Source organism: Nyctereutes procyonoides, unplaced genomic scaffold (genome assembly GCF_905146905.1).
Source record: "Nyctereutes procyonoides isolate TBG_1078 unplaced genomic scaffold, NYPRO_anot_genome, whole genome shotgun sequence".
Taxonomy (NCBI): domain Eukaryota; kingdom Metazoa; phylum Chordata; class Mammalia; order Carnivora; family Canidae; genus Nyctereutes; species Nyctereutes procyonoides.
In genome coordinates, this window is record NW_026575046.1 from 15,878,488 (window position 1) to 16,022,666 (window position 144,179).

The following is a 144,179-nucleotide window of genomic DNA, read 5'->3' on the forward strand; positions in this document are numbered from 1 at the left end:
TCCAATTCTGAATGATAATCTTGCCAGATAGTGTCACTGGTTGTAGGTTTCTTCTTCCTTTCAGCACATAATGTATCTTACCCACTCCCCTCTGGCCTGCAAAGTTTCTGCTGAAAAGTCAGCTAATAATCTTTTGGGGGTACATAACTAGTGGTTTTTCCCTTTTTTTGAGATTCTCTTTTTATCCTTAGTTTTAGTTTTTTTTTTTTAAGATTTTATTTATTTATTCACGAGACACACACACACACAGAGAGGCAGAGACACAGGCAGAGGGAGAAGCAGGCTCCATGCAGGGAGCCTGATGTGGGACTCAATCCCAGGACTCCAGGATCACGCCCTGGGCTGAAGGCAGGTGCTAAAGCACTGAGCCACCCAGGGATCCCGAGTTTTGTTTTTTTAACGTTTTTATTATTATGTCTTGGTGTAGACCTCCTTGGGTTTCTCTTGTTTGGGGCTGTCTGTGCAGCCTGAACCTGGATGTGTTTCCTTCCGCAGGTTTGGTAAGTTTTCAGTTATTATTACTTCATATAAATTATCTGTCCCCTCTCCCTCTCTTTTCCTCTGGGAGCCCTATACCATGAATGTTAGTATACTTGATGTTGTCTAAAGGGTCCTTTAAATTATCCTTATTAAAATTTTTTTCTTTTTGTTCAGCTTGGGTGATTTCCACTACTATGTCTTCCAGATGCTGGTACTACTCTTCTGCATAATCTAATCTGCTATTGATTCCCTCTAGTGTATTTTTTGTTATTCTTCAGCTCTTTTTTGTTTTTTGTTTTGTTTTGTTTTGTTTTACATTTTCTATATATTTCTTGAAGTTTTGTGTTCATCCATTTTTCTTCCGAGTTTGGTAAATATCTTTATGACTATTACATTGAACTCTTTATCACTAGATTGCTTATCTTTTTTTCATTTAGTTCTTTTTCTGAGGTTTTGTCTTTTCTTAATTTGAAATACAGTCATCTCATTTTGCCTGTGTGTCTATTAAGTAGATCAGCTATGTCTCCTAGTCTTGAAGGAGTGGTCTTATGTAGCAGGTGTCCTGTGAGGCGCAGAAGAGCAACCCAGCAGTATCACCAGAACCAGATACTGCCGGGTTGTCACATGTGGGGTGTGTGTGCTTTCCTACTGTGACTAGGGCACAGTTGCTGTGTACATGCTCCTGGGTAAAGCAGACCTCCAGCTCAGCTGGCTGTAGCACCCAGCTGCAGTTGCTGTGGATGCACTGAGAGGCTGGGCTGCTCCCCCAGGGAAGGAGCCACTTTGGGGAGAGAAGAGCATTGGATCAGACCAAACCCACCCACTGGCATGGGAGCAGTTTTGGAGGGGCCCCTGCTAGGGCAGGCTGGTTGGATGGATCAGGTCTGCAGGAGATCACTAAAGCAGGACAAAGCAAGCAGTGCTTAGCTACATAGACCCAGAAATGGTGTCTACCACTGCTAAACCAGCTAGGTCTTTGTTAAAGATTAATTGACCGTATAATTGTGTTTATTTCTAGGTTTTCTGTTCTGTTCCATTGATCTATGTGTGTTTTTGTGCCAGTACTATATACTGTTTTGATTATTACAGCTTTGTAATGTAACTTAAAGTCTGGAATTGTGATAGCTCCAGTTTTGTTTCTCCTTTTCAAGATAGCTTTGGCTATTTCAGGTCTTTTCTGGTTCCATACAAATTTTAGGACAGTTTGTCTATTCTATGAAAAATGATGTTGGGGGATCCCTGGCCTTTGGCCGAGGGCGCAATCCTGGAGACCCGGGATCGAATCCCACGTCGGGCTCCCGGTGCATGGAGCCTGCTTCTCCCTCTGCCTATGTCTCTGCCTCTCTATCATAAATAAATAAAATTTTAAAAAAAAGAAAGAAAAATGATGCTGGTATTTTGATAGGGATTGCATTCAATCTGCAGACTGCTTTGTATAGTATAGACATTTACCAATATTTGTTCTTCCAACCCATGAGCTTGGAGAATGTCGTTTCATTTCTTTGTGTCATCTTTCTTTGATCAGTGTTTTATAGTTTTCAAAGTACAGGTCTTTTACCTACTTTGTTAAGTTTATTCCTAGGTATTTTACTATTTCTGGTGCAACTGTAAATGGAATTAATTTCTCTTTCTACACATGCAATTATTTGTGTATAGAAATGCAACAGATTCTGTACATTGATTTTATATCCTGTGACTTTACTGAATTCATTAGTTCTAGTCATTTTTTGGTGGAGTCTTTAGGGTTTTCTATATATAGTATAATGCCATCTGCAAATAGTTATACTTCTTCTGTGTCGATTTGGATGGCTTTTATTTCTTTATCTTGCCTGATGGCTGTGGCTAGGATTTCCAGTACTATGTTGAATAAAGGTGGTGAGGGTGAACATCCTCATCTTTTACTGACCTTAAGGGAAAGGTTCTCAGTTTTTCCCCACCAAGTATGATGTTTGCTGTGGGTTTTTCATATATGGACTTTATTGAGGTAGGTTTCCTCTAAACCTACTTTCTTCAGAGTTATCATGAATGGACCTTATACTTTGTCAGATGCTTTTTCTCCATCTATTAAAATGAGCATATGCTTTTTATCCTCTTATTGATATGATCTATCATGTTGATTGATTGGTGAATATTGAGCCACCCTTGGGTATAAATCCCACTTGATCATGGTGGTTTTTTTAATGTATTGTCAGTTTATTATTTTGTGGAGGACTTTTGCATCTATGTTCATCAGATATTGGCCTATAGTTCTCTGTTTTGTGCTATCTTTATCTAGTTTTGGTATTGGTGTCATAGGAAGAACTTAGAATTTTTCCTTCCTGTTTTTTGGATTGAGAAGAATTGTGGAACTCACCTCTGAAACCATCTGGCCCTGGACTTTTGTTTGTTGGGAGTTTTTGATTCCTGATTCAACTTTGTTGCTGATTATTGGTCTGTTCAAATTTTCTATTTCTTTTTGCTTCAGTTTTGGTAGGTTATATATTTCTAGAAATCTATCCATTTCTTCTAGGTTGTCCAATGTGTTGGCCTCTAATTTTTCATAATATTCTATTTCTATTGGTTTGTATTGGTTATTTCTCCTCCCTCATTTGTAATTTCTTTAGGAGTCTGCCTAGAGATTTACCAATTTTGCTGATCTTTTCAAAGAAGTAGCTCCTTGTTTCATTGATATTTATTTATTTATCTATTTATTATTTATTTTAGTTTCTATGTCATTTCTGCTGATTTTTATTATTTCCTTCCATCTGCTGGTTTTGGGTTTTTTCTTTTTCTAGATCTTTTAAGTGTAAAGTTAGGTTGTCCAAGCTTTTTCTTGCTTCTTGAAGTAGGCCTGTATTGCTATAAACTTCCCTTATACTTGCTTTTACTGCATTCCAAAGATTTCTTGGTTGACCCATTCACTGTTTAGTAGCATGTTATTTAACTCCATTTTTTTTCTTGTGGCTAATTCCTAGTTTCATAGAATTGTGGTTAGATTGGATGCATGGTATGATTTTGATCTTTTTCAATCTGTTGAGACTTGTTTTATAGCCTAATATGTGATCTATTCTGAAGAATGTTCCATGTGCACCAAGTGAATCTTTGATACAAAATTTGTGTTAACTGGTTCTAATGATTTTATACATATTTTGATATTTAAAATCGAAATGAATGGAAATTCTTTATATTTAAAGGCTAGTAAAACATTTAATATGATTTGATTTACTGGGGCTATGAATATAAATACATGTGGAGCATCAAAAATAGTAGGTCAAACCTATCTGCAGTCTGCACTTACTATATAAGCAAAGGGTAAAAGTACTTGTAAGTCCTAGTTCTAGGTGAAATATTAGCAGTAAATGAAGTCAACAGGGCACAGCATTGGAAAAGACCTAAAACATAGTATTTTGGGAAAATCTGCTTTTCCAATAATGATGCTGTTAACAGTTAAGGAAACAAATGTAATTAAAAAAAAAAGATAACACTAGTTTAATTATGTTTATTCACATACAGTTGCCATTAAAGGGTTAACTCATTCATAAACACATTTCTCCTATTGTAATATCCTTTGCTTTTTGTCTCTTCCAAATAAATCCCCACCACATAGCAGAAATATTAGAAGTTATACTGCAAATGGAGAATATTAACTATTTTTTAAACTTTTAAAATATGGCTTATGAACAATTTTACAGAGCAGGTTGCCTATTAATATATTACATATTAACAAATCTGTGGTACCATTTTGGACAATCAGATTTGCTTGATATAAAGATGGAATTGGCATTTTTGTCAAGAAGGTATTTTAAACCTCAGAGAATTTTTTATAAAGAACTGAAATTCCATACCATAGTGTTATCTTCAGTATATCAATTTAAATCAAGCCAAAAACTAGATCCAGCTCTGGGAAAACACGATTTTTTTTTTTTTTATACATCATGTAAACACTGCTCTGAGTGTCTATCACATACTCTGAAAAAAAGAAAAACAGATTCTTATTCTGGATATACATCAAAACCTAGATTACCTTTGTATAGTAACATTTATCTAAAAATTTGACAAGAACATGTTAAAATGTTGGCAAAACTAAATAGCACTCGATTTGATTATACGTCCTAGTTTTCATAGAATTTGAGCTCACTAGACTCAAGTTCTCTTAGAATAGAGTCTGTTTCCTTCATCAACGTATATCCAGCATCTGACATAGTACATGGCACAAGCTATGTGTTCAATAAATATTTCAATGTTGAATAACTTTTTAACAGCAAGTGAAAAAAGATACAACTCTGAGAGTAAATGGCATGAGAATACCAGTTGCCTCATAATGCAGCAATAGGTGCTTTCTGTAAAAATTTTAAGATTACTTATAAGTAGATCAAGAATTAGGTAATTTCCTCTCAAACTAAAAGGAACTCTCACAGTGATGGGGGCGCCATAACATTTTATCTTCCAAACTAATGTATGAAACATGGAATATGAGTGAGGTGAAAACTACCATGATATTAAAAATAAGGCAATTCCAAAATTAATGTTTTCAATATTTATTAAAGAATCCATTTTCTGACACTACTCCTAACACTAGATGAAAATATTTTTTAAAGGTTTTATCAAACTCCTAAAAGAGTATGTCTAATTGGTTCATTCTTTTAGTCTTTGATTCCATGTTAGAGTTTTAAATAGAAAAAATCTATTAAGATTCAACAGCATTCAAAACAAAACAAAACCTGTCTATGACCTAAAATAGCTATGGGATAATCCATTTGTAACAGTATCATGATTTTGTCCAGATACACGTATTTCACCTCCAGCATGGTCAAAATTAACCTGAAAGCCAATGAAAACACTGATAATTTCAAAAATGATTGTTTGAAGGTCTTAAATCAATAGAGCCATAATAGTATTGTACTCTGAAATTAGAAAATTCTAAGCACATATAAAAAACACATTTACCTACTTCAATTAGGTCAATGTCAGGATTTATCAAAATTCTCCATCAAAATTTTTAAAAATCTTGATTTTTAGGTACTATAAAAAATATACACTAATCATATGATAGTTGTTTGGTCTGACCAATTCTGTAGTTGGGAAAGGGAAGGGAAAAAAAAAAAAAAACTTGTACAGTGAAATTTCAAATCCTAAACATTTACTCCTTTATTTGAGCCTACCTCTCTAAATTTAAGAAGATATCAGTACTATTGGATACCAACTGTAAGCAATATAGAAATTTCACTGGTATCAATTCTAATCAGTTTAGTCCATCCATTTTCTAACATAGCGAGCAATCTTTTCTATCTGAATCCAAAAGAATAATACAAATCTCACTTTCTTGGTCACCTTTGAAGCCCAGGGCCAACCAGTCTCAATAATAACCAAAATATGTAGTTTCATGAGTGGTAGTCTGTTTCTGCAGTGAAAGTATTTTCCCAGTAATCAAAATTTATTTGTCATCTGAGGAAATCTTTCATTGTTCTAGAAGCACAGTTCGAAGCTCATCTTCTTTATCGATCATCATCGAAGCAATTGCTCCATCATTAAACTCAAAAGAAGTACCTCCATCCACAACCATGCAGGCATCCCAACAACGAGAACGAACACACACCCTGAGCAGAAAGAAACATCTCAATAAATATTAAAAGTTTCCTTAGATTATGGCTTCTTTAAAAACCTTAATTTTTACTGAAACTGGCAGATCATTTGGCCTTGATTTTAAAAATCAGGTTCTTCAGTTTGAGAGAGTAACATTGGGTACATTATCAAAATCTAATATTCAGGATATTTCACCAATATTTCACCATTCACTCAAACATTTATGAGAGAACAAGTTCCCCGGCTTGACAGAACTCACAAGCTTTTCATGCCAATGTTTTCATAACTCATGTTGAGTTATTACAAGTACTATTACCGAATAAGAATGTAACTATTTTCATGGATAGTTTTTACTTAAGTACAACATACAAGGAGGCACAAATTTGTAGTGTACAGCTCACTGAACACATTTGCGTAGTCATTCATCAACCAAATCAATAATCGAATGTTGCCCGGCTCCTCAGAGGCTCTATCACTGCCTTCTCCCAATCACTGTTCCTGGCCTCTCCTTCCTATACGTGCCGCTATCCTAATGCCAGTCAGCTATCGCAGTAATAGCTCTGTCTTCTTAAACTTTATATAAATGGAAGCATACCAGAGGTCTGCTTGTGTCTAGCTTTCTTTTGCTTCACAGTATGCTTGTGAAATTTATCCGTGGTTATTACAAGTAGTTAGTAGTGTGTTCATTTTCATTGCTGTATGAATATACTTCTATTGTATGAAAATACCAAAATTTATGGATCTCTTCTATTCATGGACATCTGGGTTTTTAACTACTGGAAGTAATGCTGTTACATATATTTTTGAGCATGTCTTTTGTTGCAGACATTTGTGTCTCTACGATTCTGTTGGATGATACCTAAGAGTGGAACTGCTGGGTCACCGCATGTGCTATATTCAGCTTTGGTAGGTTACTGCCAAACAACTTTTCAAACTATCCCTAACAATACTGTATGTAAGACTAGCATCTTAGCTATTCTGGTGGGTATGTGTGGTATCAGATTATGTAGTTTTAATTTGCATCTTCCACATGAATAATAAGGTCAAGGATGTTTTTCCATACAGTTAGCCATTTGGATACCCTCTTCTGTGAAATGTCTGTCCAAAACTTTGGCAATTTTTCTACTGAGTTGTCTTTTCTTACTGAGTTGTAGGAATTTTTACAATATTCTGGACATAAGTCCATTGTTGGATATAGGTGTACTGCAAATACCTCACTCTGTGGCTTGCCTTTATTTTTTTATTAATGGTGTCATGATTAACAGACGTTCTTAATTCTAATATAGTTCAATTCATCAATCTTTTGTTGATGAGTGTTTTTATGACATGTTTAAGGAATATTGTCCAACTGCCAAATTCATGAAGCTTATTTTGTTTATATGAACAAAAATTTAAATGTCTTTGTAGTCTCACCTAAACTGAGTAGATTTGTTGATTAATCAAAATTAACTCTCAGATCAGTAAAATGAGTTTGAGTGTTTTTCCTAGAAAAAAAAATCAACTGTATTTTCAAAAAAGAGAATATGTACACTGTAAAGCAGTAATTTTAAACTGTTCTTTGCCTGCCAAGAGACAATGACATTTTTCCATTAAGTTTTTTTTTGTTTGGAAAATTGGGCAACCTTTACAAAATAAATTATGTATGTTTTCTTACATCTACCCTTCAAAAGAAAATCAAATCTGATAGAATGGGGGGGAGCACTTATAGGGGAAAGGTAAAAGAAATGAGTCCTACTCTAAAAGTTTATCGCTATACAACTTAGGTTTTATATGAATGTTTATCCTGCTTTTATCCCAGAGCATATGAGGGAAAAAAAGGTGCTTTCCAGTTTCTTTTAAAGGGATAATCTGATCTTATTGTGATTTAATAGATTAAAACAACAGATCCATATCACCCAATTAAATAATTATGCCCTTTCTATTCAATTAGTTTCTCTAAAATAGTACGATATATTAGAAAGGAAATACCATTCTCACTAGGGTACAGGATGATACATTAGTTTCACGAGTTCTATACTTTAGCTACCAGATTAAATTTGAATGAGTGAATTTCATCAAACTGAATACTTTAAAACCAAGACTCCTTTTAATTACGAGAGATGAAAGTACAGTCAGCCTTTGGAAGCTTACTTTGAGGTGAAGCAACGCTGACGACTGCTGGAGAAAACTCTGTTTGCTATTGGTTCTCGAATACTGAAAAGTATTTTTGGTTCTTCTGGACTATAGAGCAGCGATTCATTATATTCATTTGTTACTATAAAGGGGAAAAAAAGTATAAGCATATTCAATGAAAGATGGTTGCTTCTGAGAAGTACAAAATGAAAAATATATGCTATCCTATCTCCAACCTAAAAGCAACTCTGTTCCAAAGGTCTGTTTGGCAGCAAGTTTCTTGGCACACACAACATATTCCATTAAAAACAAAAAACAAACAAAAACCTTATATATGAGAATTAGGTTCCAAGATTAGGCCACCAGAGCCTACATCAACCACAATCTAGCAGAAATAGACATTCTGGGGATGGGCTACAAAACTAGTAATTAAACAGAAGTAAGGAACTAGAGCTTGAGGCACTCAAAAATACAACTTGGGATGCACAAGTCCCTTGCTAAATTCCCTTCCAAAATACCATATCAAAGTATTCATAAGTTAATTGTCTTAATGTATAGTCCAGTCTTAAACAATGATAGGTGAGATGCTTTCTCTAATGAAACTGCCATTATTCAAGATATTTTTAGAAATCTTTGGGACCTGCTTCTAATAATGAAAAGCCATATGAGAGTTGTTAGACAAAGCAAGAACTGGTTAAAAACAACTGTACAAAGAAATCAGGTTTGAAAGAACATTTAGTTGAATACCACATTAAAACAAGTCATAAAACTGAGATAATCTTCAAAATCCCAGATCAGTAGAATATTCTTTCCCAATAGGACTAGTTCTCTCAAGAAAACCCTGAAGTAACTGGGCAGAAGTAGGGAGGAGAAAGTTAAAGAGAAGATATGCTTAAATATATGTAAAGGTATATCAAGAGCCTGAGTCAAAAAAGTACTGTGCTTTACTAATTAGACAAGTAAACTTCACAATAATGTCCTCAAGATTGATGTAGAACATAAATGAGACTCAGTAATTATAATTATGATCATTAGTCACTGACCTTTCTCCACCAATTCTCTGTTCAATGGAAGACTTAAATTTCCTTGTCGTTTTGCTTTTGAAAAAGGAAAGGGGGAAATATCTTGATTAAATATTTTGTCTCATATAATAGCTAATATATAATAAAATATATACATTACATAGCATATTATAATTGTAACATATAACAGCTATTTTGGTACTCACCAATATTTAAAACATCTTCCACGGCCTGAGTTGCAACCCTGTTAATATTGAATGACCTAAAAACAAACATCACATAAGTTCTTTCATTCTAAAAAACATACTAAAAGTGAAAAAGAAATGATCTATTTGATATACAAAAACCTCTCAGAATTATCAAGAAAAAAACACCAAAAGACAATAGCCACTTCACTCAGTTTTAAAAAGTGGGCAAAGTACACAGTTTACAGGCCTATATGAAAAAGTATTCAATTTTACTACTACTTAAGGAAATACAAATTAAAGACTGATAATGTATTGAAATGGACATCAGAAAAACATTCTCATACACTGATGGGATTATGGAAGTTGCCATTGGAGGGCAATTCTGTGCTATTAAAATTTAAAAGGAACAGATTCTTTAATCTACTACTTTATCCTAGGGTATACTTGCATCTATAATATACAAAGACATGTACAAGGATATTTACTGAAGCATTGTTTATAACAGCAAAATAACTCATCCATAGGAAGCAGGTTAAATATGTTACTACGTAGATATTAAAAACAATCAAACAGAACTATATGTGCTAATAGATAACTGATAAGTTAAAAAAAACCAAAGGAATTATGTAGTGTATATATTACATTCCTATTTATATATAACATATATATATATATGGGGTAGTTGTATCTGGAGATTAATACTAGAGATATGAAATAAAAGACTAGCTTTTCATTTGATAGCCTTTTAAACTATTTAACATATTTTTAATATGTAAATATTTCTTTAAATTATAAAATAGAAAAGATTAGAAAACTTTACCGCTGTGATGCCTTGCTTAACCCACTTAAGAACAAATGTTAACACAAATGTGAATCACTTTTAAAAGTAGCTCTGTCCTTGGGTCTACAAAGTTGGTTAAGGAAATGTGTTTGTTTTTTATTTCTTTCCAGTAATTGAGAAATCTGCTGCTTCGTAACTCTTCTCACACGGCCTCATCATATAACTCAGTGAACAGGTAGGTATAGCATAACAACCCACACACTCTCAATGTAATTCAGTGACTCTCAACCTTTTTGAGGAGGAGGAGCAATAGATACCTTTGCATACCCTTCTAGCCCTGTGCCTTTCACATTTTAAGAAATGTGGTATTTTAGGCATTCTCTTAGTGCAGATACACAAATTTTTATATGAAAAATAAAACTCTGGGGCCATTCACAGACCACATTACTATGCTAAAAAAAAAAAAAAACTCGAAATTTGCCACTGCCTATTCTACTTTTCAGGATTATCTACTCTCCAATTTCATACTGCAATCACACCAAGCCCATTCTTGCCTCTGTACCTTTGCTCATACTTACTAGGTGGCATGAAATGAAGCAAAATACTTTAAATATCCTGACCCATTGTTTAGTATGAGGTTCGAAGTACCTATTCTCCTTAGAATGACTGTCACACTACAAGGCAAAGCATCTGCAGCACCACCTGGCTCATGGCAAGAACTTGATACTGAATGAAAATATCAGATGAAAGAGATGTGCATGAGTTACATTCTAATTCTTTTGAATATTCACATTATTGGAAGATACTGTTTTATTTTAAATTAAAAGTCACATAAAATAAGCTATGTTTATTAGGTTCCACTGAATTAAAATATTGAAATTAAGACTTCATTTAAGAGGACAAAAGTCTCATACGTCCACAACTTGATCTAATAGTCCAAGAACTAGGACTTATTCAGGATACCACAAGACAACCCAACTAAGTCCTCAGAATTGGAGTTAAATTAAGATGAGTTTCCTATGGTTATAATCTGGATCTCAGCTAGTTCACTCTCCCTTTAGGAGTGGATTATATTCTACATCAAAGACAAACTATATGCCTAAGAAGGTATTAACTAGCACATGATGACTTTTCTTAGGTCTATCACCTTCACCATTCTAAGAGTTCCCATTTAAAATCAGACATAACCTCCACTAAAGACAATCCAATTGAAAGACAAATTGAATCTCATATCTTTTTTAGTTAGTAAAGCTTTCTCTCCTCACTTAACACTTACCCTTAATTAAGCTGGCTAAGACAGAACGTATGGAGGGGAACTGGCAACAGTCTTAAAAACCAACAAAAATATATGTGATTAGACTCTGTAGTACTTCTCTCAGTGAATGTAGCAAATCGTGTTCCACACTGGGAAGAGGACAGAGAGGACAATGAGACAATTCAGAGACAATTTGCTATCCAACATAACACCTACATCCTCTGTCCTGTAGAGGAATTTTTAGAAATGCAAAACGGGATAGCTAATCCCCAGACTCTTTGAATGTGGTGCATAATCAGGCTATCTTTTCCATCCTTCTTGCCATAAAGCCATGTGACTGAGTTCTAGCTACAGGAATCAAAGTGGATGTCATGCACAACACACCTAAGCCTGTGTCCCATATTAAGCCTCCCACGGGTGATCCTCCATGCTTTTCCTCCTTCTGTGGCTTAATGTAAATAAGTAGAGTAACTAGGAGCTATGTTTAAAAGATGGCTGAGCCACATGATAGAAGGAGCCAGGATCCCTGAGCCACCACTTGGAGACCCACCTCCCAGTGAGGACCCACTTGGACTTTATAAGAACAAAAAATAAACTTCTACTGTATTAAGGTTGGGGGTTTATTAGTTACAGTAACTTTCTTATTCAAAGCTATACATTTCCACATTTCATATTCAAAGCAAGGACTGAGAGGTCACATAGGAAAACTTTTATCTATGTATCCAGAATTAAAAGAAGATTAAAAGAAATAAAGAAATAGGCTATTCTATTCCTTTCTTTCCAGTGATTCCTGAGATCTACATTTCAGAGTTAAGTGTAGAACTTAAATCCTGTCTTCACCATTTATTAGTCACATGGCTTTGAGAGACTTTTAATACTCTATTAATGAAAATAAAATCACCTACTTCGAGTATTTTTGAAAATTTAAATAATTTATGTAGCTCAAGACAAAATGCTTAGAAATGGTAGTTTGATCAAAGATATAGAAATGTATTGCTTTCCCTCAGCCCTTCTGGTCCCCAGACTTCTCTCCTCCCATATTCTGAAGAGAAAAAGAACAAAAGATGAATGGGAAATGCAGTCACAGCAAAAGAAGGATCAAGAATGGTACAGAGTAAGGCAGAAGATGTTAGAAGCAAGCAAACTACATACGGCTGAAGACAGAGGCAGCTCAGTGACCAAGGTGACAGGGACAGAATATAGTTAGTGACAGAGTTCTAGACTACAACACTGGAGAGGACAGGAGACTTTAATAAGCAATATAAAGAAGACTGAAATTCTAATCAAAGCCATACTTCTGTCCACCATCATCACAGGACTCAGCTATAAGGTGTGTGGCAGGAGATGGCAGGACTACTTTACAAGTCTAATGGCTCTTATTCTTTATGCTCTTACTACTTAATTCTTCAACATAAGCTAGTAACACATCTTTGGACTGTATGGATTCTATAGACAGCTCCCCCTCTGCATTTAAAAGTGGGTAGTCAAAAAGGCATTGGTTTTGTAGTCAAGCTCACCTGTGGTTGAATCCAATTTCTGACACTAGTTGTGACTTCACCCTAATTATTTATCCTTGTGAAGCCTCAATTTCTATTTTATAAAACAGAAATACTACTACTTTCTTGCATGATTTCTGTAAGAATATTGTCAAGGTATTAAATAGCACCTAGCATATTATATTCAAAGTAGCAGGGGCTAAATCACTGATAGCTTATATTATAATGCATTATATAGAACTACAGAATCACAGTTCAGAAGATAAAGTAATCTTATTTTATCTGTTCCATTTCCCCTCACTTTGCAGAAAAGGAAACTTGTACAAGATCACAGAGCTAATAGGCTGGTCATTTAGCCAGGTCTCTTTAACTTCCGTGCTAGTACTCTATTCAGTTGTTTGGGGGGAACAGAATACTGGGAGAGGAAAAGGAGGATAAAGGAAACCATTTTTGATTCTCAATCTAGTTTTCAACAACATCACGGTGAGCAGAAAAGATGTTATGATAAAGCAGTTAACTATAATGTTTTCATTTTATGGGAGGGTTACAAAATAATCTTATAACATATTAGATAATTAAGTTTATTTTTCAAACAATTATTGTTAAAATCATTTTAGAAATGTAGTTCTCACTGGCCCTCAGGAAAATGAGATGTTATCCAATCTTTAAATGATACTTTCATTTTCTCCAAAGGTTCATTTATTTGACAAAAATGATGATTGTTTTTAAAAAACATGTGAAGTTACTAAAGTCACATTCATTCATTACTGAATGTAATGTCTGAATGTTAATTCAAAATAATAGGAGATAAAAGGAGACAGTACAGGAACAGAGAAAAAGATTGCGTATGTTGAGAATTACTGAAACTGGCTAATAGGTACATGGATACTGATTATGCTATTTTGCCTACATATATTTAAAATCTTTTTCACAATTGTTTAAAAAATACTGCAAAAGTATTACTATATTTTAAACTATCCAAACTTAAAATTACAATTTAATAAGTACAGTTTTCCACTGTATTTGTGAGCATGTAGTCATTTATTTAAAAAAAAATTGAATGAATATGTGTTAGGTACTGTGCTATACACACACACACACACACACACACACACACAAACCCATGAGTCACCACCCCAAATGCTTCAAGTTGCTTGAATCAGCCAGGTATCAGCTCATTAGAGAACTAATAACATGGTAAATGCTATCTATAATAGTGCTACGAAAAAAAAAATAGTGCTACGAGGCAAAAGTGTGAGGTGTGCACCAAAAGAAGGTTCATTATGCTAATGAAAAAAAACTAGATTCTAGTAAAGATTTCCTACACAGCATGACATTTGAAGACTGGATTTTTCAAGCCAGGGGATGGAAAGTGGAGAACATTTAGGCATTCAATGCAGGAAGAAGTTGCATTGAACAAAAACAAAAACCCCAGAGAGAACGTGGCTTGTGCCGAGAATTGCAAGTAGCCTGCAGTTCCTCCAGTGGGCTGGGGGTTAGGGTAGGACAGCAACAGGCCGGGCAGATTCCTCAGGACTTATTTACAGGGTCTTAAACACAGACTTAAGTAATCTGAACATAGACATAAATGAAAGTTTTACACCACAGAAAGGATCTAGCCAAATTTATCTACGCTTTGGAAATATCACTCTGTTGGCAATATGGGTGACAGCCTGAAAACTAAAGGGCGAGGCACAAAGAATACTAAGAAGATGGAGGCCTGGACCAAAGAAATAGCAGGAGAAACTGAAAAGGAGGGGCAAGGACTTGAAAGGTGGGACCGGCAGGATTCAGACACTGGTATGTGAAGAACAGGGAGACTCAAAATAAGAGCAAGGTTTTGGGAGCAAAGTTTTTCTCTAGAGCATGAACTCCGGGTAACAGTGATCCTATTAAGCACTGCAGAGATCACAGGAACAAAAACTGAAGATAATAAATTTAGTTTTGAATATGTTGAATTTGAAGGTCTATTACCACTCTCTCTAGTAGGTAGTTTAGAATAGGAGTTTGTACTCAGGAAACAAGAGAGCTGTGGATCAAAGGGGGGCGTCTGCATGTGTATAACTAAGCAGCAGCAGCAGTGATCACCCAGAGAGAGAGGTTAGAGAGTAAGCTATGGGAGCCCAGTTCTCTCCAGTTAGCACCTTTGCTGCACAAACCTCCAGGTCATCTGCTGCTGTTGTTGTACTGTTTTCATTTTTTTTACTATTAAAATATGTTTCATTAAAAAAAACATAGTCCCCTAAAACATTTATTTTCTTTTTTCCTACAAACCTACTGCAATAGGTTAAATAATGACCAAATCTACAGCTCCAATCTGTGAAGTCAAGGCAGGACTTCTGGACCCAACTGAGGAGTAGAGCAGAAAGTGAACCAACAAACATAACAACCAGGCTACCTCTCGTGTACCAGAGGCTTTAGATACACCGATGGGCAGCCTCGGGTAAATTACGTTACTTAAAATATTTCACAAAAGTCAATAAGCAACATCCCAAGTTACTCACCAGGCCTTTGATCCTGTTCCAGTACACAAATTGAGCCCTGAACTCTTCTGTTTTTCCCATGGACCATCATCAACTGAAATCTCATAGTACGAAGCCCTATGAATTGAAAATATAAAACTGGATTTGCCAAATTTATGGCTCACAGTAAATAAGACAAACATCATTTCTTCAGAACTAATGAAATCTAAGTGGGCCAGCTTGACTTAGATATACCTGACTTAGTAGGTGCGTACACCATGATGCTAATACCAATACTGATTAAATGAAAAAGTTAAAAAAAAATCTGCGTATCTCCATCCCTCTCTGATCATATATGCTCCTTTCTATCAGTATTTTAACATTTCAAACAGGGGCTGCTTGTAAATTTTTACCTACCATAGCTATTACTGTTTTTATGGAATCTAACATATACAGAGCCTTATTTCAGAATTCAAAAAGAAAATACTATTCTGAGGTGAGTTTCATTCTTGGTAGCTAGTCCTTGACAGATCCAGTCTGCATCTAACCCTTCAAGTTGCCAACAGTTTCTGCTCAATTTGTGTTTTTTAAGTTACATCCTAATGTGCCTTTTGAATTGATGGTTAGCTGAGAGAAAAAGTTCTAAAGAAAATTCTCAACCAGTACTGCATCAGTGGACAAAACTAGGAATAAAACTAGAATTATAATTTCTTTAAAGATTTCTACTTCTTAGAGTAGTTCATAAAAATGAAATCAAATGGGTTTTCTGACACCAGCAAAAATGACACTATTCTTTCTGTGAACATATAAATTTGCAATTATTCAAAAAACTTTTGAAACATGTAAAAAGCCTGTTTTGTAAAACTGTATCTTAAAATAATGGTGTCATTGATCAACACTAGGTTGTTTTTGTCCAGCAAATAAAAAAAGTTAAACTCTTAATATAGCTTTTGCAGTAGTAACAATTTATTAGACATGTTTACAAACACTGTAACACTCAATGGATAATTTATCTCTTATTTTAGCCCTTTCAGTTTCTCCTGCCAAATTCAATCTATAAAGGTTCTACATGGCATAACATTCCTTTACATGTTTTCTTTGAAGTTACCATTCTTCATAAAAGATAGCAGGCCTTGTATTCACATTTAACCTATTTCATAGCTTTGTTATGTCTTCCTAGAAAATTAGGAATTTTAGGCATATTAGGAGCCTATTGCATTCAGACAATCCAGTCAACTCTATAGGAATGGCTGCTATTATGCTAGAATCACATGGAAACAAGAGATTAGAGGTAAGTGGGGATAGAAGAGAAACAGGTGGAGAGGAAGAAAAGTATAGGCAGGTGAGAGGTGTTGAGCCCAAAATGATGAGCAAATTTAGTGTCATTCTCACATGCAGGTTTATCAAGATTAGTCAACTCAGAATTTTTGTTTCAGGGAAATTATTTTTTTAAGGCAGCAATAAAACTCACAGTCCCTTTAGAGTGGGTAAACTTCTTCTTAAATTGTCCACTGCTACAGCCCAAGAATAAGACATTCTAGGTTAGAATAGAAAAGAAAAAAAAATTGGGCTTTTAAAATGTTCTTAAATCTAAGAACATTATAAATGAGGCAGGAATAATATTGCTGCACTTCATATTTTCCAAGCAAAGCACTTAAGTTTTTCAGGGCATAGTGAAGCCTCAATATAGAAATACTGGGTATACATGACAGTTCCGATGCTAACTAATGATAGGACCATGGGCAAGTTAAGTGAACTCTCCAAATCTCAACTTTTTCACTGAAAAACACAACTACCTTTCTCACAGGGTTGCAATGAGTGTCTGATGTGGTAATATACACAAAGCCTGGCACATAGCAGGGATCCAATAAGTCTTCATTTCCTTTCTGCCTTAAGGGTCTATGTCATAGATTCTTTTAAAATAAATTCTAATACCTTCTATAGTGAAAACTTTTTCAATAGCATCGGAAGCGAACCAACTGCTGTCCTTATCTTAGTAAGGATATAAGGTGAGGCTCAAAGAACACAAAAAGCAGCAGCAGCAGACATTATTAAAGAGATAAACCAACCAAATCACTCCTGCCTCAGACAATAAAAATATTCAAGCTAAAAATCTAGTGGATTTCACCGAATTCCCAAAAATCTGTCAATCAATCCCAGTTATCCTTTCATTTTATAAGTTACCTGATTTTTAGTAAGTACAAATTATAAAACACTAGTAGGAAGCTCTTAAAAGTTACAACCTTTAAAATACACAAACCATAACATAAAGCATTAAATGGCTACTCTAAAATAAGCATAAACTCAAACATTTTTACCTTTGTCATCTATTATTTTTTTATTCAAGTATAATTAACATACAATGTTATATTAATTTCAGGTATACAATACAGTGACTCAATAATTGTACACATTTCTCAGCGCTTATCAAGATATACTCTTAATCTCCTATTTCATCCATTCCCCCCCACAAACCCCCAGTTTGTTCTCTACATTCAAGTCTGTTTTTTTGTTTCTTTTTTCTACTGGTTTCTTAAAATCGACATTTGAGTGAAATCACAAGGTAATTGTCTTTCTCTGATTTATTTCACTTAGTGTAATATCTTCTAGGTCCCTCCATGTTGTTGCAAATGGCATTTGTCATCTGTTTAAAGCAGACTTTGTCCAATTTCATTTAGTTGTTGCTCTCTGCCTATGTTTTTAGTAATCATGATTAGATTATATCACTAATTAGAATTACATCTCCTGCCTTCTGTTACAAAGTATCCATTATTTATTTCCACATTGCTTCAAACTTGATATAGAGCAAAATAAAAAAACTTATGTATAACAAAGGCTCTTATTACTATGTTAAAATAAGTATTTACACTTTATATCCTTTTTTTTTTTTTTACATTTTTTTAAGAAATTTTTATTTATTCATAAGAGACACAGAGAGAGAAGCAGACTCCTCACAGGAAGCCCAATGCAGGACTCAATCCCCAGATCATGCCCTGAGGCAAAGGCAGACGTTCAACCACTGAACCTCCCAGGCATCCCACATTTTACGTTCTTTAAAGAGTATATTTTTATTTGATTCAAAGAATTTTACTTTTAAATACTTTTAAATTATATATTTTACCATCTTCTAAAAAAATAGGATGCTACTTACCACCTTTATCTGATTTATCTTTACATCCCTAGAGACTTATGTATTACATGTACAGGTACACAATATGTTTTACTGAATAAATTTAAATTACATTAATCAAAATTATTACAGCTGAAAAACACTATTCAAAGCATTCTACTGAATCAGGCTTTGTTCTTTTCAGTACTACCTGAGTTAGTCATTGGCTAAAACATGGATATCTTCTTTAATTAAGATAAGTATTTCTTGTCATAGACTTATGAAAAGACAGGTCAACAGACAGAATTTCAGAATATATGGAACTCTCAGTAAACTAGAGAAGTCAACCACATGACCTTCAGAGTGTCACACGGTTCTGGTAGCAGCAAAGTGAGACAGAGACTCATCTGTAATTTTCCACCCCTAAATTACTTACATCTACAAAAATGAGAAGGCAAGTTCTAAATGACAACCAAGAGTTAAATTAACTCCACATTATGGCAGTCATTTTATTAGAGGTAACTAATATACACAAAGTTCTGAAAAAACATTCTGCTGACAATTTGAGCCTAAGTTCTATTCAACACCCACAAAACAGATTTCATCAGTAATAAAACAATAGTATACTTTTATACTCCTAAGGAATAGCTTTATTAACCTTAATTTTTTCTAATAATGATTACAAATCTTAAACTGTCAATACACTTGGCTTATAATGTTGCATTAGGGATACAATTACCACCAAACAGTATTCCTGCCAAACGTGTTTAGTCTGAATCTTATCATGCAGAGAAAAAAATCATACAAATCTAAAACAAGGGATATTGTGCAAACCAACTGGTTTAGACTATTCAAAAATATTAATATCAGGAATGATGAAACAACAGTGGAACTAAGGAACTATTCTTAATTCTAAAGGGCCAAAACGGCCAAATGCAATGCATAATCCTTAACTGGATGCTGGATAAAAATAAGCAAACAAATCAGCCTTAAGGGAAACTATTAAGATAATTAGGAAGTTTTAATATGAACTATCTATAAAATTTTTATAACAACTGCAAATGTATGCCTAGTATATCATTCTCTTAAACGTTTATGAAGCACCTTTATGATAGATTAAAGGCTCTGTAGTAATGGAACCTGGGTAACTTGGTTTAAAATAGAGTTTCACAAACTTTTGCTCATAGACCCTTCTTTCCTCTTAACATGTATTATAAATCCATGAGAAGGTTTTGGAATATTTCATTAAATAATTCATTTCTATCACTTATAGTGTATTAATTATTCCCAATTCTTAGGTTGTAGAAATCAAATAAATATTTTAAAAAATACTAAAACATTAAATTCCAAACTGAAGATAACAGTTTAAAAGTACCTGGATGATAGACTCTCCCCAATGAAGACTTCATTTAGTGCCCTCACTGGCAAAAGCTGGGGTCCTGAAGCCTCTGGCCCTATACGTAATAAAAAGAATAAATAAATGTTCAAGACAAAATGTTTAAATTTTAGAAATGTTAGGATTTAAATTTTATAAAATATTAAAAATATTCATACTTCCGTTTCAAAAGAATCCATAATTTAATATTAACGTAAGTTAAATCGCATAAAGTATTCATAATGAACCTCAAAATCACCTAACATATCTGTAATGAAGCATTTCTCTCTCCAAAATAAACCTTAATTATTCTTGAAACAATCTTTCAAGAATGATGACGTATTTTTATCTATCTTATAAGAATCTTGTTGTCATGCTTAATTTTTCTCTGAAAGCTTCAGAGGAAGAAATAGTCAAGTACTTCCAGAGGAGAGCCACTTTGGATTTAAGCAACAATTAAGCAATAAAAGCACTGGAAGGACACTGCCACATCACCTTTCATGACTCCTAAAAAAACATCCACCTTGTCTTTTTTACTCCATAAGTATGCACAGTTAAGGTAATCTTCTTTGATGATATTTAAACCTAATTCCATCACACAAAACCCTCCAAAGGATTCCCACTGCTTTTGGGATCAAATCTGCAATTGTCACCTTCAAATTGTTTCTTTTACTTTTATCTTTTATCCGTCTCCAACTGGAAAGGCCAAGCCCATCTTCTCAATGTCACCAATAGCAGATTCATTGCAGATCATGTGCTCAGGGGCAGGGGAGGGGGTGGATTTCATGAGCAGTCCAACGAAGAGGCCAACATAGTGAGGAACTGAATCCTCCCATTAATGGCCATGTGATGAACTGGGAAGTAATCTTCCAGTCTCAGTCAGGTCTTCAGATACTGCTGTCCTGGCTGACAGCTTGACAATCTCCTCTTGAGAGACCCTAAAACAGAACTATCAAGCTGAGCTGTTCCTGGATCCTTGATCTTCACAATCTCTGTGAAATCTAAGTATTTGTGTTTTAAGATACTAAATTTGAGGGTAATTTGTTATTTAGCAATAGATATCTAATACACATTAGACACTTACTACACTAATGAAACTTTCCACCACTGTTACCAACATGGCCACTGATCTAACATTCTCTTGACTTGCTAGCATGATTGTTAACATTCCTGTTTATATGTTTATTGGACACTAATTACATATATCTAATTTCTTTTGGATTTAACCATCTACAGGAGACCCAACTATTCTTTCAAACATAACAAGTCGTCATTATAATGCCAAAGACCATATGAAAGCTTGTTGACTAAATTGTATAATGGACTAGCATTATCAGCTCAATCTCATAGCTGTAAAAACTTGATACAAAAGGGTATATTAAAAAATCTGATGTATTTAATTAAATTTGCACTAAAGACCACAAAAGCTAACTTTTGAAACTATCTTAATTTGGTACTAGGTATATCATTCTCATACATGTCAAAAATTTTTGTTTAAATTATTTTTCTTTACATAAGGTAATTCCTAATGGAACTTGTTTTGTATCTCCCCACAGATTTCCTGCAAATGCCAAACAGTAGGTACTCACTAAATATTACTAATAAATCTGATTTCTCACCAAACTGTACCGTATCTTTTATAAGGTCTTTACTTTTTGCCTCTATTTCTAAATCTCTCTATCCTAATTTTCCTCTCCATATTGCACTTTTAAATGTGTGCTTATTGAATTTCACCTGAAACTCTTTGTCAAACAAGAGAATAAAGACTGCTTCAAATCTCATCATCTTAATTCTGCTTATATTTACTTTTCATGCTAATTGACTACCAAACATGATCTAACTAATGAAATTGTTCATTTGCAACTACTTCAATTGGACATGAAAAGGACAATTAACAATTTTCTCTCCAAAAGAATGGATTACAAAATTAATTATAGTTTGTATTTTTAAATACAGAATTGTTATACTAAGGACAGGGACCATTGCAGTATAAGAGATTACACATCTCTTACACAGCAATACTGCTAGACTATGTTTCTAGGTCTACTTGCATTGGGTACACCCCATAAGACTAGTAATGGAATATGAGGGGTACACCCCATAAGACTAGTAATGGAATATGAGGAAAATTAATGCTTCAAACATGGCTCCTAAAACCTCCCTTAAGATCCTCCATGCTGTTTTCTCTACAGAGGATCCAAACATTACTTAGAGGCCTTAGAAGATGGTGGCGGGCACTGTTTGGAAGTTCTTCAACAGTCCTCGGGCAGTGAAAGAAGCTAGAAACAAACCATTCTGTTAAGCCATTGAGATTCTAGGACTGTTTATCAAATCAATTCACTTATCCAAATTAATACAATCAACTCTTCAAATAAGAAAGTTGCTAGTTTATATGATGAAAAGATTTAAAAATAGTAGTCAATAAACCAACCCTACCTTCCTTCACCTGGAAGTATATAGGTAGTAAAAATGTATTCTTCATTAACTTGTATACAAATGCAATCCAGTAAAGGATTCTTTAAGTTGGAAAGTTTAAAAAAAAACAAAACAAAACTAGAATTTTTTTTCTCTGTAATCTTTTGTTCTAAATTAGAAAGCTAAATCAGGGATCAAACATGGTGGCATATTTATTAATCTCAAACCCATTCCTCTATTCCAAAATTCCAAATGGCAGGTTCCTGAGAAATGTTTCCTACCAATTTGATGAGAATTTAAATAGAAAAAATGAGATATACCTTGAAATCTTCCTCAACTTTTTCTCACAAAATAAAGCTATCAAAAAAAACAAAAAACACTCTCACAAAAATGCACTCTAAAATAGTGCCTAGGCAAAGTAAACACCATATAATTATTACTAACAAAATAGTTATTATAATAAGCATAGCAATTTCCAGTGTTACTATTGAGAAATCAAAAATTATTCTGATTCCAGATTGTTTATATATAAAATAATGACCACAATCCCCAACACTTCCTCTCTGGAAGCCTACAGCTTTACTTTATCCCTAGCATTCTGACATACCTTGGTGTGAAATCTTTTACCATTAGTTATGCTAAGTACTTGTGAGTCCTTTCAATTCAAAGAATGGTGTTAAAGTTTTGAGAAATTTTCTTGTATTATTTTTATTTTGAATGTTTTCCTTTTCCAGAAATACCATTAATCAGATGTGAGTGATTACTGAATGTTACTTAGTTAATAACTCTGTGATTTTGTTTCTATATACATTAACTTAGTTTGTAAAACTAAGTAAACAGCAAATCTGAGACAGGAATCTGAGCAATGAACAGCTTTCTTTTTTTTATCTACAGCTTTTTTTATTATTATTTTTAATAAATTTATTTTTTATTGGTGTTCAATTTGCCAACATACAGAATAACACCCAGTGCTCATCCCGTCAAGTGCCCCCCCCCAGTGCCTGCCACCCAGTCACCCCCACCCCCCGCCCTCCTCCCCTTCCACCACCCCTAGTTCGTTTCCCAGAGTTAGGAGTCTTCATGTTCGTAATATCAGAAAGGGAGACAGAACATATCTACAGCTTTCTTATAAAGCCACTGGTAAATTTCAGGGCCAAATCTTAAACATCTCTGGAGATTGCAATACCTTCTTCTGGTGAAGGATAAAGTAAGATTTCTAACTAAAAGTTTAAAATCTTACTGCAGTCTTTTATAAACAGTAATAGGAATCCATATGCATATGATTTGGGGAGGCGGGATGGGGAGAACGAGTATCTTTAAAACATGACATGAACACATACTGTAAGAAAAGCCTAATATATAAAGCATGAAAAAGTCTGAAAATAATGAACATAAACATCAGGTACCATGACAAGACAGACAAAGCATATATGAAAAGGTAGCTTTTCCTGGTAAGTTTAGCCAAGAAAGGAAACACAGGAGGAACAAAAAAAATAGGTATCTTTTTATATAGTCCATAGATAGTTAGTATATCTCAGGGTCTTCTTATATAATGAAAGCCACAATTACTGGAAAAAGTGGGAAAATATGGCTAAATTACAAACCACAAATTAACTGAAGACTGAAAATTCATCTTAACACTTAAAAAAAAAAAGCTGCATATCACCTTATATTAATATTCCCTTAGGAGCTTACAGAGATGTCTGAAACACAAATATTAAGGCTGGGATACAAAACTTCCCAACAAAAAAGTTTTAATCAACAACTGTAACTATGATATATATATTTAAATATGAATACAAGTGTAATTATTAGGAAATCTTCTACAGATTAGATCATTTTATTTCTACTGCTTGCTTTCTCCTTTTTGACATTTCAAAAGATTAAAGCTAAGAATCTTTCCTTAAGATTCCCTTAAGGGACACCTGGATGGCCAGCGGTTGAGGATCTGTCTGCCTCCGGCTCAAGATCATGGTCCTGGGGTTGTTCCTGCTTCTCCCTCTGCCTCTGTCTGTCTCTCTCTCTCTGTGTGTGTTTCTCATGAATAAATAAAATCTTAAAAAAAAATCTTTCCTTAAATATCAACTATTCTCTTAGACATTTTATAATCCTTTCATAATCAACAGGTTTTTAAAAACTCACCCTAGAAAAACATTTCTTCTGGAAATATGTTTTTATTTCAGTATCTAGTCATACATAATACATTTTACATCTGAAGGAGATCACTGTATTTTCTTAAGTGTGGTCAGTGGTACTAAAATGCCCAAATAAGTGAATTATAAATTATTACTTCTAGAAATTAGAAATTAAAGGAATGAAAAGCTAAATATTGCCCAAACACATCTAATTCCCATCTACCTACTTTCATCATGAACTCTTTCAATGTTGAAAGCTCTACTATGTTGATTCAAACTTAGCTGCTGTTCATGAAGGTCCACAGGAACAGGGTTTATACCAGTCCCTTCAAGGTACAGCCTGATTCGCTGCCTCCATAACCACCTTAGAAAGTGAAGGAAAATTAGGTTAAGATAAAGTAAACTTAGGATTAGGCATTATAATTTCACCAAATTAAAAAATTCATATTAAAAAACTAGTTATTCCATAAACAAATTATACCAGAAACACCTAAAACCCACAGGTTCCTCCTCAAAGAGAAATTTAGAGATTTAGTTCTCTTTTCAAATATAATAGAAATATCTTATGTATTTGTACAAAATCTCTCACATAATGAATTAAAGTCAAAATCTTTATCAAGTATCCATTAAATCTAAGATACTGAGTTAGATATAGTTGTATTTCACTCATATAAAATTGTAACATAGGCAAAAAAAAAAAAAAGGACTCTGAGATTAATATTGTGTTAGGGTGATTAGACATAACTCCCTCCCCTAGAGTTCTATAAGGATGATTTTTTTTACAGTAAAAAGAAATCAATGATAAATTTCATAGCATTTGAGATTACACCTAAAACTTAAATGACATTTTTGATAGAAGGAAAAAAATCAAGTATAATTGATTCCAAAACCAAAAACTGATGTAGCAAAAAGCCAGTGGGGCAGATTCTGCTAGATTAGTATTCAAAAATATACTCCCACTTGATAGCTAATAACTGATCATTTGTAAAGGTGCCAAACTGAAATGACTAGAAACTAGAATCATTACTAATGATTCCAGAAGTCAAGAAGATTTAATTTCACAAAAAAACAGTCAAAAAACTTTCTCAAACTATAAAAATCTAGTAGTCTAAGGAAATATAAAGTAGTCCAACTTGGCTCTCTCTAGTATAATCACAATCTCCATCTCAGCGACTCCCTCCACCCTTCTTTTCAAGACAGCCTGATCACTGAACAAATTAAGTGAAGGAAATATGAAAAAAACACTCCCCTGCTTAAGAAACACTTAATACGTAAAATAAAGATACCAGGAACCTCAGTATGGTGGAGTAAATCCAAACCCTCAGCCTTCTGGATGGAAGAAGAGGATAAAAATATAAAATGTCAAAGAATATGAACACTTATTCTTAGCCAATAGTTTTAATTATCTCTACCAAACTACTAAGAACATGTAAATAACGTTAAGAAAATAGAAACACGGCCTCTATCTCACTGATGGAGAAAACCCCTCTTCTTGCAGTTGGATTACGGGCCAAGTAGCATTTATCAGGGTTTCTCTACGCAGTTCCAGTTGGACTAGAAAAAAGGTAAGAGGTGTTTGTGACTCAGCTAATAACAGTAACCACAAAGAGTAATACATAACGATGTTAGGCCAATGACTAAGCCAAATATTATCTAATTTGTTCTGTTCAATAGCATTTCTAATGGCACATTTTAAAATATTTATAAAACAAATGTAAAAAAAAAAAAAACAAATGTAAGAAATTCCTACCTGAACTCACCACGATAGAACTTCTGTAAGGCTTCTGGGAAGGAATGTGTATATCGAACAGGAAGACATAAGTGACCCTCAGATCTTTAAGAGATTTGTAGTGATGTAAAGGGGAAAAAAAAGAAGAAGAAAAAAAAAATCAAAAACTTAATTCAAAAGGTATTACTAAACTACAAAAACTAGATATGAAATTTTGTAAATTTCTATTCTGTACTTGATTTATTTTTTGCCACAAAATTTTCTGTACTTTCAATGAGACAAAAAGATCAAATAGAAATAGTAGTTTTACATCTAGCTTCAATGCCATAATACACAATACTATTTACGTTTCCACATCACAGTGAAACTAAAAATAACAATTTGCCACTGACTGATTACCCTACAAAATTAGTTAATGGTATAGTTGTGTTTGCCTCCTACCTTTAAATTATTTAACTATAAACTTTGGGCAAGTCACTTTAGCATCAACTTTCTCATCTCGAAAAGGATGACAAAATCATGAATCTCAAAAGGTTATGCTAAGGAATCAAACTATATATGAAAGTGAACCATAAATCCCTTTTAAATATCATTTAAGATATTCCGCATCATAAAGAGAAATCACAAAGCTAATCCAATCCAATCCTTCATTTATTCAAAAAAACATAAGGATGGGGGTGTTTGGGTGCCTCAATCAGTTAGGCATCTACCTTTGGCTTAGGTCACTCATCTCAGGGTCCTGGGATTGAGCCCCACATTGGGCTCTCTGCTCAGAAGTCTAGTTCTCCCTCTACTTCTGTTCTCTCTCTCTCAATAAAATATTTATAAATAAATAAATAAATAAAAGTGAAGAGCTTGACATAAAAGACAACAAAACAAAGTGTTAAGACGGCCTATAGCTGCTATAGGAAGAGGAGAGAACGTGGCACCTAACTTGAGGAAAGGTGTCCAGAAAGTTCAATCATCATCATTTACATGATGCTTTGATCTTGAAGGAAAGGTTGAGAGGAGGCTTGGCAAAACAAACTTTTAATAACTATACATTAACTTACAGGTGTGAAGAGCAGAGAAAAAGGTTTTTACAAAGTTGTGATGGATCAATTTCTTTTTTTTTTTTTTAATTTTATTTATTTATGATAGGCACACAGTGAGAGAGAGAGAGAGAGGCAGAGACATAGGCAGAGGGAGAAGCAGGCTCCATGCACCGGGAGCCCGACGTGGGATTCGATCCCGGGTCTCCAGGATCGCGCCCTGGGCCAAAGGCAGGCGCCAAACTGCTGCGCCACCCAGGGATCCCGATGGATCAATTTCTTAATCTCAGTGCTGATCCTCTTAAAGAAACTTAGGTGCTAGTTTTTTTAATTTTTATATTCACTGCAATACTTTTACACAGTGCTAAGTATATAGAAGGTATCAGCAGTCATTTGTTGAATAATACCTGCTAGGATCAACTGCGGGTCTGAAACATCCAAGAGATAACAATTGATTATGAGGTTATAGTCAGGTATCAGCTAGGCTGTCAGCACCTGTGGCTTGACTTAGCCTGGAGATTCACTTGCAATGTGGCTCACTCATATGGCTGGCAAACTGGTCCAAGCTACCGGCAAGAGGGCTCAATTCTCCCTATGTGAGCCTCTCCACAGAGCTGCTTGAGTATCCTCACATCATGCTGACTGACTTACCCCAGAATGAGCGATCCAAGAGACTAACACAGAAGCTGTAATACCATTTATGACCTGGCCTTGGAATCTACAGACTGTCATACATTCCACTGGTCACACAGGCCAGCTCTGATTGAATACAGAAGCAGTGAGAGAACCAAATAAAGCTGTGAATGCTAGGCAGCTACCCTGGAGGCTAGTTACCACATGCCTTCTATCCTATTTTAATTAGCAAGCATTAAATGTCATAATTATTTACTGGGCTCAGTAAACTGAATGCAGAATACAGATAAGACCAAAGTTTAGATGACTCCATGTGAATGAACTATCTAAGAAGGGTATCTTCCAACCCAACTCAAGCCTTCAGGTGCCTGCAGCCCCAGCTGACATCTAACAAGAACCTCATGAGAGATCTCAAGCCAAATTACCCAGCTAAGCTCCTGAATTCCAGATTTATAGAAACCATGAGAATAGATGACTATTACTGTTTAAAGCCTCTAAGTTCCGGTCTGATCTGTTATGCAGCACTTGATAACTAATAGAAACAAGAGGAAATTTAAGTTGAACATTAACTTCTGAGTTTATTTAAGGACTGTGAGTTACCACCATGCTTAAAAAAAAAAAAAGAAGTCAGGTAACCTGAATTACCAAACAAGCTAGGAGGCTTAATACATTTCTGTCCTGGAGACAAGAAAGAAACCAAAGGAATTCTAAAGCCTGTTATTCTAGGTAGAAATTAGAGAAGCAATACTATCTGCTTATCGGTTTCAAAATTCCCATAAGCCTATGAGTATTAAGCCAGCTTTTTAAAGGAAAATATATTTCAACAAACTGTTACAATGTGACAACTAAAGTTAAGAATCTCTTAATGATATAAAAATATGCCATTAAGAAGTTCTAAAATACACAGGTGTCACACTGAAGGCAATCAAAAAATAATTACTGAACCAATGATCTCAATTACTTCTGCTCAAGAAATATTTACTCAGCTATACATTTCAAAGGTTGATTGTTTATGGACTATGTATAATACCGTAATAGTGGAGGAATTAAAATGCAATCCTATACTCAAGAAATTTATAGTCTAATGGAAAAGACAAAAACCAAACAAAAAACAATATGCTCTCTACAGGGAAATTCTAGTCAGAGTCCAGGAGAGGCACTAATATTGTTCAATCTTCAATGAACAATATACAACTATACCACTAAGTGGTACAAGGGCACTCCAGGCAAAAACAGGTATCAAGTCATGAAAAGAATATGCACCTTCTAGAGAACTTTCATTTATTCTTTCAAATCCTACTGTCTTAAGTATCAACAAATCTCCTCGCCAGAGGAAAAGCCTCCACCTAGAGTGTCAGCAGATGGTCATACCTGATAATTGCACTAAGGACAGCCAGAGTGGGTAGTGGAGGAATTGGATGAAGGCGGTGAAAGGTACACATTCCCATTTATAAGAAAATTAGTACTAGGGATGTAACATAGAACATAATGACTATAGTTAACACTGATGTATATTTGAAAGTCATTGAGAGTAGACCCTAAGAGTTCTTGTCACAAAAAAAAAGATACTTTTTTTTTTTGCATATCTATATGAGATAATGTTAACTGTGGTAATCATTTCACATTATGTCTAAGTTATTTATGCAGTACACCTTAAATTTATGTAGTCTACAAGTCAGTTATATCACAACAAAACTGGGAGGGGGAGAAATGCAATTAAAAAAAAAAAAAACAGCCTTAAGAAGAACCCTAGGCTGTTCCTAGATAGACTTAAGTAATTTTTTTTAACTGAAAGTATAATGCCTATGAGTAAATGAGGATTGATGAAGCTAAAAAAGCAAATAGGCAACAGATGGTGAAAGATCATACTATTATACTAAGAAATTTGCAATGTATTCTGAAGGTCATGGAAAAACCCTAAAAGATTTTAATTTAGGAATGAATACAATTAAATTTGTACTTCGGAAAGAACATAAAGTGTAATGGATGGGTTAGAATGAGAAAGTCTGAAAGCTATTGCAGTAATTTAAACAACAAATTATAAAGGCCTATGTTCAGTAGCAGTGAGGATGTCAAGACATGGACTCAAAGGTAAGATCCCAAGAACTTAGAACTAGGGCCATAAACCAATGTGATAAAGGGGGTGAGGGGTGGGCGGGCACAGCTTCAGCAAGGTTATGATTCTATTAAGTATGGTAGGGGAGGGGATAGGAGACAGGTTCATTTGTAGACAGGTTACTTTTTTAAGTAGGCTCCATGCCCAAGGTAGGACTTAAACTCATGACCCTGAGAATTAAGGGTCCCATGCTTGAAGACTGAGTCAGCCAGACATGTTACATTTTTAATGTTACTGGATAATAAATTCAAGTAGAAGACAGTATGGCTAGATAGCATGAAGAAAAATAACAGGAGAAATGGACACAGAACAGTCAGAGACCAGAAAATGTAGTGTCTTATATGTCACTGTTAAGGTGACCAACTGTCCCAGTTTGGCTGGGACTGACAAACTTTCCCAGGACATGGAACTATCAGTGGTAAAACTAGGAAAGTCCTTGGCAAATCATGATGAGTTGGTCATCCTAGTCACTGTAAAGAATTAGATTTCATTCTAGGTTAGATGGGAAGCCACCATAAGATTTTGAACAGAGGAGTCACATAATATTATCAAACTTTCATAAAATGATCACTCTGGTTGCAGTGAGAAGAGAATATTAATAAAGATAAGAATGGAGGCAAGATCAATGCTGGATATAAATATTTTGGAATCACCAGGATTTAAGTTCAACTACAGATACTAAACAGTTATTCTGGAAACAGTATAAAAAGTGAGAGAGAGACAGATGGCCCAGAGGATGTGAAAACACCTTTAAAGCACTGAATAAAATACAACCTCCTTCAAAAGAGAAAGTAGCAGCCATCAGGATAGGAAGAGAGGGGGGAGGGGTCCATAAATTCCAAGGAAGTACAGATGCAACACAGGATCAGTTAGCACCAAAAATCTCCCAGAAATCAAGTAAGACGAGGACTAAAATGTCCAGTAAGTTCATAACCAGGACGTCACTGGTAGGGCAAAAGGAAAATTAATGAACTGGTTGGAGGCAATACACAAAGATGGCAAAACAATAACTGAAGTAAGGAAGTAGAGATACAACCTGGGCCACACAAAGTTTTTTGAACAATTCTTAAGGTCTGGTTCTAATCTAAGTGCTAGAAATGACAAACTGGATGTAAATTTGGGCCCAAACTATACCACCAAGCTTAAGTTTCTATTTTTTTCCCCAGATGGCCCCAACTGCTGATGAAGGAATAAAGAGGATGACAGACTGATGTAGGATGGGGCAGAAAGACAGTGATACAAAATGTTTAAGAAGTTTGTTGGGAGCGGTGCCTGGGTGGCTCAGGCAGTTAAACATGGGATTCTTGATTTCAGCTATGGTCATGATCTCAAGGATGATCTCAAGGTCATGTGATCAAGCCCTGTGAGGGGCTCACACTGGGCATGGAGCCTGCTTAAGATTCTCTCTCCCTCTCTCCCACTCCTTCCCCACCCACATGCATTCTCCCCCCCCCGACCCCCCCAAAATTTATATATATATATATATATATGTGTGTGTGTGTGTATACATATATTTATGTGTGTGTGTGTGCGTGTGTGTGTGTGTGTGTGTGTATATATATATATATATATAAAGAAATTTGTCAAGAAAGTGAATGAAGTAAGGGAAAATTAAGAGAAGACAATAGAGGGGTTCAACATACTGCAAACCAAAGGGCAGATTTAACAGGATCAAGGGAATAAGACTGTTGTTAAAGGTGGGAGGCTGTGGAGTGGAATTAAGATTTGAGAAATGGGGCAATTCTAGATGATCATGAAGTCCAGGTATGGTCATGGCTGTGGGTGGCTGGTATAGAATGATGCTAAATATCAGTGAAGCTGAGGAAAGAAAAAAAGAAATGATGACAGGGTTTGGTCTCTTCATTAAGTTAATGAAGTGACCCAGAAAATCAGCAGAGGCATAACCAGAAATGTAGACAAAAGACAAAAGGAAGGGCCGAAGATGGGACATGAACTCATCCCTCTTCAGCAATACTGGGGTTACCAATACCCAGCTAGGTCAAAGGCTCAGGTCTATGCTGCCAAAGGCACTACCCCCAGACTACCTGGGAAATCCAACGTGAAGATTTGTCCATCCAGATCATAGTTTCCTACCACCAATGGTAGCCAAATGCACATATATGTCTCATGCCTGAGCTTTATATAAGAGCTAGGTCCTTGAAAACAACTATACAGAAGAAAATTCTACTAAAGGTAGAAACAAATTGTAAATGCCTGAATTTCATCTCTAAAATGTTTTTGGAACATGGCTCTAACCTTCATGATTACCAGGAGCAATAATACTTCCACTTAAACATCATGCACTAAATAATAAACCCCCTGCAACAATGGAGCACAGCAAAGGGACAACAGTAGGGAAAATAAAGAGCAACCAAAATTTAAGATTTATCAGAAACAGATACCATGCAAAGCAAAACATAACTGTGTAACACACACACATACCAAACAAAAGGAACAAGTTTTTTCTTACCGTTCTGGATCAGTGTTTACTCCAATAACTGGCTTAAGTCTATCCAAAACCTTACTTGCTGCCAGGAGCATCGTGCCATCACCTAAAGGACAGAAGACATAACCAGATTTGCTACAAAACTAGTTTTTAACATCATTTTGAACACAAGTCCTTTTAAGAATCACACTCCCACTCGATCCTGCTGACCACCACAGTCTATTCCACTTCCTTTCTAACTACTATCCCTAATCCCGGATTTCTCAACAGGGGCAAGACTGACATTTTAGGCCAGATTAATTCTCTGATGTGGGGGGCAGTCCTGTGTATTACAGGGTGATAGTTAGCAGTATCCATGGCCTCTACCTGCTACATCCTCCCAGCTGGAAACCACTACTCTAATCCTATTATTTCTATTAGCCAAATCTCTTTCCTTCCATCATAACACCAATCCAAATTCAGAAATTATTTTAAGGAGAATATACCCAACAAAGTGTCCAGCGAAGACTTTTCTTTCTAATAAATGCTATCAATTTAATTTAAGGCTTTGGCAACAGTGTCCATTTCCTTAATAATAAAGCTCAGGAAAAATAGCTGTAAGTATATTGGAGTCAGAGTGGATGGAATTTATCTAATCTCATTGAACTCTTTTCTCTTTTTTTTTTTTCATTGAACTCTTAAACAATTTCAACATTTTTTTAAGACTGGCATAACTACACCAAAATACAGTTACAATGCATCCTTTGAATAAAATTGGAGTGCACACCTTAAATATACATAGAAATAGACACAGAACCTCACAATACCATTTACTAAAAAAGTGAAATATATAGCAGATATTTTACATTTTATCCTAAAAGTCCAAAAAATGCATCTTGTGGTAGGATTCTGAAGGCTTCATTACAGCTAGACCACAGAGTATGTGGAAATGCATAGTAAAGAGCCTCTCCATATTCCAACATCTTTACCTCTGTAAAGCTATTACCTCCTGCAGCTATGACAGCGTCTGCCCATCGAACAATCTCTTCATCATATTCTCGCCTCTTTACTAGACGAACTTCAATTCCCTCATTCCTGAGATAAAAAAGTAAAGTTTATATAAAATGTCCACTAATAACATAAAGGATGTTTTGAGAGGCAGGTTATTACAATGATGGAAAATAAACCTGTTTTATAAACAAATTTATGTTTAGTTTTGCAAGGTTAACTTCATTTTCATTTAATTACAACAGCCAATTTACTATGGTCAGGAAGCATATGACTAAACTGGAAGTTAATAACTATCCGAAATCTCTATGTACTTCAAAAACATCTTGTTTTTGCCCCTGACAAATAACAATATTGGTAGATTAGAATTTTATTTCATTTTCTCTATTTCCTCTGATGCTAAAATTCATTATTACAAAAATGGCCAATAAGTTTAACATCTCAAGAGACTTTTTAACTATAAAACTAGTCATTATTTTAAATCCAACAAACATTGTCAGACACTGAAACAGTGACTAAAATACTATTTTGCATGTTTTCACACCGATTCCCTTACATACAAACGTATTCCTGACTGCATTAATTAATGAAATTCCTATAATTTTTAGACATTCAAAGAATAATTTAATGAAGAATAGTCCAGTATTCTAATAAAACATTATATATACAGGTGAAACCTAGTGCATATAGAATTATCTCTATAGAAAAGGCACCTCTCAGACCACCCAGTAACTGAAAATCTGTGGAGTTTTCAGAGTAAAATAAAAATTTCCTTAGAAATACTGTATCAACTCTATTAAAAACAGTATAATTTTTGGGAAACGATTTTATAATGGCAGTCTTTACTAAAAACCTCAGGATCCTCTGCTAGTAAAAACAAAAACTGGAAGTCCTGAATACAAAAGCCCATCCAAGATCCAATCCAATTAACTTACCGTAAACTATCTAGAATATGCTCTACATTTTTGGTGTGAATATGATGTCGTTCAAGCAGTCCACTGTAGCTAGAGCCTTTCAATGCAAGCTATATCAAGATAAAACAAATTCTGTCTCATTATAGGACATATATTACATATCATAACATAGCTCTTTAAAAAGGCCTATAAAAATATAATGGATTTAAGACACATTTTTAGGACCAGAAGTTTAAATTCAACTAGGAAGTCTGATTTCAGAAAATCATAATTTGGTTTCAATACCAAAAACAGCATTAAGTTTCCAGAATCATGTAGTTAACAGAATTTCAAAATGGTTTTTTTTTCCTTTTTTCAACTTGAGGGTTTTTTAAATGGATTTTTAACACATTAAAGACCAAAGATAAACTAATATTTTGGAAGGCAGATGACCTTTGTCCCACTTGAATTTGCAGCTCTCTTCTGTTCAGATTTATGAACTCTATTTGGAATTTACCCCACGCAATCCAAACAAAGGGCGGGTTAGCTCCCCGAAATTGGATAACTTTTAGATATGAAGACATATCCTTCAAGAATTATCTTTCCTAGTCCACTGGAGTGATATTTTTATAATGTTACCACCTTACCATTAATACTCTCCTTTTAAATTATATGTCTTCTAAATAATCCATAAAAGTAAAATGCTGAGAAAGAAGTTCAGACATATCTTCAATGCATATCCATTTAATCAACTAGGAAATTTGTCCAGTAAAGTGAATGCTAGAATTAAAAAGCATGTTATTTTCTTTCCTTCTCCAACTTCCCTTATACCCTGCCTCTTGATGACATAATATCGGTTTTTCAAGTACCTGTCCAAAACACAATCTTAAATATATTTTTAGATTATTGAATTATGAAGTAAAACCCATTTTTGATAGCATTCTTAATAATGTATTTAACTTTTAAAAAAAAATGTATAAAAAGGGCAGCCCAGGTGGCTCACTGGTTTAGTGCCACCTTCAGCCCAGCGTGTGGTCCTGGAGACCCAGGATTCATATTGGGCTTCCTGCGGGGAGCCTGCTTCTCCCTCTGCCTGTGTCTCTACTTCTCTCTCTCTCTGCATCTCTCATGAATAAATAAAATCTTTTTTAAAAATGTATAAAAATAACAAGACATGGAAGGTACATATATAAAGAAAATTTAAAATATATATAATCTTATAGTCCTAGGACAGTTTATGTTAATATTTTGGTATCTACATATCCAGTCTTTTGTTTATGATACAGGGTAAGAGTTTTAAAATAGTTTTGTCCTCACTCTATAATCTAAGGGGAAATGTATGCTCCTCAAAAGAGGAGGGGAGGAAACATTTGGCTATTTAAAAATTAATACATATACGTTAACTCAAAAATATACTAGATCTGATAATCTGTATAACACTTTTTAACACCTAGACATAAGCTTCATATTTAGATAGATCATACCAACATCAAAAATATTTTTTAAAAAGCAGTGACCAAGGTAATTAGATAATCCTTCATTTAACAACAACAAATCAACATACAACAGGTTTGAAAAACTATTTTAAGAGTAGAATTCCTGAATATGGATGAACATACTATTAATATTAAACTACTATTATGCAATTACAAATTAACTAAACTGTACTACCTCTCAGTAAATTTGGGTCATGATGCTCTCCATCTCTACTCTTTTCCCTGGACATCTCTAGCTTCAGGGCTTTCTGTAAGAGATCTGTATGCAGAGGCCTCCCAAGGGCTACCCCTCCCCTGTCTTTAGGGCTCCAAATAAATGTATCCAACAGTGCATCTGACATCTTTCTCTGGCTATCTAACAGGAATCTCAAACTAAAATACTCAGTATCAAACTCCTGACTTTTCAAACAGACTAGTTACTGTGGTGTATTTTTTTTGTTACAGTAATTACCTCTCAGCCCATTTCAAGAGTGAACACTTTACATAGTTAGAAATTGAACTCTAAAGAATTAAATTCATCTATTCAAATATTTGAGTGTCTACTACTGTATTTGTTAAACATTAGTTGAGCTCAATTAAATGTATTTAATGGGGCACTGAAAACTGCCAAGGCAATGGGAATTCAAATGTACGATAAGTCTATTAAAATATTTCATCAAATATTCTTCTAACCTGATATAAATAAAACTTAAGGTTAGCTGGTCCTCAACTCCCTGTCTAGATTTTCATTTTATGTTCTAATTTTTGGTTTGGACAATATAAAACATGTACCCAGGAATACAGGACATAAATCCTTATGTATGATAACTGTAAATTCTGGTCTGGTGGTTCAGAAGCTTTTGTACGCACTTCTGACTCTCAGCAAACTCCAGAAAATTAAGATTAACTCAGCAGCTGTTAGAAAACTTTGCTTTGAGATGGTAAACGGGATTTGAATTTGTGAAAAACTTCAAGTTTTCCATGATTTTACTAAGTTTTGGTAGCAACACTAAAATTCCTAAACTTCCATACCTAAAGTTCATTTAGCATAACATCAGAATACTTAATATTGGGGCAGAAATGTCATTTCATAAATTTTGTTCCCATTCAAATTTCTTCTTGTAACTAATTCTCTAATAATGTTTATTTGGAGAATACAAGTTACTATATTATTTTCTTCAAAGATCTAAATGGGGATCCCTGGGTGGCGCAGCGGTTTGGCGCCTGTCTTTGGCCCGGGGCGCAATCCTGGAGACCCGGGATCGAATCCCACATCGGGCTCCCGGTGCATGGAGCCTGCTTCTCCCTCTGCCTGTGTCTCTGCCTCTCTCTTTCTCTCTGTGACTATCATAAGTAAATAAAAAAAAAAAATTAAAAACAAAAAACAAAAAACAAAGATCTAAATGGTTGGTCTAATAAGCTTCGTTAACATGGACTGGCTAACCTAGGCAAACACAAGATAAGGCATTTTGTAAAATCATTTAATAAAAGCATCAATTAGAAAGTCTTAAATCACTAACTGGCTCATACAGTTTTTTAAAGTTTTCTTTTATATTCAAAGGCTGGAAAGAATTTCTAGCTATCCCTCTGAAAATAACAAGACTTCAAGTATTTAAAATCATACTTTAATCGAAAACAAAAACACAAACTCTTTATGTCTTACAGTGAAGAGGTTAGAGAAATTACTGAAATTTCGAACACATTCTCAATTCTGCAATGCTACACTGCATTAGCAACAAAGTTTTAACATTTTTACTTTTTCCAAAAAATCTTGTGTTGATGTGATTTAAAAAATATAGTTTTAAGGATTATTCCCCAGAATACTTGGAAAAACCAGTGTGAATCTAAAAGATCTACAGTCTTTCACTGCAGTGAAAGAACAAAAAAAAAAAAAAAAAAGTTTCATTCAAGCAACAAGAGCTTCTCCTACAAAATTTCCAAACGCCAGCATCACTTCTCCCCAGGTAGCTTAGAAATTAAAACACAAGAAAGCATGAAAGAAATAAAGGAGGATTCTGAACCAATAAAAGCTTGCCTACCTTAAAGTTAAATGTGATAGGCTACTTCCTAAATGATCCAACCACTTTTATTAAAGGATCATAGATATTTTTACTTGACCAAAACTGAGTTTATTACAAATACAAATTTTTAAGATTCATTTTACTAGTCAGTTGAATGTTCCTACTTTGTACTCTACATACTAATTCACATGAAGGCTCAAAAAGGGAAGGAAATAGGTCTTTTTAAATTTAACACCTAAGAAATGCACATTCTGAGGCAACAATTTGGTACATAAACTCACTAGGCATAATTTAAGCACTCTTCAAAGTACACCCACATAACTTAATGGTGCACTGAGTATTAATTCAGAACTGCCTTAAAATGATTACTAACACCTAGTCAACAGCTAGAAAGTAAATGATCCCACCTAGCATGATCCGGTCTGGTACAGTGAAGCCTGAACACCTCTTTAGTTATATCTGGCATTTATCTTGGATCATTTCCATTTCACGTATCCTTTCTCCCAGGTGCTTACCCATCATTCTCTTCTTACAACTGCATTCCTCTTTTTATTCTACTCCTTCATGTGTTGGGATTGCTCAAGGTACCACTTTCAACTTTATTTGTTCCCACTTCATTTTCCTTGAGTTACCTTTCCACACCAGAAGCTTGATCTCCAAGCACACACCAGTAACTGTGAGATACACACTGTCAGCTCTCTCCTTTCTCTTGAGCTATAGGCTCATATTTTTGAAAGCCAAGATTTATATCCCCACCCCACCCCACCCCCCACCGGTAGATCAAGTACCTCTCCCCAAAACCATCTAATTCCAATGACCTATTTCTCCTTCAAATTTGCTCTTCTCAGTGCCTTATATCAGTTAACAATACTTTTTTTTCCATTATTTTTAAATGTTTTTGAATAGTTGATATGTTACATAGTTGCAAGTGTGCAACACAGTGATTTGACAACTTAGCAATACTTATATTTGTATAATCAACAGAATAAACCCAAATGTCCTTTTTTAAAAATATTTATTTACTTGACAGAGAGAGAGAGAACAGGGAGAGCGGCAGGTAGAGGGAGAGGGAGAAGCAGGCTCTCCTCTGAGCAGAGACGGCAATACAGAACTGGATCTCAGGAACCTGAGATCATGACCTGAGCTAAAGGCATACAGATGTTTAACCAACTGAGCCACCCAGGGGACCTCCAGGTGTCCCCTTTAATTCTTCCCTCACACTCGATCTCCACAGCCAGTTGGTGGCAAAGTACGACAAATACACGTGTAAACGGTTTCCCCAATCTGTCCTTCACAGGCATGCTGCCACCACTTGACTTCGACATCAGCTCTTACGTGGTCTCGTGCCAATAGCCTGCCTCCAGAACTACTTCCTTATTTAAGTCTTTCTCATTCCACCAAACTAACCACCACCACCACCACCACAAGCCTGCTTTTATACTAGCCCCAGAATGCTAAAGTCTCAGGAAAACTGACCCTCCAGCCCACACCACAGTAGAATGTTGCATTCTACTGCTAACAAAGACTGGAAATCCTTAGGACATAAAGCCAACTCCTATTCATGACATTTAATATAACACCCAGCCTACCTGTGTAGCTTCTAGATACTTATTCTTGAGCAAGATTTCCAAACTGCCCTTAAAACGGTTGTCACATCAATTTCTTAATCACAACCAGCATTGCTATTAAGAAAAAAATAAACTACTATATGTAACTGGCTCGATTGTTTCATGTTATCTTTTATTTCAAATAGGAGTATACTTACTCAGCCATGATGTAAAATTTTTCTGTAGATTAGAGTCAAAAGCACTTAAGTTCTTCTTGCTGGCAAAAGGATTAAATTTCCCTTGTCTTGCTAGTACTATTCTCTCCTATTCACATATCAATTCTTCCTTATTCTTTAATATTTAATTAAAGTATCCTGAACTTAAGATATTTCACTCATCACAATGTCAAAAATGTAAAAGTCTACCAAGTGCCAGTGAGAACATGAGGAATCAGGGAGTTGTTCGATGCATACGGAAATAATATTTGTACTTCTAATCGCATTTTTAATAGTAGAAAAACTGGAAACAACCTAATATCCCAAACAATGTAATACTAGACGGCACTTAAAGTGAATTAACATAGATCAAATAACATAGATCAAGCCAAGAGTAAGAAAAGCAAATTTCCAAAGAACAGGCAGCACAATCTAAAGAATATATTATTGACCTAACTTTTTAAAGATGTACAAAATAGTATACTTTTTATGGACGGTCATATTAATCAATGTGTAACATGCATGAGGAAGATATATATATATATACACACACACACACACACATACATATTTAACAGCTTCAGGCCAGTGGTTACCACTAGGGACACAGGGAGGGGAAAAGGTGGAAGGATAGGGCTTTATTTTATTTTTTAAGATTTATTTATTTATTCATGAGGGACACAAAGAGAGGCAGAGACATAGGCAGAGGGACAAGCAGGGTCCTCACAGGAAGCCTAATGTGTGAATCGATTCCAGGACCCTGGGATCACAACCTGAGCAGATGGCAGACAGATGTTCAACCACTGAGCCACCCAAGTGCCCTAGGATAGGTCTTCAGTTATAAAACTTCAAAAAAAATCACAAGCAAATGTGGCAAAATATTAGCAGCTGTTAAGTCTCAGCTGGATATACAAGTATCTTTTGAAAGTTCTCTATGTGGTAAAAATATTTCACAATTGAAAATCTAAAAACGATCACTAGAAAGTCTGCTTAAAATCTGAAAAAATTCAAAAGTCTTCTTCTCTTTCATTCTTGCCCTTTCCCAAGTTATTCTCTCCATTCTCTGTATTCCTATGGACCACTTATACATTTATAACACAATTTAATATATTTTCTCCTTACATTTGGGAACCCCTTTTATTCACCTGTGGTTCCCCAGAACCTAGCAGGATGCCTAGTTAGCAAGTGCTCAATGAATGGGTTGGTGAATATTTAAAAGCGACACTTTAAAATAAAAAAATTAGGGATCCCTGGGTGGCGCAGCGGTTTGGCACCTGCCTTTGGCCCAGGGCGCGATCCTGGAGACCCGGGATCGAATCCCACATCAGGCTCCCAGTGCATGGAGCCTGCTTCTCCCTCTGCCTGTGTCTCTGCCTCTCTCTCTCTCTCTCTCTCTGTGACTATCATAAATTAAAAAAAAAAAAAAATTAAAAAAAAATTAACCAACAAACGTCATGAATGTTGGCAATAGTGATACTGTAAGCTAGTATTTTAAAGATCATGGTTTTTTTTTATTATTTTCTCCATTACAAAAATACTTCTTAGAGTAAAAAAATTCAAAACTGTCACTTCCTACAAGAGATAGGCTTAAAAAAAAAAAAACCTACATAAGCAAGAGTTAAATTCAACAAATCTTCATTTCCTTTAGTGGTCTATTTTATAAAGGAACCTACTTTAAAGTGACCAAAGCCATACCATTTTAGGTACATAATTTAACAAATAATAATTGCATTTACATAATAATTATTGTGGCTAAAAAAATTAAAATTATGCTGCTTTAAATTATGTAAATTATATATTTAATTTGATCTTCCTAAAAATTATGTAAACAAGGAAAAGCAGACATTATTATACCTATTCCACAGTCAAAGAAGCTGATAAATAGAGAGAGGTTAGGTTACTTGCTCAAGTTTATAAAGCTAATAGACTGGTGCCAGGATCAAAACTCATTCCTCCTGCTCTTAATCCAGGATTTGTCCACTACAGATTCCTAATATTCCTACGTTAGCTATATATTTCATTCCTGCTTAAGAGCTGTAAATACTCATTAAGGCACTAAGCCTCAGTTTTAATCATTAAGTTATATAGGCCAAGAACTATTCTGTTCCTATGTCCTAATTCTACCCACTTTTTTAGGAAGAAGAAAGTCAACCAGCTCTTCTCTCCTTGAATACAGATGTCTTACAGAGGTTGGTCTAATTTCCTGCACAATCCATATCATATACAATAAACTTTCCTAAAGCGTGAAATAACCAGGAAATTTGCTGATATTCTGGAATACACATTTCTGTTATATATTAACAAAGATTATAGTGAAAAATGAAGTTAACTTACACTTTACTAGCTCAGAAGGTATGTACATGTGTCAATACTCAAAACTCAATTCATGTAATTAAAAATACAGGAAAAGTGATCACAGTAAGAAATTACATTTTGACCAGTCTTATGGCTGGCCACATATATATATACATAGTTCCTAAAATTTCTCCCAGGTAATCCTAATACAGTGAAAGGTGAAAAGCAGGGCTCAAAAGCCCACTGGTTAATGATTATGTTAATGGTAGAATTTCAGCTACTCTAACATTCAACCCCTTTACATCGTTCAGAGTCTCTTATTTAACTGCAAATATTTATGGAAGGGAGAATATCGTAAGCCTCTATTTCCCAATTTGTATTCCACAAAATTTGATGTTTTTCTGCCTCCTTCCCCCTACTGCGAATCCCATAGTCAAATCAAAATCCTGTTTTGTTTAGGTTTATGTTTCTCAAACATACTTAACCAGGAAAAAACTCTTTTAGGGAACTCATGTTGGTAACTTCAACCTTAAGCTTGCAGCAGCTAACATCTTTTGGAAAAATGATAGCTGGAAATAAGGCTCTGGACTAGAAGCCTCCAGGAGAAAAACTGATTTCTAAAAAGTCAAAAATATTTTACCACCCTTTTTGGTGGGGATGGGAAGATAGAGAGGATGACGATGAATAAGATGCATTCCTTGCCCTCAAGTCTAGAGAAGAAAATAATCAGATTATACTCAAAGGTGGAAAGCTCAAATATGTTAAGTATTAGGAAGATATATTGGCAACCTTGGTGGCCAGAGAGGGGCAAGACAAAGTTACCAAAGAAGGCTCCTGTAAAAGTAATGTCTAGAGCCTTACCTCAAAGGAAGGCTAGGAATTGGCTAGAGGAAGCAGGAATATTCTAACCAAAAGAGGCTGCGGAAGTAAAGACGCTAATAGACGCAAATCAAACCATCCGAAATACCATTTTTCACCTGCCAGCTTGGTAAGACCCCCAAAATGTGATAAACTGCTTAGTGGGGGAGGGGAACACCTTTCATCCATTGCTGGTGAAGGCATACAGCCTCCAAGGGAAGCAATTTGGCAATATGGATTAAAAAATTCAAATGCACATGCCTTGACAGCAATTCTACCTTTAGGTATTTATCTTCAAAGCTGATTCACATGCAAGTAAATTAACACAAATGTTCATACAGAATGTACTTCAATAAATTAAGACATGCACCCAATAGAATACTATTCAAACTGTTTTAAAGAAAGAACAAAGTGCAGAAAACCTTAAATAGTATGTTATCTCTGTGTAAAAAGGGATGGGAGAAAGAAAAGTAATATTTCACTGTGTTGATTTGTATGTATAGATTATTTCTGGAAGAAAACACAAGAAACTGATAACACTGGCTACTTCCAGGGACAAAAACTGTGTGCCCAGGGATAAGAATAAGAGAAAGACTTTTTCATTGTACACTCTTCTGTATCTTTTACATGTTGGACCATTTTAATGCACTACTGATCCATAAATAAAATCAGGGCACCACCTAATGAAAAGAAGATCAGTTTTAAATTAATGGAAAATGAAGTCCAAGACAAAAATTGATCAGAAATGAAGCTTAAGAGGTAGACAGGAGCCAGTTCCTGAAGGGCTTTGTTTGGCATAGTAAGGATCATAAGGGTTCCCATACAACAGTGCTTCTCAAAATGTGATCTGGGAACCACTTGCAAATCTGGAGAGCTGGTTAAAAATGCAGATCCCTGGACAGACCCAGCAAACTTCCGGGTGTGGTTCAGAAAGGTAGAGTCTGGAGTCTCCATAAACTGAATCAGAATCTTGAGGTGCTAATGTTCAGGCATCCCCATTTTAGCAAATTTCCTAGGTGATATGGAGCTTTTGAGTAGTTCTAAACAGAGAAGTAAAGTGGCCAGATGTTCACTTTAGATAAACGACTTTGGTGCCTGTATCTGAAAGATTTGAAAGGAGTGAGATTCTGTTAGAAGGCCCTGGAAGTACTCCAGATCATGTTCTTTAATTTGATAAATATTCACATAGACTACACTCCTTGCACACCATGTGGCAAAAGTATCTGCCCAAGAATTATAACCTAAGCTACACTATCATTTTCATGATACCCAGTAAGGGAAACAAAATCCAAGGTGCTATATCTCCTAAATATGCTAAGAAGGTAATAACTAGGAATAATTTAATCCAGTAATAGAGGGACTGCAAAATGAAATTATTCTATCCCATTTTAAAGATAATTTTAAAAACAATAAAAATGGCAACCTTAAAAAGGGTTGTTTCTGGGGTTGGGGTGGAGGGAGAGAAGGGTGGAAACCATTCATGTCTTATTCGGTATATAACAAAATATTTTTTTTAAGATTTATTTATTCATGAGATACACAGAGAGAGGGAGAAAGAGGCAGAGACACAGGCAGAGGGAAAAGCAGGCTCCATGCAGGGAGGGAGCCTGACACGGGACTCGATCCCGGGGCCCTAGGATGATGCCCTGGGCTGAAGGCAGGCGCCAAACCGCTGAGCCACCCAGGGATCCCCTTATACTAAAATATTTTTAAATAAAACCTACTCTTTGGCCAATAAAGCATGTTTACAATGACAAAATCCTTTCCAATCAGCTTTGATTCATCTAAAGATGCAATTTGTTGAGTGTCATGGACCCTATTAATAAAAATTCCACATTTGCCAACAGCTGCATCTCTTCTGATGTAAGTAAATCACAATAATAGTTTAATTAGTCCTTGCAAGGTAGTGAGCCAGGAGAGGTACAATCCTTGACTAGAAATTCACAGGAAACATCATGTCAAGATTTAAAAATAAAGCAACACGGGGCAGCCCGGGTAGCTCAGCGGTTTAGTGCCACCTTCGGGCCCAGGGTGTGATCCTGGAGACCCGGGATTGAGTCCCACATCAGGCTCCCTGCATGGAGCCGGCTTCTCCCTCTGCCTGTGTCTCTGCCCCGCCTGCCTGCCTGCCTGCCTGCCTGCCTGCCTGCCTGCCTCTCTCTCTCTCTCCTCCCTGTGTATTCTCATTAATAAATAAAATCTTTAAAAAGAATAAATAAAGCAATGCAACCAATATGAAAGAGAACTGGAAGTCAGACTTTGACCGACTTTGAAAGACAGAAACCTACTCTGTACAAGCTTTAACAACTAAGAAGTATTTCCCCTATTGGTTTAAGTTTCCACAAAGTGAGAGACTCATGATGCTTGAGGGTGTAAAATTCCACTGACACTCCATCCTTCATCTTCTATTTAAATGTTTACAAATAAGCTAACAGATACCTATTCTGCAAGAAGACCACCACTTCCACAACAAATGAGAACACTCAAATACAAAGCTTCAGGTTACCATGACACTGTAGACACAAGAGGAATGGTGCCAGACACTAAAGTAAGCACATGGCCACTTTCTTTTATATCCAATCCACATGATTGATATAACTCAGTATCTTTTACCCCAGCAAAATAGCAAACAATATTAACCAGCTTATCAGGCCTACCACAGAATCCCATTTGAGAACAACTTTACACAGCCCGGTATTATTTGGCCTGGACTCCACCTAATGCTATTCCATTTTGAGTACTGGCTTTAATACAAATGGTAAAATAAACTCACATCAGTAAGGAGCTAAGCCAATAATATGTAAATGAAATGACAACAACTATTTCACTTGCCTTGCAATTACAAAACAATGTGTTCTATGGTACAGAAATTTTAACTCAAAAGTTTTCTTATCCCAAACAGCAATCCTAGCCAAAGACAAATATTTACCTATTAGAGATTTCTCTTTTTAGATACTCAGAGTGGGTACACTAGGTAGTTCAATTTCTAAAGACTTATTGATTTGCCTACATTTTAAAAGTTCTCATTAGTGGCAATCTAGTTCAGAGGTCCTAGAATTAATCTAATTTAGAGAACACTCATTTTCTTGAGGCCTTGAAAAGTTACCCGGAGTTTCAAAACGCTAGCACTAAAAAACGCTAGCACTAAAGATAGCCTTGGAGGCTATCTTGCCCAACCTTACTATTTAACATACCGAACTAGGCAAAAGCACTTTGAAAAACCCTGACCGTTCTACAGAAAGGCATTTATCATTGTCACACATGACCCCACAAAAGTTAAAAAGGCCCGTAGGAAGTTAACACAGAAATGGGCAGAGGACTCCAAGATCCTACACTCAGTCCTATACCCCAAACAGGCCAGAGGATACTACTTTAAACTGTTTTTGAGAGGTTTTCATAAAACTGTATAAAGAACATATTTACAACACATATATTTGACAATCTCTAAAAAGTGTATCTTGCAAAACCGGGAGTACAATCCAAGGAACACACCTCTTTCCCAACACAGAAACAATGTGCTTGCTTCTGACATTCTTATTCCCTGCCTCGCCCCCAGTTTCACTACTCCAACTTCCTACTCAAACTGATCTACTCTTTTTAAATGATGCATTTCTTTTCTATAAATTGCTACATCTTCAAACACTAAAGGAAAGGAGAAAAAAAAACAAACCGGCACCTAGCACTTCCATCTAATGAAAGCAGGGGTCCTCCTCAATTAACCCATTAAAGTATCAAGAAGTTTAATGCTGAAAATAGTCCTTAAGCAGACATGATGATTTGCAACTTCACTTTGATACCTGCATAAAACAGGAAAAATCTGAAGATTACAAACCATACCAGAAGTCTAAAAAACAGGCTGTCTACTCTGGTACAGAATTCTACAAGATTTGGTTTTAGGCATCTAATTCCAAAGCTTTATGGTGCAGAGTATCAACACTTAGAGATTTCCATATTGTTCATGGTAGCATCTTAACGCTCCTTTTCCTAAAGTTCATGCACAGGGAGCAAGGGATCAGAAGTTTCGAAGGGGGTGGGGCACCTGGGTGGTTGAGTGGCTGAGCATCTGCCTTTGGCTCCCCAGGGCCTGGGATGGAGCCCCACATCAGGCTCCCCTCCCCCTCTGCCTATGTCTCTGCCTCTCTCTCTCTCATGAATACATAAATCTTAAAAAAAAAAAAAGTTTCAGAAAGGGACAGAGAGAGGGATATTCACGTTTTTTTTTTTTTCTTGGACAGACTTACATACTTTTGCAAAGATACTAATATCTGCACTAAACACATTCTGTGGTGGAGCCTCTGCTGTGCGTGGACATGGGCTATTTACTGCATGATTCCCGAGTCTTCCTGCCCTCCCTCTCGCCCTTTCCCCGTAGGAACATATTCGAAGTCAAATTTTCTCCCTCGCTGTCGCCTGTCGCCTGAATCCAAAACACGTGTGCTTTTAAAACAAACTGCCAGAACCTTGTCTGACGACCACGTTCCATCACGGAAAAGGCTCGCCCAGGCCGGCTTTCCGGGGTATCCCAGGCCTCGCAGTCCTGCAGGGTAAAAGGGGGTGTGTCCGCGGTACCTTCGCCCTCTCCCCCACCTCCCGCCGCGGCGCCCCGGGGCCCCCCTTTCCCCGCGGAGACTTGGGGAGCTGCTGCCGGAGCGTCCAGACGTTCAGCCAGCGGCCCACCTTCCTCGGGGCTGTGGCTGCTATTCCCAAAGGGGAGAGCAGGGGGTGGGGCTGGAGACGGCTCCAATGGATGCCCAAGCCCTGCCCGCTGGGAGCTCCTGCTCCCCGCTCCCGAGCCTTCCGCCCCGACTAGGGGGTCCCCGCAGTACCGGTGACCCCCGCCCCTCGGCACACGCGCACACACGAGGCGGGAGGCGGGAGGCGGGAGGCGGGAGGCGGGAGGCGGGGGGGGGAGGGGGGTCTACGAGCCGAGCGCGGCGAGCCGGGCGTCCGGGCGTCCAGGGCGCCGGGGAGGAAGGCTGGCCCCGAGGGGTCTCGGCGCCCCGCGCAGCCGCGGCCGGGCCTGGGGGGCACGGGGGGCCGCCGGGGACCCACCAGCTGCTTCAGGTCCTCCTCCGAGAGCTCCGCGTAGCGGTACCGCTGCTGCTCGAACTCGTACCGGGTGGTTTTGGCCACCACCACCACCCGCGACGGGCGGAAGCCGCCTTCGGGGCGGCTGCCACAGCCCGCCAGCTCGCGCGGCTGCCCCGGCCCCAGCTGCCGCCGGCCGCCGCCGTCCCCGCAGAGCCGCGGCCGCGCCGTGGGGCCTCCCGCGCCCGGTCCGCTCAGCACCGCCGCCCGGCCGCCCGCCACGCGCCGACAGCTGCCCAGCAGGAAGCCTCGGTAGCAAGTCATCCTCCGCCCCGCGGGGCTGCGGGCCCGGGCTCCCGCCTCCGCCGCCCGCCACCGGCACTGCCCGCCGCCGCGCCGCCCCGGCCTCCAGCTCCGCGCCGGGCGGGGACAGGTTAAGTGCACCGCCGTGCGTGGCCCGCGCCGCCAGGGGGACGTGCCCAGACGTTGGCGGGGGCGGGGCAAGCCGGGCGACGGGGCGGCGGGAGAGCCCGAGCCCCGGGAGGGGTGGGCGGGGAAGAGCCGGAGGCCTCGGGGGGCTGGGCTTGCCGTGCTAGCGGCGCCGAGTCCATCCACGCCTGCGCAGTGGCCGCGGCGCCGCGCGGGGGGTGGGGCCCACCGCCTGCCCCACCCCTTCCCTGGGCGGCCACCAATCCCGCCCGCCCGCCCCCCGCGCTGTGAGCCAATCAGAGCCGGCCGCGGCTCGGAGCCCGAGGAGCTGCGGGGATTGGCTGCGGCCGGAGGAAGGGCTGGAATTCTAATTAGCGACTGGGCCGCCGTAGGAATCCAGCTGGAACCGGTCTGAAGCGGCGTGGGGGGGCCCCGGGGGAGGGGTTTCGAGCGCCGGGCGGGAGAGCAGGTGCCTCCGCGCACCTCCTCGCTTGGGTTTCCTGATTGCACCTGACCGGACGGTGTGAAACCAGACGCTTTCATCATCGCACACGGGACTGGATCCTTTAGTCCTTCGTTCCGCCGAGCCCAGTCGGATGGCCGATGCGACCCCCGCCGGGCTGCGGTCCAGGAGACGGAGCGAGGACCGTCCGCACCGCTTGGGCGGGCTCGTGCGGAGTGCAGATGCAGAGCTTCTGGTTCGGAAGTGACTGAGAATTGCAAGACAGAGGCAGTGAGCCGCGTGCCCGGCCCATCTAAGCAAGGCGCCTGGTGGGACGCCTGGTGGGACGCCTGGTGGGACGCCTGGTGGGACTACGCAAGTTATGCACCCAGCGGACAACCCCAAAAGTGTCAGCCCAGAGTGGGAAAGAGTTGGCCTTTGAGGAAACTAGAGGGTGATGGGTTGAGGAATCTGGCCAAGCGGAGCATTTCTAGATGGGGAGAGAAGATTGAAAGAGTAGATAGGTCAAGAGAGAAAGGTGAAGAATGTGTTAGTCTTCTGGGCTTCATTATAGGTAGGAGTCGGCGTTTGGAAGGCTTTTAACTGGAAAGAAGGGAGCCCATTAAACCGTGATGAGCAGTTTATCTGGCTTGAGCCTGTTGAGTGGAGTGGGAGGCAAGAGGAGGAAGGACACTTGGCCCTGATGGAAGAGTTACACGTGGCCCTGCGTTGACTTGGTAATAGAAGTGGAAGAAAACGCTCCCGTCGTTAAGGGTTGCATCAAATGGCAGTCTACGTCCTCCTGCTCATCCCTCCTCCTGCCCACATCCACCTGTTTGGGCGCCTTCTTTGCTTCTTTTAGTCCTAGCATCATCAGTATTACGAGCCCGTGGACTTTGGGCAGGTCACTTCATCTTGCTGGGCCTCAGCTTCCTTATCTATAAAATGAAGGTGTTTAACTAGAGTGATACCAAGGTTCAATCAAGCCCCAATTGATTCTGAATCAGGACTCTTGCTTTTCAGCTAGCCGCCGCCACCAGCATTCATTCATTCATCGGTTCACCGAATATTTATGGGGTCCCTACTGTGTGCCAGGTAGTATATTAGAATAGGAAATACAGAGTGGAGGCTGATGTCTGCTTTTAGTAGGTCTCTGATCCCTTCTGTCCAGGAGCTTTGTCTCACAGCAGGTGCTCCTAGCGACTTGCATTGAACATGGAATCATCTCTTAACTTCTATGGGGTGTGAATTACTCATCTATAACTGGAACATCCTCAAGGTCCTTCCTCTTCCCGCTATTCCAGCACCTTGTTTTAGTAAGGATTTCCACAGAGGAAACAGCGTGAACCGAAGTATGGAGCAATGAAACAGCAGTTCTGAATTGCTAGAGAATTTAGAGGAGGCAGGCCACAGTGGGAAGTGAGGCTAGGGAGGCAGATGGGGGAAAGACGTGGAAAGTGTTCTATCTATGCTTAGGAACTTGGCCTTTATCCTGCATATTCTAAGAAGCCACTAAGAGGGGAAAATGATATGCTTAGCTTTGCAAAGATTACAAACAGGAATTTCTTAGAAGAAACAAGCAGAGAATAAATGCCTGAAAGATACTCAACCTTATTAGAATTAGAAAAATGCAAATGAAGGTAATTTCACTGAGTCTTTTATATCCACTAGCTTGGCAGAAATTAAGTTTTGGCAAACTTCTAATTGTTTGGAAACTATTACATCAAATCTTTATTAGGCTACACATTTGCCAGTTATTTCAATAACTTCTCCAATGCCATGGTTTTCCAAATACTGTCTTAGAAACTTTAAATGTGTTCATGTTTCCAGTTTGTCCACTCTTAAGTCTGATGTCAAAAATCATGCAGTACTGTAGGTGTGACCTGCCTATTGCAAAACAAAGTGCTTGCATTTGTGGATTTAATATGAGTTTCAATACTCTCAAACTACTAAAATAATCAGTTATGTTACTGAGTTTCAAATTCAAACCCCATCTATGGCAGGGCTGGTGTACTTTTATAGTAGGTGAGCTTACCCAACCACCTCATAACCACATCTCAAGAAGTTTATTTGTTTTCAACATTTTATGGAGCAAATTATGTATCATTGTGATATTCACAATTTGAGGGCTTACAAAGGTTAAGATGTATCCTTCCCAATCCCTAGAGCCCCCTCCAACCCACATACATTCTGACACTATGAAAGATAAACTCCCTCCCCTTTTAAAATGACATCCACATACTCTAAGACTTGTATATTAATCCTTGGAGTCAAAGGATTCCTGGCTTTGGCAGTAATGGATGTAAAATAATATTTTAATAGAGAATGTGTTGATGGTCCATAATTAAGCTGAATAGCTTAGTAGAGTCTAAAGCCTTGTTGAAAGAGAAGAATGTTAAAAAAAAAAAAAGAATGTTAAGGTTACTTGAATATAAGAGATATATAATTGGATATATTAAATGTATATCTAGTACATTTGGGAAATATTTAAATTTTACAAAAGCAGCTTCTATCAAAATCTAAGAGTTATGCTTTGAAATTGTCTACCTAAAAACTTATGAAAATTATTTCATTGTATGATGATCTCTTCACCTTAAAGAGAGGTCAAAGTCTGTAGAAAAACCAAAAAAGAAGAAGGCTAAATGAAGATAGAGGGCAAAAAAGAAAGTATAAGATGTTCCTACTTCTATTACCCCCTCCAAAATATTACTAAATATTTGCATAATGCTCATGAGAAGGCATAATAGTGTGGACAGAAAAATATTTGGAAGTCATAAGCTAAATAAAAAGTTTCTGCTGTTGGTAATCGTGTCATAATCCAGAATTTTTCACTCTTTTTCTCTCCGCCTTCCTGATATTTTAATACTATTTTTTTATTTTTTATACTGGCATTAATGTATAGATAAGTAATTGAAGTAGTCTAATTTTTTTTGTTTGGTATATGCAGAGAAGTACAAGAAAGATCACAGAAAGAAAGAATGAATTCAAATGATATTAAAATATTTGAGGCATTGAGAAAATATTGCTTTATCTTCACCCTCAAGTCAGGGCAAGAATGAACATATCAAGAAGATAAAGAAGATCTCTGTTCTCTGCTTCACTTTAATGATTTAGTGAAATCACAATGTTCCTGTATCAGCTAAGATCCTACAGGAAAAGAGAACCAATTCTTTAATTTCTTCTCCAGATGTCTTCCTGTTTATTTTAGCTTCTAAAGAAATTTTCCACTGTGTTCTACATCAAAGGCACTTTTTTGGGGGTTAAGATACCCCAACCAACTTTAAACTTTTGTTTTCCCATTGTTTTTATTCTTCCTTTTACACTAAAGCTGTTTTTTTAAATTTTTTTCCCCTTCAACCTTTTCTCTATTCCTCTCTCACATTAACTTTTCTTTTCCATTTCCTGAATCATTGCTTAATTTAGAAGGATGCTGTGTTTCTTTTATATTCTCTAAAATGAATGGCCTAAAAGTTAATAGTTAACTTTTACTAAGTTAATACTCAGTTATGAGGAAAGAGCAAAACCCTGAATGATTTATATACTAACCAAATTACAGTCTAAAAGAGTTAATTCAACTTTCATATGCAAAACTATCAGGCATTAGCTCAGGTTTGACTGTATCCATATCTATATGTAAGAATCTATATAATTGCTTTTATTACTATAAAAGGTACTGTAACAAAATAACGTAACTTTTAAAAAATGTGTATTCACATGTATATATCCAAATGAATATTGTTCTTCAAAGTAGCATTTAGTGAAGTTATACTCGTTATTCCAAATATGTTGTCATTGTTGAAAAATTTTTCGGAAATCATTTTGGAATTGTAAATCTTATTTCCTAGTTTAAACATGGACAATGTTTATATTCTCTCCCAAATGTATACGTTGAAGCCCTAATCTCCAATGTGATTGAATTTGGAGATGGGGCTTTGGAGGTTAATTAGGGTTAGATAAATTTATGGGGGTGGGGCCCTAGTCTAATGGGATTAGCGCTCTTATGGGAAGACACACTAGAGAGCTTGCTCTCTCTCTTTGCCTGTGCTCCCACCAAGAGGTCCTGTGAGAACATGAGCCAACAACCAAGAGCACAGGCCTCAGAATGAAACCTGTGTTGTTGACCCTTTGATCATCAACTTCTTGAACTGTGAGAAATAAATTTATATTGTTGAAGCTGCACAGCGTGGTATTTTGTTAAGGCACCTGAGAAGACTAAAATGCCTCTAACAAGGGAATATTTAGAAGTCATGATTAAAAGTCATTTGAAGTCCATTTGATCAAACTGGATTGAAAAATGAAATATGGCTATAAGCACTAATTTTTATAAGTAACTTGTGAAGTATCTCTGAGACAAATCTCAAAAAGAGGAGCATCCAAACGTTGTTGTACAGTTGTTGAAATCATTATGGTCTACCACAACAAAGGCATTTAAAAAAATTAATTTGGGTATATATGAATATATATATATTTTTTAAAAAAAGGTCACTATACAGCTACAACCATTAGACTATTAATGACAATTTAATTACATAAAACAAAACAAGTTAACATATTTTACTTTCTGTATACTTACTGTTTTGTTACATAGATAATGTATTTTGCTCATCCTTTCAACAACTACTGGATGCTGAACTGGAGTCAAGCATATACAAGGTACAATGGATACAGGTCCAAGAACAATACTATCTTTAAAGGAATTCACACCATGAATATATAATAGTATTATAGTATTAGTAAATCCAAAGGTTAAATGAAAATACACATTTCCCAGAAGAGAAACATGACTTCATGAAATGTTAGCATGCAGTTACAGTGTTTTGGAAGAAATGACTGGAAATCTTGTAAAATATTTGTTTTATAACCAGACTATGTATGACTGAAAAAATATTTTAGTTAGGTATTTATCAAATCCAGCCATTTATTTTAACTATTATATCCACCAATGTGATGAATAGTCCAAATTAGTTATCAAATCCTATTCTAAATTAGCTTCTTCAAAAATGATAAATTTTGAACTTCCAAAGTCCATGTATTTCTTAAATTCCGTCATTTTCTCCACAATAATCAAAATGTAAAATCTTGCAATTATTAGACTATATAGAGAAAAATCTTAATTGCAACAAATTATATTTCATGAACTTTACTATAAAAACTTCAAGGAATGAATCGGATCTTCTTATTTAGTTAAGATGGTTTAGTATTTTCAGTAAGATGACCAATCTTTTTGTAGATGTTGTCATGTTTATAGTAGATAGCGCTCATGAACAGGCAACCGACTGTCTGTGGGTCCACCTAGAAGGATCTGTGATATAAATTTCAAATATTATAAAATGTTATATCCAGATTAGATTTAATATTGAACACAACTGAACATGAACATGCATGAATATGCTTACTGTGAGGAAATGCAATATATAGAATTTACATTTTACACGTAACGTTTGGAAATGTTGCTAATTTTAAACATGACATTTTCAGATAATTAAACCCTTAACTTGTGGGCAGCACAGTTTAAAAAGATTAGACTTTTTATTGCTTTCGTAACAGCTTAGCATTTGTATGCAACACCTCCTGTGTGAAAAGGGAAAAATGACAGAGGAAGGGTGGGTTCATACGATTGTCATTTACTTTGCATTATATTTCCATTGTTTCTCATTTTGTATGAAGATATTACTCTCCTAAAATGGAATAAAGTATAGATTTCATAAGTGTGATTTTGTTGATGAGAGAATTTTGCCATTGAATCCTTATTTCATGTTAATATTTCTAATGGATACCAATTCATTTTCTGTTAGATCCTATTTTATTGTTGGCAATATAAAATATCACTTATACATCTCACACATTTTAAAGAGTAAGAAACCATTTGTTTAGTAGCGACAAGAAAAATCATATTCACTTAGTTCTCTGGCTCACTGAGTCAAGCAGTTTATAATCCTAATCTGCACATTTTGTGCCCTCTTCTTCTTGAGTACATTTTTAGTATTGGACAAAGGAAGATCTTTCATCAAGTTTTGCACATGTACTTTGATAGATTCTTAAATTATGATTAAGTTACCTTTAAGATATAAAATGATTAAAAGTTGGAAAAAATGCTTGCTCACACACTGTCATTGTAAATATGTTACTCAGTTCTCTGTAGAGGAGAATTCAGGCCTAAATGAAACTATTACTGAAAATACTTGGCACCATTTATATAACAAAACTGGGCTTAATATTTTCTTGACAACGTTTCTCTCCAAAAATAATGATAAATTTTTGTTTTAAATCTACTCACCAGGACAAGCATTGAAGCCTAAAAATCTGCTAACTACTGGTTCCACTTTAACCTTGCTCAATTCATGAATCCTGACACAATAAAAAAAAGAATACCTTTTGCCCTAGGCAAAAAAAAGTCCTTGAGCAAATTCCAAAAAGGAGATAAACGGGAGTTTCAGCATTTCAAGCCAGATTTGTCTGGTGGGCTCCACTGTAATGTGTTTATTACCTTTATAACATATTTATGATTTTTCTATTATAGCCAATAATAGGAAAATGAGAGCAAGTGAAGAGAAATATGAATAAATGGTTAATTTCAGTGTACCAGCATACGACTTTATGGTATTTTTATTAAATTTATGTGCAAATGACATACGGGCATCACCCTGAGGATGACTTTTAGCAAAATCCTAATGAAGGCCACATATAGAAGACCGTGATTTCCAAACCCACTCCTCTGATCCAAAGAGTGAGGACTCTAATTCCCATCCACTTTAAATAGATCAGTTCCACTTTACAAAAATCTATTTCATATATTAGGATTGTGCAGAAGATTTCTTTCTTAAATCTCTAACTAAGAAAAGCTATTTACCTGATCTATTTTTAGTGACTTGGATGAAATCATCCTCATCTTCGTCACAGCTTTCGCAGTTTAGTTGTTGGAGGATTGTTTCTGACTGGCTTTCAGCTTGATTTAGATCTTTCTGTTTATCAAAACTTCGAAGTGCAACAAGCCGATGATGTATTGCTGCATACAGACATCCTGTGTCTTTGGCACTGGCCTGCATGAGGAAAATTAAGTTGTTGAGAATAAAAATAAGAGCCCCTGGGTGCCTCAGTCAGTTAAGCTGCTGACTCTTGATCTCAGCTCAGGTCATGATCTCAGGGTTGTGGGATCCAGCCTCATGCTCCCCACGCAGTGTGAGTCTACTTGAGATTCTCTCTCCCCTTCTCCCTCTGCCCCTCCCCCCTAAAAATGAATAAATAAAATCTTAAGAGTATAAATAACTTAATAGCCACATTTTAGAGATTTTTAATCTTTCACTATTAATGAGGAAGGAATTACATGGCATAAATCTAGAATCTAAATAACCCTAAAAAATAAAGAGTAAAAAGCCATTCATCTTGAACCAAATTGATTCTGAAAGTGAATAATTTTATAACAGGTCCCAATTTGTGCATTTAAACTGAGAAAGAAATTTTGTGATTTAAAATTTCTATTTGAATTTAAGACTATCCTTCCTCCACTATTTTACACTGTAGGAAATTTTAGGGTGGATGAAAAAACCCCTCCATTTCCTTTACATAACTGTGTTTAGATCTCCCCTGCAAGCTTCACAGCTCAGTGGAAAAGCAGAGTTTATTATAGCAATCTATAATATTGCACTGTAGAAGCCCAGGGTACTTTCCATTACACCACACAGTCACACTTATGATATTGTATCATCAATACATCAGAAGTCTTTGCTTTCAGTACTTTTCTATGCTGTTTTATGGATGCTGTTAATATAAAAAATGATGGTAACAATATCATTGGTATAATCATTATGGTTACTACGTTACTTTTTATTCAATCCTTACTATAAAACTATGAGTTAACTATTTATTTCATTTATATAAGCAAATGTGCACAGCACAAGTAGTCAATACATACTAATTCCCCTCATGTCTCTACAGATGAGATTAAGGCTCAGAAAGTTACAGTGACTTGCTTGGATTTACTTATCTAGTCAGCAAATTGGTTGGGCTCAAATCTCAGATCTTTGTCATCAAAGTCAGTGCTCTTTCAAGGTAACATGGCAGTAATTTACATTTTTGCATCCTTTCACAATTTCAAAGAGAATCTAGGTAAATTTTCTTTTTGCTACCCCTCCAGAAAGCTGTCTTACTTTTCAAAGTCTAGAACTGAGGGTTGAAAAAACTACATGCCAACTTTTGGGGAGAAGAGTCTTCATTTCTATTTTTTCATTTGCATGTTCTTAATTTCCCTTAATTACTGTGGAGGAAAATAACTATAAGTTAAATAAAATATTTTCGTTCCTCATATTGTGCTAAGTATTATATAGTAGATGTTTAGAAAATAGTTGTTCACTCCCAAAGGATTTAATTTTTACATTATGTGCAAAGGTGTAATTTTTCCTTAGTAAGTTAATAAATATTGAAAGGGCATTTGTAACTGAAATATAAATACTACTCTGCCACCTTGACTTTCTAACATTAAAATTTAAATATACCTTCCACCAGTCAATATATTGCCATTTGGCAAACTCATTCAGATATTTTCATTCAAGAAATTCAGAACAAGAAATTAAAAATAAAATCACAATGTCATACTTTTTTTGAATAACAAATTATCACTGCTTAAAAATATTATAATTCCCAGGAAGTACCATAAGAAAATGCTGGTGGGAATGAAAATCGATTCAGTCTTTCTGAAGAGAAACTTGTCAAGACAAGTCAAAACCTTATCTCGAGAAAATTAACGTGTATGTACACAGAGAATTCCTCATGTCTTTCTTGCAGAATTTATAATAATGAAAGACATAAATTACCTATTTAACAGAGTAGAATTAATGGAATAAATTATGGTGCATAACAGAATTCTTTTCACCCGTTAAAAGAACTTTTGAAGAATGAGCTATTTAATGCCACAAAAACACTCATTTTCATTGATAAGTGAAAAGGTTATATATGTGTACTTCATAATCAAATATTAGCTATCTAATTTATTCAACCACAAGTATATTGTTAATATCTTTATTTGGCAGAGGAGTAAAATCAAGTTAAGGAATCTAAATGACCTGTCTGAAGATCATACAGTTTGTACCGTATATACATATTTATGCACACACATATATGCTAAAATATGACAACATTAATAGTGACCATCTCTGGGAATGGAAGTTATTTGCATTTAGTTTGTTATTCTAGCAAATATCCTACAATTTATGGAGCCAGCATGGGTCAGATATTGAACAGCAGAATCCCATCTAGCTAATGGTCTCAATCTCAGTATCGGTGGCAGGCAGGCTGGCTGCTTTACTCACTCTAAGCTAGGAGATCCAGCCTGGCAGGGTATCAAATATTGTCTCCCTAACTGGTAAATAATGTTTGGGCATTATCTTACTCTAACATCTCAATACTCAACATTACTTACACCTAACAGTGCACTTACTGGTAGTTAATAAGACCTGTGGTTTTTCATCACTGGGTACTTGCCACCTTTTTTACTCATTATACGGAAGCTAATTTACTTGTATTGTTACCTCCTGCTCGAGTCATGTGAGTACTCAGTCTTCTCCAATCTTCTGGGTCTCAGCCCATGTGGGAAACCTAGCCTTTCTTCTGGTCTGATCCCTGCCAGCTCTCTCTCTTTTGTGCCTAGATCTTATATTTGAGGTCAAGCATTCCTGCTGCCAGGAACAGCTAAAGCTCTGCTCCCATCCTGTTACCTTGGAGACTGACTCATGTCCAGAATTGGAATTTGCTGTTGGACTGATTGTTTTAACTTAGTAGCCCTGTGTTTTTCCATTTCTCACTGGTTTCTTTCCAGGGATCTCAAAGCCACCTCAATTTCAGCATTCAGTGTAAGCACTGGGCTGTGTATTCCACTGGACTCCTAGGAGCCAATCTTGACAAAAGTCTCTTTGGTCACTGAGTAGAATTGTTGACATAGTTTCAGTGGTAAAGAAAAATGTGAAGGTTTGAAGCATATATACCAATACAAATGTCTTGGGACATATACCAATTGATTACTATAGATTTTGGTGTTAATCTGTAAATGTCATATAAAATTTAGGTGTTATATTAAACTGTAAACAACCAAAATGAATGGCTGATTTTTTTTCTTGGCCAGTAGTGCAGGTTACAATGAAATTAAACAAATTAGCAATTGCAGAGATCTAGAAATACAGTAAGATAATTCTCTATTACTGAAATTTGTCACTTACCTGAATTAAAAACACTTTGATGCTATAGTCTTCTAAGTCAGTCGCTGTTATTCTCAAATTTTTGTGGTTTGCTCTTTGAATCTCCATTTGAGTCCAGAGTTTGCTATTGAGAATCAGCCTCAGGCTGCCTTGATTGCGCATAACTAAAATGGGAAGATGAATATATAAGACTACAGAACAGTTGATTCTTTGACCTTCCTGGGGAATTTGCATTTTTGAAAGCAAAGTAAATCTTATAGTTGTTTTTCAGACTGAAATACAGTGAAATATCACTAGTGAAAATATTACTATTAAGTTGTAATTTGGGGCAGCCCCGGTGGCGCAGCGGTTTAGCACCGCCTGCAGCCCAGGGTGTGATCGAGTCCCACATCAGGCTCCCTGCACGGAGCCGGCTTCTCCCTCTGCCTCTCTCTCTGTGTCTCTACGAAGAAAGTCTTTTTTTAAAAGAAAAAAAAAAGTTGTAATTTGGCTTGATTATCAGTTTTCAAATAGGGCTTTATGATGTTAGAGGACTATTTTTAGCTTAAAAGCTGGAATTCTTTAGGATTAAAATTTTAGAACTTCTTTGAAGATCTAGTGATCTGAAGAATATTTATCCAAGAATTGCTTACAGTGGAGAAAACTTTGCTTTAAGGGTTCAAAAAATGGAATTTGCTACATAAATGGTGACATGGCTATTCAAGATAATATGATGAATCCATTAAGAATTCGGAAGAAAGATAATTACTGATGTGGAAAGGTGATCATGTTATACTACATAAAAGGTAAAGTCAGGTTACACAGCAATAGAAACACCATGCATCACAAATTTTGGCAGGCAGCGGGATGGGTGGCATTGAACAAGAGTAGATAACAACTAATACTTGCCTTGGGAATTCTACTTGGTTGGGTTATTTAGAAACCTGTTTGCCAGTTATAGAACTGAAGACATGGTTCCTATTCTCTTAGTCTGAATTCTATTCCTTACAGATTTCTCGAGCTTGATATCTGAAGCTCAAAAAACATCCACATACATGGATCCAACTTCTACCAGTGGTCCCTGCCACAGCTTTGACTGCCTGGTGTTGACCAGTAAGCCTACCCACCCTACCCAGATCTCTGCCTGTGCTCACTTTCAGTTTGGGCCTCTGAACGATGCCCAGTGTGTCTCTTCAGGTGCCGAAAACTTTCAGTTTGAGTGACTCTAGATTCTTACCATTGCTCTGGATGTCAGTAACCACATACAGGATTCAGTAACCACACACCTTTATATCCTTGGAAACTGACCCTTCATCTCAACCCACACACCATGTTTAGAATGCCGAGAATAAACTATAGGACGAATATTCTCTTTTAGAAAAACTATTTTTCCTTCAAAAATAATGTCATCATATTGTTTTAAATAATATGGAGATTACTACTTAGGTGTGTCCCGGGCTCTCTCATAGGTGCTTAACATGCATTAGCCCACTGAGTTCTCAGTTGGTCAATAAGTCACAGAGTACTATTATCCCCATTTTAAACTGATGTAACTAGGGCAGGGAGAGATTAAGTACCTTGTCCAAGGTCACTAGTTAGTCAATGATAGAGGAGAACCAAAACCTGTGTGGTCTGACATCAGAGCCTGCTCTAAACAGGAAGCTCCTATAGTACATTAAAAACAACATTGTTAAAACAAAAAACAAAAAACCAAGAACCATTGTTTTCAACGGTCTGATTTGTTGACTATTTTATAACACAACTCCAGAAAATGATGTGTACCTACTGGAAATTTTACTCTGAGAAAGAGTGGGTTTGCTTTACAAAATGATTCCTTACTTAGTCTTGACTGGAATGTTCCACAGTCACTGCTTGCTGTGTCATTCAGCCTCAAAGCTCCTCTGCCCCTTTCAATCCACGACTGTGTTGTTTTGTTGAATATAAAAAGCTTGCAGTTGATCTAAAGGACAATTTTTTAAAATGTCAAATATATGAAAACCTTTTAAAGTGATTTCTTTCCTATGTTGTAACACTTTTATGTCTGGTTTTACCAGAATAACATCTCTTAATGACTTGTAAACCAGCTTTAAAAATTTAACTTTTAAAACATACATTTTTTGAATAGTTCAAATATCAAAAAGCAAAAAGATGTACTAAATGAAAAGTCCTTTCCAACCCTACTTCACCATCTGTCAATTTCCACCCCTGGAACAGGTGATCACTGTTACTAATAGTTTATTAGCAACAAATGTCTTCTAGAGATATTTGTATGTATATACATGCCAACACTTATGCCCTCTATTTTTCTATAAATGGTGAATACCGTAATACTTTCTGCATCGTGCCCTTTCACTTAACAATATATTTATATGTAGCAACTTTTAAATGAAATTCCATGTTATTGGGATGCCTGAGTGGCTCAGTGGTTAAGCGTCTGCCTTCTGCTCAGGAAGTGATCCTGGGGTCCTGGGATCAAGTCCCACATTGGGCTCCCCGCGGGGAGCCTGCTTCTCCCTCTACCTGTGTCTCTGCCTCTCTCTGTGTATGTCTCTCATGAATAAATAAATAAAATCTTAAAAAAAAAGAAATTCAATGTTATTTGACCCATGAAACATGTGAAAGTAAAGGAATAGTGAAATTGTTTGTATGCCTAACCATTTTTGAAGAATACAGCATCGAACTAGGATGTGATACCACAGAGTACTGTACTATAATTTAATGCTTACTAGAATTAAATCTTATTGTGTACAAGAATCACCCAGATGACTTAATAAAAATACAGCATGTCAGAGCCTCACCCCTAGCAATTACTTCAATTAATCTCGGTTTAATCTGACCTGAGAGTTATGCCTGGAAGCACACATGCATAGTATATGTATCAGTAAATCATGGGAGAAAAGAAAAGAGATGGAGAGATTTGGGGGTAAAAGCAGATGGAGAAAGAAAAAGGAAATCTACACCTCATTGAAAAATGATTATGTCATAGCAATTAGATTTCACATGCCTAGACCGATAGGTAGGCCGCTCAACACTCAAATCCTACATATGCTACTGTATACTACAACTCTGAAAGTCTTGCTTGATATGAAACCCAAAACTTATATAAAAGAACTTTTCAAAGAAAAACAGAATTTTTTTTATTATCTAGAACTGAAATCTATTCATCTTACCATCATTTTTACAATGCCTACAGTACGTAGATCTTTCACATCATAGGATGATAGCACTGACTATAAAAGCAAGCATAAGTATAAAACATAGGTCTGAATTTGTTTTAAGACAGAGTACCTGGCTGTCTTCTTTCTAAGAAATGAACGTGAATGGTTGTTAACGCAATAACCCATTTTCCTGAAAATTACACATACTAATGTAAGTATATGACAAAATATCAGCTCAGTCATTGGAAGCCTTTCACATTTTTATTGAAGCAGCTCGGACTTCATGAAAAATATACTTCTGCCTTTATTATTTATTTATTTATTCATTTATTTATTTATAAATTTATTTTTTATTGGTGTTCAATTTGCCAACATATAGAATAACACCCAGTGCTCATCCCATCAAGTGCCCCCCTCAGTGCCCGTCACCCAGTCACCCCCACCCCCCCACCCACCTCCCCTTCCACCACCCCTAGTTCATTTCCCAGAGTTAGGAGTCTCTCATGTTCTGTCTCCCTTTATGATATATATCTGCCTTTATTTTTAAAGGTATTCCTGCTTGTAGAAACTTGACTTCATGCACATTAATGCTGCCAGAAAGAACAACATGTGATATACAGACCTTTAACACATTATGCTCTGCTTCTTCTCCTGTTACAACATCAATTTTCTCCAGCAAGCATTTTGGTGATGGCTTAGAAGAGAAAGCAGCAGCTGATTCAATTAGGGATATCCTTTTAATAGAGTGTGTGCCTAAGAAAAAATAGGGGAAAAGACACATGAAAGACCTCATTCTCTCTACTGCACAAGCTCTTTACTATCCCCTTTTACATGCCTCCTTACTTTTTTTTTTTTAAATTTATTTATTCATGAGCGACATAGAGAGAGAGGGAGGCAGAGACACAGGCAGAGGGAGAAGCAGGTTCCATGCAGGGAGCCCAACGCAGTACTTGATCCCGGGTCTCCAGGATCACACGCCGGGCCAAAGGCAGTGCTAAACCGGTGAGCCACTGGGGCTGCCCCTCCTTAGCTTTTTATAACAATGAGTGTTTCCCAAGAAGCAAAATTACTTGAGTTTAGATAAATCTCTTTGATTCCTCATATCCACAAGTAAAAAAATTTTGAAAGCTTATGTATTGCACAACCATATTTGTATGCTTTAATCTTTACCAAAAAGTTTTAAAGTGCCACATTATTGTTTTTGCATTACATAGATATTAAACAAATGACAGGGCAAAACAGGAATATGCTAATAGTTTTTTTCCTTTTTTTTTTTTTTTACAAAGGAAATAATTCTTACTTGAATTTGGAGAGGTAACGGGGAATTCTAGGGTGGATTTGAATGGTTTTTCCTCAGTGTGTGAATCATTTTCCAGTTGAGGTTGGGTGAGATTTTGAGTATCCTAGGTGAGGGAAAAAGATCTATTACTTAATCACATCCCTATATATTTGAACGGGGGTGGGGGGTGGGGGGAGAATTCTTCCTATCATCAGAGGACCTTGGTCCTGATCCTCAGGAAGTGTCATCTAGTCACTACAGCCTACTTCAGGCAGGATCTCATTCCAGGGACAATGGGAGAAGGTTTGGAGACCCAGAAGGATGGTCTAGCAGCACTGTTCGATGCCATCACCACACTAACCTGATGCCCAGCAGGAGATGCAAATATCATCTCTGTTTCAAGGTATTTCAATATTCCCAGCACTTCACTTTCTATCCAAAATAATAATAAAAGTCACCCAGAGAATACACTCACTCTCTCAGAGCTCATCTTAACTTTTCCTCTAAGACAGTGTCTGCCAAGAGTTGCTTTTAAGGTTGTGCCCCTGGTGCCCTGCCCAGGTGCTGTAATCAAGGCCTGGGAAAAAAGACCCAGTCATTACCAGGCCATTTATGATCCTGGAGAGCCCCCTGCAGAACCAGGAGAATCGGAACAGCCTTCTGTCTTTTCCTTTGTGAATTCAAAATTCTTCCACATTAGTTCATCTGGGTATTTTAAAATATTTTGGTAAAACTGGCAGAGATGGGTGTGATTATTTCCATTTTAAGGAAATAAACACGAGGGCACAGGAAGTTTAATGACTCATTCGAGCAGCACATGGTCAGCAAACAAATCAGGAGGGCGTTCTGACCCCCAAGTCACAAGGTCACAGGATTATAGGATTAACCAGAGGACAAATACAAGTGATCTCTATAGCTCCTGCTATCCTAGGACGTTATCAATTTAAAGGGACAGGAAGCTCAGTTTCCTTTAGCCAGCCAGATTTAAAGTGCCCATAGGAAATGTACACAAGGACCTCTTCAAACCAAATTTCAAATTTCAACGGTAGTTCATTTGCTCAGGTATGTCTCTGTCTCCCTTAGACGATAAGCACCTCTAGAGCACAGTGTCTCCTTTAGATTTGTGTAACCACTCACCCAGGTGTTTTTCAATCCTGGCTGTACATTCAAATCACCTGATACCTAGCCTGCCAACTGAGACTCTGATCTAATCTGTTTGGGGAGATGCCCGGGCCTAAGAAATCCTTTAGAGGCTCAGCAGATGATTGTTAATATGCAGCCAAACCTCAGACCAACGCCAGTACCCTAGGTATCATAAGGACATAAAATATGTTTGTTAAATTGAATTGAGAGTTAAGGTTGTGTCCGTGACATCTTCCGGAAGCTGTGACTAATCTAGTGCCAAAGTTAGGAATGAATGACACGGAAGAAATGTGCCTGAATGTATTGCCTGGGACTCCACTCTGGAACCTGGTTCATTCTGGTTCAGATCCAAAGATGTGGGTCACCAGCTCGAGACCTGTGGAGCTGGCCTTCATCTTGAGGGTGACAGGGTATGCCTAAGCTAAAGAGCTATGATACTACTCTTGGAGTTTGAGTTTAGCCTGAGGTGGGTGTAGCATAAAAAAAGTCTTAAAAGGGGTTGATTTGTGAAAGCCCTAAAAAATTTGGAATAAACAGGCCTCACGAGTTGGTCCTTTTGCTATTCCGAGCCTCTGTGCAGTTTTTGAAATCTGTGTAGCCTCTGGATCCTGGATGTGATTAATAGTCCTAATGCAAGCTAGCCACCTTGGCCAATCTCAGCCAAGATTCTGGTCTGGGTGAAAGCCGGAAAGGGTATGAAGATGTGAAAGACCCGAAGAAACCACAGGCACCTCTGCTACACAGCCCTCACTTTGCTGTCTACCTCCAATACAAAATAGGGGTGCTAGTAATACTCGTTAGGGGTTTGCACTTGGAAGTATATTTCCCTAGGCAAGTAAAGTACTATGATTTTCCTCTTAAAGCTTGCAGAAAAAAAAATAGTTATTATAATGTTTTTCACATAAACGCTTGACGGGGAAGGTTGTGGTTAACAAGAAAAAAATGGCAAATGATTTTATTTTAATTTATTTTAATTTTTTTTTTAAATTTATTTATGATAGTCACAGAGAGAGAGAGAGAGAGAGGCAGAGACACAGGCAGAGGGAGAGGCAGGCTCCACGCACCGGGAGCCCGACGTGGGATTCGATCCCAGGTCTCCAGGATCGCTCCCTGGGCCAAAGGCAGGCGCCAAACCGCTGCGCCACCCAGGGATCCCGGCAAATGATTTTAAATGCATCTTGTTACGAAAGATCCTATCAAAAATCTGATATTAAAATATCATTACCAGTTAAGCTCATCTATTGCAAACAATTCTGGGATTCTTTTGGGTACTTTGGGTGTAACACATATCAAAGAACTATTTAACATTTCTCATCAGTAAGAATGTTATAATTATACAATTCCCTTCCTCTGTGGATCCCTGCCTATTATTCTAAGAACTAAAACTTGCTTCCCAGGAGAATTTTTCTGGTTAAAGAAAGAAAATGTGGCTCTGAACTCAGGAGTTAAGGTATGCTCCAATTTAACACTGTTTTAATTAATTTGCCTCCAGAAACTCAAAGTGACAGTTTTCTATATAATAGAAAAAATTTCCAAATTCTTACCAAAACTCTTTCTACCATGTTTTCTCCAAACACGAAATCAGAACTGCAGCTTTTAAAAGAATACTTATCTTCATTTGGTTGACATCTAAGGAAAAGAAATAAACATTTGCTATTTGAAATATATGAATAAAGCCATGTTAGACCTTAGCACATGAAATAATCAGATGATTTAACAAATTGATATATAAAGCATAAAAACATCTGCTAACTCTTGGTCATCTGCAGTTATTGAGAAATGAAGGAAAAATGGAGATAGGTACTCCCAGGGATGATATTGGAAATATTTGACAGCTATGACAACACTAGTTGAGACCGTCCAAACACATGTCATGCCCATCACTGTTCCGGCTGTGTGATCAACCAGGGACTGCCTGGATCTTATCTTCTTTCTTTTCCAGCATAGCCTCTCCAATCTCTCATTTCTACTCTCCCCCTCCCCCAAGTGGCCAATGCTTTTAGCCACAAGAGGGCTCCAGAGCAAAAGCAACATCAATCTTTCTTACAGTTATACTTGACTGTGCTTTTGTTTAATTTGGGTTTTTTCCCCCTGGAACTTTTTTTTTTTAATGTTAAAAGTGTTTTGCATGATGAAAAATTCAAAGACATGCAGCTCTCTATCTGTAGGCTGATGTGCTCTGGGGCCCCCTTGCACCCCCGGTATGCACTGTAGGTAAATGCTATGCAACTACATGGCCCTAATCATGTGAGTCTGGTTATGTCTCTGGCTCATTTTGATCTTCCCTCAGATCAAACATGCCTTCATTGTGATGACATCAGCAAATAATAACTTTTCATTTTGCACAATTACACTGCCTTTTTTTTGTTGTCTAGCCAATGTATGTCCATAAATAATGAATAACACCAGAAACGATTTAAAATGGTGAGGAGGAATGCGAGGGGAGAGAAAGGGGAGAAAGGGGAGAAAGGGGAGGCTAATCTAGCAGCCAGATAATTAATTCCTAACTAAATAAAATTTTAGCTATACGTTTTTGAGATATTCTCACCCAAGTCAACAAAACAATAGAGATAATCCAATATTAATATGACAATCTTTAAGTATTAGAGACATTTTGAAAAGCATTTTAAACTTGTGTCCTTTATAAAATCTCAAACAGAAATCTTAGCAATTTATCTGTGCAGTATCAGAAAGCTATTTTCCATAAATGATTATAATGATAAAAGAAAACAAGAATAAAAGGGTATCCTTTCTGAGTCCCCATCATCAACTTACCCTACTGATGTAGCACCTAAACAATTCTGGTTAGTAGTCAGCTGGACTGAAATTCTGGCACTTGGTAAATTTTCACTTAGCAAACAGGAATTCCCCTCAGAAATCTGAAAGAAAAGAAATCCATCAGAGAGTTCCTTTAAATTCCCTTACTAGAGGAACATCACACAAGGAAACAATGGAGCTAAATGTATTGAAAACTTACTATGTTTAAGTACTTCCCTATGCATTTTATGTACATTATCTCATTTACTCCTCACAACATCTCTAGACAGGTTATATGTCTATTATTCACATTTTATAGTTTACAGATGACTAAATTGACCTAAAGTTAAAGAACTTGGTCAGGCTTGGGCAACCAGGAATAGGGCTGACCTTAGAGCCAGAGTCTGTCTGATATCAGGGAGTATACACTTTGCCATTATATTCAGAAATCCCACCTCCTCCTTTTGTTATTTTTACCTTTTTAGCTTACATGGAATTAATTCTCATTTCTAGCTTAGCAAATACATCCTTCAGGGCTATTTAATCCTGAAAACACCCTAAGAGCTTCACCAGCATGGCCATCAAATGTCAGAGGAAATCCCATTCATCATCTAAAAGTTTTTCACTGGTAACTTAATCAACTGGTTACTCTGTCTGATGTATATATATGTACATTACCTGACTAATGTATAAATGAAGGCATGAGAAAATTTAGAACTTGAAGGAGCCCTATAAATGATCTGATCTAGGGTCTCCAATGTTTTATGAACACCTCCTTTCCCCTAGTAGGGATTTGCAAAAATGTAAAGAATTCATATCTTTCAAGGTAGATGGGGTCTGTTTCCACTTTAATATTATACCAATCAATAAAAATAATTTTGAACATTCTTCCCTTTTTAATAGAATTTGAGACCTGAGAAATATATATAAAGAGAATATATGTTGTTGGTTAGCAACGATCAAAGTGTATGCCCATGACTCAGTCACTCGGATGATTTCTCTCTCAGCCAAAATGGTAGTTTTTACTCATATGTACTAAAGTACTTTTTATTAGGCATATATTGTTTAAATTGTACATAATAAGTGACCATTGATTATTGGCAGAATGAATAAAAATTGCTCTTATTTATATATAAGTCATTAAGGAACATGAGAATAAAAGCTCAATGAAATTCATCTAGAGGTAATTTTCACTAGATCTAGAAATTACATTATTTTGTCAGAATTCTTACATTGCATCTTATATAGCATGCCCTTAAATCTTCAAAGGTCATTATTAGAGAAAATTCAATAACAGGCATATCCAGTTAAGCTGTTCACTAATTAGGAAAAAGTGCTATTCATATGTTTAATACATTGGTTAAAGAAGAAATGCTTATAATTACCTGAATATTTCTCTTATTATCATTTAGAGAGAAAATGCAAGAAAAATATTAACAAATTTTATTTTTCAAATACATAATGCAAGATTTCAATAAGCCATCCCAAAGAAGAAATATTGGTTTACTTTTTATATCATAACATAATAAAAAATTTTTTATTTTTTTAAGATTTTATTTATTTATTCATGAGAGATACAACGAGAGAGAGGCAGAGACATAGGCAGAGGGAGAAGCAGGCTCCCTATGAGGAACCTGATGCAGGACTCGATCCCAGGGTCCCAGGATCACACCCTGAGCTGAAGGCAGATGCTCAACCGCTGAGCCACCCAGGCGTCCCCATAATAAAAATTTTAATCTATAATTTATAGTACATTCTGTTCCAAAATTATATGCAATATAGTATTTTAAAAATTAGTCGACATATCACACTTTCTCTTACATACCTTAACACAAATGAAACATGTCTCACTACTTAAATGGATAAAAGAATTTGTGTGATATGATTACGATTATTAGGTTATATTTAAATGAAAACTTTTAATAATCTACTGATTTGAAATTTAAAACATGTTTTACTTAAAAATCATACCATATGCCATGCAAAAATGATGAAATGATTTTTATAATTCACAATGGGTCGCATGAGATCAGTTCTTACAAAGGAAATTGTTTGGAATTATAAAAATGTTGCCAATGCCAAATACTGACCAAGTTCAACTCTCTCACTTCACTGATAAAAAGAGAAGATTGGGTGTTTTGTCCTAGAACATAAACATAGTTGGATAGGAGCAGAGGTTGGATTAGTATGGATCTTTTTTCATTGCATGAATGAAATGACTGGTATTTTTCATTTCCATTTGTCACTGTCTCTATTTTCAGTATGGAAAAACAAAACAGGTGACCAACCCTCAACAGTTCACCTGGAAACAAATGAAGGGTGGAATTATTCTGAAAATCTTGGGTGCCATTCCTCTCAAGTACTGCCTTTTGGAAGACACAGCAACAGAATATCCCCAAACACATATCTGTGTGGCTAGATAGGCCCACAATGAGAGATTCAGCTATCTACAACAATTGGAAGGGAGAATTCTTTGTCTTCAGAAGTTTCCCTAGCCCTCCCAAATCCCTACCCTATGCAGGTAGGTCCCTGCTCCCATTATCCACGAAGATGGGTCTAGATAGATCCCTGGTGTGACCTGAATTGGCAAAGCACACAAGGATGTTGACCAGCTGGGGATGCAGAAAACCCTTGTTCCTTTTTTGACTTCTGGCTCCTGCTCCTGGCCACCTCTCTGCTCCTCCTATTCTCTTGTGAGGTCAGTACACTGGAACAAGACCCCAGAGGTTTCCACCACAAGGGACTCCTCTTTACAGCTTAGAAGACACCACAAAACTACTTCCCAGGAACAACTCTGCAATTTGTTTAATTAAACAATTGTTTAATTAAACATTTTTAATAAGGTTACCAAGGACTGTTTGCCATCTATAGATGGGGTGTTTCTCCAGCCTGGCAGCTGCTTCAGCAACAGAACAAAAGTCAGGCAGCCCATAACAATCTACCAAATGAAAGATGGAGAATTGATATCGGTCCCACTCCAGGAGGTTTTCTTACCTTATTTTTTGTTTTTTCTATGGTCTTGCAGGCTTCCAGGGAATTGTGTCCAAATGTTTTTCTCATTTTTTCACACCTTTGAGCTTGAGGTGGCTGCAAAATAGCAGGTCTTAGAACATGTTCAGAATGTTTCACAGGACCTTAAAGGAACAGAATTAAAGGGTCAATGTCTTTAGTGAAATACTTTTTCCTCCGTGTTTTTTATAGATTATTTATTTATTTATTTATTTATTTATTTATTTATTTATTTAAGAGAGAGAGAGAGAGCACATGCCAAGGGGAGAGGCAGAGGGAGAGAGAGAAGCAGACTGCCTGCTGAGCAGGAAGCCTGACATGGGGCTCCATCCCAGGACCCTGGGATCATGACCTAAGCCAAAGGTAGATGCTTAACAGACTGAGCCAGTCAGGCACCCCATTCTTCTTCCATATTTTTGGCTAATTTAATATTTACTTTCTAAAGTCATCATTAGACGAGGGATTAATGTTAACTGCTCAATGTCAAAATAGCCAGTGAATCACTTAGTGCTTACTTCTGACCTATCTTTTACCCAATAAATATTCATTTTGGCCATGGGACTTGGCTTACCAAATATGTTTTTTCATGTTTTGTCACTTGGACCTACATACCCCAACACACACACACACAACAAAGTAAAATATAAGTGGTAAAATGTAAAATTTCAGAGGTTCTTGTAATAAACTACATACCTTGTTCTGTACTGTTCATGTCAGCATTCCTTTGCACAAGAGATGATGTCATAAAAACATTGTTTTTCTTCACTGTAAGAAAAAATATTTTAACACATTTAAATCTAAGTGTTGGTTTCTATAGGATTTGGGTTTTAAGAATCCTTGTACTAAACTCACCAGTAGATGTCGCTGTTGGCACTAATAACTGTAGGTAGTGCGCAGAGAAAGCAGGTCCGCTAAAAATGGGTGATGGCAATGAGTTTTGCCACATAGTTCTGTTTACTTTCAGAAATATAAGTGAAAATTGGTCCACTAATGGAATAGGCAGTCTCCTTTAGAATCATGAAAATGAGTACCGACTACAAAATCTGGTGGTAGTGAAGCCTCTGGGTGCATTAATACGTATTATATATATATATATATATATATATATATATATATATATATATATATATATAATGGGGCCATATATATATGGATTTGCGTATTTCATATTTATATATATAAATTGCGTATTTCACATATATATATATAAATATATATATATGGATTTGCTAATGGTTTCATAACATTTTATAAAAAATACATAAAAATATATATATATTTTTTGTCCCTCTCCTCTCTAGAGAGATGACTGTCACGCTAGGTGATTTTTCTATGAAATGTGTTGGTGGCGAAAGACTATGGTAGTGGCTGCAAGTATAGGATTACTATCCATTTCAAAGAGATTACCTACCTCTTGGTTGCAAATGGCAGAAACACCAACCTTGGAGCATTTGATTAATGGAAATGAGAAGAGAATAAAAATTGCTTCTTCCGAGTATTAAAACATTATAAATGCTGGGCATAGAATTGCTTCTCTAATTCAAAGTTCAATTAAATGGTTTATGATCTTTATGATTAAAAACCGGCAACAAATGGGGCTTATAAAATGGTGCCATTTTCTCCTTTCCAGTACCACCAACATTCTGCACAACATAAAATGGAATGGTACTTACTGATGTCAGTGTATGTCTAATTTAAAATAATAATGAATCGAAGCAGTTATTCAGATAACTTAGAGCCATCCCTTCACTTTATGCACAAATACAATAAAACAAATTCTCTAGGATTAGGACCCCTATTCCTCTTAATGTCTACAACTTGTTAGTCAGGCTTAAATGGGGCCTATTGAACTTGAAAATATTTCTTCTGTATCTGAAAAGTATACATGGTACTCAGTCATATTTGGAATTATTAATAAGAATATAAATTCATTAGTTTGAAAACCCTGTGGCTCCCGGGTAGAGAGGGATCAGTTAAAAGGAAGTGAATAGTTTTTTTTTTTTTTTTTTAATTTCTTAGTGGCAAGCTTCACATGGAAAAGGCAGCTGGTTGTTCATTAGAAACAAGAACAAAAAGAATGTAAATTTTAATTATTTAAAAAAGATTTTATTTATGTATTCATGAGAGACAGAGTGAGAGGCAGAGACACAGGCAGAGGGAGAAGCAGGTTCCCCGCGGAGAGCAGGATGGGGAACTCGATCCCAGGACCCCAGGATCACGAGCTGAGCTGAAAGCAGATGCTCAACCACTGAGCCACCTAGTCACTCTATAAATTGTAATTTTAATATAATGTTCCAACCATTTCAAATATTTTATAACGATAAAATATTTATTTAGCAAAGCACTACAAATTTCAAATAAAAAGAAGTAATGTTTTAATTAGTGAAAAGTTTAAGAGGAATCATATTCTAAAAAAATAAATAAAAATAAAAGGAATCACATTTTAAACTTTAGATACATTCACCTAAAGCATAAACTTTAGAATAAGAATTTAAAACATAGCTATATATTTTGAGTACTCTATGTATATATGTGTATATATATATATATTTAAGGATTTAAATATATATATATTTAAGGATTTAATTACTTGAGAGAGAGAGTGAGTGAGAGAAAGCATGAGCAGGGGGAGGGGCAGAGGGAGAAGCAAGCTCCCCACTGAGCAGGGAGCCCAATGCTGGCTCGATCCCAGGACCCTGGGATCATGACCTGAGCTGAAGGCAGACACTTAACTGACTGAGCCACTTGGGTACCCTTGAGTACTATATATATTATAAACTGTACAGATGAACAATAATAAGTAAAATAAAGCAAGTTATTTTATAAAGCTGCCTTATATAACATATTACTATCATAAACATGAATTCCTTAAAAACATCATCAAGTTCAAAATTTCTACCAAAAATAAACAAATACACTGCTTGGATTTGTGGAGTTGGAATTCATAAGGGATTCTTCTAATCATACTTTGCAAAGGCTTCTATTTTATTTGCCACTACAATGCCAGCATTTTATAGTAGCTGAGTAGGAAAGCTCAACATTCGTGAGAATGGATTTTGAAAAGTCAGAGTGTCAAGCTCAAAGTTCTAGAAGCTGTTTATTACCTGGCCCAGAAGGGGGGAAGGTCAGGAGGTTGGTGAAGGATGATGATCTCATTCGATTCTGGGACAAGCTTGATGCTAGAAGCAAATTGCAAACTGAAGTCAGTGAGGAAGTGGGTTTTTGTGTTTCTTTTGATTTGGACTTTTGCTGTTTCAGGAAGATTTCTGTATCACTGATTTAGAAAACGTTTTGTATTGTTATCAATAGAAATAAAATGTGCCTATGGTGGGAATTATAAATTAATTTCTATTTGATTCAATAAATATAGGAGTGATCACCATGTGTAAGACACTCTATCATGTATGAAGACGACCTCAAGGAAGTCACATGGAAGAGACAGACATACACAGAGACAGCTGTATTACAAGGCAGAAGGCAATGTGGTCATTTCTTTCTTTTCTTTTTTTTTTTAATGCGGTCATTTCTAAAAGGAATCACGGAGTACTTTGAGTGTAGGAGAGAGGCAAACTAAGTTACTGATTTACTCAGAATACAGTATGTGCTGAAGTTCCTAAAGGGTTCTTTTCAAGGCAGACATCTATTTAAGTAGATGGATACTCAGGGAGAAATGACAGTTTCCCCTAATTACAAAGCTAATACATACTTAATGCAGATACTTTGGAAGCACAACAAAATGCAGAGTGGGTGGGAAACCCCAAATCACCTGCACTCCCATTACCTAAGATAACCATTGCTGACATTATGGCTTCTGTCCTTTCAATCTTTCATCCAATGTTGATAAATTGAATTTCTATTTAGTTATTTGTATTTTTTAAGGATTTGTTATTTATTTGAGAGTGAAAGTGAGTGAGAGAGAGAGAACGAGAGAGGGAGCACATGAGCCGGGAGAGGGGCAGAAGGAGAGGGAGAAGCTGACTCCCCACTGAGCAACTGAGCAGGGAATCAGACTCAGGGACGGGGGGGGGGGGGGGGGGGGGGGGGGGGACGGGGGGGGGACGGGGGGGGCGGGGGGGGGTCATGATCTGAGCCAAAGGCAGAGGCTCAACTAACTAAGCCACCCAGGTGCCCCTGATAAATTGAATTTTTAAAGTGACTTGCTATACAATCCATTTTATAGACTGCTCTTTTCACGCAATAATTTATTATAAACGCGGGCTTAAACGTTTTCCATTTGAAAAGTCTCTCAGTGCTTTCACACTCAGAGAAAACAGAACGGTGAACAGACAACACTCAGGACTATACCTACCTCCTGGGGACTGAGGATGTGTAGTGTGCAAAGTAAAAGATGAAGACCTTACGCGCTTTCTCAGAAAACCATTGCATTCTGCAAGAAATTCAACATGATGAGTAAAACTGCTGACAATGACAAGCTATCCTCAACCAAAGGATAAACAGAATTACCTTTTGCCTGCATAGATCATCATCTGATAACTCGTTAACTCCCAAAGGCCAAGTTTAAATGCCGGGCTTAATAGCTTGGTGGCCAAAGAGCTACAGGCACACCAGCCTCATAAGAAACAATGAGAAACAAGTGACTTCAGCAAGAAACTGCATGTGAATTTTGAGATGGTAAAGAGACTGTTTGGTGGGTTGAGACACAGGGCAAGGGAGAGATGAGGGCCTTCAGCGTCACTAACGTCAGTGCTCTGGGGACCGGTGTGTCATCTCTCAAAACAAGAGCCAATTTGGTGTTTAAACATGAGAAAAACCATGAAGTTTTACATCTTGCCACATGCCCAAATATTTGTGCCTGTGTATTTTCCTTGTAGGAAGTTGGGTTTGGAAATCCCAGAGGTAAGTCCTTACCATGTTCTGATGCTTCATAGGTGGAGTCCTCTGCAGGTCTCTGGAAGGAAACAAAGCTGCCAGTGAGAGCTGAGTGTTTGCTGTTTTTACAACAGAATTCCACCCTGTGGCTCCATCAGAGATTTCTCAAAAGCCAGGTCTGCTCAGCTAGGCCAGGGCAAAGCCTCTCACCCTTACTCCTTCACTCGCTAGGCACATATTCAAGACAAAGCAAAGCCTCAGTAGAGCGGTTTTGTATTTCAGGGACTGTAGAATGCCTTGTCAGAAATTGTTTAAAAGGAAGATTTGGTGTCCATCGAAAGATGAATGGATAAAGAAGATGTGGTCTATGTATACAATGGAATATTCCTCAGCCATTAGAAATGACAAATACCCACCATTTGTTTCAATGTGGATGGAACTGGAGGGTATTATGCTGAGTGAAATAAGTCAATCGGAGAAGGACAAACATTATATGGTCTCATTCATTTGGGGAATATAAAAAATAGTGAAAGGGAATAAAGGGGAAAGGAGAAAAAATGAGTGGGAAATATCAGAAAGGGAGACAGAACAGGAGAGACTCCTAACTCTGGGAAACAAACAAGGGGTGGTAGAAAGGGAGGTGGGCAGGGGGTGGGGGTGTCTGGGTGACGGGCACTAAGGGGGGCACTTGATGGGATGAGTACTGGGTGTTATGCTATATGTTGGCAAATTGAACACCAATAAAAAAAAAAAAGAAATTGTTTAAAAGGAAGATTTGGAAACACCAGCTCTCAAGATCTGGAGCTGTTGGTCTGGGAATGGACTTTTCTCTGACTGGGGCTTGGGGGTTGAGCTTTTCTTTAGTCAGTTTTGTGGGTAGGAGGGTAAATGACTTGCATAAGCAGGACCAAATAACAGGAAAATACCAATCAAGCTAAAGTGGAAAGCTACTAATCTTATCATTGGTCTTTCATAGCTGGTGGTTTTAGTGTGATGCAGGTAGGGTCCTTCAGATCCTTTTTCTTTTTTTTTTTTTTAATTTTTATGTCTTGTATACACATTTAGTTTTATTGTAAGAAAGTAACTTGTACACTTTTCACGTTTAAAACTGAGCATCATCTTTCCTTTCTAGCAAAACAAAAATAAAATTTAAAAATCAACAGGAACAAAATTATAATAGAGAATGTCAATTCCAAATAAGATCTGACAGGTTCACTTTTAAGTCAAGCATCCCAGTTTAGGACTTTACACCCAGTTGTAAGCTAGGTCAGTGGTGGAGACCCATGTGGAGTCTCTGCCCTGCTAACCTCTTTCAGTCCCACCCTTTTCCAAGTCACTAAAAAACCCTATAATTTTGGTAAAGATGACGTGTTATTCATAGCTTCAACACAAGGCAGGCCTCTGGCCTCCCATTTTGGCCAAATTGCTACCAGTAAAAACCCACTATATAAATATTCTAGAGGCACAACTCAGCTAAGTGAAGAGCAAGTGGATAAACTAAGGCAATCGTATATCATTTAGCCTCACTAGCTTCTTGAAACAATTTTCTTTGCCAAAGTGAAAATCAAACAAAGAAAATTAGCTCGAGCTTACCTTAAAAGTTTGTTCTCTCTTTGCAAAAACAAATATTGGTTGAGCAATGATAGATTTTTCTGTACAAGGAAAAGAATAGGGAGAAAGTCAAACTACATTCGGACGTTTCTAACACCAACTAAAAATATTAGAAGTTTTTTGTTTGTTTGTTTCACTTTGTATTTTTCCCTGCCTTTGGGTAAAATCCAAACTGTTTTTACATGGACACTATAACTTCTGTATTTACAAATTATTTTAGCAGTTAATTACAGAAATAAGGACTTGGGGAAAGTGATAATAATGTGTTTCCATAAGCAGTGAGATCATCCCATTAAAACAACACACTTTAAGTGTTTAAGGAAAACAAAGTATAATTATCTTCATTTACAATATCATTAGGACATAGTGATTAACATCTTTGCTTTTAGAATGAAAAATTGCAAGGGGTGAAAAATCTCATCTAAGAATAGTTCTTCTTCTTGAGTTGGATCTCAAGGTAAGAATGGTAGAGATGTATTGCATTCTATCCTCAGATTGTTCCAGTAATAATCCATATTTCCTTCATTAGAGCAGTCATATACTAAGCCATATTTTCAATATTTAGACTGAGAATCAGTCTTTTGTCGTCAGCCCTGCTGACCTCATGAATCTTTTATATTTTCCTCTCTTAGGTAAAACAACAGAGAGAAGCTCATTTACTCTAGGGTATAAATGAGTGATAACAGTTTAGCCACTCCAGAATTCTTAGGGAAGATGACATGTTTGTTAAAAGCTTGGGCCCTGGAGTTAGTTAGGCATGTGTAGCACTAATATTTGGGGAAATAATAGGTTTGTAACTTTAGTTTCCTCATCTGAAAACAAAATGAAAATTATAACAGTACTTACCTCACAGAGTTTATGTACGATTAAATGGATTTTTAGATATAATTTTTTATATTTTTACAAGACCAGAGAGAGGGAGAGAGAGAGAGATAGAAAAAAAGAGAGAGAGAGAAAAAGCTTTAAAGAAAGGATATTAAATAATGTGGCATGCCACCAATCTCCATTCCAAAAATCTTAGCTGACATTGCCAATTTATGACAACATTTTCTTTCTTTCTTTTTAAAATTGAAGTATAAATGACAACACTTTCTTAATGAGCCCAAATATGATCACATAAGTCTCCCCATAATAGATTTCCAGCAGCCATTACCAATATATTGTCCTGGCACACAAGCCGAGGTATTTGCCATCCCTGGGCTGAATAATTAAAACTCTCACAGAGGAGTTTCAAGGAACTAGCAGACAATTACATTTTTTTAATATGCCAGGAAGAGGTTCTCCAGTTCCCCATTATCTAATCCCATAAGAGAGTATTGAATCTCTGCCACACCATCCTTGCCATGCTCCTGGACCCTGTGAGCTTGGGTACATTCTTTCAGTCCAGTGAGATAAACTGCTCACTTTTTCATGCAAGTGCTTACCACATAGTCTGCCCTTGGAACCAAGTGAGCCCCAGCAGAAAATGCTCAAGAACACATCAGCATTCCCATCCATATTAATTTTTTTTAATTTATTTATGATAGTCATACAGAGGGATAGAGAGAGGCAGAGACAAGGCAGAGACATAGGCAGAGGGAGAAGCAGGCTCCATGCACCGGGAGCCCGACGTGGGATTCGATCCCAGGTCTCCAGAATCATGCCCTGGGCCAAAGGCAGGCGCCAAATTGCTGCGCCACCCAGGGATCCCCCCATCCATATTAAACTATAATTCAACTCTTTGTTGCTTCCCTAACAAACTCCTCTTCCACCAACTACATTAGATTTAAGAAAAGAGAAATCTAGTGACTTTGAAAGAAAATAGTCTTCATGGATGTTCAGAGGATACATATGAATTAGAATTATAAATTTGCTCTTCTAAACTGGATTTAGGATAGTTCTGGCTAAAACAGCATGATGAGGTCTAATCTGTGACAAAGGACATGTTGACTTTCTTTCCCTTGATCAAAACATTCAGCTAAACACAGGCAAAAACAATCTTCCATGCGGCGTTAAGGAAGAAACCACAAACGGTTACTTGCAGCTTGGAGGATATATGGTAAAGTAAGTACATCACTTTTATTCATTAATTCAATGAAAACTTATTGAGCATCTTTTTTGTGCCAGCCACTGTGCTAGGATATAGGTATACATTGTCTGATTAAAGGCATATTAGCCTCAGCACAGTCACCTTCTCTTGCCCACCGACATTGTCCGACACATTGGTTGGAAAACAGAGACTTTCCATACCTCCTCCTCCCTCTGAGTTCTCTCCCCTTCTCCCAAGCAACTCTTTTGGCTCCAAAGACAATGCCGAAAGCAAGCATTTATCAAGCCACCGGGTCTGTAACAATTTTCTTACTTGACCCAGTAGGAAAATTTCGAAATAAAAGCAAGGTTCTTAGGATTTTATATTTTTTAACTTATCCTTTTCTTTGTTGGAAAATTGAATTTAAATAAAATATTTAAAAACTTTTAAAAAAAGAAAAATAAATTTTTCCTCTTTTCTTTCTCATATATTCATTAATCAATCCATTTATTCAAAAAAGGTTTACTGAGGGTTGACTATGTTCAAGACACCTTGCAAGTCAAGAGAGAGAAGACAGGTGGTACAAGATGAGGCCGAAGGTGAGTGAATATAAACTTCTTTTTTTTTTCTCCTATTTTAATATGTATCATAATTTCCCCCAATTTTAGGTAGGTTATAAGGCCTTGTCCCTACCCTTTATTTCCATATGTTTAATTGACAGTCTCTGACAAACCTATTTCGTCTAGGCAAGTAACTAGAGGATTTTCTCAAGGAATCATCTCAGAGAAGGAGGTTCAAAAGGATCTAGAGAGCCAAAAGCAGATCCAGAAGAGGAGGAAGGCACTTGACGTGGAGTACCATTGACTCAGAGTCCCCATAGGAGTGGGGGCAGGTATCGCCAGGGTCCCCAAGTCTCTGCTATACAGTTTCTCCCATGTAGAGTCCCGCAGACTGTCTCTTGCTGCATTGCTGGTTTAGGGAAGGTGAAAACTGAGTCGTCCACGCTGGATAGAACCAGGCTACTCTGGGTAGAGCCAGAAAGGTTATAGAAACACTCTTGGCAGGAAAGAGAGTGGCAACAACCCCCCCTGCAGAGGGGCAGGCGCTGCCAAATGGGTCACCTCTTAATTGCTACCAGGACTGGAATTATCCACTTGGACCGCAGCCCTGGCAGGACTTGCATTTTCCTCTGCCTTTCTTCCTGGACCTATCCACATGTTTGCCACATCCTCCTCTCTAATTTCTTCTTGTGCACTGTCTTATCCCAGGCTCCAACGCAGTTCTTTATGCCCCTATCTATCCTCTTTAACTTGTGTCCGGCTCTCTGACTGGTCAAAGCATGGATTTTGGAGCTCTGATATCGAACAGTCCTAGAGCTGATTTTTTTTAATTACTCTAAGCCTCAGCTATTTCTTCTGTCTCTGTATATATTTTTAAAAGTTTGTCATGAGGATTGAAGTCACGTATGCAGATGCGAGCACCTAGTACACCTTCCTCTTCAAACCTGTTTGGAACAGAGCAGAACTTCTGTCTGTCTATCTATCTATCTCTCCATCCATTCTCCATATATGCACACATCTCTCTATACATCTAGATATTTACAGCATATTCTATATCATCTATCTATCTATCTATACATAAACATATAGCACTAGATCAGACGACAGGTTGCACGGAAGACATTCACTAAAAGTAAGATTCCCTGCCCTCCTCCTCTCCAATCCATTGGTATAGGCAGGTTTCAGTGACTCTTGTTAGTTTGGGGGAAACGTCTCATTGTTCCTCAAAGGTCTTTCTTTTTCCTTTCACTCATTACCTTATTCTTACTGCTACTATTCTCAGTTTTCCTCATTGAGCTCTTATATCTCTTCTTCTTTTAATAGGAACAAGTTTCTGAATTCAGGCTGTGGCCCCTACATAGTTTTAGAGATTGTTGGTCCTCAAAGTGTGGTCCCGATAGTAGTCCTATAGACTACTTCGGGCTTCTGTCACCCGAGACCAAACTTAGGAAGATGGCAGTGGAGGCTCAAGGAGTCAGTGACTAAACCTCTAGGTATTCGGAATAACCTGACAATTTGTGAGAGAATGGTTACTATTCAAACCACATACTATGATTATTATGATTCAATGTAAGGTGAAGTCAAGGGCTGTGCTGAGGACTTAAAAAGAAATCCCTGTAGTAAGGATATTAAAATATTGACATTGATATTGAAATCATTCAAATATTTTGCTTGAAGCAATTATGATTTTCCTCTCTGATGCAAAAGTTTGTTTGCTGCTTTGATGTATCTGATTTCTGACCTTTTTTTCTTGAAAAGTGCTTTTAGAAAATGTCTCTGCTTGAGATTATTAAATGTTAATTTCTGCCAGGCAAAAAATTAGGCCGGAAGCATAAACTACATCAAAAACTTTGTCATGGTAGTAAGATTCTTCAGCAAAAATCCGAAACATCCGAAGTTTCAAATCTAAAAATGAGGTCTTCTGTAGAAAATAACAGGCAAATCATAGGAAGTGACCCTAATCTCTGTATGAGACCCCAGAAGGAGGAGACACAGAGGATCTGAATAATCTTGATTTTTTTTGAAAAACAACTCAACCTCATATTAAAATATTCCAAGACAGTTTTATAAGGGCATGTTGCAACCCCAGAACATAAAGTGATCTGTGCCAATTTACAACGGAAGCACAAGCATGAGACATTCTGTAACTTATTTCCAGCCATACACAGAGGAGTTCTATAAAAATGTAAAAGGAATGAAATAAACAACAAATTACCCACCAATATATACAGATGTATGTCTTTACAGAGAGGATGGTAGGAACATAGAGTGACATTATTAACTGTGATGGGACACTCTTGGTTCTATTTTCTGAGATGCTGCATATGCTTTAAAGGTAAAGTAACCGGGACCCCAGAGGAACACAGAGGGACACAGAGAGTTTACATGGGAAGTTTCCAAGCTGATTCACAAAATATTAGCTCAACTTGAGAAACAAGATGAATGGACCCTCTAGAACGATTCCAGCCCTGGTTGTTGCTGCTGAAGTCATAACCAATTTTGTGTACTTACAAAACTGTTGTAATAAACACCTAATATGAAGTAGAAGGGGAAAGCATTCATACTTTCAATTAACTTCTAAATTTTTCGAGCTGCTTTAAGTTCTTGTTGAAAACGAAGCTATTAACTGCCCACTCCAAGAAATATAGCATTCCTTGTTTTGTTTTATTATGAGAAGCACACACTGGAGACAAAAAGAATTGACATTAGAATAGAACCAGAAAGAAATTCCTCTTCTCGTCAATGCTGGTAAAGAAATCACTCAATTTCAGAATGGGAATCATATCAGAATAGGAAATTAGAGAAGATGAGAAAAGTCTCTCTCAATCCACTAAAAACAACCATCATCACCCAGAGTTTATTCAATCCATCCAATTTTCTGAACTCATCCGCTTCTCATGCTGATAATCTTCAAGAGATCTGTTCATTGGTAAGGTTTTTTTTTAAGATTTTATTTATTTATTCATGAAAGACACAGAAAGAAAGAGGCAGAGACAGAGGCAGAAGCAGGCTCCATGCAGGGAGCCCAGTGTGGGACTCGATCCCAGGACCACGCCCTGAGCCCCAAAGGCAGCCGCTCAGCTGCTGAGCCACCCAGGTGTCCCTGTTCATTGTTAAGTTTTGAAGAGTCTGGACTCTTTCCTCCACTGTTTTGTACATTGGTCTAGATCTAGACACAGACCAATTTTGGAAAACCAAGGCATAGAGATAATAAAAGTCTCTGGTGTGAGCAAGAAGCAAGAAGACTCTGAGGTTGTGTCATTTATAGGTCTTGCTACCATTCTGGAAGTAGGAACAAGCCCTGAGAATTCTGTGCTGAATGCACTCACCCAACGTCACCTCTAAACTGTGCTGCTTAATTTATCATCCAGTTATATGTGGTAGTGGGAGATAGCCAGTAAATTAACTTCATTTCAATCTTAGACTCTGGTGATTTATAGCAGCAGTAATTCAATTGAAGAAAAATTATTATTTTTTAAAGTCATTTACTTCACTAATGTCTATATAAACAGAGAAGTGTACAGATTAAAGAACAGATCATTTTAATTAAATCATTTAGTATAGAACATCTGGCCAAATCACTCTGTCAACCAAAACATAATGGTGAGGGAAAAAACTGGCTTCATATTTTTGAGAATGTTCTATAATTGTCCCCCCAAAAGATATGGCCATCATGTGCAGTGTGCTTTATATTTGGGGGTGATCGGTGACTTTTTCAATAGATATCATAGCATACTTCCTTAAATTTTACTATTATTCCAGCGTCAGAATAGACCTATTTGAATTATTTCCTTTTTCATTCGTAAAGACAGTAGCCTCCTTTTTTTTTTTTGACAGTAGCCTCCTTATGATATGTGTATGTATGTCATGACTAGTCTTTATCCTTTTGCCTTTTGAAGTATTTAACTCAATATGACCTTAAGAAGTAGCAGAAAAAGTTAGACCTTGGTGATCTCCCAAGATGCTTCTCTTATCCACTGGTGTAATAGAAAAACTTAATTTGCATCACACATCACTTACTACAAAACAGATTTAAATATATCAGTTTTTGGTGACTAAACGAATGGCTACTAGGGACAAGAATGTATGTTTTAAAAATCTAAGCTTTGGCAGAAAACAGACCTGGATTCAAATTCCATCTCCTGAATTTACTAACTATGAGCTAGGGCAGGTTTCCTCATCTATGAGATGAAGAGCATAAAGCATTCTTCACAGAGTTGTAAGGATTAAGTAAGGTAAGGTAGGCAATAAGCTGCTGCTCTTACTGCATTGGGGGATTTTCTAAAGGTAGGTTATTAAACCCTGTGCTCATGAGAAAAGAAAGGCTCTAAAATTATGGGATGTGCCCAAGGTCAAACAGCCAATACTAAAGCAAGCAAGGACTCTAAGTCTCGGGCTCCCCACCCAGCACCCCCAACCCCCCAAAGAAAGCTTCCCCCCTTCTTCCATACCACCCCCCACACACACACACACACTGCTTCCATTGTCAGTAAAATGACTACGGGATGGCTTCCTGTCTTCTGAGCTGTGATACGCCTGGGCTGTGATAGCTCTCCTGCTTCCGTGGTCTGTACTGTACCAGCCTCTCTGAGACGTGATCTCAGACTGTGTCAGTCTCCCTACACGTGGGTTTTGCTCTCTGTAATCACTGTAAGATGCTTCACTTAGTCTCACTGTTTTCTGTTCACATTCTGAAGAAAGAGGTTTTTCGAGAATGTCAGCAGACAAGTGATCTGGTGAGCCTTGCCATCTAAAATCCCCATGTCGGGAGGCCTGAGTGGCTCAGTGGTTGAGTGTCTGCCTTTGGCTCAGGTCATGATCCTGGGATCCTCGGATTGAATCCAGCATCTAGCTCCCTGCAGAGAGCCTGCCTCTCCCTTGGCCTATGTCTCTGCCTCTCTCTCTGTATCTCTCATGAATAAATAAATAAAATCTTAAAAAAAAATAAAAAATAAGATCCTCATGTCAATATATATACTCAACCACTGATAAAATAACTCAGATGTATGTATTACTTTTGACAGACCATACCCACTTCTCCGTAATTTGGAGGTGCTATTTTATTTATAAATAAAAACAGTTTTGTGATAAGGTTATTTGTAATCTTTGATTACTTGAATACTTTTACCAGCAACGAGCGTGGGACTTCTGGATTGAGAATGCCAAAAGGGGCTGTTTGTTTCTTTCTCGACACTGTTCCTTCATTTATGCCCATGGGGTTATAAAGATGGGGAATGTGTCCTAGGATGTGCTTGGTCAACTTGGTACCATTTGGAAATACATATTTCATTTGACAGCATTTATAAATCACATATTTTCCCCTCAGAATAACTTGCAGTGTGAAACTGCTTCCATATGTTAGAAATGGGTCTCTCCATTTTGCTGAGGGAGGGGGAAGAGAAATATAGTCTAGGTCCTATGACATGTTGAAGATTAATATTGAACAGGCACATGCACAGGTTTAAAATGGTATCTTTTTATTTCAAGTGATTCTCCAGTGTTTCTGTGCTGCTAAAATTAAAGAGGTGATTTTGACACAAAGTATCCTATTAGTAAGAATTAAGTCACTCTTCACATAGGCTATTAATAAGTCAATATGGCTGAAGCATAGCTTGGTACGTTGAATTCAGATAAATTTAAGCTCTTCCTCTTCAGTAAAGAAGCACACTATTTTTAAATCCCTTCATGGATTCCAAGGACACAGGCCGGATGGAGAAGTTTGATTGCAACTTCTTCTAATTCCAAATCTCTTTTCCTTAAACGTATTCCTCTTTGAGCTTTTGAGCAAGCAGGAGAAAAGGCTCCTTGTTTTCTTGTTTCCACAGGAATAAATGGATGTTATTCCCCTGAGAACAAGACCTTGGAGGCCTAGGCCAGAAGAAAGGAGCAGAGCTGCCCACCCAGGGCGCTCATAAACCCAGAAGGCCTGGGCCTCATTCTCTTCTTGGGAACTCGCAGAAGCCGGCAGGCGGGCTGACGTCCCTGAAATGCCCCGCTGGCCCTCAGGCACAGAAATGAGCAGGAATACAGCGATGCCTGCTGCAGACACCTTCTTGAATGGACTGAGAGCTAATTTGGCAGAAGTATAGGCCAGGTAGCAATTTGTAAAACTTCCCAGAAACGTTTTGTTCACCGTGCTACAAGAGACAAACTTACACTTTTCAAATCTATGTGACTTGGAAGATTCTCAAGAAAACAGAGACTAATCCTTCAAATTTATTCATTTTTTTTCCTTCAAGTTTTCATAATCATTGAATTATCATGACAAGTCGGGATGGATTAGAGGAGATACAGTAATCGAGTGATTTAAGTGTTGTTTTTTGGTTTTTACTGTGGAAAATATACATAAAATTTCTCATTGAACTATTTAAAATGTACAGTTCAGTGACATTAGGTATATTCGCACTGAGGCATAACTATCACCACCATCCATCTCGAGAACTTTTTCATCATCCCAGACTGAAACGCTGCCCACGAAGCACTAACCCTTCATCTGACTGTCCCCAGACCCTGTAACCACACTCAGCTCTCTCATTCTATGAATCCAACTGCTCTAGGACACCTCGTGTAAGTGGAGTCATACAATATTCATCATTTTGTATCTGACTTATTTCTCTGAGCATAATACCTTCAAGGTTCATCTATGCTGGAGCATGTATGAAGAATTTCATTCCTTTATAAGGCTGAATAAATATTCCAGTGTGTGTATGTAGCATACTTTGCCCCCCCCCCCCTTTTTTTTAAATCGGCTTTTCTTCATTTGGCTTCTCTTCTTTTCCTTGTTCTCATTTGGCTGCATATTTCTCTCTAGCGCCTGGTTCCTTGCCTCCTCACATTTCCTGTTTCTCCTTCCTCGCCCCTTGTATACTCATCATTTTCTCTACATGCTTAATATTAGGATTATTATACAAATAAGTACTCTTTCAATGGGTATTTTAAATGAGATAAAATGCAAGTTTATCTTGTCTTATTTTTTTTTAGCCATTTTAGGTCCTTTTTCTTATGCTGGCCCTTACATGATAAAATTCTCAGGCATAGAAGGAGTACAGTACCAGCTTTTTACCCTAACTATAGACTTTGAGTAAGTCACTTCTCTCCCCTGGTTTTAGTGTTCTGGTGACGATCAGTTGGCCTAAGTGAAGTGTGAAGCTCTAGTATTCAGTGATTGAGGAATATTAACCACTTGGATGAACTTTGAGGGGGATAAGTCATGATTTATTTAATAAACATTATGTGCCTGGCATGAGCATAGTCATCAACAATAACAATATTTTGAATTTAAGCCTTAAAATGTGAGAAATATTTACAAAGATAGAAAGATGTTTGGCACCTCTATTATGGTGTTTTTTGAAGATTTGGTTTCTAAATCTTTGTTTTTTTTTCCCTTTATGTTTTTAGTTGGAGTTGTTTGCTACGAGTCCCTTAAAATCTACTTTGCTTCATCCTACAATCACTTCTACTATTTAAATTTAGCTTAGTCAATTTTCAGAAAGAAAAATTGCAAATAATATCAAAATATTAATCCATACTTGAGAATGAAGTTCCTTATGTCAAAGTTGGTCTTGTTGAAGAAACAGCTCCTCATAATCCGTGGCACTGGTATAAGTCTTACTCACACTCAGTTTATAAAAACACACATACACACAAATCATTATCTGTGCCTCCATTTCTCTGCAAGACGACTAAAGTTTAACACAGACAGCCTTAGACCTAAGACATCCATTTCCAAAAAGAAGGCTATCTTCCTTGCTTAACTCTGTCCTCTCCAGATGGTCACATACCTTCTTGTCATGAATTACCTCCTTTTATCAGAGCAAGAAAGGTTGGTGCCAATTATTTAAACCAGTCATTACAGATCCCTACCTGAGAGGGACAATCAAATTACTGAGCTGTAGTGTCTGGAGGTCTGGTAGTTTCTCTGCATCTGTTGAGGGAAAGGAATTTGTGTCCTGTTAGCCTTGGGTTCTTTTCAGACATGAAGCCCATCTTGCACTGATACAGGACACTTAAAAAAGTCTTTCTTCTTTCTCCTGTTCGAGTATACAGGTCAGTTTGCATTTCCTCTGTTAGAGTTTAACCTCTGTCTCCTTCTGGCTCAACACACAGTTGCATGTTTCATGCCCTTTGCTGTGGCTTTAGTTAGTATCAAAAGCCACCTTCAGGCTATCAGCTCTTGCCAGTAGTCTGGATCTTTCTCCTATGACCTTGCACTTACTTATTGCCCATCCACACAGGGTGAGTCATTTGATCACTAGGTAGAAGGAAGACGGGTATTTACGGCATTTTGAATCCTGACTTTTGGATGTTATGCTAGTTTTACCAACAGATTTCATTAAAAAGCAACTCAGGTGTGAAACTTACCTTGCCTAAATGTTAAGATTTCAAGTCAAGTTAATGATTTAATATAATAGTTGAGCCAGCATTTTGAATAGAGTCTTCAGTTTAAATAAAATACCGAATGATAATAATGGCTCTTACTTAACCCCTTTTTAATTTGGAGTTTTGGACACTTCTTGTTTCTTTTGTTAAAATCCAAATCATTTCTCCAAGGCCATATCAGCCCAGTTCTGAAAGTGGTACATTGCTATCTTTCACACTTTGCGCAGTGTAAGAGATGGAGACCATGCAGCTATTTAGATTTAAGTGAAAACCACTAGCCTGGTAAACAGGCCACTTTATCACCTATTTGTTTTAGAGTCAAATACACCTTGTTGGGAGACAGTTGGATGTGGTGAGCAGTTTATATAGAAATTGATTGCTGACTTCAATAACAACACCTTTTAAACTGAACCACAAACTGAGTTCAAGGGCCAGCCATCACACAGATCATTTTCAGGTACTTAGTTGAGCATCTATTTTGTGCCCCCATAAGAGGAAGAGACCGTGGGCTAAAGCACAGGCTCTGGAGTTTCTTGGGTTAGGATCTTAGAGAATGAGGTCAGCTATGAGGTCTTGATGTTATCTATCTCACAGGACTTTCATAAAGAAATGAGCTAACACATGCAAAGTGCTTAAAACAGTGCCTGGCATATGACAAAATGTGATTTGTTTATAGGTGACATGTTAGCACCGTGCTTGTCCTGGTATAAACCCAGGCAACTGCTCCCAAAGAACTGTTACAACACAGTTGAGGAGACAACATCAAAATGAATGAAAGAATTAGGGGCAATCGCAGAATCTTGGTTTTGAAAGGATCTTATAGGCCTCCTAGTAGAACTTACCATCTGAGGTGTCTAGAGGATCCTGAATAGATGGCCTTCTGTAACACAGCATAAGGGTTAGGATGGATGCTATTGCCAGAGGTTACCAGCCTGTGTGCAGCAGCACCCTGCTATCTATGTGTGCCAAGATTCATCCCATAGGGCCAGCCTCTTGTCTTCAACCCCAAAATGTCGTACAATATCAGATTCATCTATGTGGTTACCTGTATCAGTAAATTTATTCCTTTTCTACTACTGGGTAGTATTCCAGTTTACGGACATGCCACAGTTTGCTTATCCCTTTATCTGCTTATGTACATCTGGGTTGTTCACATGTTGGAGTTCACAGGTATACAATCTACTATGAACATTCTTCTGCAAGCTTTTGGTGGACCTGTCATTTCCATTTCTCTTGGGAAAATACCTAAGAATGTAATAGAGGGGGCAGCCTGGGTGGCTCAGCAGTTTAGCGCTGCCTTCAGCCCAGGGCCTGATCCTAGAGATCCAGGATCGAGTCCCATGTCGGGCTCCCTGCATGGAGCCTGCTTTCTCACTCTCTCTCTGCCTGTCTTTCTCACTCTCTCTCTCTGTCTCTCATGAATAAATAAATAAAATCCTTTTTTTTTTTAAGAATGTAAGAGAAGATCATAGGGTAGGCATAGATTTAACTATAAAAGAAACTGCCATACTGTTTTCCAAAGTGGTCATACCACTTCACAACAATGAATGGGAGTTCTGGTTGTTCCATGTTCTCCGCAACACATCATCATTGGTGTTTTTAACTTGAGCCATTCTAGTGGATGTGAAGTGATCTCTCACAGTGCTCTCCTTTTTTTTTTTTTTTAAGATTTTATTTATTTATTCATGAGAGACACAGAGAGAGGCAGAGACTGAAGCAGGCTCCATGCAGGAAGCCTGATGTGGGACTTGATCCCAGGACTCCAGGGCCCTGGGCCGAAGGCAGGTGCGTAACCACTGAACCACCCAGGCGTCCCTCTCACAGTGTTTTTAATTTGCATTTTTCTGATGACTAATTATGTTCAGCATTTTTTGATGTGCTTATTGGACATTTGTATAACCTTTTTCTAAAGTGTCAGATCATTTGCCTATTTTTAAATCAAATTGTTTATGCTGAGTTCTTTACATATTCCGATTACAAGCTTTTTTTTCAGATCTATATATCATAAATGTTTTCTCCCAGTCTTCTCTCTTTTTTTTTAAATACTTTATTTATTATTTGAGAGAGAGAGACAGAGATAGTGACAGAGATAGCAAGAGCGAGGAGGAAAGGGAAAAGAAGGCTACTCACTGAGCAGTGAGCCCTACATGGGGCTAGATCCCAGGACCCCAGGATTCTGATATAAGCCGAAGGCACATGCTTAACTGACTGAGCCACCCAGGTGCCCCTCAGTCTTCTCTTTTCTTGTATCAGTAATGCTATCTTTTAAACAACAAATAGTTTTAATGTTGATAGTCTATTTTTTTCGTGTGTGTCTAAAAATTATCTATTACAACTTTGTGAAAATATTTTCCTATGTGTTCCTAAGCTTTTGTGTTTTCATATTTCATCTCAAACTAAGTTTTGTGTGAGGACGGTAACAAGGTCCATTTTAAGTGACATCTTTAGCCATTTGTTCCAGAGCTATTTCAAAAAATACCATCTTTTCTTTCTTTGAATCATCTTAGTATCTTTGTCAAAAATCAATTGGCCAAAAATGAATGTGTCAATTTCTGGGCTCCCTCTTCTGTTTCAATAATCAATTTTCTCTCCTTATACCAATATTACGCCATCTTGATTATTATGGCCTGAAATCCAAAGCATAAGTTACCACCTTTGTTCTTCTTTTTCAAGATTCATCTAGCTATTTTAGGTTCTTTGCATTTACTTATAAATTTTAAATTAGCTTGGTAATGAAAAAGAAAAGTGTCTGCTGGTATTTTGATTGAGATTACCTTGACTCTTTAGATTCATCTGAGGAGGATTGATATCTTAACAATATTGAGCCTTCCAATTTGTGTATTTAGTTCATCTTCTTTAACTTTTCTCTGCAATGTTTATTTGTTTTAAGTGTATAGGTCTTGCACATATTTTGTTAAATTAATACTTAAGTATTTTTTATAAAAAAGGTACTACTAAAAGAATAAAAAATTTCAATTTCCATTCATTCTTTGCTAATATATAGAAATACATTTTTTTTGTATATTGACTTTGTATGCTGTTATCCTGTGACCTTGGTAAACTCATTTATTAGTTCTACTATTTTTTCCTAAAGTAGATTCTTAAAGATTTTTCTATACCGAGTATCATTCATCTGTGAATATAGTTTTCTTTTCCAATATGTGAGACTTCTATTTCTTTTTCTTAACCTATTACACTGGCTAGGACTTCAGTCCTATTCCATAATGTTGAATAGAAGTGCTTATAGCAGACATCCTTATTTTCTTCCCAATCTTAGTAGGAAAGTATTAAGTCTTTCATTGATAGTGAAAGTACTATGTTAGCTGTCAGTTTTTCAAAAATATTCTTTATAAGGTTGAGGAAATTCCCTTCTATTCTAAATCCTTTTAGAGTTTCTGCATGAATGGCAGTTGAAAAAATTTTTTTTGCATATTTCTGGCACAGCGTTAATCATAATATTCCTTTATTATCCTTCTAATAGCTATAGGATCTATAATGACACTCTGTCATTTCTAATAGAGGTAATGTTTTGTTTCCTTTTATGGAAATTAAGAGTTTATTAATTTCATTAAAATTTTCAAAAAAATAACTCTTGGGAATCAGAGATGAGCAGGATGTTTTCTTCTAGTTTTGGTTTTAGGAAAAGTGAAAATGAAGGTTGTTTTGTCTTTGCTTTTTTAAAAAATATTTTATTTATTTATTTATGAGAGACACACAGAGAGGCAGAGACACAGGCAGAGGGAGAAGCAGGCTCCTCCATGCAGGGAATCCGATGTGGGACTCGATCTCGGGACTCCGGGACTACGCCCTGGGACGAAGGCAGGCACTAAACCACTGAGCAACCCAGGCATCCCTGTTTTTACTTTTTAAAGTTCATATTCAGAAATTTAATTAGGGATGGCTTTGGGCAGCTATGGCTTTAAAAAATTTTTGGTAAAATACAGATACCATAAATTAGCATCTTAATCATTTTTAAGTGAGCAGTTCAGTAGTGCTAACTGCATTCACACTGTTGTGCAACCAATCTTTAGAACCTATTCATCTTACAAAACTGAAACACTATAACATTAAATAATAACCTCTTATTCCCTCTCCCAGCCCTTGGCAACTGCCATTCTGCTTTCTGTTTTGGTGAATGACAACTCTAGCAATCTCATATTAGTAAAATCATATAGCATTTATCTTTTTGTGACTTGCTTATTTCATTTGGCATAATGTCCTCAAGATTCATCCATGCTGTGTCAGAATTTCCTTTCTTTTTAAGGCTGAATAATATTTTATCATATGTATACACCACATTTTGTCCATCTATTCGTTTGTCAGTGGACAATGGGTTGCTTTCACCTTTTGGCTATTGTGAATAATGCTGCTAATGAGCATTGGTGTAAAGTATCTATTTGAGTCTCTGCTGTCACTTCTTTTCTGTTTATACCCAGAAGTAAAATTGTTGGATCACGTGATAATTCTATTTTTAGTTTTTGAGGGACTGTCATACTGTTTTCCACAGCAGATGTACCATTTTGTATTCCCACCAACAATGGATAAGGGTCTAATTTCTCCACATTCATGCCAACACTTGTTATTTTCCAAGTTTTTTTTCTTTTGATAGTAGCCATCCTAATGAGTGTGAGGTGGGAAAATGAAATTTAAGCCATCACATATATTTTCCAAATCCTTATATATATATGGCCATCCATTAAGGAGTTTTCAATGGAAAGGACTCCTGTAGTGGGTGGGAGCTTGAATGTGATCAAATCTAATAGAATATGAACTCTCTCCTTTCTAATTATTTTAAAGTAGTCTATATTTGTTTCCATCAATCTGTGCCTTTAAATGTGAGTAAAATGGTTTTGCAGACAGAACAAGACTCCTAGTTGGTGATCTTACTGATGTTCTGGGAGAGTGGTATATCCTGACTCCACGAGGACAGAACTCCTGTGCTCAGAGCCTTCCCACACCTTGCCTTATGTATCTCTTCAGCAGGCTATTCATTTACTTCCTTTACAATAAAATGGTAATCAAAAATACAGGGCTTTCTTGAGTTCTATGAGTCATTTAGAAAATTTTAAAATCTGGGAGAGTTGTGGGAAGCCTTCAATTTGTAGCCATGCAGGCAGAAACGCAGGTGGCTTGGAGGCACCTGAAATTTGTAGCTGGTGTTTTGAAATGATCAGTCTCATGAGACTGAGCCCTCAACTTTTGGAGTTACTAAGTCTGGATAATGCCAGAATTGAATTAATTAGTAGCACACCCAGCTGGTGTCAAAACAAGCAAATTCAGAAGGAATCTCAATGCATCTTGAGTATTTGCAGAGAAGATCCTTTGATATGAATCAATGAAGAAAATTAAACATTGTAATATTAGGAATAATGGATTTTACGAGTTAGCTATATATAGCAGAAAGTAGGCCTAAATAACTACATAACCTTGAAAATCACTTGACTTTGAGGATTCCCAGTTTTCACATCTTTGAAATTGAGGATAATGCTGCATTATCCTCAATTAACAATGGCTGAACATTAACAATGGTTAACTTTATGTGTCAACTTGGCTGCACCACAGTGCCTGATATCTGGTCAAACATTATTCTGGATGTCTTTGTGAGGGTGCTTTTAGATGAGATTGACATTTAAACTGATGAACTATGAGTAGAGCAGATTGCTCTCTAGGATGTTGGTGGGCCTCGTCTAATCAGCTGAAGGTCTGGACATAACAAAAGACTGACCTGCCCTAAGCAAGAAGGAATTATACCAGCAGACTGATTTCGGATTTCAACCACAACGTTGGTCAGCTCTTTGCCTGGGACTATAGCCTGATGGCCCACACAGAGGATTTTGGACTTGCCAGTTTCCCAATTGTGTGAGGCAATATTTTAAAATATATATTTTTTATTTTAAAATATTATTTATTTATTTATTTGAAAGACACACACACACAGAGAGAATGCAAGTACAGGGAGGGGCAGAAGTAAAGGGAGAGAGTCTTAAGCTGACTCCACACCAAGCTTGGAGCCCCAGTGGAGGCTCAATCCTAGGACCCTAAGATCTTGACCTGAGCTGAATTCAAGTCAGACACTCAACTGACTGAGCCATCCAGGTGCCCCTTCAATAAATTTCTATCTTTATCTCTGCCTCTGTCTCTATCCACACACATACACACATACACAAACACACACATCTTATAGATTCTGTTTCTCTGGAGAATCTTGACTAATATACTACCTCACCTGACTATTGTAAGAATTGAATGAGGAAATTTATTGAAAATTGTGTAATTTTTAGCCTACAGCATTATAAAAGATAAATCTGGTTAAGTTTGCCTAGTACATACAGTAATGTGCACTGAACTTTGTTGAAGGTTTGTAGGCATAAATCAATGTTTACAAATATAGTCTCAGATCAATGTTATAGATAAATGGATTTGAACTCTCACAGAAGCTATCAGACAGCAACAGTTAGAGAGAGGAGCCAGCCTACTGACCTTTGGTTCTGAACTATATTGAATCTGTTGCTGTAGAATATAAATAACACGTAGACTGCAAACCATGGCTTAGTTGGCTTGACTCAACGGATGTGCCCAGTGACTGGCACAGTGCTTTGCATAGTCATTGTTCAGATAGCTGCTAAAGAATAAGTGACTTTTATCTAAGTGATCATCCAAAAAGTAGTTTTATAACATAAAGTGCTTTAACATAGAGCATGGAGGGTTAGAAAGTATACACATGTTGAATCTGGTTATGCCCTCTCAAGAGTTAAATGTCAGTTAATTATGATCCGTATGTTAACTTAAAAAGCTGGAACCTTGGTGTGGCTGAGGGTAGGCCAAAACCACAAACTCAGAATGCTTCCGTGAATAAATCCACAGCTGGACCTCACTCTCTGAAACTAATGGCTTTGCTTTCTTGGAACTTCTCTAAACTTTGCATAATAGCAAGGTGCAAATATAGCTTGGAGGAAAAACCAAGGCCACCATACTGAATGAATACTTTTAAACTCTCAAACACTAACTAGTATGCTATTTAGCAGCATAGCAAACAGTGCCCAGTGTCACTTGTCAATTCAGACCTCTCAATGACAGTTCTTACAGCAGTCAATGGCCAGTCTGGATCGCATTAGCATACTTTACAACTTTATGGATTGTGGTTTATGTGGGCTGATATTTTGAGACTCGGTTGTGGAAGAATATGGTTGCTTTCAAAACATTCTAGGCAAAAGCTTCAGTATGAGAAAAGAGACCAGACTTCTAGTCTTGTTGGTATTTTGGGAAGTATGTCATCATAATGATTTTTCCAGTGTCCTCTGGTTATGGCCAATAAGAGGAGAGAACATTAAGACAGACTGCCTTAAATTAAAACAACAGTGGGATAGTATTTCCGCTTATAAAATTGGGGGAAATTTAAAACAATAATGCCTAGTACTACTGAGGATATACCCCTGAACTTCTGATTGGAGGACCAATTGGCAAAAAAAACGAACACAAAACCTTAGAAACATACATATCCTTGACCTCACAATTCCACCACTAAGAATGTATCCCCCAAAAATAATATTATCTCTGCAATGATTTACCCATTAGCTTATGTGAAACACATGTTGTTTGTAATAGTGAAAAAGTAAAAATAAAATGTCAAATCATAGAGAACTTCCTAAGAAATTTGTTATATCCATATAACGGAATAGTATGCAACTGTTAAAAATAAGGTTATAGAAGAATATATGATGACATGGAAATTTGTTCATAATCAATTATTAAATTAAAAAGCAGTTTACAAAACAAAGACATATGAAATAACTCTATTTAAAAATCAAGCAAAAGAATAAGTTGTACATATGCACAGAAGCAAAGGCTAGAAGACTATACATTAAAATGTTAATAGCAACTATCTTTGGGTGATGATTTTTACCACCTCCTTTATGCTCCCCTAACAAATTTTATATAATAAATATGTTAGGAATTGGAGGGGGAAGTTACTTTAGACATTTAAAACAAAATGAAAAGCTGACAAAAAAACCTATGATGAATTAGGGTTTACTAATTGAAGGGCAAGAATTTTACAGTGCTATGATTAAACCCTGGCACATTCCAGGACTTTACATCCTAAGGCAGTTAGTTTAAAATAACTTATATAATCCCTGATGATACAGAATGGTCCTAAAAGTTTTTGCTGTTTCCATTTATTATATTTTCTATCCACACTATGCCAAGCCTTGTGCAGCATGAGGTCCAGGAACTAATGCAGGGAGGTGGCCTGACAGCTCATGCAAATGTCAGCACACAGATGCCACCTTGGAAATGGGAGGTTTTAGCCTGCTAGCCAACACTTTCCATTCCACTAAAATCTAAAACCATGTCTATGGAAAAGTAAATAAAAAGCTCTTAGCCTAGATCCATACATAGACAGATCCATCAGCAGCTATTGAGGGCAAGTTAGAAATATCTGAGGCCATTTTTAACCTCTGGGGAGTGATGATGTCATCTATGACAGCACCCTGCCTTTTTCTCAAGTGTCCCTTGCTGTCAGTGACAGAATGGATTGGAGGGATCATCTTGTCTACTCATGTCAACCATCTGTCACTAATTGATGCAGCTGGGTAGTGGATTTAAAATTTTAAAAAGATTGATGGTGAAAATGGCTGCCAGGTAGATAGTTTAGTCTGAATGAGCACCCATCGTGTGAAATGCGACACTTTCCCCTGTCTGGTTCCAGCTGTTCCTACATTATAACAGGGATAGAGCCAAGAATGTATTTATTTTTCCCACAAACAAATGAGTCAGAGACCCGGCAAAAATTAGGTTTAAAGTTTAAGTCCAAAAGTGTGACATTAGTGGCAGGACGGGGAAGATAGTTCTAGGCTAACTTAAAGCTGGTGTCAGCGAATTCCCCTTGTAGCTGATTCAGCTTTACCTGGATGGGTGTTTTTGAATTACCCAAGGCTAGTATACTCTAGAAAAATGACAGTGGCCAGAAGTTTAAGCACATAAACTTCATAATGACAAGTCCAAGGAATGTGCATTCTTGATAGTCTCCCATAGTCCTTTAAAAACCAATAGTGAATCCAAGTTAACTCACCCTTAGGCATCACTATCATGCCTATTCTCAGAGTTAAAAAATCAAATATTGTAAAGCATTTCACAGCCAGGTTCCCCAGGTCCTTCCCCAGCCTACCATTCTTCCTGGAGTGCAAATGGCCAGGAAATCACTGAACACAGTGCATTAGCCTGGCTGACTCACCTTGCTGTCGCTGGTCTTCTGGAAACTTCAGTTTACAGGTGGACAAACTGTCAAACAGGTGGCTGCTGCCTTTTCTTTGTATAGTAGACATGGTGCTGGCAATATGGCTGTGGGTCCAGTATCACTGGGGCATTTCCTGCCCTTGGTCAGTTACCTAAAATGAACTTCACCAGATACCCAGAGCCACAGAGGTACATGCAGATCCTGTCCTTGAGTGTAAAACATTTACTTCTCTAATAAACTTCCAAAGTGCTTCCTAGTCATGGTTCTTGAAATAAATATTTGCTAGCATAACTTCCCCTACATATAAAGATGCCAATTCGTTTGGATAAAAACACAACTTAATTCTTCTTTCATTTCAGAGCACTTTGGAGCTTTCCCCTTATAATGTAAAATCCTACAAAATAACTATTTCTAACCAATTACAGTTTTTGGCAGTTTTTGACATCTGCTGACATGAAATCTCATGCCTCTGGTATTTAGAGAGGACTGCTAGAGTAACAGACACAAAATTTTTAAAGTGCTGCTGAGTTAAATCAAGTGATTTCTAAGCCTGGTCTGAGTTACCCTCCGTGACAGCTGAAAGTGAACAGTTCTTAAGGGAAGCTGAAGGAGGAGGAGCCGAGTGAGCTAGGCTGATTAGCATAAAGAGGCAGGCAAGAAATGGCATTGGAGTTGCTTTGAATAATAGTGACCAAAGCAGGGATTCTAAAAGGATGCCCTGGTGTTACAGTAATTACATATCTGACTTTGCTACGTTGTAATTAAAACAAAATATCAGAGCAGGGGTTTATACTGCATGGATACTCATTTGTATAGGCAACATCTAAAGGATATAACAGAACTGGTAATGAGCTCATGGAAATATACTGCTGGAACTTTCAGTTTCTGTAAACACCTCTGAGTCTTCAGAAGCAGGCAGTTATAGAGCAGCCTGCCTGCCAATGCAACTATTTGGAGTTCTGGAAGACAAATAAACACATTAGACATCTTTCCAGAAATCTATCTCTGTTTCCCCTTAGACTATTTCCACTTCCAGGTCATAAAACAAAGCTTTTTCCAGTTTCCTTGTACTGAAATAGCATATTTCATTGAAATATTCATTGAAATAATAGAATATTTAATTACTGTTCAAAGAACATACCCTGAACACCTCTCATATAACTTGGAAGCCTCCTACCTCTGAAGTTGTAATGAATGCTGGTAGATCCTGCCCTTCAAGATTCACAGCTCTGTAGATTCTGAACAAGTTAGGGGGGGCCTGGAACGAAGGAGGAAGGCAGAGTGTCCAGCCTCAAAGTCTGGGTGCCGCAGCTTCCTGAGCATATTTGGAAATTGGTGCTAAACCTGACCCCCCCCAAAAAAAATAAACCTGACCCCCTAACTAGGTGACCCCCAAGCCAGATGTGGGCAGGTGTCCTCCTTGTACTTTGATGCAATTAACAATAATTCCCCAAGCATACTCTGAGTTATGAAAACTCTTACGATATGTTGATTGCTCTTTCACAATTACTATGATTTATTAAACTGTTTTTATTATTTTAATAGTTTACCTATTGCAGTTTTAGGCCTCTCACAGTGCGACAGGTTGTAGAAGTATGCAGCTATTTGGAAAGAGTTACGAGAGAACCATAGTTTCTGCTTTACCGGTTGGCATTTATCTCCTACAGTCATGGTGGAAGGCTGGTGGAGGCATAAAGCTATTGATATTCTATCAAGTTGTGGACCTCACCAATAAGCATATTATTATATAGGTCAAATAACCCACAAAACTGTAAGCCAACCCTTGAGGAAATTGGATTCTTAAAAACATGGTTCTTAGTGAGAAATTTAAAATGTGTATATGATGGGCAGCCCGGGTGGCTCAGTGGTTTAGCGCCGCCTTTAGCCCAGGGCTGAAGATCCTGGAGACCTGGAATCAAGTCCCATGTCGGGCTCCCTGCATGGAGCCTGCTTCTCCCTCTGCCTGTGTCTCTGCTTCTCTCTCTCTCTCTCTCTGTCTCTCATGAGTAAATAAATAAAATCTTTTAAAAAATAAAAATAAATTATAAAATAAAATGTGTATATGAATAGGTAGAAAGAATAGCATAATAAGTCTTATACGCCGTCACTTGGATTCAATCATTGTCAACTCATGGCCAATCTTATTTTAAATCTATTTCATCACAGCCACTCCCACACCCCACCCCACCATTGGATTTAAAGCTTCCCACAGACCGTTGCATTCATAAATATTTCTTTTTTTTTTTAATTTTTATTTATTATTTATGATAGTCACACACAGAGAGAGAGAGAGAGGCAGAGACACAGGCAGAGGGAGAAGCAGGCTCCATGCTCCGGGAGCCCGACGTGGGATTCGATCCCGGGTCTCCAGGATCGTGCCCTGGGCCAAAGGCAGGCGCCAAACCGCTGCGCCACCCAGGGATCCCAGCATTCATAAATATTTCAATATGTATTTCTAAAATGCAAAGACTCTGAAAAATAGAGCCATAATAAAATTGTCACCTTTTTAATATTTAAACACAACTACTTAATGTAATTGAATATTAAAATGGTGGTCTTATTTTCTTGATGTCCCATAATTAAGAGAAAAAAATACATTTTGTTCAAATTTGGACCCCAAGGTCCACACGCTGTCTTTGGTTGATATGTATCCTAAGTCTTTTTCATTCTGTAGGTTTCTTTCTGAGACAAAATGTTGCATAGGGATTAATAACTACACTTACCCTGACTTATGTCTGATTTTTCAAGGAAGCCCCTAGATGCCTCCATTTTTCTTATGCATGTAAAACTGAGGGGGAAAAAAGGGAAAAGGAATGGTTAACTAACCACAGAGGCTATGACAGCCTACTTTCTAGCTTTCCGTTAGCGTCCTGTGTAATCTTGAAGCAAGCACATGACATCTCTGAGTTTGTGTCTTCATTCGTCAAAAGAAACAGACATTTGGTAAGCAATGCAAGAAATTATTCAACATTCATTCTGTGGCTATAAAGACCTGTGAAAGGAAGGAGTACCCTGCTTTGTCTTTGGCTATGGCCTGAAGAGAAAGAAGTAGATTTAAACCTAAAAATATGAGTAGGATTTGGGAATGTATTTGAAAATCTAAGCCCTCGATTTTCAAACCTGGCTGTGTAATTACTCTGGGAATGTCATAAAGATGGATTCCTGAGCCCCAACTACAGAGTTGGAGGTATGGGGTAGTGTCTGGAATATATATGTATACACACACACACACATATTAAGAATATGTATTACATATATTATATACATGCATATATAATATATATATTCTTTTTAATTTTTATTTATTTATGATAATCACACAGAGAGAGAGACAGAGAGAGAGGCAGAGACACAGGCAGAGGGGGAAGCAGGCTCCATGCACCGGGAGCCCGACGTGGGATTCGATCCCGGGTCTCCAGAATCCGGCCCTGGGCCAAAGGCAGGCGCTAAACCTCTGCGCCACCCAGGGATCCCCTATATATATTCTTTTTAACCTGACTTTCTCCCTCCAGCTTCATTGACACAATGAACACATAACCATTGTGTAAGTTCAAGGTGTACAACATGGTGATTAGAAACTTTTATATCTTGAAAGATGATCACCACTATAAGGTTAGTTACCACCTCTAGCCTGTCACACAATTACCATTTGTTTTTTGTGGTGGGAATGTTTAAGATCTATTCTCTTAGTAACATTCAAGTATATGATATTGTAGCATTAGCTATAATCAACGATCCTATACATTAGACCTCCAAACTTGTTAATCTTATAACTGTGAAGTTTTACTCTTTGACCAATATACTTCCCACTTCCCCCACCCCCAATCCCTGGTAACCATCACACTACTCTCTATTGTTCTGAATTTGGCTTTTTTAGATGGAATATTTTTTTTAATTTTTTTTTTTATTTATTTATGATAGGCACACAGTGAGAGAGAGAGAGAGAGGCAGAGACACAGGCAGAGGGAGAAGCAGGCTCCATGCACCGGGAGCCCGACGTGGGATTCGATCCCGGGTCTCCAGGATCGCGCCCTGGGCCAAAGGCAGGCTCTAAACCGCTGCGCCACCCAGGGATCCCGGATGGAATATTTTTTAAAGTCCTCTTATCAGGGTAAATAAACAATCTGCTTACATAGACCTGGTTTTCTCCATTATTTCATTCATTATATCTTTCCTGAGAGCTGATGCAAACAATCAAGAACTCCTTAAATGTAGTTTCCAATGCCACAACATAGGGAAGGGACTAGGGACCATACCGGGGGAGACTCCCTGAGCGGCTCCTCTTTGTCCTATGGTTGTGCATCATTGAGTCAGCCCTGGGCAGTGACCCCGCGATTGATTACTTGAGTTAAGGAGATTCCTGAGCTCCTACATTGCATGTTGAGTCTCATGCCTCCTCTGGGAGGAGTCTCTGTTTTGGCTCACCAGTTTCCACTGGAAATAACCCAGTGCAGCTGAAAGCAGTGTGTTATAGGAATAAATAAACTAACATCAGCTGTATCAGCCATAGTAAGAATCAGCGATAGTAAGCCATACCCTTATTTTTCAGAGACGCTACTAAGTTAGTAGTTCATATGGGCATAATATGCTTTGCTTTTTGGTTGTAAATAAAGGAATGAGTCAGACTATAGAAAGTCTGGTTGGCTTAAAAAAAAAGGTGAATAATTTAGTATTTTTTACTTGCAATTTGATTAAAAATTAATTAGAATTTCTATGAAATTCAAGGTTCTTTCTTTGTAAACTCTCTGTGGTGTCAAAAAGATGCCACTGTTTTTCTTGGCCTGGTTCTTCCTTCTCTCTCGTATTCTCTTTGCCTAACCTGTGTCTTTGTACTCCCAGAGAGGTAGAGTGGAACGGCACGTCACAGGTAAATAATCGATCTTATCAACTGGTGCGTTTGGGGTGGATACTGGCAAATCGATATTTAATGATGGGAATTTATAGCTCAGAAAGCATAGTACTTGGCTGAATAATATAAATGGCCTTAAGTTTATAGGAGAGTTTTGGTCTTTCAGTTGAATCATATTTAAAAAGTAGGAACATATGCATTGTACATTAGTATGCAAGTGAATTATTGTTTAATTAATAACCTGCCTGTTTCAAAAGTATTTATGATATTTAGCATACGAGTATATCTACTCTTTGAAAGTCTTCAGACTGATTTGCATGACAAGTATAATATAAATAAAAAGCATTTATCACTCTTATCCTCAAAGAATAGGATAAAAGACCCTCAATAGAAGGCAAACATGAAAACCATGAAACCCTGGCCAGAGCCTCACTAAGACCCCTAAAGTACCGCAGGATCACTACATTCTCATTTTAGCTTAAGACTGATGAACTAGTATTAAGACTTTAGATTTTCTGTTGATTTTTAAATAATAGTTCCTCTGCTCCTTTATATCATCGCACGGTAGATTTTTCTTTTTTTTTCTAAATCACTCTTCCTTCCGCCAAAGACATGGTGGATAAGCATGTTGAGTTTCAGGATCTCACAATGGCTTATGCAACGTGTGTATCATAAAACACCAGCACGGCAGGCTTTGTGGCTGTCTATAGTTGTGTTACCTCTAAGTCACTGTATGTTTTTAGCTCGGCTAGCACAGTTGGCTGGATCCACATAATTGCTAATTGTCAAAACGTACGAGATGCAAATGGTTGCATTAGAGATTGTTCTGCTTCAACACATGTTCCTCTCCATGAATTCAGGAGACTACACTGGCGGAGTCCCAAACTGCTTACTTGTTAAAGGTGTTCACTATGCTGAAATTGCTACCATTGATCTGTAATCCATTGAACACCAACATTTGGGTCTCGGTTATCAGAAATATTGCCTCACTCCATAAACATTGCCTTGGCATTTGAAACAAAATTACTTTTGGCCTTTTCGCAGATGAGCCTCAGATTTGGCTGCCACAGGGCTCCCTCTGGAGGTCAGGAGAGTCCAAGGTCAGTTAGTAAAACAGCCTTGGCTTCAGTGCAAAATCAACCCGTCTTTTCATCTGGTGCTTTCAGAATGGGGTCTTTGCATTTGTGAGCTCAGGAAATGATTATCAGTGTCTGAGGTGGTTAGGAAAGTTACCTGATTATTCTCCTACGGGTGCAATTTGATTGTTACTGTGCACGGGTATTTAATCTCTGTAGCCTTACGTTTTTTCTAGCTTTATCAAAGCCTTTTAGCCAAAGTGAAAACAAGACAAAATAAAACCAAAGGGCAGAAAAATGCAGAGTTTTATTTTGTTTGTTTTAAGTGGCAAGGAAACTCAGAGTATGGTGGTTCTGGTTCCATAATGTCCACCATCTGGGTAGGATCAAATGATCCTACAGAGTCTGAATTCCACCTAAAATTGTTTGAAGTACACGGGCACGGGGTCAATGGGTTTGCAGCAGAACTGAACTCTTTGAAGGTAAACACTCATTAGCTGGGATCATTTCCAAAATAAAGCAAATTAACTTGCATCAGACCAAACTTTTGTTACTTGATATGAATTTACATTCACAGGAATAAAATAATAACCAAGCTATGTTTCTTCCCCCCTACCTCTCTCATACCTTCCTTCCTTCATTAGTTAGCTTGTTGGTTCCTTCCTTCCCTTCTTCTTTTTCACTCCTTTTTTTTTCTGTTTCTTCTTCTATTCATTTCCTTTTATGTTAATTTAGTGGAGTAAAATATAATTTTGGTAAGTTGAAAATGAAATTATATGTCTGGAATTTGCTTCAAAATAATTTCAGTGAGGAAGATATGGAACGTATAGATGACATAAATCATGCCATAAATTTTACTGTATTTTAACCAGTGGTTAGAGGAGAGTAGTGCCTGGAAAGAAAACAAGTCATTTCTCCTTTTTGAAACTAAAACATAAAAAAATTGTATTTTTTGTTCAGTAAAAATGGGATAGAATCTCAATGTCCCTAGCCATGAGGGACCAGTTTCACTGAGAAGACTGGTGGTGACTCAAAATTTTGAAAACATTTGAGATAGGAAAAATTAATTTCTGTTAACTTTCTGTTCCAGTGAGACTGTTTTTGTTGGGATGTGTTATGTTGTATGTACACATACATATACTAGAATATCTGCTGAATTTATAAGATTCAGAAAAGATGGTTGATAAAACCATCTTATGGTTTTATGGGGGAGGGTTTTTTAAAAAATATTATTTATTTATTTGAGAGAGAGAGGTAGGGAGAGAGCGAGCAGGTGGGAGGCGAGAGCATCTGAAGCAGACTCCACACTGGGCAGAGAGCCTGACATGGGGCTCCATCCCACCACTGAAAGAGCATGACCTGAGTCAGATACGCAACTGACTGAGCCACCCAGGCACCTGATAAAATCTTGCTTTTTGTTTATCTCAATAAAAGCCCACTGGAACTCCCCCCCCAAAAGACTTGCCATAAATTGATAATTATTAAAAGGAAGTGATGAATACATGAGATTTACTATTCCTTCATGACTTTTATATACATATTTTTAATTTCCAAAATAAAAAAGTTTGGGCATTGTGAATGGGAATGGGTGTTGTGACTTACTAGGATGTGAAGAGAAACCTCCAAATTTCTTTTCCTATTTAACTTTTACTTTCTATATTATAAAATATATACAAAGATAGGAAATGTTGACATTCCTAATGTATTTGTGGGGCAGCACATGAATACAATTTATAAATGAACAAACGCACATCAAGGTATACTCGGAGACACTTGCTGTTGGCAAGGGGCTGTGACTGCAAAGTTTAGGGGCCTCTGGGACAGAGGAAGAAGGCTGAAACTTACATGAGGATGACACACTCATTTTTAAAGAAAAGCAGAGTCATTTTACTCATTGTTTCTCAATTGTACATATGTTTTCTTCTGTTCCATTTTTCTAATTGTATTACTGTTTTATTATTTATATTTAAAATTTCTATTAAAAATGTAATTAGGTTGTATCTTAGTTTGGGCTGGTGTAATAAAGTACCATAAACTGATGGTTTATAAACAATAGAAATGTATTTCTCACAGTTCTCTGGGATGAAAGCCCAAGGTCAGGGTGCCAGTATGGTTGGGTTCTGGCAAGCACTTTCTTCTTGGCTGCGGGCTGAAGCCTTCTCACTGTGCCTCACAGAGCAGGAAGATGGTGAGAGAGCTCTCTGGGGTCCCTTTTATGAGGGCACTAATTCCATTCAGGAGGGCTCCTTCCTCATGACCTAATCACCTCCTAAAGGCTCCACTTAACACCATCACATTTGGAGATTAACATTTCAACATATGAACTAGGGGTAGGGGAGGACACAAACTGTCCATAACAGGTTAAGTTTTCAAGGATGGAGGAGAGCTTTTAATCTAAATTCAGCTACTTGGTGGGGCATTGGAGAAAAAAATATCGAGGAGGTTTTTATATTCCCTCATATATGACTTCAGAGGTCTATGCATGATAGTCAATAAATATCAACTAACTTCTTACTGTAGGACTACAGCCACTTCTTGCCTCCCAAATCCCCCCACCCCAGACACACATTCCTCTAATCCCCCTAGTGTTCACGACTGGCATGTGAGGATGAGGTCTTGTAGCTCAAATATTGATCTTCAACTTCAAATAACAAGACCCAGTGAACTGTAGCACAGGGGCTTCCTGAACAGTGGGAGCAGTATCAGGGCCACTGAAGCCATTCTTTTGTTGTTCAGTGAGGACACAGGGCCACTGAGCTTGACAAAAGATGAAAGGGTCAGAATACAAGATCCCGCTCATTGTCTCAGGGGTCCAGTGAGGTAAATCAAGAAACAATCAGCCTTTTACTTGGGATCCCTTAAACTGTTTCTCAGTTAGGAGAAGCTTGAAGCTCTCCCAGGAACTCTGAAGCCTAGATTTAAGTGTTATTGGCACAATTGGATAAAACTCCTGGTATGTTTTCCTGTACATTACACATATCAATTATATCAGCAAACATATACTTCCTTATTCTCACCTTTCCGAAGTAAACCAATGGAGATAATCAATCCTAAATAAACATTTAAAGAAGGCAGTAGAGAAGAGATGTTTTAAACTTACCCATAGGAAAGACCAATCAAAATAAGGAGCTCAGCACAGATTTCCAAATCCATTTAGATGATATGAAAAGCTATACAAAGGGATGACTAAAAAATGTAGGTGATGTTGATTAGAAAATTATCTTTATGTGTGTGCCGTCACTGGATGAGAAATTATGAAAACTTATAAGAAGATAAAAGAGTAGGGGAATCTGAACAGAGTGGAATAAACCATAGTAAGAGAAGTAGTTTGGTGTCAGTTAAGATGAGTAACTGGTCAATCATCATATATTATTGAAAAAACTGCATGTGGAACAGTAGTGTTTATCCACAGGATAAATCTTGACAATTTAAGAATGTGAGCTATCTGCCTGGAAGTGCCTCTTAAACAGGGACCATAAAGAGAAGCGGAGCCAAAACACCCTGCGACTGCCCACCTCCCACATTCCACGTGGAAAGAGACTAGAGAGAGAGAAAAGTAGATCTTCTCAGGAAAGAAATATGCTGAAGCCTTCCACAGTCAAAGTCAAGTCCTAGTTTGTGGTCAGTGGAGGATGTCTTCAGGATGCCTGTCTGCTTTACATCCATGAACCCCAAAGTCTGTCAATAGAACCAGTGTATGTACACAGAGCATGCAACCAACCCTTAGGAGAAGCCTGCTGGGGAAAAAGACCCACACGGCTGCAGAGGAAAATCCTGCTAACTCTCCATACAAATCAACCTACATTTTCACTCCTAAATGTGAATGGCCAATTCAAGATCATCAGATATTTGAGGAAAACCAATAAAAGAAGGGAAAAGGACCAGATGAGCAAACAGAACAGATGACCCTGGAAAAAAAGTAGAAATAATGCAGGAAATCAAAGAGAACTTTTAAAAAAATAATTTAAATTAGTGTCTTCAGAACAGAAAGGATTGCATTCATAATATAAGAACAGGTTGACATGAAAAAAAGGAGCTACCAGAGCACTAGAAAAATTCTTGGAAATAAAAAATATGATTGCCAAAAGCCCCACACCTCATTTAAAAAGTGAACTAAATAATGAACATGATTAAAGGTAGAATTAGTCATATAGAAGGTAAAGTTGAGGAAATTTCAGTGTGCAGAGCAAAAAGGCAGACAAAACTTGTGAACAAGTTGAAACATGGAAAGTCCATCTAGGAGGTTCACATACTCCTCAAATTATTAGTTGTGACCTTGGGCAAGTGGCATAATGCTAACATCCAGCCTTAAGTATGTGCTTAACTGTTTGCCAGCACTGTCCTAAGTCCTTACACGTTAACCCATCTAATCTCAGCAGCCCTCTGTAGGCTCTCTTTCCATTTGCCATGGTTTGCTGCATCCTTAATCATCCTTAACTCGAGGAGCTGGGTGTTCTGTAGTATTTCTACTGATAAATTAATTTTTGTATAAAGTTCAGAGTCTACAACCTACCTTTCATGCTCTCCTTTCAAATGATGGCCAGGGATCCCCTCTCTGCCTCCCTGCAAATATTGTTGTGCCCATGGTGGAGACAAAACACAGAAGCAACCAGTCACACAGCCAAGAAGTGTTGGAGGCAAGAACCAATGCCAAAGGGGCAGTGGTAATGCACAGACATGTGGTTCTGCCCTAAACAGAGCTTCAAGTAATATTGAACTAAGAATAAACCTTAAAGAGAGAGAGAGAGAGAGAGAGAGGAGAGAGAGAGAGAGAGAGACCTGTAGATTTTATATAAAATTCTAAATTTCAGTTTCTGGCAACAATATCAGAAAATTTTGTCCCCCTTCAAAAGAAGGCAGCAAGTGTGTTAGGATAGGCTGTTTTAATAAGTAGGCTCTAAAATTAACAGTGCCTCAGGGTGCCTGGTAGCTCAGTCAGTTAAGTGTCTGCCTTTGGGTCAGGTCATAATCCCTGGGTCCTGGGATCAAGCCCCACTTTGGACTCCCCGCTTAGTGGGGAGCCTGCTTCTCCCTCTCCCCCTCTTATGTTCTCTCTCACTATGTCTCTCTCTTAAATAAATAAATAAATTTTAAAAATCTTTTTTAAAATATAAAATACAGTGCCTCAAAGAAGATAGAAATTTCTTTCTTGTATAATAACCCAGGGATGTGCAAGTGATCCAGTCTAGGTAGGCAGGTTTATCTGAGGTCATCCAGGATCTCTGGCTTCTATTTTGTTGTTCAAAAAAAAAACACCATTTTTATTTACCATCTTTGACTTTAGAAAAGGCTATTTTCACCAGAAAACAAATTCCTTGTCCTTCTGTAGGTATTCAGATATGGAATGAATGAAGGTACATTTAAATCTCCAGCACCTTGCAGATGATGAATAAAAATTTCAAAACACTTTTATAAAGCACTGTTTAAAGATACTAAAGATATGACAAAACAAAACAAAACTAATGAAAAGTCCTCTACAGACCATTATATGTGACCGATAGTGATATGCATAGTACTAAGAAAATATGCAATGGTCCTTCTTCATTAGTACACGGATGCATCATCTGTACTTCACTGCAAATGTCAAATGTCAATCACCTAGTGCCTCCATTTTCTTATTTGCTCCATAGTAGACATTGTTGAGTGCCTGTCCAGGCAGCCATTTCCTCCCTCCTTTTTGTTCACAGAACACTGATCTTGTGCAGCCATGTGCCTTGGGAGAGGTGGGTCTCATCTCCATCATCGGGGATTGGTCTAAGTCATCACGAAGACCCCACTCTGCTTGGATTAATGGTTTTTATAACAAACAGAAAAAGTCCTGATAACAAATTATGATATTTAGTATCATAATTTCCAGGAGAGAGAAGTCTCTCCATCCACACGGACTGGCATGGTGCCATTCTTGCAGCTGCTTCACCTTCCACACTAACACCACTGAGAGCAACAGGAGACTTGTCTTTGGAAACCAGGCACACTTTGCCAATATCAGTACAACACTTGTTTGGCTCTGACCTTTCCGCATCTCCATTCCTCTTCTTAATGTTGCATTTAGTAGTCACTAATAAAGGAATCTGTAGCCAACAAAGACACACCTGGACTTTTCAAACTCTGTGCTCTCTCCCTGAATTGCTCTTTCTCTGGCTTACTCATTTTTCAAGCATCAAGATCAAACATCTGGGTGAAAGTTTCCTTGGCACCACCTTCTTCAGGATAGAGTCAATCATACTCTTTTCTGGGCTGGAACTGTATTTTGGATATATTTCTATTATTGAGTCTATGTACTTCCTGATAAGTTTTTGTACTTATATATTTCTTCCTACATAGTGCATTGGGCCTAATATATGGTGCCTTTGAATTAAGAATAAAAGACAGAAAGGAAAAGGGATGATAAGAAAGAAGACAGGGAAGGATGGAGAAAGGAAGAAAGAAAAGTGCTATGGTTTCTTTCTTTTTTCTCAATGAGACCATGATGAAAAAACCAACTTGTGGCATGTTTAGATCTTAGCAGATTGTTCCCCAAATTGGGAAAACTTCTGCTTCATCTATGGTTAAGAAACCAAATTGAGAAGATTGCAGTCAATTTTTTTTAGTGGTTGGGGAAAGTAGATTCATTAACTGGTTGACATCCAGAATAAATAAAAAGAATAAAATGCTACTGACCTAAGAACCAAAGGCTGACTTTAATATTATTAAATGAGCTCAAGATCATTAACTGGGAAGTGCTCTGAAATCAGGCAGGCCTGCTGCAGTCAGGGTTTCATCTTTTGCTAACTGTGTGATCATGAGCAACTGTTCATCTTCTAGCTTCCATTTCTGCATCACACAAAATGAATGCAGTAATCCCTATCTTATGAGATTAATACACATTAGATGAGATAACTGTACTTCGCTCAATGCTGGGCACAAGCTGTTTAGATGCTAGCGTCTTTCCATGTATAGCAAGTACTGAACTAGAAAATATATATTTCTTACCATATTAATACTGTTCTGGTTTAGGATGAGTCCACTCTCTATAAAATGAACATGCTTGGGTAAATTGATAAATTTGAGTTATCGAATTTGAGCCCTGTGGATTTCAGGGGTCTAGACAAGAGGAAATCAAGATTTTCTGTGGACAGGGACCGTGTCTAATTTGACTTTGGGTCCAAATGTAGAGCAGAGACCAGCACACCATGGATGGCAATGAGTTTTACTGGCAGAATGAATTCATGAAATCACACTCAAGGCCTTATCTGAGCCAAATTGCTAAAATTTGTATCAACAGCACAGCCCAGAACTCCTGGCAGGATTTTTCTCTGATGATATCTTTTTAAAACCTGCATAATATCAAGCAGAAAAGCAGTGGGGCTTCATTCCTCCTTGACTTTCTCACATTCCCATTTTCTCTCAGTCAAAGAAACCTTTTTCAGCTCGATGGCTGAGGGACAGCCAGCTTTTCAGCTGTGGGGATTTTCCAGTTGCATGAGAACTTCATTAGAAACCATCTCCACTCTTGCTCTCAAAAGAACCCCCCCTCAAAACAAACAAAAAAGAACAGACATTTTTTCTTTCTCTTTTCCCAACTCTATTATTATGGGTTGTGAAATGCATGTTTAAAATTATGTCATTTTTATGATTTAAAAAGTTCTAAATAAAATACTATTTACAATCACACAAAGCATGAAAGATGTTAACTAGATATGATGGAAAGATGGAGATAGTTGTCCAGTGTGAACTGAAGAGGAGAACGTCATTGGGAGTCAACTAACATCAATTGTTTAGTCAGCATTTGGCAGACCCAGTAAATTACAGACGTAGCAGATACCAAGAGGAATTATCTTCAGTGCATTTGAGAGAGCCAACCATGCTTGGGATAAGAAATACTGTTTCATCCAAGGGAGTTAGTATTATGAAATAGAGTTAAGTATGTATGTCTAAAATCTATTATATAAAAATATATGATTTTCTCTCTTCGAAGCTCATATGAAACAAACTTTGTGTCATTTTGAGTTTAAACGTAGGCAAGCATTTTGTAGTTTAAGAGACTAAAGCAAACAGAAAATTATGATATCTGAATTGTCTAGCAGAACAGGGTAGAGATTTCTGAAAAAAATCCTTGTATGGTTTGGGAAGCTGGCACAGACTGTGGAGTCAACCTGGTGTTACACTCTAGGGCAGAAAAAAAAAATGTCGTGAACGTCATGAAAAAAGTGATGTCCACCAACCCACAACGTGGTATCAAGCCTGGTCCACCACAGCCAGGTGGTGAGCAGTCCTTGGATGGCTTCAAAATGGAAATCTACAAGTCTTACATTCTTCCCCTGGCAAGAACCCCTTCGTGGGAGAACAGACTTAAATACAGACGTGTAGGCTCAGTGAGGACCAGCCAGGTGTGAGTCCAAAACAATGGTGCACACCAGAAGTGAATTTGATGCCTCACTCCACCGCTAGAGGGTGGGCTACAGAGAGATTAGAGAGACTGGGAAGACTTCTTCAAGAGATCTTCAAGTGTCAGATTGGAAGCTTCTTTATTTCCCTATCCCCCCACCTTTGAGAAGGGGGAGCATTCCCCATGGTTTCCTACAAGGAGGATCCCCAGAGAATTGCCTGTGAAGTTCAGGGACACATCCGAACATAGAGGCTGGCACCAGCTTCTCCTCTGGAATGTGCTCAATGGCAGAAACCATGGGCATGTCCCGGGCTGCCAAGGAACAGGCAAAGGACCCACAGAGGGCTTTGGACACAGGCAGAGGGCTCAGAGGGGGACAGGACAAGTCAGGAATGGCTACAGATTACCTCCCAGCGTCCCATGGAGCCAAGGGGGCTCTATCAAGAAGTCCAAGCTTCCTAGGGCCCCAGAGATCCAATAAGATGGACAGAAGCGCAGATCGCTTGCTAAGAAAATCCTTACTCCCCAAAAGACACACAAGAAGCCCTAGTCTCAGGCAATTAGGACCCCTGTCCTGGACCCCATCTTCACAAGGCTCTGCAAATCACCAGCAAATGCATGTGCTGAAGAATACATGGTGCTGCTGCCACTCAGGATTTGAGGTCAGAGTTGGCACAGACCAACGTAAAACCCTACACCTCTGCTCTCTGATACTATTCAGGCCCCAGTGAAACATTCTCTTCTCCCTTAGGTACTCTAAACAGAAGGCAGTTGTGTCCATAGCCAGGAAGGTTTGTGGTCTGTGTTTGTACAGAGGCTGCTTGGGAGTGTGGGGAGGATTATAGCAGTGCATTTGGTGAAAACGCTTTGGGGAGAAAAAAGCAAATTAATTAACTTGTAAATCCTTCCTCTCAAATAGTGTGAATATAGAACTTTCTTCTACAATGAGATATCGATTACCTCATTGTGCCAACTGTCTTCTTTCTCCTCATTTTTTGTTTGTACTTCCAGAGGTGCTCATGAATTTGCCATTATTTTCAATAGCTAACCCCACAGCTGAGAAATAATTGCAGTATTGCTCATATTCCCCTTAAATGCATATATATTATAGGTGTAGGGTAGCAGGCATGAAGCACAATTACTTTCCTTTATAGTGGCAATTTCATGGGCATTACATTTTAGAATTACAAATAGTTCTGATTCTATAAAAACATTTAATATGAATTAAAAATTTTCAAGTTTTCAGTTTTAATTGAAAACTGACATTTTTTTTGAAAACTGAAATTTTAATTTAATTTCCATTTGTGGAAAATGAACTGATGTTCATTATAGTTTGTAGTTTGCCTTTTAATTTTAATAAATAATTTTAAATATTTTAGAAGAAATCTTATTTAACAATGTAGGAAAACTAATTTTATTTGTTTACATTTACTTTTTTAAAATATTTTATTTATTTATTTATTTATTTATTTATTTATTTATTTAAGAGAGAGAGAGAGAGTGAGAGAGAAAGAGAACACAGCAAGGGGAGTGGCAGAGGCAGGCTCCCCACTAAGCAGGGAGCCAGATGCTAGGCTCGATCCCAGGATCCTGGGATCATGACCTGAGCCAAAGGCAAACACTTAACCGACTGAAACACCCAGGTGCCCCTTTCATATTTACTTTAAATTTTCTTAAAAATTCATAGACAGGGATCCCTGGGTGGCGCAGCGGTTTGGCGCCTGCCTTTGGCCCAGGGCGCGATCCTGCAGACCCGGGATCGAATCCCATATCGGGCTCCTGGTGCATGGAGCCTGCTTCTCCCTCTGCCTGTGTCTCTGTCGATCTCTCTCTCTCTGTGTGTGACTATCATAAATAAATACATAAATTTAAAAAAAAATTCATAGACATTTTATACAGTTTGAATACAATTACATTTTACTTTTTAATCCATGTGTTCATTAGTGAACACAAGAATACAAGTTATGTGTGAAAGTTTTGAATATATCACCAAAATTAGTGAGTTTACTTGAAATAATGCCTCAAAAAATTCAGATTACAAAAACAAATATATACTAATTTCTGAACTGTTACTCATCCTAACATTGCCATCCCGTCCAGAGACTGCCTGGGCATGTGCAATACAAATTAAATACAATTGTATTCGACTGACATTTTGCTAACTCTCAGCTTTATATATATTTTCCTGATTTGCCCTTACAAAATATATATATCAGGTTAGGAGGATAGAACATATTTCATTTGGCAATTTATTAACCTGACTTATAACTCCTAAATAGATAGACTTGAGATACGTGTGCCTCCACCTGCCTCAGGCTTTATAACGCTTGGTGGGCATGAAGGAAACCCACAGAGACTCAGGGTAGGTCAGCACTCTGAGGACAAAACAGAAGGGAATCGCAGGTTGCCAGAACATTCATGGACCGCTGAGCCAGCAGGGAGATACCCACAACCAGACTGGGTGAGGACACCGGCATCTGAAACCAGCAGGGAAGTGACTGGAACCAGCTTCTCAGTTTCCTGCCCCAAGGACCTGTATCAGTCAGCGCACTCTTCCTGAGTTCATCTCCCTGCTACTTTCACAAAAGTCAAGTGTGAGATTTCTTCCCTGGAAATTCAGTAAGAGTAGGAGTGAAGGCAATTCATAGAAAGGATTTTGAACTGGATCGCGATTGAAATGGTTTGACCTGAACTTGACTACAGACATAGTAAATTAGATGGATGTTTTCCTGATTACACTAAATTGTATTCTGCTGCAGCACAGAAATGGGGGCTTGTAAGAGGAAAATGGGCACCAGTACCAAAATACAGGGAAAATCATATCTGCCAACATCTGACTTGGCATTCCTCTAACACACATCTCTTACTGGTGGTGTCTTATTGGAGAATAGGACATCTTTTGAATGGGAGAGACTAACAAAGATAAAAAGATGGAGATTATTAATTTCTTGGCTTGACACAGTAATATGCAACCCTAGAGATACAATCAACTTGCCTAAGAGCTTTAAAAATATTCTAATTCCTTTCCCCACCTCAGAGTAATTGAGTCTGAATCACTGGGTATAGGGTTTCGCTCTATATGCTATAAAAATAACTCAAGTAATTCTGAAGAGCAGCCAGGGTTGTAACACACAGAGCAGGTATCTTCCTGGTCAATTCTTTGTGTCTACGTCCCCCAATCCTGGCAGATTCACCAGTTAATGCTGTACTGTTTCCTCTCTCCCTGTCTATGTTGTCATGGTCCAAGATCCTGCCAACTGATTAGGTCCTGTGCCTCAGGTGCCTTGCACATCAGCTTATTTACTGAGAGGTGTGTGACAGCCACATCACCAACCTGGGGAAATTAGCCCTGTGTCAAAGCCAATTAGTCTCACTGTTTCCACTTTAATGAAGCAGATCAATTAAGAAGAGGGCTACACTGGAAAATTCCTGGGGCTGCCAGACCAGCAGTCCTTAAGTATTATGTGGTTAGGCACCAAATTTATTCATTCATCCAGTAAGCATATACAGAGCACCAACTATATGCTGGACGTTGGAAACAAAAATGTTTAATAGAGATATAATCTCAACATTCAATGAGACCACAGTTGTTGTTGTTGTTGTTGTTGTTGTTGTTTTTTGTCAGCTTAGAAATCAATTATTTCTCAGTCACTGGTTTTTAGACCCCAAATTTACCACTCTTTTCCAGATTTTAGAATTTGATATGCTAGTTTTTTTCAGATAAAAGAATTATTACTTTTTAATTTTACAAGGTAAAAAACAAAATCAGATGAAAGTCATTTTAACACCCAAAAGTAGCAAATATATATATCTCAGCATAAGGAACTGAAATTTAAATGAAATAAATTTAGCTTAATGACAAACTATTTTTTTCTCATTTTGCTACCTCACAACAATCTCTTTCTATAAGATATATTTATTTTTTTTAGGATTTTATTTATTTATTCATGAGACACACACACAGAGAGAGAGAGAGAGAGAGAGAGAGAGAGAAAGAGAGAGAGAGAGAGGCAGAGACACAGGCAGAGGGAGAAGCAGGCTCCATGCAGGGAACCTGATGTGGGACTTGATCCCAGGACTCCAGGATCACACCCTGGGCCAAAGGCAGGTGCTCAACCACTGAGCCATCCAGGCATCCCTCTATAAGATATATTTAAAACCAAATTTCTTTCTCTCTTTCTTTCCTTTATTTTTCTTTCTTTCCTGATAATGAATTGTACCCATTGTCCTTCTCTAAATTAATACATTGGAAACGGAATTATACTTCCGTTTCAGGACCAGATTTACATTTCCACCTTAAACAAGAAATAAGTGAAGAAAATATATGAAAGAATGGTTTTCAAGACACTAGATATCGTGCAATGAAGAAGAGCAACTTCTGAAAGAAAGGAGAAAGATGAGGTGGGTCCTATGATTATCCTAGCTTGCTGTCCTAAAAGAGATTCCAGTCTGTAGTAGGAAAGGGGGACCCACTTTCCCACTACAGGTGGAGCTGAACATGTGCAGTGACTAAGGTGGCTAGAGTTCACAGGAAAAAGTACTGGGGCAAAAAAAGAGCTTTACAGACAGAGACACCTAATGATCTGCAGAGTTTCCTTTGAATTTTCATTCAAAGTACTGACTAGTACTGCATGTGAGGAAACTGCCTTAGGCCAGGGACAGAATCACCTGGAAAGTCTAGAGGAAGAGTACCTGGCACTCACACAGAGTCAGAATAGTGTCTGCACCCAGAAATCATAATGGAAAACCTCATGATTCATAAAGCACTAGATAGAATACTTAGAAGGGTGTCATTTTGGTAGTGGGGAATGATTCACCCAATACTGAGGGTTGTTCTGATCTCAATCAATCATAAAAGCAAGACCCCCCCAGAAACCAAACTGTTTCCACATAACATAACTGTGTCCTGGGACAAAGAGCAATAATATTTATAGAAATGTAAAGCATAGGGATACCTGGTTGGCTCAGCAGTTGAGCCTTTGGCTTAGGGCATGATCCTGGGGTCTGAGAAGACTGCTTCTTCCTCTGCCTATGTCTCTGCCTCTCTCTGTGTGTCTCTTATGAATAAATATATAAAATCCTAAAAAAAAGAAGGAAATGTAAAGCACATATTACGGCAAAATTTACAATGACTGGCATCCAATAAAAAATTACCAGGTATGCAAGTTATTACTAGGGATGAGGAAAACTACAACCCATAGTAAGGCAAATAATCAATCAAAATAAACTCAGAACAAAATAGATGTTAGAATTAGCAGATAAGAAATTAAAATAGTGATTATAACTATATTTCATATGTTCAAAAAGTTAGAAACACGAAAGATGTAAAAAATAGAAATATAATGAAAGGAAAAATACACTGGATGGGATTAGCAGCAAATTGGATACTGGAAATGAAAAAATTAAATGAACTTGTAAACAGAATAACAGACGCTATCTAAAATGTAGTATATAGAGAAAGGAGATTTTTAAAAAATGAATATAGCATCAGTGAGCTGTTAGGCAACTTCAGGTGAACTAATATATGCGTAATTTGAGTCACCAGAAGAGATGAGAGAGTCAGGGGAAGGCAGGAAAAAATAATTTTTTAAAAATAATAGCCAAAATTTTTTCAAGTTTAATGAAAATTAGAAACCCATAAATTCAAGTACAAGATAGATGAAGAAAACCACACCAAGGCACATCATTGATTTGTTAGAAACCAATGGCCAAAAATTTTTAAAGCAGCCCGTGAAAACATGTGTGTAACACATGTGATCTATAACATAACAAAGATACAGATAAGAGCAGATTCCACATCATAAGCAACACAAGTGAGAAGACAGTGGGGCAACATCCTCTAAAGTATTGAAAGAATAATACTATAAACCTAGAGTTCTACTCCAAGTAAAAATATCTTTCAAACATGAAGGCAAAATAAATATTTTTTACACACAAAATGCTGAAAAAACGAATTATCAACATACCTTTACTGTAAGAATTAGTAAAGCTAAAGGAAGTCCTTCAGGCAAAAGGAGAATTATATCAGTTGGAAATGTTAATCTGTAAAAGGAATTAATACCATTGGAAATAGTAACTATATAGGTAAATATATAAGATGTTTTCTTATTATTTAAATACATTTAAAAGACAATTTAAAATTCTTTTTTTAAAAAGATTTTATTTATTTATTCATGAGAGATACAGAGAGAGAGAGACAGAGACATAGGCAGAGGGAGAAGAAGACTCCCTGCGGGGAGCCTGATGTGGGACTCAATCCCAGGACCCCAGGATCACAACCTGAGCTGAAGGCAGATACTCAACCACTGAGCAACTCAGGTGCCCCTTAAAAGACAACTGTTTAAAAAAAAATATTAACTATGTTGTGTGAAGTTTATAACATTTGCAAAAATAAAATCTATGACAACAATGGCACAAAGATCAAGAGGGAAGAAATAGAGGTATATTATTGTAAGGTTCTTAGACAATAAGTAAAGTGGTACAATGTACTTAAAGGTAAGCTGTGAAAGGTATAACTTATAAACCTTTGAGACCACAAAACAAAAAGTTATAGCTAATAAGTCCACACAGGATGTAAATTATAATAATAAAAAATACTTCAAGAGAATAAGAAAACAAATTGAAGAGTGGGAGAAACTATTTTCAAAAGATATATCTGATAAAAGACAGTTGTGCAGAATATACAAAGAACTTTTAAAAACTCAACAATAAGAAAATGAACAGCATGATTTAAAAATGGACTAAAGACCTGAACAGATACCTCATCAAAGAAGATATACAGATGACAAACAAGGTTATAGAAAGGGGTTCAACATCATATGTCTTAGAGAATTGTAAATTAGAATAATGAGATACCACTACACGCCTATTGAATGGCCAAAGCAAAACCCTGACTACACCAAATGCTGATGAAGATGTGAAGTATCAGGAAATCTCATTTACTGCTAGTAGGAATGCAAAGTGGCATAGTCACTTTGGAAGACAGCTTGGCAGGGTTTTACAAAGCTAGACATATTTTTACCATATGTTCCAGCAATTTCACTCCTAGGTATTTACCCAAAGGAGTCGAAAATTATGTCCACAAAAAACCTACACACAGGTGTTTATAGTAGCTTTATTCATAATTACCAACACTTGGAAGAAATCAAAATGTTTTCAGTAGGTGAATGGGCAGATAAGCTGTTTATCTAACCAATGGAATATTATTTAGTGTTTTTTAAATGAGCTATCAAGCCATGAAAAGTTATGGAGGAAACTTAAATGCATATTACTAAGTGAAAGAAGCCAATTTGAAAAGGCTACCTACTATGATGACATTCTGGAAAAGGCAAAACCCTGGAGGTAAAAAAGAATCACTTGCGGCTACAGGGTTAGAGAGGGGAAAAGGAATGAATAGGTGGAGCACAAAGGTTTTTTAGGAGAGTGAAATTATTCTGTATGATATTATAATGGTGTCATTATACACTTAGAAACCCATAGAATTTACAAGAGTAAAGCCTAATGTAAACTATTGATCTTGGGTGATAATAATGTGTCAATGCAGGTTCATCAACTGTAACAAATGTTTACCACCCTAATGCAGGATATTGATAGTTAGGAAGGTTATGTATGTGTGGGAGCAGGGGTATATAAGAAATTTCTGTACCTTCCACTTAATTTTGACATGAATCTTTGCTTCTCTAAAATATATAGCCTACTTAAAAATATAATAAACAATAAAAATAATGCTCAATCCAAAAGAAGGTGGAAAAATATGAAAGAGAACAAGGGCCAGATGGCCACATAGGAAAAAGTAAGTAAGATAGTAAGATGATAGAATCGAACTTAATCATATCAATGATCACACTAAATATAAATGGTCTAATACCCTGGCAGAGATTGTAAATTAAATTAAAAAGTAATACTAACTCCCTGCTGCTTCTGATAAACCCACTTTAAATGTAAAGACACAAACAGATTAAAAATAAAACAATGTAAAAAATATACCATGCTAACACTAATCACAAGAAAGCTTCAGTGGTGATATTACTGTCAAAATCCATTTCCGATCAAAGACTATTACCAGGAATAAAGAAGAGCCTTTAATAATGTTAAAGGGGTCAGTTCACAAAGACACCATAATGGGGATGCCTGGGTGGCTCAGAGGTTGAGCATCTGCCTTCAGCTCAGATCATGATCCCAGGGACCAGGAATGGAATCCCACATTGGGCTCCCTGTGAGGCGCCTGCTTCTCCCTCTCCCTATGTCTCTGCCTCTCTCTGTGTGTCTATCATGAATAAAGAAATAAAATCTTAAAAAAAAGACAACAGGACAATCCTAAATGTTTATGCACATAATTCTAGATCTTAAAAATATTTGAAACAAAAACTGATAGAATTGCAAGGAAGAATAGACATATGTAGCCAGAGATTCAATACTTCTCTCTCAATAGTTAATAAAATAGTAAAAAGAAATTGGTAAAGATATAGAGGACCTGAACAGCACTATCACACAATTTGACCTGATTCATTTATAGAACACTTTACCCAAAAACCCAGAATATACATCCTTTTCAAGAGTGTGTATAACATTTACCAAGAAAGACCATATTCTGAGCATCAATAAACCTCCATGCATTTAAAATGATTCAAGTTATACAAAGTATTTCTGCAACCTCAATGGAAATCAATTAGAAGTCAATAACATAAAGATATCTGGAAAATCCCCAAATATTTGGAAACTTAAAAACACATTTATACATAACCTATGGCCCTAGAGAAACCAATAGGAAATAAATTGTATCTTGAACTAAATACAGATGAAAACATGACACATCAAAATTTGTAGAATGCCACTAAATCAATAGGTAGGGGGATATTTATAGCAGTAAATGTCTATATTAGAAAAGAAGAAAGGTCTTAAATGAATGACCTTGAAGTCCACCTGAAGATATGGTTTTTATTTATTTTATTTTTTTTAAAGATTTTATTTATTTATGAGAAACAGAGCGAGAGAGAGAGAGAGAATGACAGAGACACAGGCAGAGAGAGAGGCAGGCTCCATGCAGGGAGCCGGACGTGGGACTCGATCCCGGGACTCCAGGATCACGTCCTGGGCGAAGGCAGGCGCTTAACCTCTGAGCCACCCAGGGATCCCCAAGATATGATTTTTAAGTAGAGAAAGTAAAACCCTAAGTAAATGAAAGAAAAGGAATAACAAAAATCAGAAAAGAAATCAATACAATAGAAAATTAGACAAAAGAGAAAATCAACAAAATCAAAAGATACTTTTTTTGAGAAAATTAATAATATTTATAAACCTTTGGCACACTGATCAGGAAAAAAAGAAAACACGAATTAACAATATCAGTAATGAGAAAGGTGACATCACTACAGATATATAGATATTAAAAGGATAATAAGGAAATATTACGAACAACTCATGCCAAGAATTTTGACAACTTACAGGTAATTGACAAATTCCTTGAAAAACACAAACCACTAAGTTCATCTCAGAAAAAACACATGACGTGAAGAGCCCTATATCTATTAAATAAGTTAAAATTGGAGTTAATATCTCCCACACAGACAAAAAACATCTTAGATGGCTTTGCTGGTGAATTCTACCAAACATTCAAGAAGAAATAATAGCAATTAGATACAAGCTTTTCTTGTAAAAAAGAAAATTAAATAGGAAAGTTAAGTAAGAAAGACAACTTCCCAACTCATTCTATGAAGCCAGCAGTACCTTGACTCCAAAACCAAAGAAATTACAAGAAAATAAAATGATAGATTTTTCATGAAAACAAATGCCAAAATTCTAAACAAAAACATTGTAGATCAAATCCAAAAATACATAAGAAGGATAATACATCATGATCTAGTTGGATTTATCCCAGAGAAACAAGGTTGGTTTATCATTTGAAAATTAATTAATGTAATTCATCATATTAAACAAAGAAGAAAAATCATACGATCATCCCAGTAGACCCATAAAGAGTATTTTTTCCTATATTTTTCTCTAGAACTTTTACAGTTTTGAGGAAAAAACATTTGTGACCTTGAATTAGGCAAAGATTTCATAGATAGGATAAAGTGGTTCATAGGTGTGAGCCATAAATAAATGATATGATATGGTATATGCATGAGTTATTTTAAAAATGTGATATATTTAGAAATGAGGATTATTTTATTTTGTTTTTATTTATTTATTTATTTATTTTATAATAAATTTATTTTTTATTGGTGTTCAATTTACCAGCATACAGAATAACACCCAGTGCTCATCCCGTCAAGTGCCCCCCTCAGTGTCCGTCACCCATTCACCCCCACCCCCCGCCATCCTTCCCTTCCACCACCCCTAGTTCGTTTCCCAGAGTTAGGAGTCTTTATGTTCTGTTTCCCTTTCTGATATTTCCCACACATTTCTTCTCCCTTCCCTTATATTCCCTTTCACTATTATTTATATTCCCCAAATGAATGAGAACATATAATGTTTGTCCTTCTTTGATTGATTTATTTCACTCAGTATAATACTCTCCAGTTCCATCCACGTTGAAGCAAATGGTGGGTATTTGTCGTTTCTGATGGCTGAGGAATATTCCATTGTATACATACTGAGACTAATTCATTGGAAAAACAAGTGCAATTTCAACAAAGTTGACCCAATTATTTACATAAGCTTAGCGAGAACAGCGATTGGCCTTATAGATCCTTTCAAACTTGCTTCACTGGAACTTTTTCATAAGGAACCTCTAAATTGAACTTTTAAAAGCCTCTCCAGGCCAGAATCCAAGTCAAATAGTTGCCATCAGGCTTGCCTGCAATACTGTAGATTTGGGTGAATTCCTCTTCTCCACCTCCCTCAGATATCCTGAGGTTTCGTGAACCTGCCAGAAGGGACATTCTTTACTAATCTGGTAAGGCTACTGGAGCTCTGAAATCAAGGAATCTGGCCAACATTTCTAAGGGGGCTTTATTGGCTCCATAAAGTCAACCTTAGCTCCTTAATACTGTCTGGTCATATCTGAGTCTATGAGTGTCTCCCTCCAATATGACATTCTAGTCAGAGACTCTGTAAAGTAATCAACGTTTCCAGTGGTGTCCTATTACAGAAAGAAGATATCCTTATTGAACTTTGGTAAACAACTGAAATTGCCATGAAAGAAACAATACTCACTAAGAGTTTCTGAACTCTGGAGGGTTCAGGTTGAGAGAAAAGTTTATGTTTCAATCTTCTTACAAAGGAATATTTTATCATGTCAGAGATCTCTTAAGAGAAAGTCTTTACACCTGGAGGAGCCAACATGAACAGAAGAGAACCAGCAAACTTTCAAATAAAAGTCACAAAAACTATAACCATCTCCCTCCATTCATTCATCCCTGTGTTTGAACAACTAAATTTTTATTGTTTTAGGATTAATTTCAATTTTGCAAAACAAGTTTTAAAAAAACTCATTAGGAAAAGACATAATGTGGAATCAGAATTTTTGTCAAATAAATTCTTCCTCAATTTTCAAACCACTGTGGCTACACGAGATAGATATATAACAACTGAATTGGAATTAAAACTAAATAAAGATATAGTCAATCAGTAAAATAAAAGGTATAACCTAGCCAATTGCAAAGAGATATCCAAAATATTCAGAGAATGAGTCAATTATTAAGATATATTCAACAATGTCTTACACTTTTTTGGCTACTTAATAACCTGCTGCAAAAAAAATTTTTTTTAGGAGTAGAGTTAGGCAGATGGACAGCATGTGTACAGCAATTTTATTACCTACTCATGAAAACATTAAGGTCATCTCCTGAGAGTTGGAGAGGAGGTTGTCAGTCATACATGGAGATGTGGAGAATATAGAGAAGGCTGGAGTCACTATATGCATAGTATGTCATGTAAAATACATTCAGAAATTGCCAGAAAACCAAAATTAAAAATACTTTGATCCTATCCTTCTAAAGCCAGTGAGAAATTTCTTAAAGTTGCACTTCTTTGATATCTAAATCCAGTTTTCCAAAATGCCTCCTGAGTCCAGAAATGTAAAAATCCTTGCTGAAGTAGTGTTCTTTCTCTCACCCTTGCTCTCTCATGCTCACTTGCTGGCAGGGGGTGGGAAGATGCATTCAACATAGCTAAGAAGCCCTCAAGATGGTGCAATGTGATGGAAAAGCCAACATCAATATCTTTAAGGGTAGATCTATACTGAGATTATTTTTGGCTTAATAATCCATTCTTTTCATTTCTATATTACTTTTAGATGCTCACATATATTAAGAATAAAACCTGTGAGGCAATCCAAATGTCTATATCATACACACAGACACATGCACACACACACAAACACACATACATATGAGAGAGGGGGGAGATTCTGTATGTGTTCATGTGCTATGAACTAAGAAGCCCAGATCTAATCCTCTAGCCAGAACTCTGACACACACACACACACACACACACACGAGAGAGAGAGAGAGAGAGAGAGAGAGAGAGAGAGACTATGTGTTCATATGCTATGAACTAAGAAGCCCAGATTTAATTCTCTAACCAGAACTTCTGACTGCTTAGGGCATCTGTGATGAGTTGTAGTCTTCAGTTAATGGACTAAGTGGTCTAGAGGTCTTGTTTCTCCTATGCTCTTAAATGACACAAGAACCTTTTAAGCCTTCCATCAAATATTTTATTGATGAAGCTCCTGAGGATTCACACAAGATCATGCTTGTGGATCTCAGTAGGAGCTACCCAGGTGTAGCAAGCTATTGGACTCAGGTTTGAGACATTACCAGTTGAGCCAGGGTCAAATTCTCCCCAAAAAGAAATGAAAATTTAAAGGGTTCCAGAAGTAAAGTCTAGGATAATTTTTAGTTTTTGGCTAATTTGTATGATAAAACAGTAATGAGTCTACAAAGGAATCTTCATGCAACATCCTTGATTTTACTGGAAAGAATAGGTTTTAGAACATTGTTCTTTTTACCCTTTTAAAAAAATACTCAATTTTATGTGCTCATGCCTTAATATCACCTGCTACATTTTGATGTTCAGTTTCAGCTAAGGATTTTTCATTCCATATTTAATATATTTAAGTATACTTTCTCTAGATATTTTCTCTTCTTTTAAAAATAAGCATAATTTTTGTCTTTGTATTATTTTAATAAGATTAAGAACAAGCCTGCATAATATGCCAGTTTTGCTGTGTTGAGTTGTCAGCAAAATGCAATGAAATGGATTCTAAATTATTAAGAAATACTGTTGGACAAAGCATGAATTTTGCACATTTTGAAACACCCATCATCCTCTGTTTGTGGTGGGACCATACCTTCCTCTCTATCTTTCTCTGACTCCTAACCAGAACAAAGAAATACAGAGATACATGAAAAAAAAATTTAAGTTAATGGATTTCTTAAGATGAAACAGAAAGAGACAAACCATAAAAGACTCTTAACTCTAGGAAACAAACTGAGGGTTGATGAGGGGAGGTGGGTGGGGGGAAAAGGAGTGGGAGGATTGGATAACTGGGTGATGAGCATTAAGGAGGATACTTGATGTAATGAGCACTGGGTGTTGTATGGAAGTAATGATTCACTAAATTCTACCTCTGAAACTAATAATACAATAAATGTTAACTAAATTGAATTTAAACAACAATTTTTTTAAAAAGAGAAAGAAATGAATAGATCTCTTGTGCTGAAGGAAGGGGGCTACTCAAAATCTTTTGACCAAATAAATTCTCACTTCATTTAAAAAGCCTTCCCACACACTTTCTCAAAGATGGCTTATAAACCCATTCTAGGAGATGTAATGTCAGTATACTCAATTATAAATAGCCTCTAAAGATGAAGTATTTGAATGAGTCATTGTTTTCTGACTTTTGTTTTATGAAGTTCACCTTTCAAATATTATTTTGATGTTTAGCTTTTCCAAATTCAAAGACATGAGACATTCTAGGGAAGCCTTTGCTATTTTCCTTTTCCCTTAACATGTATCATAACTTTTGTCCCTTTGAATTTGTATGTGCATTCATACTATTTACCTATAGTTACCAGAAACTTCCGTATTTATCTTCATAAGCATGCTTACTAGAAATAAGAAAAATTAAGCTTACCAGAGGACTTCAGTCTTTTTACTATTTTTCCAGCTGCCCCTCTTACAACTTACTGCCTGTAGCTTGGAACAACATTTTTCTTCCTGCCTGTGAGATCCTGAGATGTTGGATTTGGTGTTTGTTTATATGTTCTTTTATTCCAAACAAGAATTAGGTCCTTGGGCAATTAAAAAAATGAGGAGATAGCAGTGAGCAGAACAGCCGCTATTCTTCAGAGCTTGTTCCAGGTGAAGCACCTGCCATAAGAAGTGAAAGAGTAAATCATGAGCGGTAGGTTAAAGGATGGTTCTTGGCACCTCCTCCAATGTTGGGGAGCCTGTAAAGGACAGGACCCAGGTCTCTTGGGAGACCAGCAGATAAATTGCTAGTGAGTTGGACCTGGGTGGTGTCTTACCCTCTCCTGTGCTGTTTTCACTCAGTGGGGTAGGAGCCACTACCTGGACAGTCCTGCTCTCTTGCTCCAGGCAGACTGTCTTTCATCCTGTCTCACCTTCTTTTTCTACCAGCCCCAGCCTCATTCTTGGACAAACACTTCTCTCCTTTCTCTGCTTCTTCACTTCACTTCACTTCATTAAACCTATTGATGACTTTGGTACATAAGTGTAATATGAATAAAACATCTCATTAAGCCCAACTAAAACACTGTGTTTTGAAATGAATTCTCCTCTAGGAAGCCCCCCTTGGCCTCCTCATCCTAGCTTAATTAACTCTGCTTCTCTGTAGCTACCCCCTTGGCCCTCAGTTGGACCACCTAAATTAACCTATGGGTGCACTTAGCCCCTTTCCATTCCAGAATGTGGCCAATTCAGACCATGGGTGGGCAAGATTTAAGGAATTCTAGCCACACCCCTCCTAAAAATCATTTTCTACTAGTGAATGAGATTAAACGAGTCTGAAGTTGTAGTGTTCATTACTATTATGGTTGTTGTTGTTATTTTCAGAAAACCCTCCAATGGTCTCAGAGCATATCCTAGTTTTTGAGCTATTTAATAAAGAGCATTTCTCCACATGAGACTCCAAATGAACTGCCTTAGCATCACACAGTGTGTTTCTTTAAAATTGCCAGTTTTCTGGGCCTCATATCATAGTGTTCAAAAATCTCTGGGTTTGGGGCCTAGAATTCTGTATTTTGGTGGCTCCTTAGGCAGTTCTAATACACTCTAAAGTTTGAGGTTCTTACAGGTCTTAAATCCAGTTAAAATTGATTTATATGTATACACACTCTTTTTTTCTGGAATTATTGTTTTGTTTCTCTGAGTAAATGGGATTAGAGGAACTAGTTATGAGGAAATCTCATTTTTAAAAATTATTTATTTATTTATTCATGAGAGACACAGAGAGAGGCAGAGACATAGGCAGAGGGAGAAGCAGGCTTCCTGCAGGCAGCCCAATGTGGGACTCGATCCCAGAACCCCAGGATCATGCCCTGAGCCAAAAGCAGATGCTCAACCACTGAGCCACCCAGGTGCCCCATAAAGAAATGCCTTTTTAAAAACTATTCTCTAGGGGTGCCTGTCTGACTCATTCGGTAGAACGTGTGACTTTTGATCTCAGAACCCTGAGTTCAAGCCCCACATTGGGCATGGATCCCACCTGAAAGCAAAAAAACTAAAAAAAAAAAATTACCCTCTAAAGTAATTAGCATTGTGAAACTTTGTGCTCGTGTGACAGGAACCTTAACGATGTATCTTGTCCACATTTGCATAATCAATGCAAGTTCTTCTTTATACCTCAGCCTCAAACTGGAGTGTTATTTCATTTCTACCTAGTATTATTGAGCAAATATTCATGTATTTACCTAGCAACCAAATGTTAAGAGTCTTCTATGGGCCAGTCACTGCACCAGGTAGGAGACGATTTTAAGAAGCTTACAGATTGAGGGAGGTGTGGTGGGGGTAGTTTTGGAGTCCTACAGGTAACTAGGAAGTTCCAGTACAGGAAGGCAAGCATCAAGTTGAGATGTGTACAATACCCAAGTGAAATAAACTACAAAAGCAAGCCATTTCCTAACCATAGGACTAAACTCCTAACTTCTGCAGCTACAGAGCCACAGAGCCATGGGCACCGTCTGTGGTCTTCTGTCACTGGCGAAATGTTCAACTCAGTATCTCCATTAGTAAGGCTTCAGCAAAAGGAATGTTCACACTTACACAGAAAAAAAGCAGTTTAAAATCTCTGCCCAAGGAAGAACCTCAGTCTCATACATAACGTACACTGTGCGTGTGTGTGTGTGTGTGTGTGTGTGTGTGTATCATTCAGGCGCATATGCAACCTTATACCTGCCTCTACATAGGATGATGAGGCTTCCCTATCATCCAAATATTCATCCTAACCCTAAACAAAAGGAGCCTGTTCACTCTTTCTTGGGGAGTCACTGCTTTGGAAGCCATTCCCAGTGACCTCCTCATTTGCTGCAAATAAAAATTTTCTTTCTGTGACAACTCAGCCTGGTACAGTTTCTGACTCACCAAGGAGTGAACTCACTCTGGTTCAGTTATAAATTTATTATCAAAACAGTAACAAATAAGTACTTTTGATTTTAATTATTTTTTAAATGAATAATTGAAGTAGGGTGTTTTTTTTAATGATTTATTCAGGAGAATTATGAAAGCATACAAAAGAAGTCCTTAGATTTTTTTTTGGTACATGGTTGAATTAGGGTGGTGGGGATATAGGTAATCCTTTCTTCAGCTCCTTTACTTTTCTTTCCTTTTTTTAAAAAAGATTTTACTTATGGATTCATGAGAGACACACAGAGAGAGGCAGAGACATAGGCAGAGAGAGAGAAGTAGGCTCCTGTGGGGAACCCGATGCAGGACTTGATCCTAGGAACCTGGGATGACAAGCTGAGCCAAGGGTAGATGCTCAACTATTGAGCCACCCAGGCATCCTGCTCATTTACTTTTCAAAAGTGATTATTACCTTTTTAGTAAAAAATATATTTTTATATGTAAAATAAAAATAAGATTAAAAAGTTATATATAATATAAAGCTGGTTCATGGGTATATTAGATGACCTTATCACACCATATCACAATTAGGAAATTTAAGCAAATGGAGTCACTAGGAAACAGATAAGACTATCTTTCTGCAGAAGTCACTGTAACAAGGCAGGATTTCCATAGGCTGAATGTAGGAATAGAACCTATAATGTTATCAAGACTTGAATAAATGTGAAGGCAAGAGAACTGGAGCCCAGCATTTTCCACTTCTATTAGTCCCAAGAGATGCTCTGAGAAATAAAAAGTGCTCAAGTAAGTTTGAGACATGCCATATAGCAGATTCGCTTGGAGGTTCATGATTCACATCAATACATAAAGACTCTGGGATGCCTGGGTGGCTCAGCGGTTGACCGTCTGCCTTTGGCTCAGAGTGTGATCCTGGAGTTCCGGGATCGAGTCCCACATCAGGCTTCCTGCATGGAGCCTGCTTCTCCCTCTGCCTGTGTCTGCCTCTCTCTCTCTCTCTTTCATGAATAAATAAATAAATAAAAATCTTAAAAAAAATACATAAAGACTCTGAGAGTTCCTACAGGGGTAAACAGTCTAACTTCACTTAACCCAAAATTTCCCAAGGTTTCTTCTTATTTTATAGGATATACTTTGGAAATGACTAATGAATGGTATTAACATCCAAGGAAGGAATGAATAAACACAAGTATGTAGAGAAGGAAGAGAGAGGTTGGCGTGAAATTATAAAAGGGAAAACCCCCCAAATTAAGAATGTGTCAGCTGCCTTTAGCACTGGGTAGAGGAGACTCTGACTGTTGAACATGAGTATTTTGGTTTGATTGATAGGCACACACCTGATGGAGATGGAGATGCCAAGCCTTTCTAGTTTGATACAATAGCCATTAAGAGCATACAGATCTAGGCATACCTTGTTTTATTGCACTTTGTAGGGATTTTTTTTTCTTTTACAAATTGAAGGTATATGACAACACTGCTCAATAGACTGCATTCAGCAGTCTATTGGTGCCATTTTCCCAACAGCATTTGCTCGCTTTGTGTCTCTGTGTCACATTTTGGTAATTCTTGCAATATTACTAACTTTTTTGTTATTATATTTGTTATGATGATCTGTAATCAGTGATCTTTTTATTGAAGTATAGATGGCATCGAATGTTATGTCAAACATTACATATAACGTTTCAGGTATACAACATAATCATTTGACAATTGCAGTTAGTGGTCATTGATGTTACTATTGTGATTGTTTTAGGGCATCATGAACTGTGACCATATATGATGGCAAACTTAATCGGTAAATGTTGTGTGTGTTTTGGTGTTCTGTGTTATACCAATGAGCTGTTCCCCGGTCTCTCTCCCTCTTCTCAGGGGAGAGAAACAACAATCTTGAAATTAGACATGATTCCTTGAGAAACAACAATATTGAAATTAGACCAATTAATAACCCTACAATGGCTTCTAAGTGCTCAAAGGAAAGTAAGAGTCACACATCTCTTATTTTAAGTCAAAATCTGGAAATGATTAAGCTTAGTGAGGAAGGGATGTTGAAAGCTGAAGCAGGTCAAAAGCTAGGTCTCTTGTGCTAAACAGTTAGCCAAGTTGTTAATGCAAAGGAAAAGTTCTTGAAGGAAATTAAAAGTGCCAGTCCAGTGAGCACATGAATGATAAGAAAGTGAAACAGCCTTTCTGCTCATATGGAGAAAGTTTTAGTAGTCTGGATGAAAGATCAGAGCAGTCACAACATTCCCTTAAGCTGAAGCCTAGTCCAGAGCAAGGCCCTGACTCTTCAATTCTATGAAGGCTGGGAAAGGTGAGGAAGCTGCAGAGGGAAAGTATGAAGCTAAGCAGAGGGTTGGTTCTGAGGTTTAAGGAAAGAAGCCATCTTTATAACACAAAGGTGCAAGGTGAAGCAGCAAGTGCCAATACACAAGCTGCAGTAAGTTATCCAGAGGATCTAGCTAGATCATTAATGCAGGTGCTACATTAAAAAACAAATTTTCAGTGTAAAATGAAACAACCTTACATTGGAAGAAGATGCCATTAGGACTATCATAACTGGAGAAGAGAAGTTCATGCCTGACTTCAAAGCTTCAAAGGACAGGCTGTCTCTCTTAATAAGAGCTAGCACAACGGGTGACTTTAAATTGAAGCCAATGCTCATTTATCATTCTGAAAATCCAAGAGGCCTTAAGAATTATGTCAAATCAACTCTTCCTGTGCTTTATAAATGGAACAACAAAGTCTGGATGACAGCACATCTATTAACAACATAGTTTACTGAATGTTTTAAGTCTACTATTAAGACCTACCACTCAGAAAAAAAGATTACTTTCAAAATATTACTGCTCATTGATAATGCAAATGGTCACCCAAGAGCTCTGATGGAGATGTACAATGAGATTAATGCTATTCTCATGCCTGTCAACACAACATCCATTCTGTAGCCCATGGATCAGGAATAATTTCAACTCTCAAGCTTTATTAAAGAAATACATTTTGAAAATCTATAGCTCCCACAGATAGGATTCCTCTGATAGATTTGAGAAAAATCAATTGGAAACCTTCTGGAAGGGATTTACCATTCTAGATGTCATTAAGAACATTTATGATTCATGGGAAGAGATTCAAAATATCAACATGAACAAGAGTTTGGAAGTAGTTGATTCTAATCTTCATGCATGACTTTGAGGGGTTAAGACTTCAGTGGAGAAGGTAATAGCAGATGTGGTAGAAATAGTAAGAGAACTAGAATTATAAGCAGAGCCTGAAGATGGGATTGAGTTACTGCAATCTCATAACAAACTAATGGCCTAGGAGTTGCTTCTTACAGACTAGCAAAGGAAATGATTTCTTGAGATGGAATCTACTCCTGGTAGGGATGCTGTGAAGATTGTTGAAATGACAACAAAGGATTTACATAAACTTAGTTGATAAAACAGTGTTAGAGTTTGAGAAGATTGACTCCAATTTTGAGAGGATTGACTCCAATTTTGAGAGAAGTTCTACTATGGGTAAAATGCTATTAAACAGCATCTCGTGCTATAGTGAAATTGTTCGTGAAAGGAAGAGTCAATTGATGTGGAAAATGTCATTGTTGTCTTATTTTAAGAAATTGCCCCAGCCACCCCAGCCACCCCAGCCTTCAGCAACCACCACACTGATCAGTCAACAGTCATCAACATCAAGGCAAAACCTTCCATCAACAAAAAGATTACAACTCACTGAAAACTCAGATGTTAGTTAATCATTTTTTAACAATAAGGTAGTTTTTAATTAGGGTTTGTACATTGTTCCTTTAGACATGATGCTATTGTACCCTTAATAGATTATGAAATAAAATAAAATAACTTTCACATGCACCAGGAAATCAAAAATTCATTTAACTTACTTTATTGAAATATTCACTTTATTATGGTGGCCTGGAACCAAACAACAAGATCTGTGAGTTTTGCTTATACTCCTCTGAGTCTATGCTCAGGAAATAGACTGTTGGGAAAAAAAAAAAAGGAAATAGACTGTTGGTTATGATTTGGCTTTTTGTATAACTTTATCTGTAGGGGGAAAAAAGCACTGACAATCTTCCAGTGCACTTGATAATTTCCCTTTGCAAATTATTAAATTAGCCTCTGGCATGGATCTCTTATGAGCTTCATCAGCCAAAGAAGTCTAGCTAATCCTAACCACTTCAGAGAACTCTGGAAAAAAATCAGCTTTGCACCTGCAAGCTCAGAACTGATCTTAGGTTTTAACAATTCTTCCTAAATACTCACACTTTCTATTCTAAGGCCAAACCTAAATGTCCTCCTTTAAAAATAGCTTTTCTTCATTCCTGTTTGACTACAACCACATGACAAAGGTAAATTCTGGAAAAGAAAGCACTTAAGACAATGGTAACAACAGCAGTAACAACAAATGCCATTGCATAAGCCCATGCTTCTCACACCGAGAAAGCACAGCCACAAAGGTACAAGAAAAAGATGGTCTTCTAGGAGTATTTATTTTGCTCAATCTAAAAATTGCTTTTATGTTGAGACAAACATAGATATACTTTGGAAGAGAACAAAAAAATCCCCCTACATCTTTAGGATAAAATGTGAAAAATAAAAAATTTCACACTTGTGGAGGACCACTTTGGACTTTGCTCACAAGACTGCCTTGGAAAGGGGGTGGTGGCATGGTGGTACTCATCAGTGACCTTAGTGGAGAAGAGTGGGGGCCATAGCTTATGCAAGATGAAAAAGGAAATGGAAAAAAAACTAATATTTGTTCAATCACCGGCCACGGACCAAGCATTTTAGATAAATGATCACACAAAACTCCAGGTAGCTCTATCGCCTAGACATTGTATCCATTTCATAAATGCAAAGGTAATAGCAATGGTAGAGCCAGAATTGGACCCAGATCTTCCATCTCTGTATTCCTGCGATTACATCAGGAATGTTTTAATCAGTAAATTGTAATCCATTAGCACAGGGTCTGCAAACATTTTTTGTTAAGGGGCACATGGTAAATATTTCTGGCTTTGTGGCCATATGGTCTCTGTCACAACTACTGAAGCCTGCCCTTGCAGTGTAAAAGTAGTCATAAATGATATGTAAACAAATGTGTGGCTGGGTTCCCCCCCAAAAATTATGACACCAAAATGTGAGTTTCTTTTCATTGTTGTATATCATGAAATATTCTTTTTCTCTTGTCCGAGTATTTAAAAATGCAGAGACCATTCTTAGCTCATGAGCCATACAAAAACACGACCACAGTTCACCAACTTCTGCATTAATGGATTATAAAACTCAATTTAGTGAGTTGCTTCCAACATTAAAAAATTGAAAAGACTGGGGTGCCTGGGTGGCTCAGTTGATTAAGCGTCCAACTATTGATTTTAGCTCGCGACATGGTCTCAGGTTGTGGGATTGAGCCCCTTGTCAGGCTCCACACTCAGCATGGAGTCCACTTGAGATTCTCTCCTTCTGCCCTCCCCCCAACTCTCTCTCTCTTAAATAAATAAAATCTTTGAAAAATTGAAAGGATACAAAATAGAAAAGAGAAATTATCACAATATATCACATGTGGTAGTTTTGTCATGAAACTTCTATTTGTTACTATATTTTATTAAACCTGAAAACAGTCATTATAAGATGCACCTTTAATTTATGTACCTCAAAGAAAAAAATGCTTAGAATTATAAATGTAAGATCTCATCATTCATAACATATATCTCAATTTAGAGATGTTAAAATGTGAAAAATTATGTATCTTACAATGGTCATAATATAGAATACAGTTTTTACACATGAGTGTGGAAGTGTATCTATGTATTGGCACACATACTAGTTGATATAAAATGTAGTTTTCACTATGAGTCATAGTCAGAAAAGTTTAAAAGCCACTACCTATACCATGATGTTTTTGGAAATAAATGAAGAAATGAAAATAAATTTTAAAAATGGTTCAGATTCCATCATCTTAAAATAAGTTATTTTTCGACATTTCTTTCCAGTTCTTGCCAAAATACATGCCTAACTTTAACTTAGTTGTAATCATAGCTGCTTTTTTTTCTGTATGTTTCCAGGTTGCTACATAGTTTTTAGAATTATGATTTTAATGGCTGCATCATATCTAATGAACTTGATAATTTCTTAAGCATAATTTACCAAGCCATTCTCCTATTGTTTAACTTTTAGGTTACTTTCTACTTTTCCACAGACTTAAAATGAACACCTTCGCATTCTAGCCTTTCCTTTTTTTTTAGAATTTTGATTACTATACCACATGGTACAAATGTTTTCATGACTTTTTAGATGCTTTGCCAAATAGTTTCTTAAACAAAGAGTAATAATTTACATGTTAAATGCCTCTCAGCATTGTTTTAAACTTTGAAAATAAATGTTTATAAAATACAAATAGATTCTTTCCTCATTAAAAAACAATTGATTTTACATCTGGAGCTTTAAAAATAATAACTCTCTTCAAAGATGTAAATCCTAAGAATTAAGTGAAATGGAAGTCCTTGTCTTTTCTGTTGATTGCATCCTATCAATGAGCAAGACAAGTCATAGGTTGAAGCTACTCCATGCCCCACAGCGTGGGATTGTTCTTTAGAAAGACGTGAAGGATAAAGAGGGCAAAGAAGAAAATATGGCTTCTATAATGCCTGCCTGCATCACTGGAAGGTTGTACTATTTACAGAGGTACAGAAATTGGGAGGAAAAACCATTTTTTGAGTGGGACATGCTTCATCTCATTTCAGATATGCTGAGTTCAGGTCTCCAAGACTAGTGTATGGAATAGGAGTGAGAGGACAGGACTGGAAACACAATGGTAGAACCTTTGGCATAAAGGTGATACTAACTGGCATCTATGATAGAAATGTACATTCTCAGAGAGGGTGAGGAAGTGCCGACAAAAATACACACTTGCACAAAGTGATGACAAATTTTGACTGGTCAGCAGGAAAGGCTGAATTTGGCATTAAAGATATCAGTTTTGACCTTTTAAGAGTGCAAATTGGAGGATGGGGAGAAACAGAAGCAATTTTCTTAGGGGGAATGAAAGTAAACATGGATGTGGTGAAAGTACTCTACTTGGGTCTAGGTGGAACTCAAGGCAAGAGAAGTGGAGAGGGTGTAGCAGGCTCAAGCAGAGTTTATCAGCAGGAGAGACACACTTGGAGGCTGGGAAGAGGGGCAGGGGAGGTGCTGAGAATAAAGATGCTAAATGAGAGTGGGAGCAAGTGCACTATTCATAAGCTTGCTGTGGTCAGGGTTGTACAAAGCCACTCACACGAAAGGCTCTGAAAGCCCATGCCAATCACATGCTCTCTAACAGTAACTTTCAAACAAAGTTTCAAACAAAAGTTTCACCTTGATATTTTCTTTTCTATTTTCTTCCATTTTTCATCCTTTTCTCCTTTACTTCCTATATTCTCTCTCCCTCTTTTTCTCTTCTTCCTCCTCCTTCTCCACCTAGTTGAGTCCCACTAAATAAACTCCATAACCCACAATTTGGAGAACACTGATCTACAAAGCAACATTCATCCTGGGGGGAGTTGCATTGAATAAAAAAATTCTCACAATATGCCAACGTATTTTATCACACTGCTTTGAGATGCAGGATGCAGATTTATTTCAAACACTGCTAACGTTATTCTTCCTTCTACTGCACACTGGCAGAGCTAAATATTTCCCCAGCCTCACTTGCAGCCTCCCTGGTGGCTAGGGGAGGCCAGACAGCCAAGTACTGGCAGATGAGACATAAGCAACTGTCTGCTGGAATATTTGGAAAGCATTGATTGTTCTGCTGCTGTGGCTTTGGGCCTCTCCTTCTTTCCTTGAATGGGAAAAGCATGCCTGGAAAGGAAGCAGCCACATAGTGGCCATGGGTGAAAGATCAAAAGAATCACAGGGACACTCATGAAGATGTTGCTGAACCTCTGAAACAATGACAACCCCACCTTGTAACTCTTTCTGTATCACTAAACTTCAGAACAAAATGATCTTCATATCCAGAATCCAAACAGATCTCAGTGCCTGTCCCTTTAGTTCACACATTCACCTTCTTTTCATAAGACCTGGAGGGCCCAGTCAGGTACGGACCAACCTCAAGTGAAACAGAGAAGACCCAGCTTAAACATTGCCCCTTAAAAACCAGAGAAAGCAATGGCTAGACACAAAGAATTTCTTATTGCCAACGGGTCTCTGATGACTGTGGCAGTCACATTTGTTTTTGTAAGATTTTGGGGTCCCACTGTAGTGTGCTAGTTTATTGCAGGTTTTGAGAGGATAGATTCACCCTGGACAGAGAAGACCCAAACTCCAGGCCTATCATTATTGCTCCGTTGGCTTTCCCCACTCAAGACTGGTGGATTGTCAGGAAAACCTCTGTAGCCCTAAAGGTCCCAGTGGCACCAAGGGAAGCAGATAGGACATGGTAGTGTTTGGGCTCCCCCGGGAATCTTGCACTGCCCAGGGTACCCTGGTCAGGTGGTAAGTCTGAGGCTTGGTCTTTTGCACCACCTGTTGCTGGCTGTGCTGAGAACATCAGATCTCTCTGGGTAATGAAAATTGTCACAGCTAAACCATTCTTCGGGCCACTGTCAGGCTCACTGTGAATCACTGCAAATTGATCAGCTGCTGTGACACCACCTGTATTAATCAGGATTCTCCAGAGAAACAAAACCAGTAGGGGGCTGTATGTGTGTATCTGTGTGTACTTCTCTTCCTCTCTTTCCTCTCTCTCTCTCTCTCTCTCTCTATATATATATATATATATATAACATATATATTAAATATATTAAATATATTTTTATATAAATATATTAACAATATATTAACTATATTAAATATATTATATATAATATATTTATATATTTATATCTACAGATACATAAATGTATATTTCTTATATGTAAATATTTAATGTATTAATATAAAATATACATATATATATATATATAGAGAGAGAGAGAGAGAATGGAAGGGAGGGAAACAGCAAGAAATTTATTTTAAGGAATTGGCTCATGCCACGGTGGGGAGTTGCAAGTCAGAATTCAGCAGAGCAGGCCAGCAGACTAGGGATCCCAGGGAGAACTGATGTTGCAATTCAAGTCTGAAGCAGAATTTGTTCTTCCTAGGGATATTTCAGTCCTTTTCTTAAGATATTCAAATGACTTGATGAGGTCCACATATATGACTTTACTCAGTCTATTGATTAAAATGATAATCATATCTAAAGAAACCTCTTTAGCAACATCTAGACTGATGTTTAACCAAATATCTGGGTACCGTAGCCTAGCCAAGTGGAGACATAAAGCTAACCACCATACTCCCTTAATAATAAACCATACCCCTCTTTCCTAGGCTTCTTCAAATAGGAAGACAGAGGTGTCTGTGTCTGTCTGACTTTCCAAGTACTTTTTTGCTACTTCGATCAGATAAATTCAGATTTTCCTGAAAAGGAAATGTAGCAGTCGGAAAAATGCTTTGAATTTAAGAGTTTTTTTAAGGAACTTGGAAATAATGAGTTTAAAGCACAGCTTAAAATATTTCAGACTGTAATTCTAATCATCTTGCATTTGTAGGTTGTATTGAAATAGCCGGCACCTATTTTTTTCTGCTTACAATTCCCAGAATTTCTTGCACAAAGGAACAAGCTATGGAGAAGATAAGAGTTTCATATTTGCATGCATATAGATTTCAATTTCCTTATCTGCAAATTAAGAGACTTGGACTAAATGATCTCTAAAATATTCGTAAAATCCAGTCCATAACCATAATGAGTCTATAACTATGATGAGTATCGTAGCCATCTGTCCTGTGGAATGGAGAGTGCAGGTATGTGAAATGGAGCAGCATACCGAGTATTCACATATGGCAATGACTCAAGACACTGAAGTATGGGTTCTGCTCTTTTTCTTTCATTGTCATCACTCCCCAGCCCCACCCCCCACAATTCCATCATAACTGCCAAGAACAAAGAAAATAGATTATCCACAGCCAGGCTCAGTGGGAACTTGCCAGGTGTTGGATCAAGTTGATTTGAGCAAACCAGACCTGATTTGTGACCTCTGCCACTGGGATATATTAAAAACTGGGGGAAGTGAGACTAGCCCTTTTTGGAGACGTAAGAGTTTGTAGAACTTCCATTGCCATGGGAAAAGATGGTGAAAGAATCTGCCCAGTGGCTCTTGAAGGAATCACTCTGAAAGATAGGGCTGCTGTGTGTTTCTCATCTGGAGCCCTCTGGAGGGTCAGTAATGCACAGAGGTACTCCACATCAGCCAGAACAGGGAGAGATAGGAGAGGGTGTCTGGGGACAGCTCAAGTTCCCATTTGTGGTGTGGCAAAGGTGTGTGAGCATTCCATGGGCTCAGCAGGAGCTCTGGAAGTTGGTAAGCACAGAAGCTGACTTGCCACCCAGGTCTATGTGGCTTGATGAAGGATCAGTGTCATAGGAGACTAGAGCTGGGCCTCTAGGTGAATGGAAGAAAGTACATTCCTATGGGAATATTCATACCTGGAGTTGTGCAGAAGGTCACGCCAAATGCACCACACCTGAGAACTCTCGACAAAGATATAAGTGGCTAGAGCCAGCTTAGGAGTGATCACAAACCAGATGCAGAACCTTCCATCACCAATATGCTGCCAGGTGCCCTGAAGACTCTTCTTTCCATTTGTGAGGCTGTGGTTGCCAGGCATGACCAGTCAGGAAGAAAAGGGATAAGCAGAACCTTGGAAAGAGTATTGAACTAGATGGAAATTGATAGTGATAATAATTATTGGAATTGACCGAGCACACACTGAAGAGAGACTATATTTCAGTTAAAAGAGGCTAAAACACTTAGAGGATTGGTCTGACTTCTCTAAATCATCCTGTTGCCAGGAATATAGGAGGGCTAGTCAAAGGAATATGGACATAGGTATAAAAGTAGAATGAGATTCATACCTGCACATCCCTGTTTTGTGACTTTTCAATTCATACCTGCTGTATGGAAAGCTTTAGAATGAGTATTCATTTAAATTCAGTGTTCTCATTCAAAGATCATACGTAAGCATGGCAAGCATTTGTCATTTCTATTTATGCCACATGAGTTGATTTAATCCTTCCTAGGGGCAGGCTGGCTCAGTCAGTGGAGCATGCAACTCTTGATCTCAGGGTTGTGAGTTAGAGCCCCACATTGAGATTACTTAAAAATAAAATCTTAAAAAAAAATCTTGCCTGAATTCAGCCTTGCTCTGCCTATTTCAACAATCCTTCTGATGGAGAAAAGAGCTAAGGAGATTGAAGGGTAGTTAGGGAAAAAAAAGAACATGGAGTGGTCATTAGTAATTTTGTCTTAACACTACTGGCTTCTGGGTTTTTTTTGGGAGGGGGGGCGTGAGGGGCAGAGGGAAAGGGAGAAAGTATCTCAAATAGGCCCCATGCCCAGTGCAGAGCCTGATGAAGGGCCCAATATCACAACCCTGAGATCAAGACCTGAACTGAAATTAAGACTTGGAGGCTTCACTCACTGAGCCACCCAGGCGCCCCCTGGCTTCTGCTTCTTAGAGCGATAATTTGATCAAGGATATACTGAGAATGTCATTTTTTTAGGAAAGGTAATATTTATATACAGTGTCCCACACACAGATGGCACCCAGGAAATTGTTATTACCTTTGTTATCTGCAGATGCATATCTTTCATTGCCTCATCTCTACTGAGAGATTGTCTCTTAAAATGCCCTAGTGGATTTCATACCTGAGTTTCTGGAAGTAGTTGGGTATCAAGGGTGGCCAGGAGACCTTCCAGTGTGCAGAGCATTGCTCTGGGCATCTGAGGAGATACCTCATGCTTCTGCCTCATTGTCTGTGTTTGAGATTGCCCAGTAGAACAGCCTGCATTTTTCATTTATGAAATTCCTAAGGTAATATACCATATGCTATATGCTTAGCTTTTCAGCATTTTCACTCCACAAGGCTTTTATCTGCTTCGTTGGCTTTGGTCCCTTATTTCAGAACTCCTGTAACAAGTAACCAGTAACCCTAGCCAGTTATTGGCTGGCTTTACGTGCTTATCACAGATAATTTACTTTGGGCAGGTCAACTTGACTTTCCTTAAGGCCTGCTAATACATCAAAAGCCCAGGTGGAAAGAGTTCAGGGGCTTTTGGAATTTAGATTTTGCTCACAGGGCTGTATACTCCGAGCCTTTTCAGCAATGGGGATAGAGTATAAATGAAAGATAAGTTACCTTGCAGATAAAAAAAATATACCAGCAACTACCATTTATTGAATACCTGTCTGTGGTCTCTAGCATCCCTCACAGTCCTCTAGGATGAGGTTATTTTCCTAATTTTACCCTAAAGCTTCAGGGGATGAAGTAACTTACTCAAGGCCACACAGCTAGCAAATGGATTTGAACACTGCCCCTTCTGACTTTAGAGCCCACATTCTTGCCTCTCGTGCCTAACTGTTTGAGAGGTGTCCTTGGTCAAAGAAATAGCATACATTAGTTGAAAGAAGGATATCTATTAACTCAAGCAGTCTACCTTCTACCAGTTATCCAAAAAAAAACAAAGAGGTATGACTTGGTTGAGGATGACAGAGAAGAAATCTTTGAGAAAAGTAGAGTCAACTAGGTGAAGAATGGTTCAGAACATCACCCCAGGCAGAGGAAACTGCATGTGCAAAGGCCCCGAGGTAGTGCAAGGAAACACAATACCCAGTGGACTAAAATAAAGATGCTATGATTAGAATTAAAGGGCAAAAAGCATCTGGACAACACCACTCACTTCTGATATGAAGGACTTGCAAGTTACTCTTAAGGTAAGAATTCAGTAATTCAGGTTACTGGAGGTGAAGTTTTGGCTGAATGGCTGACATATACAACTTAGAGGTTATTTCTGGAGTGGTGTCTGAAAACCACGTAACACTAATGAGCTAACAGTTATCCCATGCCTATTTGTGCTACATATTATCCTAAATACTTTCTGTTGATTATCCCATTTGTATCCCACAACACTGCAAGGCATTAAAGCCCCTAAATAACAGCGCTATTCACTGCATTTTTAGAGATGAGGAATCCAAGGCATAGATAGGTTAAGCAACTTGCATCAAATCATGCAACCAAGGCTACTAGAGCCCAGATGGAACCGGGTTTTCTCATTCTCAGCTTTGTGACTATATTATATGTAAATATTCTCCTGAGACTGTGGTTTTCCATTCACAATTGGGAGGTGGGGGACACAAAGAAACTAAAATTTTCCTAGAGTTGATGTCCAAAGTGAGCAAGATGATCAGTGAGGTGTGGGGAGAAAATATTTGAAATTCTATCTATTTTTTAATTTACCACTTTTTTTTAAGTTTCCTTTTTGTCTGTTTTATAATGTATATGCTGTATTGGTACAGTAGTATATATACATGATTTACAAAGAAGTTAATAGACATATGTGGGGAATAAATGTCTTTTTTTTTTACCGATAAGGATGAGTAATTAAAATGTTTAGAAAGTGGTGGTCTAGAGAAAAACACCCAAACTGGCCAGGAACAGAAGATAGTTGAAGAGAAGACAGAAAAGAGATATGTCATATGTCATGGGTGAGAGGGGGTGGGGTGGGGATTTGCGTTGCTCCAAAGGGTACCTTGAATCACAGGTAATGCCAAAGGGAGGCAGATTTCAGTTCAACAAAGACAAAACTTTCTAACTGTTGGAAGTGGCTTTAATAACTGGCACAAGCTGCTTTGTGACCCAATGAGATCTTGGACTGAAGAGATGCATTTGGAGCCTAGACGACTGTGGATCTGGACCACCATGCTGAACATTCCTGTATGGCTAGGAGGTTGGACTGCACCATTTTTCAGACTTTCCCAACTCTCAAAGTCTAGAGGTTCCATGATTTTTAGAGGACATACTGCAAATGGTGTAATAAATGACTTTAATTTCTTAAGCATGGTAGGCACTCTCAGAAACTGTTCTGTGCCTACTCTTGCCACAAGGCCTTTGTGTAGCTCTGCAGAGATGCTCTCTCCTAGACATGACCCCCATGGCTAATTTCCTTGTCTTTCTCCAGGGTTTCCAATGACCACACTATTTAGCATTACACCCTGCTGTCACCCCTGCTAGCACTGCCAACTTTACTTCCTTTGTTCTTTCTTTTTTAATTACATTTATCATCCCATAATGTGTTGTATAATTCACTTTGTTAATTCATTACTTGTTTATTATCTCTCTCCATCTGCCAGCTCTATGGAGTTGAATTCTTGCCTCTTTTGCATCCAAGCACCTAGAACAGCTCCTGACATATTGTAGGCAGTCAATAAATATTTGTTAACTGAATAAATAATGGAACCAGGCTGGGCAGTCTGAGATTGGGCTTTTCTGGGACCTGGCTGAGCAATTTTTTGGCAAATCAGTTAATCAATCTGGGTCCCTATTTCCTCCTAGGGTCCCTATACCTCTAGGAATAATTGTATGATTTTAAAATTCAGTTGGGTAGTTTGTTGTTTGCCTCTTAAGAATATACTAAGTAATTCCAAATGAATACCAATACAAATATAAGAAAATATGTAAATTATCCCTTTTGAACCAGTTTGTTCTTTATTTAGCTCAGCTGCTAACCTGAGCTTTCACACTCAGATTCTTGTTCTGAGAGCCATTTATTATTGGAAACACCATGAAAGATAAATCTAGTGACCAGCACATGTTTACCACACTTCCTCTAACCTTCATGCTGGGGATTTTCCACTGCTAAGTTACTGCTGAGGGGAAAATTTTAGAGCAGCAGGAAAAAACATTGATGGTCTGTTCCTTTTACTGGTATAATTTACCTTGATTAGCCTCTCTAAGCACACTAGGGGATATATCAGCTAGTACTGATTGATGGCTTTTTTTTTCTTCAAATCTACACACATTTTATGAGATTTGCTGCTGTTTCTGATGTGCCTTAATGGCTCCACATGAATATGAGGGAAACATTTTATTTGGGCTCTATGAAAGTAATAGCTACTAGATAATCATATCTAATACTGTATTTAGTAAAATGCAAACATACATGATAAATTGAAGTAATATTTTCCCATGGAATTAAAAGCCTCAAGAATCTAGAAAAATGAGGGCAAAAGTATTCCAACATAAGCAGAAGGGAGGCAATGTAAAGTTGAGAGCAGAAATCACTAAAATTGAAAACAGAAAATCAATGAATCAGAAAGTTGGTGCTTTGAAAAGATCAATAAAATTGACCAACTTTGGAAAGACTGACAAAGAAGAAGCAAAGACAATTTACTGATATAAGAAAGGCAGATTTTACCATTACAGACCCTGCAGACATAAAAAGGATAATAAGGGAATACTGGAACAAATCTACACATGAATTTGACAACTTTTAAGAAAAGCACAAATTTCTTGAGAAAGCACAAATTGCCATAACTCATCCACCATGAAAGATATAATTTAAAAAGTCCTATAACTATTAAGGAGATTAAATCATAATTTCAAAAATCCAACAACAAAAAATCTCCAGGTCCAGATGGTTTCACTGGAGAATTCTACCAAAAATTTAATAACAAATTAAAAACAATCACACATAATCTCTTCCAGAAAATAGTAGAAGAAAAAGAAACACCTCTCTAATGTTCAGAGTTAATTAAGGTCTGAAATTGGCTAATATTTGGATTATTTAGGTGTTCACATCCTGCCTTTCCTTAGAAACTGGCAATAAGATTTTTTTTTCCTTAGGTTGTCTGACACTCATAGTAGGTTCTTGATAAATACCTGTTGAGGAATTTCCCTAAGACTTTGCCCATCTAGACATAATTACAGAAGGAGTAGAATCAAAGTCTTCTCTCTGGGTTGCATTACACTCTGGTTTGCTTATTCTCAAGTATCCTAGGATTGCTTTTGTTGATATCATCCTGAGATGCAGTTTATTTAAAATTGCTAATACAAAATAACTAGTTCAATTGAACTTCCAGTTAAGCCTCTCTATCTGAAAATTCTTTGGCATATCCAAATGCTCCAATTGTAGCTCACAATGGTGTTAGTTATTTCTTTCTGTAAAACAAACCTCCCCAAACTTAGTGGCTTAAAACAACAATGATTTATTATTTCTCATGATTTGTGGGTGGAAGAACAGTTTTTATTCTAGTTTATCCTGGGTCAGTTTGCATTCAGATGGCAGACAGGCTGGGGCTGTGAACTGTCATGCCTTCATTATCCTCCATGTGTTCCCTCCATATGGACACTTGGGCTTCCTCACAGCATGGTAGTCTTAAGGTGGCATTCGGAGATGACTTCATCACATGTCTGGCACGGTGGTTGAGATGGCTGGACTAGCTGGGGGCTGCCCATGTGGTCTCTTCAGCAAGGTAACTGGACTTTCTGACATGATGTCTCAAGACACTAATAAAGCAGAGGCTACCAATTTTTAAAGTGTAGCCTAGTCTAAACTAGACTAGCATCACTTCTGCTGCTTATGTTGAACAAAGCAATTCATAATACCAACCCGGATTCAAGGGAAGGGAAAATAAACTCCATCTCTTGATGGAAGGAAAAGAGAGAATTTGTGGCTATCTTTAATAACCTCTAAATCACTTATATTCCTCCCATATGCAAAATACACTCATTGCTTCCCAAGACCTATAATATTCTCATTCCTTTATAGCATCAAGCTCAGACCTGAGATCCAGGATTTTGT

At 37.4% G+C, this 144,179-nt stretch overlaps 2 protein-coding genes across 3 annotated transcripts; both read right to left on the reverse strand.

Moving 5' to 3' along the window:
* Positions 1–3,943: 3,943 nt before the first annotated feature.
* NADK2 (NAD kinase 2, mitochondrial) lies at positions 3,944–48,131 on the reverse strand. 2 transcript variants are annotated; one of them, XM_055325371.1, is made up of 13 exons: positions 47,691–48,131; positions 34,270–34,358; positions 33,333–33,421; positions 32,372–32,453; positions 26,143–26,226; positions 24,620–24,756; positions 19,843–19,921; positions 16,830–16,895; positions 15,401–15,496; positions 9,383–9,438; positions 9,198–9,251; positions 8,173–8,296; positions 3,944–6,056 (listed from the first exon to the last, which is right to left on the reverse strand). In XM_055325371.1, the coding sequence occupies exons 1-13, from the start codon at positions 47,988–47,990 to the stop codon at positions 5,918–5,920; spliced, it is 1,395 nt and encodes a 464-aa protein (XP_055181346.1). In that variant the 5' UTR covers positions 47,991–48,131; the 3' UTR covers positions 3,944–5,917. The 2 variants fall into 2 exon arrangements, with proteins under 2 accessions (XP_055181346.1, XP_055181347.1); XM_055325372.1 differs by lacking the exon at positions 16,830–16,895 and having other exon boundaries at positions 47,691–48,130.
* Positions 48,132–48,493: 362 nt separating this feature from the next.
* RANBP3L (RAN binding protein 3 like) lies at positions 48,494–97,233 on the reverse strand. The gene is made up of 15 exons (XM_055325727.1): positions 96,670–97,233; positions 76,473–76,531; positions 74,919–74,958; positions 74,359–74,436; positions 73,154–73,228; positions 70,743–70,814; positions 70,035–70,174; positions 67,059–67,162; positions 65,828–65,912; positions 63,162–63,264; positions 62,484–62,614; positions 60,543–60,663; positions 58,746–58,888; positions 55,388–55,577; positions 48,494–53,839 (listed from the first exon to the last, which is right to left on the reverse strand). The coding sequence occupies exons 1-15, from the start codon at positions 96,758–96,760 to the stop codon at positions 53,796–53,798; spliced, it is 1,476 nt and encodes a 491-aa protein (XP_055181702.1). The 5' UTR covers positions 96,761–97,233; the 3' UTR covers positions 48,494–53,795.
* Positions 97,234–144,179: the final 46,946 nt, after the last annotated feature.

Coding starts and splice junctions, on each gene's coding strand:
- NADK2 (XM_055325371.1), bottom strand. CDS start 47,990: ATGACTTGCTACCGAGGCTTCCTGCTGGGCAGCTGTCGGCGCGTGGCG. Junction 34,359..47,690: donor AGGAGGACCTGAAGCAGCTG/GTGGGTCCCCGG, acceptor ATCTTGATATAG/CTTGCATTGAAAGGCTCTAG. Junction 6,057..8,172: donor CAGCGTTGCTTCACCTCAAA/GTAAGCTTCCAA, acceptor CTTTCTGCTCAG/GGTGTGTGTTCGTTCTCGTT.
- RANBP3L (XM_055325727.1), bottom strand. CDS start 96,760: ATGTCTACTATACAAAGAAAAGGCAGCAGCCACCTGTTTGACAGTTTG. Junction 73,229..74,358: donor ACATCCTCAGTCCCCAGGAG/GTAGGTATAGTC, acceptor ATTTGCTTCTAG/CATCAAGCTTGTCCCAGAAT. Junction 62,615..63,161: donor CGTTACCTCTCCAAATTCAA/GTAAGAATTATT, acceptor ATTTTTTCTTAG/GCACACACTCTATTAAAAGG.